This window comes from Sciurus vulgaris (assembly GCF_902686455.1).
Source record: "Sciurus vulgaris genome assembly, chromosome: 13".
Lineage (NCBI taxonomy): Eukaryota > Metazoa > Chordata > Mammalia > Rodentia > Sciuridae > Sciurus > Sciurus vulgaris.
In genome coordinates, this window is record NC_136474.1 from 72,386,344 (window position 1) to 72,530,522 (window position 144,179).

Consider the following 144,179-nt stretch of genomic DNA (forward strand, 5'->3'; position numbering starts at 1 on the left):
ACCAGGTTTGCTCTCTGGCTTAGCGGGGCCTGGTGGAGAAGGGGGTGCAGGGGCCAGGCCTCCCCCTGTCTTCTGCAGCCCCGCCCCCAGGCTACAGGACTTCTCCCTTCCACCCCACACAGGAAACTCACCCCAACACTGGGCCACCCACCCACCTTTTGGGGGCAGGAGAGGTGCACTATACCTCCACAGCGTTGCTCCTTCTAGCCCTAAAGTCATTTTTTGGTGCACAAACATAAAATATATCATGTATGATTTGGTATCACATTTAACATATTTAGATAATTTTTCAGAAAAGAAAACCAACCAAACCTTTCCCCCAAATTTTCCAGTTATTTTCCAGGCCTCCATGGACCCCACCCCGCCCACCCCAGGAGCTCCGCTCTGGGGAGAGGCCCAGAGCAGCCCTGGGTGCGCACGCCTGCCCGCCCCACTGTGGATGTCAAATTGATTAACTTCATCATGGTCGTGAGCTCCCTAATGTTTTTCTTTGAAATGTCTCGGCTCTAAACGATCGTGACCCAAGGCAATTTACAGTTACTTCCATTTTTTTTAATGAAGTCTGATTTAATAGTCGGAATGGTTAATGGCCTCGTCTGTCACACGTAATAAAACAGAGCCTAATTGTGTTTTAAAAAGGCCCTTTTGGTATGAACAGAGGCAACAACTTGATTGAATCGTGAGAGGGCTTTGGTGTGTGCTAAGATGGCTCCCCAAGGGCGCCCGGCACTCCCCCCGAGGTGCCATCCCCGCACCCCTCACCCCCCCCAGTCCTTTCTTCTAAAGAAATTTCATAACTCCCCGAACCAGTTACAGCCCGTGACTGTGTGCCAGCTCCCTCGAGATGCCCATCCGAGGCTCCCCGGGCTCCACACGCCCTCTGTAATTACAGGCCTCTCTGCCCTCCCACGGCAGCATAAGCCCCAGCTCCATTTCACATCTGGGAAAACTGAGGCTGGCTTGCCCCCAAGTCCCCAGGGCAGTGAGTCAGTGGCTCCGTAGACTCTGTTGCCCACTGACTCTCTCCACTCCGTCAGACACCCTGCCACCCTCCTCCCTGGGACGGGCGGAGGCCCACCAACCAGGCCAGGCGTCAGCATGCGTCCTGTCCACTCAGGATCACTGTGGTCACTCACCAAACCCAAGTCCACAGGGAAACTAGGCAAAGAGAAGCAACTCACCCAAGAACCCCATAGCCTGGGAAACCCCACAAAAGGTGGGCAGGGTCCCTGCCTGACCGCCCTGGTCTGCCTGACCCCCCTGGTCTGCCTGACCCTGTTGTCCCAGCTCTCCCCGAGTGAGCCCAGCGAGGCCTCTCTGCGAGCCTTGTCAGTGAGCTCAGGCACGTGACCCAGGTAAGGGCCAGAGGCCCTGCTGCAGCTTGGTGAGGGGGCCTGGCTGGCACCACACCGAAGGCCTGCAGGCTTTGCCTGGGAGTGAGACTTGGGGCTTGGTGTCACGAGGCTCCAGGATGTCCCCATCTGCCAGCCATGTGCCCTCCGTGGGTGTTTCCTTCTCCGAAGGCCAGCTCCCAGCTATAAACACATCCTGTCCTTTCCTGCCCCACTGGACCTTTGTGAGGATCACTTAGGTCAACATTGGAGGAGTCACATCATGGAATCATGGCGTCTCGGGGGATTGGCCCGTCCCTCCACACCCGCTGGCTGTGAGGTCACCTCATATATGCCCCTAATTTGACTTCATCGGGAGCCTGACTGGGGATGGGTGAGGGGGGCCAGGCAAAGCACAGAGCCAGCCTGCAGCATATCAAGCTCCTGTGGAACAGAGGCCCAGGCCAGGGTGGCTCAGCCCAGGCAGGACGCAGCTCTGCAGTCTTGGGAAGCTGGACCCATCTGGACCCTCCCAGCCTTCATGGTGAGCCTATTCTAACCACGGGTGCCCTTTGTGGTGTGGGATGAAGGGGCACATGGGCTGCCACACAGAGTCCTTAGCCAGAGGAGTGGGTGGCTGGGAGAGGCAGCCAGGCACCTTGCAGCCTCCCCTGAGCCTGGCTGGGCATGAGGCCCACAGGCCCGGACAGAACTTGCAGATCGTCTCTGGGACAGGGCCCACAGCTGTGCAGGGCAGCCCAGCTTCTCTAATGAGGGGGAAGAGGGTGCCAAAGAAGGGATCCTTCCAGCCCAGGCAGTAAAGTACCCGGAAAGGATCAGACAGAGCTTCCATAGTGCGTGAACTGGGCGCTGCCCCTGTGGGGTGGACGCAGAGGGTACAGGCAGACCACCCATGACCATCCGTACCCCAGAAAGCAGGCGTTCTATAAGAAACAGAAATCTCCCACGCATCTCTCTCCAACACGCCTCGGATGGCTGGGGCGGAGGCTGTCCTGATGAAACAATTACATCACAGCCAGGCACAGTGACATGCACCCATAGCCCCAGCTACTCAGGAGGCCCAGGCAGGAGGATCATTTGAGCCAAGCCTGAGCAACGTAGCAAGGTCCCATCTCAAACACAAAAACAAAAAAAGGCCTTTTAAATAGAAACTTGGTAGCTCTTTGTCACTAGAAGTTTCAACTGGACTCAGGAACACATTCTCCTCAGGGCCATGAGCAAGGAAATGCATGTTCTTGATTATCTCTGGCAGCCATCTTATAACCATTAGGCAGAGGAAACTCAGGATGAAGCTAGTGTTTCCTTCTTCTCTTCTTCCCTAGTTCAGGCTGCAGTAAATACACCTCAATTTCCTTTTGCCCCTTCTCCCTCTGTCCTGTACCTCAAAACCCCAGTACTGGTTAAATCCAGAGTCCATCCTCAGGGCCGGGGTTGTGGCTCAGCGGTAGAGTGCTTGCCTAGCACATGTGAGGCACTGGGCTTGATCCTCAGCACCACATAAAAACAAATAAATAAATTATTGTGTTCATCTACAAAATATATATATATATATTCATATAAATTAAATATATATATATATATATATATATATTTTTTTTTTTTTTTAAGAGTCCACCCTCTCTGCTCCTGCACACAGGCAGGGGCAGACAGCTGGAAGAAAGTGCACAGCCCACAGGCCTCAGTCGGCATGGGCTGTGCTGCCAGACCCAGGTGCCCCCGGTCTCAGGGCTGGCCAGGCCAAAGGATCATTTTCCCTGTAGACCATGTCAGTACAGCTTCTCTGTGGCTCTGCACCCCATTATCCTCACTCCAGCACCCACGCTGATGGAGCAGCCTCCTCTGGGACGCAGCCAGTCTTGGGCAGAGGGGAAAGAACATGGCAGGCACACCTTGTCTCATAAAACTTCTGCTTAGAGGTGACGCACCCCACTTCCCTTCGTATTTCACTGACTCACCCCAGCCCGGTGTCATCAGGATGGCAGTAACTGTTTCCCCCAGAGAAGCCTGAATGTGTTCACAGAATTACAAGAGTTGACCCAATAGATTTCCTGTCCCCTTCAAGGGCATGGCACTGCCACCAGAGGGACTGGGGAGGCCTACAGCAACTTTCTCCTTTTGCCTCGTCCACTCGATTCCCCAACTCCTGGGTCACTGTGCTGTGTCCCCTCCACTCTTCTCAAACCTCCAGCACCTCCTCCCCCATCTTCACTCTAGCCAAGTAATGACTGCCTTTCTGTCACTGAGGGAAACAGAGGCCACCCCAGGAGAACGGACATAGGCCGTCACCACCAAGTCTTCCAACCCAGCCACTAACCAGGGCAGGATGGCTTCCCCCCCACACCCTCCCACCCCCACGGTCCATGCTTCCAGCCCAAGACTCTCACACTGTGCGCTGGATCCATCTTCCCCTGCCCACTCCTGGTCTTCACTCCTGTCTCCTTGGCCTCCACTTTCCCTTCTCTGCTGGGTCCTCCTTAGAACCAAGCACACTGCCACATCTCTCATCTTTAAAAACCCTCCTTGCCTCCACCTTCCTCTCTAGCTGCACCTCATTTCTTTACCCCTGTGATGCCAAAACTCCTCCCAAACTCCATGCTGTCTCAAATTCCTCTCAACTCCACTATTTCCTGGTTTAAATCATTTGGGAATCGTGTCCTTCACCCACAGAACCTACCTTGTGGGCTGGGGATAGAGCTCAGCTGGTAGAGTGCTTGCCTTGCATGCACAAGGCCCTGGGTTTGATCCCCAGCACCAAACTACCTTGTGAGTCACCGATGATCTCAACATTGTCAACCTGATGGTCCATCAGTTCTCATCTTTCCTACCCATGAGTAGTACGTGACAATCATTCTGTCCTCCCTGAAACCTGGTCTTAGGGACATCTGTCTCCCTTTGTTCTCCCATGTTTTGCTGGTCATTTCCACTCAACCTTCTTTCTAGTTTCAATTCATCTTTACGACCCTATCTTCGGAGACTCCAAGGTTTATAGTTTATGCCTCCTTCTATCCATACTCACTCCCTTCTTGGTGCCTCACTCACAGCCCTGAGCATCACTTACTTGTTGAGTCCAAACTTCCGTGTCCAGCCCCATCCGCTCCCCTCCACTTCCCATTTGTATGTCCAGGTGCTGAATCAACAGCTCCACTCCACACATTCAAAACCAAACTTGATTTTAACCCCAAACCTACTACGCTCCATCCTCTGTCCCCCACCCACTGTCCCCTGACTCAGTTATTGGCAGCTCTTTAGTTCAGCTCATTCAAAGCACTTGCATTTCTGATTTGCCTCATGCATGAGCTAGCCCCGCTTGCCCATCTGCACAGTGTGTCCCCAGTCCAACAGCTTCTCGCCACTTCTCCTGCCGCCACCCTGGTGCAAAACCTCCGTTATTCTTTACCTTCCATTATAATCAACAGTCTAGTGTTGCAAGGGCCCTTCCACTGAGCTCCCTGCTTCTGTCCTTGCCCTCTCAAGGATGGAGTGATTCCTTAAAATTAATTTTAAATCAATGTTCTCCTCTTCTCCAATGTTCTCCAGAGGCTTCCCATTGCATGGTAAGAGTGTACTATGGCCTACAAGTCTATGTGACCTGGCCTACCAATGTGACTTCTATGCAGTCTCCCATCATGCCTCATCTGTGGCACTCAACCAGCCCAACATCCCACACTGAGAAAATCCCTCCCCAGGCCATGGCTCTTGCTCTTCCCTCAGTCTGGAATGTTCTCTTAAATAGATATCCACATGGCTGCTTCCACAGCCCCTGCTCAAATGTCTGTTTATCATAGAGGTCTTCCTTAACTATTCTTTACAAAATAGACTCCTTAAAATTTCTCTCACATTTTGTCTAAGTTGATATATTTTCATATTATATATCACTGTGCGTATACTTTTTGGTAAAGCCAAGAGGAACAATTTCTTATGGTTCATGGATATTGTTCCAGCCCCTACAGGAGCCCCTAACATGAATTAGTCCCCCAGTAAATATTTGTTGAATGAAGAATGGGGATAGCAAAGCACGAAGATAGAAAGTGAGACACTCCTTTGAAACAGAGGGCCTGGGCTAACTTGGGACTTCCATTTTGTGAGACATTAGGTTTCCTATGTTAAATTGGGTTCCTGTCCTTTTTAGCCAAGGACATCTTAATGGGATTGTTACCATTTGGTCAATGGTCGGTGACAAAGACCATACAGGTCCCAAGCAGGAGCTTCCTGTTAGGAAGTCCGCCCATGGCATCATGGGGCTGAGGACCTGGGTCTCTTCCCTGAGTTCACATCTAGCATGGTGGGGCAATGCCTCAGAATTCACGGCTATGCTAAGTGTACCACAAAACTCTGTGGTCACCCAGAGCTCTGGGCCCAAGGTACGGAGCTTGGAGGGAAAGCAAAGGCCACACCTGACTCCTAAGAGCAGCACCCTGATCCCTGGCTTATTCTATTCCAGGGACCAGGTCAGTGTCAGCCTCCCTCTGGAGAAAGATGGGAAAGAATCACAGCAGCCATGACCATAACCTCAGCATTTTACCACCGAATCCCCACTTGGGAGAGCGTAGGTTGTCTCCTAACATTGACTGTTCCTCGTTCCATTGTTGAACTTCTCCTAAACTCACTCTGGTTGGGCTTTCTCTCCCATCATCCATCAGCTAAGGTTCTGTCATGGTTGCTGACGACCTCCCGGTTGCTAAACCCAGTGGTGGTGTCTCGGTGCTCATCTAACATGACCTACTAACCTCAACGGTATTCAACAGGTTGACCATTTGCTTCCTCAAAACACCACACTCGCCTGGTCCCCCTACCTCAATGGCAGCTCAGTCTCCTTGACTGGTTCCTCCTCACCTTTCCAACCACTTGCTACAGGGAGATCCCAAGGCTCAGGCCCCAGGCCTCTTCTCTCTCCACCTGTAACCACTTCCTCGAAGATCTCACCCCTCCCAGGACTTCATATTTTCCCCCTTACCGGTTCCAGTGTGTATCATCACTTTTACCAGCATTTCCTTTCAGCCTGTAGAACTTCCTTGACCATCTCTTGTTGTGTGGGTCTGCTGGCAACAGGCTCTCAGCTTTTGTGTGTCTGACAATGTCTTCACCTTGCCTTTACTTTTGAAAGACATTTTGCAGAACATGGAATTCTGGGTTGACAGCATTTTGTTTTCTTGCTTTCAGCACTTCAAAGATCCATTTTCACTGTTGAGTAACTTTCATTTTTTTGCTGAGGAGTTAGCTGACATTCTTGCTGGCATGCCCCACCCCTGCCCCACCCCTACGTAACATGTCCTTTTTTTCTCTTGTTTTTAAGATTCTTTCCTTTATCTTTGCTATGTTGGTTTCACAGTTTAACTATGTGTATATGGTTTTCTTTGCATTTATCCTGCTTAAGGTTTAGTGATATTCTTGGATCTGTGGATTGCTATTTTTTTTTTTAAGGAAAAATTTTGTTTTGGAAAATTTTGACTATTCAGATATTTTTCTGTCTGATTTACTCTCTCCTTTTTCTAGAATTCCAGTCACACGTGGGTCATACTTCTTGGTATAGGTCATTGAAGCTCTATCCATTTCTTGCAATGTTTTTTCCTCTGTGTTCTTCATTGAATGATGACTTCAAGTTCACTGATCCTTTCTTTGACTTGTATCCAGTCTATGGAATTTTTATTGAATATATTGCCTATTCCAATTCTAGAGTTGCTTTTGGGTTCTTTTTTACAGTTTCCACATTTCTCCTGAAATTTTCTATATTTTTATTCATTAATAGATCATTCCTATTGATTCTTCAAAATATTTATCGAATTTGTTTTAAAGTTCTGTCTGCTAATTCCAACATTTGCATTACTTCGGTGTCTGCTTCTGCGGACTAACTTTTCTTTGACAATGGGTCACATAGTCCCTGTAGTTTGCATTTTTTGTAATTTTAGATTGTACATTAGACATTAGACATCATGGAGGATTTGTTGTAAAGCCTCTAGATTCTGTTCTCTACCTCTAAGGAGGATGATTGGAGTAAGCTATGAAATACTGGCAGATCATCTTGACATTGAGATGGCTTGATTTTAGGTTCTATTATGGTGAGTCTTTTTCAATTCAATTCTTAATTCCAGGGACGTGTCCTTGTTTTCTCAAGTTTCAGTGAACAAAGTCTGAGGTCCTTCCTAAGTCCTTCTACCTTGAAGTGATTTCAACTGCAGAGGGAAGCTAAAATCTTTGCTTGACTTTTTCAGCCTTCCAGCTGTTGATTTCCCATGGGCCACCTGGCGTTTAACCCCCATATGCATAGTGAAGGAGCCAGGCAGGGATACAAGGAGAGTTTAGGCAGAGATTTCATGACTCCATGTTCCATGACTCCATGTTCCAAGATTCCATGTTCCATGACCCCATGTTCCATGACTCCATGTTCCATGACCCCATGTTCCATGACTCCTCCTTTCTTCTTCAATTTCCAGCGTCTCCTGGGGCCTCAGCACAGTAAGTACTGATGCCATTCTCTGCTTCAGTCCCTGTATTGCAGGGGCCAAGAGAATGCCCTCCAGGAAAAGGCTGCATAAACCTGGATCCCACCCAGGGTGACTCTTTCCTCTCAAGAGTTGAGCTTCCCCTAGTATGTCTGCTCTCAATCACTCTGTTGAGCCTCTAGAGTTTGCAATTATTAGCAGAAGAGTTTGTCTGATATAAGCTACTCTATGATTACCAGAAGTTGGAGTTTAATCTTTTGGCTTTAGATCCTATCTATAATCTCACAGCTCCCAAATTTATATCAGCCTCAGCCTCAATTTCCCTGACATCCAGACTTGCCTACTCAGCAATTCTAAGATTTCAAACGAGGATTTCAGACTATGTATTAACAGAAATAATGTCTCAATTATTTCTCTCACAAATTATTCCATTAAAGTCTTCCCATCCTAATGAATTATACCTCCACAGCAAATTTTGAGGGCATCCTTGATGTCCTCATTTCTTCCCATTCTACATACAATCTACCAGCAAATCCTTAAAGACATTTGGATAAAATAAAATGGCAGAAGAAAAGGGGTGGGAGAGGAAATGAGAAAAGATCAGTCATGAGCTGATAATTGTTGAAGTGGGTGATGACTATGCTCTCTGTTTTGACGTTTAAATTAAATTTCATGTAACATAATCCCTACCCTCATCCAAATCAATGTTATCTTGCCTGAATTATTGAATGGCATCCTTACTGATCACATGGTTTCTATCTTTGTCCTATATAGGTTATTCTCAATCTGGGTGTCAGGTTAAGGCAGTCATTTTAAAATTAAGTCATGTGGTGTGACTCTCAGTTCAAATCCCATGAATCGTTTTCCAACTTATCTACTTAAAAATGACCTTGCCGGAGCAATAGTATATGCCTGTAATCCCAGTGGCTCAGGAGGCTGAGACAGGAGGAAGCTGAGTTCAGAGCCAGCCTCAGCAACTTAGAGAGGTCCTAAGCCATTTAGCAAGACCCTGTCTCTAAATAAAAAATATTTTTTAAAAAAGGGTTGGGAATGTGGCTCAGTGGTTAAGTCTATAAAACTTATTGTTACATCTTTGCTTTTATCTTACTTATTCTCTACCCCATTATTCATAATTATTTTGTAGTGTAGGATGTCCCAGAATTTGGGCATTTCTGATGTTTCATCAGGATAGGATTCAGGTTACTTATTTTGGCAGAAAACTCACGGAAGTGATTGACATGTGCCCAGGATTTCACATCAGGAGGCATGTGACTTTGCTCATCCAATTGCTGGTGATATTAAAATTGATCACTTTGTACAGGAGGTTTACAGCATGACTCTCTACTGTTAAAATTCCCTTTTCCCTCTTTCATAATTGATAAATTATGTGTGACATCTTGATCCCTGACTAACTTTCACCCGGGGATGATTCCTGCCTGAGTTGGTCTTGACTATGGTGCTGCCTAATGCTAATTTCCCCATATTCATTGGTTGGGATTGCCCATAAGGAAGTGCTCTTTTCTGTTTAGGTGGAAACCATTCTGGGGCTTGAGGTTAACATCAGCTCCTCTGAGGTCTGAGGGAAGGAGTTTTGGGCAGAGACTGAAACAATGTGAGAGAAGTGAACCATCAATGCTAAGATGGAGATGATAGGCAGAGGGACTGGCAGACACAAACCCCTGGAGATGGGACAAGACTGGTGTCTCCAGGGACAAAGAAGAAGGTCAGGGAGATCAGAGCCCAGCGGACCCAAGGAGAAGGGTGGGAGGTAAAGTCAGAGAGGTGGCTGGTCTACCTCTGATTTGCCTTTTTAAAAGATTAAATTCTCTTACCATCTTTACCCTCTCAGATTAAATAGGGTGAACAAGTTTAGGAACACACTGGGTTAAAAAAAAAAAAAAAGGCGTGTGGCAAAGAGGTATTTTTCATAACTAGTGGTTGTATACATTGACACAAACTTTATGGAAGGCAATTCTGTAATAAGTCAAAATTGCAAACTTAATTAGGTCCAGCAAATCTACCCCTTAGAATTTATCTTATTTGCCTAAGTGCAAAAGGACGTAAGTACAATGTGACATTGTAACATTATTTGTAGTAGTAAAATCCCCGCAGCAATACCAGAGTCTACCAGCAGGGGACTGATTAAATATATTACAGCTCATCCATACAGTGGAATATTATGCTATTGGAAAAAGAAATGAGAGTGTTCTTTACTTACTAACATGGATAATTTTCAGCAAATAATAAATGAAAACATTAAGGTACAAACAATGGATTGAATGAACTATCATTTAAGGTGGGATAAATACACGTACTTGCATCTGTGGTCATGAATGACATCTTGGGAGGATATAAGGGAAACTGGTCATATTGATTGTCTCTGAGAAAGAAGATAGATACTCTAATAGCCCCTGTTTTGGACTTTTTCAAATTCATACAAAATCAATTTATTTCATATTTAAAAGTAAGATGAAAATGACTTTTTCTTGGCATCTGTGTGGAAAGGGGCCTTTGGGGGCACACACAGCTGGTGGTGGCAGAGGGAGAGGTACTGTGTCCTCCAGGACCATCCGAGCCCCTTCCTCCCTAGCACCCCCTGAGTGTTACTACCTGAAAAAGAAACCGCCTCCGGGAAATTGCCTGCGTGGCCCAGAGAGAAGGGTTTTGCCAGGGCCACGAAGCTGGGTGGTGACCAGTGGGCAGGAGACCCTGGGTTTCTGAGTCCCTACGTGGTGCAGACCCAGTGCTACTGAGTCCCACCCACCTGCTGCCCCTCTTCTCAGCTGCTTCTCCCCACTGCTGTGAGGCTGCAGGCAGCGGCAGCAGCAGCACAGGGTCTGCAGCCTGGGGGGCTTTCCTCTCTTCAGCCGTCCTGCTTGCCTGTTGCCCCGCTCTGCCTGGGAACCCAGACATCCTAGCCCTGGCCGCTGAGATCTCTGCGCATGCCCACGCCGTGCCTGAGCACACACAGCTAAGCGCTCTCGAGGACCTCCTCCATAGTGTCCTGACCAGCTGACCTCCCAGAGTGACCCTTCAGACCCAGCCTCGCTCTCACAGAGCCACTAACATCCTGTCCCACAAATCAGGCTCAAAACGTGTCTACGCGCTATCCCGTTCCTTCGAGTCCTTTTGCTCACGGGTGTGATTATTAGTAACCATCCTGCCCTCGTCTGCAGCAGTCCACGGTGTCACAGCTCTGGGGAGCCTCAGACAGGCACAGGCATCAGCTGCACAGCACGGGTGCTCTGCACTCCCGCCACCACTGCCCCCCAGATGTCCAGAGCAGGGCCCGGGTCCTCTGAGCCCAGGCTGGTCCTGCCCCCTGTTCTTCATTCCTATCTACACCCGCATCCCAACTAAGAGATGAAGGAGCTGGTCTGCTCTGCCTCTGTGAACCAGAGACTTTGGAGGCACTCGGGACAATGATTGTGGAAATGACCGTCCCTTGGCAGGTGGTCTGGAATGTTGTTCTGCCTGGGACAGGTTTCGCCTAATTCCAAGGTTACTGAATTCAACACTTCTCCCTCTGCCTGCAGTGTCACAGGGCCAGCTCTTGTGGCTGGGCCCGAGTCTGGGAGCTTTCTGTGTCGTCTTGGGCTGGCTCAGGCGCTGACCCCTGACTCCAGGGAGACCACACACAACTATGAAGAAAAGTCAAGTGGACAGGTTCAGCATCAGCAAGGAAGAAGCCTCAGACCTCAAGCTGGAAACGAGTCCCTGTGTGCTCACGGGGCTGTGGGCACTAGGCCCTAATGTTCAGTCCTTCATAGAGGCGGGCCGTAAAGTAACATAGGCAAATACACATAATAAATGCCTTATTGATAACGTATCATGTGTTTAATGAAACTCCACGATACGTTTGTTTTGTTCTGTATCAACAGTGCATGGTTCAGTGTTCTGTGCAAAGTGGCCCCAAACATGGCTCACTAAGGGACGGACCGCTTCCACCCCTCCCTCTCCACACCTCTGGGCTGCGCTGCCTCAAATAATGTGCATTAATGAGCATTTCTGATTTTTACTGAATTTTTACACCTGTCCTGTAGTAAATCCCAGAAGACTTACTCACAAGAGGGCTCAATCTGACAAAAATGAATTAATAAACAAATATTATCCACACTTTCAAACTTTAAGTCACTCTTTAGTTTGTGAAGTTCATTTGTAATCATTCTCTGTTGCTCCTGATGTTCTCCTCTCATCACCTATAGCCCAGGAAGAGAACCCAAGATTAACTATCAAGTGCCCTGGAGACATCAGGGCAAACTAAGGACCATACAGACATTGCTTCTTCCTCCTCTGTACAAAACCAGAGCCAGCTGCCATCATCTCACACCTGATTTCTTGGAAGGTCCACTAAATTATTTGGTGTTGGTTTGGTGACATGGGTCTTTAGCATGAGTAATTAATTCCACTTTGGTTTGTTCTTTTGTGTCCTGGAGTGGGGGCTCAGTCCAAAGCAATGGTCTCCCATAATTTTTATTTAACAGGTTTTAACATTGTACCTGGCACATTGGCTACACACCCAAGACTACCTACATAGTTTTCTGCGCTCAAAATATTGCTAAATGGGCTGGGGAGATAGCTCAGTTGGTAAAGTACTTGCCTCGCAAGCACAAGGCCCTGGGTTCAATCCCCAGTACTGCAAAAAAAAAAAAAAAATATATATATATATATATATATATTGCTAAACTTCTTTGTAAAGACAGATATCAGAGTTCATTTATGAATGACATAAGAAAACAATCTCATTGCTTCATTTTCGCCTTTATTGCCAACATCAAATAGCACTTCACATGATAATTAATTGAGTAATTCAAGGTTGTTTCAAACAATCTACCTACTGGTTTAGTAAGGGGTCAAAGGTGCCCACCTTGGGGCTCTATTAACATTTTTAACAGCATCACTGGAGCAAGCCCAGGGCTCCACAGGCATCTGTGTCAAGATGGAGGTCAACTGTGCTGTTATGGAAGCAGGCAGTCCCTGTACTCAGGGTCAGACTTTGAGTTTCTCCAGTTTGTTCCCTTCCCCTCCTCTCTATTCAGTTCCTTACATGGCAGATGGCAGTTGGAGGTAAAGGAATGTTGGTTTTCCAGGCCAGAAGCAGGCAGAATGAGGTAGGAGGTGGATGGTAGTCTAGATTCCTCCATTCTGGAAACCGAGCCAAATGGAGGTTAAGGAAACCCGCAGGGGGACTGGAAAGTAGACTGGCCAGTATAGATGTGCATATTCAGGAAGAATGACATCTCCATCCCACTCCACCTTCTACCCAGCCACCTGAGGAGGACCCATAACTGGAGACAATGAAGCACTCTTGAGGCTGTGCCAGTTCTCCCAGAGTCCTCTTTCCTCCAGGTCAGAGCCCAAGAACGGGACAGTGACTCCAATCTTTTGAGAGCTTTGTTGAATGACAGCCAGTGCTCAGCCCTGTCTGCCAGTAATTCTCTTTGAATCTTCCAAGGTTTCCCCATTACTGAGCTTACCTGCCCTCTCCTTCCATGATGAGTAAGCCTTTTCTCACCACATACCTGTTACTGGGTGGAGATTGCTTTTTAATTCTCCAAACAAAAAGAACCAACTACCCACTTCCTTTTGACTCATGGTCTGGGACATACCTGGATGTGAAGTTGGGTGGACTTGCTAAGGAAACCTTTTAAAGAGAAGACAGTGTATGATTTGAATGCATAATAGCTGTCTCCCCCATTTGAAAAGCCATCCCAAAGAGGGCTGATGTGGTCTGTTTGCAAATGCTGGTAATTATGGAGTGGAAACACATATTCTTTCAGACATGAAGTCAGAGGGCTCTGCCATCCTGCTGCCTAGATCAGTTGATCTGAGCACAATCACAGAAGAGCCCTGGACAACACCACAGCCCAGGTAAACAGAGTCTGTGAAATGGCATCACATCCTGAAAAGAAATCTCCTGGCCCAGGAATACTAAGAACCCAGAAAAGTCTAAACTACACATGTGAGAACAGGTGTTCACCCACCAAGACATCTTCCCCTTCCAGAACTCTCAGGCTTTTCCCTTGCCCCTCCAGACTCTTTCCTACCCTTAACTCTTCCTCCCCCTCTTCCCTCCCACTGGGCTCCTTCTGCCCAGGCTATGCTCTCAAAGTCAAATGTTACCCACCCTCCCCGCCCACCTTGCCCACTCTAACTGCTTCTCTTGGGTCCTTTGTGCCACACACACTGTTTTGAATCCTGTAATTCCACGTGATCTTGTAATCTGCATTGGTTGCACCCACAACAGCACATCAAGATCCTCCCAATAGAGAAGGCCTTTCTCCTACGGGGCACACAGTGCTTATCAGTGCTTAAAAAGGCTCACAGACCAACGGCCATATTTGGTATAGAAATGCAGTGTTCATGCACCAGCAAGAATAGCCAAGATCAAACCCTCACTCTTGCTTCACCTCTGAACTCAGCATCATTCTCCTTTCACCCTGGGCTGCAAATCTTGCTCTCCTGAGACCCAAACATTTCTGTGTTTATCTTGATGTCTAAGGACGGTGATTACTGACCTATATCTTGATGTCTAAGGATGGTAATTACTGACCTGCAGGTTGTTCTGCTGGAGTGAGCACTACCAGGCCTCAAGGGGAGGAGCTCCACGGGTCTATCATCAGGACCACGCTGCAGTAACTACGGCTTCTCCTAAGACCATTCAGTCTCCATGTGCAATGAAGAGGGCAAGAACTAGTTGCTGTCCACTTGGTTTCCAGGGATAGGGTGAGAGCCTCAGAGCTAATGGCCTCCCACATCAAAAGCTAAGGTTGCCTTGAAAGAAGCTAACTCAAATCCACAGCAGTGCCTTAGGGCCCCTCAGCAACCACTGGACAACTGTGTGCTGGATTGGGTGGATTGGCCTCCAACCCCGTGTCTCCACCTACCTACCCACCTCACCTCAGCTACACACACACACACTCTGGAACCTTCAATCACAAAAGAAAAATAACAGCCGTAGATCAAGATGGAATCCTGTGGAAGGAAACAAAAACAAAAATAGAAACCAGCAGAGCGAGGTGAGGGAAGAATGTTTCAAGCATCCAAGCATTTTGAGATTTTGAGAAAAGCAAATGAAAACTAAATAAGAAATGAAAAATAAATCCTTTCTCAGGAAAGGAAGGCATTCCAAGAGAATCAATCTAGCAGGTCTTTTGAGCATCTGTCAGTGAATCAAGAAGCATTTCTGGCGTGCTTACTAAGTGCAAGCCCTGGTGGAGATGGTGAAGCAGATGCAAAAATGTAGTGCATGAAACTTAAAAAGAAATGGGGGGCTGGGGAGATAGCTCAGCTGGTAGAGTGCTTGCCTTGCAAGCACAAGGCCCTGAGTTCGATCCCCAGTATCGCCAAAAAAAAAAAAAAAAAAGAAATGGGGTTGGGGGTGTAACTCAGTGGTACAGCACATGCTTAGCATGCACCAGGTCCCCCAAAAACATTTGAGAAAAAACGACTCTAATATCTGACCATCTGACCTCAAGGGGTTTGTCACCTACATGGTGCTATTCAAATCTAAAGCAGTTCTGGAGGTGCCACACCTAGAAAACCATTGGAACTCATCGCATTAAGCCTTCTTTCATGTGTCCATCACTGTCTCCCCAGAAGTCTCACGCATGTATCCCATGAACACCCAAGACCTTTCTCCAGCTGTTGTCACAGGAAGAGGTGACCATGGAAGACTTCACAGAGATCAAACTTAAACTGGATCTTGAACATGGGGGAATTTGAAATGCAGAGCAAAGAGCATCCCAAGGTTTGAAGGAGCTCTCAATTTAGCAAGGGACTTAGGGGTATGACACCCCAATTATAGTGTGATGGATGCTCTCTCACCAGCATGAACAAATGACCGTGCTGAGGAGAGGTACACAGTCCGGGCACAATGGGAACGGTTCATGACAGAAGGCAGAACTAATTTGGGCTTTTGGGGTGAAGTTTTATCTCAGGTCCTCAGGAAAAAGACACTCAAGTTACTTATGACCAGGACAGGCAAAGGCCCTGGGACCAAAGAGGGGGTCTGGAACAAGGGCACCTAGGCTGGGTCAACACTTTGACGGTATGAAAGCTTTCATTTTCCTTGTTTAAGCTCCCTTGCAAGCTTTCCAATAAAATCACACCATGGAGCTTGTAGTCACAGGGAAGGACAGGGTGTGTAATAGCAGAGTCACTACTTCACTGTGCCCTTCAGAGCCTTTGCTTTATTATTTTGTATGATTAGCCTTTGGCATTGCTAGGAAAAAATAAGCAGTTTTGTTTTTGCTGTGCTGGCAGGCGTGCCCAGCCTCGCGTGTGCTAGGCGAGCGCCCCACCGCTGAGCGACAGTCCCAGCTCATAAGTTGTTTTCAGTCAGCCTTTGTTGACAAGGAAAAATGAGTTCTAAATTCTAAGAGCTCCAATCACCAGCCAAAAGCCAAGCTTGGGTGATTGAATGTGAGTTTCACTCTAAGCTGTAAAGAGATGGAGTTAGTGAGATGGAGTGACCCCTAATTAGGGGAAAGAGGTTCAGAGAGAATGACTAGGTTTAAACACCTGCAGTGGTGCCTTCCTCCCCTCTCACGGTCAAGTCTCAAGTACATGTGCACGTGTGGACACGTGTAGCTGGTGAGAGGCCTGGGTGGGAAATCAGGTAGAACTTGCAGGCCAGAAATGCAAGTCTCAGAGCGTCAGGGTTAGTGAACTTCTTGCCCAGGCAGTGCCTGGGGAAGGCCATGTCACTCAGAGAGAGCCTGCTTATGATCGAGGGGCATACTGGGTATGGTGTGGAAACTCTAGCTGGGTGTTCGTCGGGGGAAGTGCCTCCTAGTCTGAGAAAACACCATAGGCTTCCCAAAGTTTGAGGAATAAGTTAAGGACATCGCCAAGTTCCAACATCCTTCCGTCCCCATCCCCAATGCTAAGCTTTTTCACAGCCCTTAGAAAATGGAGGCTGCTCAAGTTGGAGACCTGAAGACCAAAGGCAATGACAGAGTTGTGGACAAGAGTAGGACACGCCTGCAGGTGAACAAGGGCTCTGCTTGCCTCCATGAGCAGATGCAGCAAGAACCATGGTGCCCAACAGGACCAAAAAGAGGAGTACCAGCAGCAGAGCTGCCAAGAACCTGATCACACACCTTAGGGAACCTGCTTCCCTAAGGTAACGTACTCCTCCTTCCTCGAGCCACTGGATACCATCTTGGATAGGAAAATAGGAAGAGCCTTTTCAAAAGCTGAACATTTAATCAAAGATGTGGTTGGAAGCCTGAATCAGAAACATGTTATCTTTGGCAAGTTCAAAGCCATGACTTCTTCCAACACCGAGACAGGGTTCATAGGGAACTTCAAACCATTAATATGAAAGCAAGACAACGGATGCTTTTTCTTCACATTGTCTGAGTTTTGATGAATGAGAGGTGGCAAGAGGGAAGAACACCAGTGGCTGTGGCAGAGATGCCCACAGGGAATGTGGTCCCTGGTAGTGGTTTAAGTCCTGTCTGGTCACCACTCTAGATTTCTGAAAACGCAGAGCCCTGAGCTCCAATACCAGAGCTGCTCAATTAGAAACCCACAGCTGGGCCAGGGGAGCTCTACATTGTGACTCTAATTAGAGTTGGACATGACTTTCTCCAAGTTAAAGGAAAGGACAAGGGCAATAGTAGCAACTGGAGAGGTGACAGCAGTAAGGAGGGGTGGGACAGAATGGCCACATAGTTGGTATCAAGCAGTTTTAACGTGCTTAGCTTCAACAGTGGAGATGAGCAGCAGTGATGGGGACCACAGGGAAGTCACTTGAACTTTGCTGTTTTTATAAAGGGGGAATTACTGAGCCTTGGTGGGATGCAGGAAGCTCCTAGATAGGCAAGAAGAATCCTAGGTAGGAGGCAGTGACAACTGAAAATCTCTATGTAATTGACGGTTAGTTTTAAGCCTTGCACAAACAGCTAGGGCTCAGAGCACATGCCTGAACTGGCAGGAGACTTTCTCTCTGCCACAGGGAAATGCCATGATAGGGGTTGGGGGGGCTGGAGGATGGAGGTGCTGCAGTCACAGTGGAAACGGCATCACCTAAGGGACAGAAAAGGCATGCTGCACCGGGGGCCTCTTAGGGACTGGAGATCAGTTTTCCTTGAAAATTATAGGTCCCCATTCCACATTCAGACAATACTACCAAAAGGCTTTCTTCAGGGAGGGCGTGGAAATGGGCTGAGATGGAAGGAAAAAAAAAATTTTAATAACTGTTCCTATGTATTGTTCAGGAGTTTTTATGAGAATGCTCTTTGGTAATCGTGTAGCTTCTAAAAATACCGAAAACATACAATGACTACTCTAAAAATATTTTGGATAATATTTTTAAGAGGAAAATTTTAGAAGAGCCACTTTATGGCCTAATAGCTGTCTAAACAATTTATCGAAACATTGACAAGGAAGTGATCACAACTGTTTTAATGCAATATCACTAACAGATTAATTTGACATGTTGAATATATACATATCCAAAGAACTTCATTATATATGAACACTTACTGCTAGTTGATCAATAAAAATCTTTGGTTCACTGTACACTTTTATTTGGAGGTACTTACAGTGGACAAGATGTTTGGTTACATACCTACTAATAAATATACTCAATTCAGGGCATCTAAAAAATCACACATGAAAAATGCGTCTGAAATTCTTATAATTTCAAACACTAAATTTAAATAGGTTATTACAGATTTTTTGTGTCCTCAACACAAATTAATTTCCTCCTATCCATTATGGCCAGCTGACTGGCCTACATTTTAGATTTTTATGATTTGTAATGACTTTCTCTGATTGTGCTGGGAGGGAAGCTTCAAACATTTTCAATTGAATATACAGATTTTTTAAAGACTTAAAAAACTATATACCAGTGATTTTCTCTGGCTGTTGGAATCTAGGTTTTTTTGTTGTTGGTTCTTTTACATTTTACAAAAATGGGTATATTAGAAAGCTTGGAACCATTAAAAAAAAAAAAAAAAGTTTAAAAAAAGTCTCATCCAGTGGCTGCTGGTAAAAGACCACAAAATATTTTTACAGGAATGTGATTGTCAAAAGTTGTACATCCATGCAAGATGAGTGTGGGGCAGGGGAACCCATTTAAAACTACATTCAAGAACTGTCCTCAGTCCTCTGAAGTCTGCTAAAGGATGCTGGGTCAATGTGATTCCACATTGTAGTGCCACCAAACAAGCACCTGGAAATTCTCACGAGAGTGAGTTCTTACCTACCTCCTCAGAAACATTGGTTTGACTCTCCAGGCATTTATGTTACTGGCAATATAGAAACAGGATTCAGAATAATTGTGGACTTAAAAAAATTCAGTTTCAGTTAAAACACGTCTAGATCAAATCATTGGCTAAAACACTGTGGGTAAAGCTGCCTAAAACATGCCACACTTCTCCAAGTGGCTTGCAGAAGCAAAGCAGGTAGGTGGCAGCGTCTCTGCACTTGAAAAATCCCAGAAAGATTTTAGAAGTGGCAAAATTGTGTTATCATGAAGAGGTTTCTGTGACTGATTTTTCCTACCTCCATTGAGGCGTAACCTAATTCTGCAGAGGCCAGGCTCAGAGGTCATAGGTCATTTAAACCCAGTGACAACAGCGGCCAGGAACAGCTGCACACATGATGGGGACCTTTCAACAGAAACACTGCTTTGGTTTTAACTCCCCTTTGTTGGGTATGTTACAATAGGCATCTACTCAATGCTGTGAATACAATATGCTGAACCACATTGGCACTGGAAAGACCCAGCATGCAACCTTGGGTTTCTCACCTTCCTCTTTGCTGATGAACAGTAACCTGCCAACAAGAAGCAAGGGCGTGGCAGATGGATCCACCTAAGATGCCACTTCTCATCCTCCTGGTGTCCTCCCCATTTGCTTAAACCTGGCACTCTCCACTGTGCCTAGCCATGAGGCTTTGCTTCTGGTGCGTGCTGGTCAGCATGAAGCAAGCAATTTGAAAGGGACTGTGGGATCAGTCAGGGTTGTTGTTGCTCTTTGCCATCTCCATGAAAATACTGGGCTAGTGTGATGCAGGGCAAGAGGTCCCTGGAAATGCTCTCTCTCCAGTGCAGACCAACTCCCCAGCGAGCCAGGCAAGACTAGAACCACCCTAGAGATGTCCAGCTGTAATCACTGACCTATCTTGGCAACTAAATATTGTCACAATAAACATCGACCTTTGTTTTTGTGGTTTTTCTGCATTACTTTTGTGGCATTAGACAACTCTCCCAGTAGGTCTTGATATGACATGTTTGAAATCTCTTTCACAACTTTTCTGAGAGCATGTTAGTGAAGACCTCCCGCAGTCATCTGTCATTTTGTAGACTGCAGATCCAGTCATCCAATACTGAGCATCTCCTTTGTGCTGAAGGCTCCCAAATACTCTTTACTTTATCCTCTTAACCACCCTGAAAATTAACTTCCCTATTTTGGGGAATTTGAGGAAATGAGGCTTTTTGAAGCTGACTGATGATATGGTTTATCCAAAGTCACACAAATGGGCATAAGCGGGGTCCAAGCACCCAGACCTCTGAGTCCAATTATATTATCCATTACATCAGAAGCGATAACCAAGGCTTAAACCTAGCAGAACGTGATTCTGTTCACATCACTGAATAGTGAAAAAAGTTTGTTTAAAGAAGGCAATTGAGTTAGAGCACTATTTTATTCAAGCATTCTCTCCTTATCATTTTTGTTTTACAGCTTTTGAAGTATTATTTTTCTCCTGCTGAGAAACAGCCACACAAGGAGACCAAGTCACAAGTCTGCTCCCCTACTTTCTAGTTTAAATGATTTTAAGTTCAAAATCCCATCTAGCCAATCATGGATTATATAAATTGTGAACCTAAAGACTATTCCTTGGTGGCAACATAGGTTAGAAAAAAGCATACCCACTGTCACAACAGATATGAAATGGAAGATGGTGGATACAAGCATTTGTGTTCAAGGATAATCTTTAAAGAATGAAAGTAAGCCAGATTCTTAGGTACCGAGTCCAAGTTTTAAGCCAAATTTAGTTTTTTTTGGGCAAAAAAGTGGTGGTACTACCATCATGTGAAGTTTTTATTTAAAAAATTGTGCTGATACTACTTGAAAATCATTTATTACTTAATTGTCTTTGGTGTAAGACTAGGATGCATGAAATACTAGTGAATGTAGGTTAATGCAGTGGTAATGATTACGTGGTGAAACACCATCTCTCTTTTGAAATTTCAGTTCTTAAAAAGCATAGAAACAATTCAATATTCTAAGACAAGGGAGTTTTCTAAAGGTTTCTTTAATTGCAGGGGGTTCAGAGTAGACTAGAAAAATGGGAGATTGCAGTTGACATTTTGGCAAATAAAAATTGTGCTATATCTTACATAGATATTGTTAGAATCTCTGAACACCAAAGTTTGCCAAATCTAGCTACACTTTATTAACATATTTGATTTTAAACATCTGGACACTGGAATAAAGGTCAGGAAATTAATGCTTTAGTAAAAAAGCTAAACGTTTACAGTGTAACACTTACCTGTGGTTTTCATTTTAGAATTCAAAAGGAAAAAAAAAAAAAAACACCTCCTTTGCCTCTTACTTCCTTTATGCACGTAGCTTGTTGAGAAAATACTGCCTTTAACAACTTCAGAGCATATCAAGAAACCACAGTGCTTTGTAGGCCACTAATTCTGTTACAGATGAAAGCATTCAATTATCTCTATAAAATTCAATTCTTTAGAAAATGTGTTTGTGATTGACTAAGTATGTTCTTAAAATGTGGGTATACCACATTATTCAAGATCATGATTTAAAAGTTGGAATGAAGTAGTTTGTGGTTCTTGGGTAAAACAAAGACACTAATCTGCTTTTTAAATATAAAAGAGAACCTAGACATTCTATGAAATACTTTATTCCAGATGGTAAATGAGGCTTGTTTAAATCTATATTTGTACCACCACAGTCCAACCAAATTTTAAAAATACTACCGTTTAAAAGTGGGTAATCACTTATATTAAAATGTTATTTACGTGGCACTGGTGTGGTCAAATACTGCCAATAACAAGTCAATATAGATCTCCCATGCGAAGAACCTTAAGATTTAAAATCTGAGTAAGTGAACTACCACTGTAGTTCTGGATGGGTGGTCTCAATCCAGAATCCCTATTGGGCAGTTGCTGTGGCCTCTTGAGAGTCACTATCAGAATAACCACTCTGCTTAAATTTTCAGGGGGCTCCCTAGATTAACAAACATCAGTTGTTAAAAAGGATGTTTCATTCACACACACACAGGATGCTGGAATACGCAGCACCTTCCCCGCCCTGCCCCGCCCCAGCAGCTCATCCTTGCCTTGGTCACGGCCGGCATTCTCGCCACTGCTGCCAACTTAGTGCTCAGCAGCCCAATGTCGTTGAAGACGGTGAAACCCAAGGTATACAGCAATCCATGGCTTTCACCTCTATCTGAATTTACTATTCGTGGGCTTAACAGCAGCATCTGCTTGGCTTGTGGCCATCCGTTTTCTGTTCACCATATATGGCGATAGATCAGTAATGTCTGGTTTTCATGCACATTCAGCAAGAGTTGCTCCAAAACCTCATTTTGAGAGCTTCAGAAAGTCCTCTTCATCTCTCCAAATTAAATGCATCCTTATCCTTGTACACTGCACTTACTCTGCCCATGTTCTTCCTGGACCACATCGTTCAGAAACAACTTTTCCTTCCTCTGATCACATCTCTTCCCTGAACTACCTTTAAAACTCTGAATCTTATTACCACATAGCATTAAGAAAGGCAGAGGTGGCCAGTATTAAGCACCAAAGGCACACTGTAAAAACTGGCAAATTACTTTCTCAAATTCCATTTATGCTATAACCAGTAAGGTCATGCAGCTTAGCCTGGAACTCAGTAAGAGTCTACTTTTGGGTAACTCCCTAAGAAGCATGCTTGGTCCACTGCTGAATTATCCTTGAACTTGTTCCTCTGACTCAATGTTCCCACCTTCTACTAATGTGGTTGATTTTAAGAATGTAACTATTACAAGTCTGTTCAAAGAAGCATGAAACTTTACAAAACTACCAGTTCAACTGATTCTACAAGTATTTCCATACCTATTCATTGCAGTTTTCATTATGTGTACGACATTTTTATTCCATTTATTAAATTGTGAACTTATATAGTTTTCAGATTGGTCTCATTGTATATTTTGATCAAAAGGACAAGTAGGTCAAAAAGATGAACAAGTACATAGTGAAATATGCTTTTGAGCAGCGGAAGAACAAAGTCTTTACCCTAGTTCCTGGACATGACTGGTGTTTAAAACAATACTGGATTACATCAGTTTGCTACCAATATGCCTCCTTCCTGCACCAAGGACTTTCCATCTATCTAAAAGCAAATAGGGAAAAAAGGATCTACCTAGGGAAACTGCTGAAGATAAACCTTAGTTGTTCCCTACTCTTCAGCTGCTTGATGAGCATGTTGGATCTAGGGCATTAGTCTCCCAGTGCAGATAGTCAGCATCCACACAGCATCGTCAGCAAACCTGCTCCCAGGTGAGGGGACAATAAATAAGAATCTCTAGGTGTCTGTCAACTGAAGGGATGTTGGAGCTCAGTGTTGAAAAGTGCCTTTTGGACTGTTTCTAGTTACCTATTGCAGCAATTTTGGAAGTAAGCCTGCTTAGGTTTTCTCCAAATAAAAAAACTGATGAAATTATGCCAGTCTCTGGGCTGCCCCATGCCAAACAGGAGTGTGTGCTTCAGCTTCTGAGGTCCCCCTTTTTAATGCACCCTAAAGCAAGTCTGTCTAAAATGACTTGAAGAAAGCAGCCTGCTAACCACAAAACCACTGATCCACCTACAAACCAAGTTCTCCTAAGGTACGAAGAGATTCTAGCTGATCTAAAAAGTTTCCTGAGTTTTTCAATTATAACTAGTTATGAGATTATGTCCACTGTTTTCCAATGGGGACTTTAAAAAACAGGGTTTGTTTTTTCAATGAGTGTATTTTGGGAGTAAGCTTGAATTTCACTTTCTAATTTGTGTATAATGTAGATCTTTATGAGAACAACCATTTGGCACAAGAAAGTTATGAAATGAACTAAAATGCCTAACTAGAATTGTGTGGTGTGTGCGGTGTGTTTGCTTATATAAACAGTGCCCATCTGAGAGGGGGATGGGACAGTCTTTTTGTGTTAACACCGAATTTAAAAAATAAAAAGATCCATTCTTAAGAGCATACATATATCAAGTACATACAACTTTGTATTCACATTTACCAAAATGTAATACCCTTGTAAAAAGATCATTTTAAGCCAAAATCAATTAAAACATTAAAAAATCAGTGCCATTACATGGTCAACAAACTCAAATGGCTTTCTTTTTAATGCTAGGATAACTGTCCACCTTTCAATGGCAACAGCACTGTTAACACAGGTAAAGAATAAACAAGGTAAAAAAGTGAAAGCGCACAAATATACAAAAATTGACCAGAAATCACAGGACATTTAAGCAATGTTTTCTTAAGCAGAACTGTTTTTTTAATACTTTAAATAGACTAAAATATTTGGTGTGGGCAGGGGAAGGAAATCAGTATTTCACAATTTAACTTGAAAACCAGATGTAATAAAGCCTCAGCTCATTGTTTAAAAAACAAAAACAAAACAAAACAAAAAAAACCCCACATCATTCTTCTAACCACCATAGGAGGAAAACTTACAAAGAACACATTTAAGTCTCCATCACAGTGCACAGAGGATGCAGCCAGAGGACTAGCAGAGAGGAGCAAGAGGAGTCCGCATCCTTCATACTGCACCACCTTGATGCCACCTCGGAAAATCTCAGCAGACGTACTTGGTGTTTAGCTGGGAAGCACCTTAGGAGTAAGTAGGAGGACTGTCGACTGGAGAGCAGATGGTTCAGTCTACAATCAGGACACCCAATTCCTTCACCTGTTATTTGCTGATGGTGTTTAATAATTTCAATACAACAGTCACCAAGAATAAAATACCACATTCTGGTTTCTTGAGCAGGAGACCACAAGATGTAAGAGAGGTCAGAGCATCAAAGGCCATATTTTCCCTCTGAGAGAAATCCACAACCATGCTCAAGTTTTTGTTTACTGTGAAAAATTAAAATCTCACATTAAAATTTAATCCCCCCACCCAAAGACACATGATTTGTACTGAACACACACACACATTCTGAAGAACTTAGCTATCTAGTTGTCCGTTCTATATTTCACTTAATAACCAATTACCATTTCTGGGTCACTGTTAAAGTCTCACCATGTTAGTGCTTTTAGCTATTATTGTTTTTGAATCTTAAGTTCTATCCACAGTAATAAATGACTGAAGGATATATATCTTAGTATCAGAAATGTTGACAGCCATGGGCAGCTGAATATAGTAGCAACCATGACCAGGTCAGGGAGTAAGGGTATATCACCGGAATACCTGAGATAGTCACCTCCTCCTGGGTCTCCCCTAGGTCTAGTACTGAGAGTCCTGAGTCCTGCATCCAGGAAACCCCCCAGTCCAGGCATGTGAGGGCAGCTGTTCACCCTAAGGACACCACTTGTTCCTCCCTCAGCATCATTAGGAAAAAATTAAGAATGTCTCAGAGTATAAGGCTACTTTTAAGTACATCAACCCACAAAATGTTTTTAGCTCACTTGCTAATGGCTAGTTCCTCAAAACTTGCTGAAAAGGTTAGAAGTCCAGAACTACCTTACTTAAGGTGTGAAATATAAGAACATTTGTGAGTAACCAAATTTAGTGAGTTTATCAAAATTCACCCATGAAACTTGTTTCCAGACAAATGTTCCAAAGGTTCTTCTGGCTTTGTCCAGTTATATAGTATTTTACTGTATGTTTTCTAGATTTTTCAGAGCTAAGTGTATAATCCAGTTCTGTATGTCTTTTCATATTCTTTTTTTAGGTGAAAACATTCAATGCCAGCTATTGCCCACATTCTTGCTTTATAGATTGAAAAGAAGACTGCCAACTGGAGATATTTCCAAAAGCTCAGAATTATGTTACTTTTAACTGTGCTCTACCAGAAAGTCTGGCCCTGGGGGAAAATTGCAAAAAATATTCTCAGATATGAACATTTTTATTTTGCCGACAATGCTGTGACTGCAGTTCAAAGACTGCAGAAGTGCTTTCAACTTCATCTCTAATGTTTTTCTTGTTTTACCCCCTTACATAAAATGTTTAGTGTCACAGCATCACTATCACTAGTCAAGACACACAAGTATTTATGCCTTAAAGTCAGGGTCAAAAACGCAAACATGGAGCCTGAGGTAATATTGGCCTAAGAAATGCCCAATCAGGATTCTGCACTTTGCCAAGAAATATTTAATTAAAAATGCATGCGTGTTACTTACTTGCTACATATAATTATTTCTCCTGATTTAAAATAGTCTGTGAGCGTATGAGTTACATAGACCAACATAATTACTACATTCTTAAGGCAATGACATAAATTTACAAGAAAAGTACCCTATTCTTTCTCACCAAATTTCTTTTCAGCTTGAAGAATCCAAGAATGTGAATAAGAAAGACAAACATCTCTTTCCCTAGGAAAAAGAAATTTTCACTGGAAGAACAAAGACTTTAGTAAGCCTTCTATTCCTACAGACAAATGCTAAGAACCAACTTTTTGCTTACAACACTGTGAAGGGCAGAACTTAATATAGAACTAGAAATATGGCAAGTTACCTAGTGACTAACATTGTAAAATAGCCAAAAATTTAAAAGCCACAGGGAAAAAGGGAGAATAGTTGATTGTGAAATGGAAAATATATAATATTTAAGTATTTTTATAATTCTAAAACTTTACTTTTGTCCTTAAAAATCAATATATTATGGATCATTGTCTAATAACTTATCTTTAATTACAAATAGAAAGCAATCCCTATTTCCCATCCCAAAAGAGCAAACTGGAAAGTTTAGAAAAGAATTCTTATTTTTCTGAAAGGCAGAACGTCATTTTTCTTGAAATTTTATTAAAAAAAACTCAAAGTCCTGTGTGTGGAGTTAATGAACACTTGTCACCTCCATCATCAGTGGCATTACTCTTCCAAGGAATCTTTATATCTCAATAGTAAAATCTTGGTTCCATTCTGGACTTCATGGCAGCAAGTCAACTGACACTGATGTTAACATGGGTTAATGTGCCCTGGCCAGGTCCCCCGTGGGTCAGGGATGGTCCCAAGGAGCTTTGGAAAATCCATTTCTATTGAATACAATGAAGAAAACAGGCCAGAACCACCTCAGCCATCACTAGATACAGGAGACCTTTACCTTGTAGTGGTACTTTCCAGGTATTTTAAGCAGCAATCTTAAGGAGACAAGGGAACTAAGTGGGGAGCAACTTAACAAACACAACACTAGGTCAGTACATTCCAGAGACTACCGGACGTATAATAACTTAGTGAAGGGGTATATGGCAAAGCTTTACCTGATGTTAATGAATTCTACTTATGATTGTTGTTAAGCTGCCTAAAAATGGCATGCTAAATGAGTTGCCAAATTAGGACTTTGGCAGGTATGGTGGTGCAGGCCTGCAATACCAGCACCTCAGGAGAGTGAGGCAGTAGAACTTCAAGTTCAAGGCTAGCTTCAGCAAGTTAGCAAGACCCTGTGTCAATACAAAAAAGGGTTGGGGACATAGCTCAGTAGTAAAGAGCCCTGGGGTTCAATCCTCAGTATTGCCTGCCTTCTGCCTCTAATTTTACTAATGAAAATTACACTGATGGTCTATCCATGAAAGGAAAATGTCTATAAGCAAGTTAAGAACTTTTTCCTGGGATCTGAGATTTAAATAATGGAATCACTTACCATTGCTAAAATGACCCCAACTGTTAGTTTTTCTATGAGTATATGTGTATCTAAATTTGTACACACATATTATATACTTTACCTCCTACTAAAAAGTGTGAGGCAGTTCTGCTATATGTAAAGGTAACTATAACATCCAAGATAGAACAGTTCCTACTCAAGAAATCACATGAACACTTGAGACGAGTTCTTATTATAAAGGCAGTCATGAGGCTAGTATAGCTCACATTTCCTGGTTGTGAGGAATTGTACTGGAAGATATAATTTGTCCCTCAATTGTAGCACACAAAAGGGAGCCCAAAAAACAATATTCATGAAAACTTGAAAGGAAGGTAGAGAAGGAGCTCAATAGCAGGATTCTCACTCTCCAGAGACTTCACGCCATTGTCATCCTGATTGTACTAAATACAACAATCCAGTGCTCTGGGACAGAAGGAGGCTGGTGTTATGGGGAATTTACTGGCTGCAAGTGGCAGAAAAGTTCATAATCTTAAAATAGAATCTGACAATTTGCTATTTGCCAGTCACAAGAGGAATTTAACTGGACAGAATTTCAGAGTCATTTGTAAGATTAAAGCAAGGTACCAGTTTCAACACTATAACATTCTTGGTAAAGAAATGAAAACACGGCATATGAAAGTGCCCTTCTTTTTTGGATAATAGTAAATTCAAAGGAAAGAGGATTCTGATTCTGTAGATAAAATACAACTGACAGGGGAAAGGGCAATCAGCAAGTACCACTTGGATACATGTTGTCAGAGGGGAGGAAAAATAAAATTCAGTTGAGGAACATCAAGGATTTAGTAAAGTAAAGACGACGAAGAAAATGAGCAATAATCTGATATATTTAAACATCAATGCCTAAGATCAGAGTTAAGAGGAAAGGTCCCTGGTTGCTCATGTCCACGGATTTCTGAGTTATCTAGAGATACTTTGGGGACTAGGGCTCAGTGGTAGAGTGCTTACCTACTGTGCAAAAAAGCCCTGGGTTGGATCCCCAGCACTGGGGGGTGCAGGCGGGAGATCCTTGGGGAGATGGCTCAGAAGGGGACAAATAGGAATGTTCAGCTTTTAAATCAAAGACTATATATAAAAGACAAATTTTAAGTACATGAAGATTGTCTTGTGTTACTTTATATTCATCAGACCAAGACGGTGCCTAATACAGAATAAATGCTCAAACTATTTAGTCATTTTTTTAAATGATAAGATTTTAAAGGTCTATATGGGCAGCTTTTGGAAGAGGTAGAAAAATCAACTGGGTATATACTTTCTTTTTTTGATTTCAACTAGCAAAATACTGATTGTTTTTCACTTTCAAAGTCTTAGTCTTACTGAAATTCACAACAAAAGTATAAATAAAGTGAAATTTAAATAATTTTAACAAAGGAGAAAAGCTGAAGATGTTCAAAGATGGATCAAATTAATTGCATATGGTTTAAGGTAAAAAATATAACTAGATATTAAATAATTTGCAAATATATACTTAGAATAGAGAGTAAGAGTACATAAATGGAATACTTTTAAGAAAAATCAGGCAGATTTTCTTCTGGCAAAGTGACAGGTCCTGAGAGCAACTACGCCCCACACACTAAGCCCAGCTTGAGGGCCAGGACCATATTCTAGTCATATTTTTATTATTCAACATCTGTCACAGTGGCTAGGTAAGCAACAGGTATCAATAATTGTTCACTGAATGTATACCATAACGTAAAGTCAGTATAGCTGGCATGGTTCAGACCTTACCAGGAAAGCTCCTTTAAACAGGATGAAAGAACACAATTTAGTGGTATTCCAAAAGATCGGCCCAAATCCAGATTTATTTTCTAATTTGGGTATAAAGACTTTTCAAAATTTTATTTTTAAAAAAGCAATCAAACTCTTTTCAAAAGAAATCTCAGGCAGAACTCCAATATAAGATGAGCTGCCACTGGTAGAACCAAAGTCAGTGGGAACAGCATCAGCCTCTACGCCCTAAATCAGCCCCAGAGTGCCTTTGTGGAGCTGCTGGGAAAATCCTGACTCATTTTAGAACTGGGTTAGCAGCATGGCCATCCAGTTCTCAGGTGTTACAGTGCAGATACCACCAGTACCATGGAGAACAAATTCTAAATAATATTGTTGATTACATAAAGACAATTCAAAAGAGAGGAGATGCTATCATTTGGAATAAAACCCATCCCTTATAAGGAAAAAACAATGGAACAAAAATTAGGCCACAGTAGACAAAATATAATGCAAAATCAGTATCTCATTTAAAAATCAAATGTGATCATTAAACATTCACACAAAAGAAATCACTGCGCTGAAGTCGACTGCTCAACAGTGTAAATGCTCAACGCAACAGGTGTCTTCAGAGTTCAGTCCCAGTTCCACACTGTACAGAAAAAAATCCCACCTGAAATACACAGATGTGCTCCACTGCTGAAATGCCACAGTTGGCACTACTTCATTAAACACATGAACGCAAGATCAATTGCCAGGACCTTCTACTACTTTCAAAGTTACTCTCTGCCTCCAGATCTGTTCCCTAACATTAGTACAAGTCCTCCAGGATGTAAAAATTTCCACAAACGGCAGACGCTCCACAGATTATCTCCAGCAGGTCTGACAGTGGTTAATAACTGGGACATTTACTCTAATCACAAGATGGGCAGAAGTAATAATTAGCGGGCAGTGGGAAGTCTGGAAATAAGAAGCAGGTCACTATGTTGGTGAAAAACTGCAAAGAAAGCATTGGTAAATTAAGTGGTGTTGACCTGGTGCAAACAAGATTTTTATAGTAAAGATTTGAGGAAGAAGATATAAGTGATAATGACGTAACTCAGTCTGTCACAAAATAAGGCCACCTTCAACATATTATAAACTGTAGAACCATTCTGATCTTCAAGTTTGGATTTGTGTAGAGGTTTCTGTGTAAAGAATTAACACCTAAGAGTGAGTCTCCTTTAAAATGAGCCTTTGCACTTGATGCTGCTCTCTTCACCTGGAGTGCTTATCTCCCTTGGTTCTTCACATGGCTGGGTCTTTCCAGGCCAGGTGTTAGCTCGAGCATTCACTTCCTTAGAGGCCTTCCTGACGTCCTACCTGAAGCATTGCATCTGTTATTCTCTAGCACAGTACCCTGTTTATCTCTTTCACAGACAGGATGATTACAGGTTAGAATAACTGCTGTCTCAGCAAAGGCAGAAACTGTAGCTGTCTTGTTCACCTTTACCCAAAGGCTAAGAAAGTTCCTGGCACAGAACAGGTGAACAATAAATATTTGTTGAATGAGTAAAAAAATTACTATACCAAATTTTACATGAACACATACATATACACAAATATATAGGAAAATGGGGGAGTATCCAATAGAAAACAACCAAATGCTGAAAGTATCGAAAATGATACTTGTACATACAGGTGAATATGGTTTCAAAGAACAAGTACCAAAGGTATCTATCTTCAAAAATATGAAAATTTACGAATAAAGGATTAGGAGTGGTATTTTCCATTTCTGTTAAGATGCAAAGAAGAAGACATGTTTACACTGCAATGAGTCAACATTAGACATAATAATAACTTACTGCAGAATGGACTACCAACAGAGCTGCTGGAATCTCCTCTTACTGCAGAGCATAAAATATGGTCAACCACATACCCAGGATTAGTTAAGAACAGCTCAGACCACAGGTAATTATAAGCTAAAAAACTTGCTAAACGGCTTCTCCCCCAGTTTTAAAAATTCTGAATTCTTAATTATGTAAAATAACATTCAATTTATAAATTGAATACAACATACTTTAAAAACAGATGGCCCTTATCTGCTGATTATACCTCAGCATCACTTTTCTAGATATTTTGCAGAAGCAATTACATTTACAAAAGGTCCGTCTCATAATACAATCTGGTAAGTCAAATGAAGCTACTCAAATCAAAGAGCAGAAGGCCTGCTGCTGAAATATTTTAAAATACCTTTAAAAAAGGGTATTTATATTTATAGATTGGCTTTAAAAAGGATAAATATACTGAAGTACTTCTAGCACATCCCTGAAAACAATTATACTGCCACTTGTGCATTCTTTATGAGATGGAAGGTTAAGTCAATAGACTGATAGGTTACACAAGTCAATTATTATCTGTTGAAATCTGGTTCTAAGACAAGGGAACCTCCTTTGCATGAACTTTTACTGGACCCAGAATTAACTGGTGCCAGCAGTGTCAGCGCAATTGGAAAAGATGTCACGCTGCACTGTTTTGGTATCAGAACAAAAGTGGGATGAAGAAAAGAGGTCTGGAAAGATTTTCAATATGGTTTCCATAATAATGAGATTTAGCAGAAAATAAACAAACATAAAAGAATGACTGTTAAGCCCCACTGAACACATTAAGATCAAGGATTTCAAAAGTTAATCCACTTTTCTTCCCCCAAGAGTTTATTTTTGGTAAAAGGCAGAAAAATTAGTTTTTCCACAAGGAAAATCTGCTTCTAGATGATAATTTGAAAATCTTGATATATATTATATATTAAAAAAGACACAAAAATAACGGAGAAGTGGGAATAACAGATTAGGTATTGTAACTTTATAAAGGCTTGCCTAGATCAAGAAGCAGCACACACACACCTCATTTATGCAAACTAAAAATGTATATAAACAGCACAATACTGCGATACTGGGTCATGATACATTACCTGTACACATAACTACTACTGTTATTAATAAACCTTTGGGACACTCAGTCTTATGCCCAACAAGATACCAGTAAGTCTTTAAATCTTCTTTTCCCCCTTTATGGGAAGACACTTCTAGACACTAATTTTCCCATCTAATATTCAAATATAGGAAACAGATTCCACAAGGTGCTTTAAATGATGAGACCTCAAGTGCTGTTTTCTCTGGAATTTTTGGATAGCAAACAGTCCATCGGGACCATACACAAATACTATGACAGAAGAGTTGTTAACATTAAGTCTTTTGATGGGACTCAACTGGTGATGAACTTTATGACATGCTTGAGCAACGCACTGAAGGGGATCCCATCTGAGTTAATACTTTGTCCAACCACTGTAGAGGTCCATTCAGATGAAGTTCAATCCAGCAAGGAGTACTTGTTACTGTCTGCCTTCTGGTTGAAAGAATATAAGAAAATAATCATGAAATTAAAAGAACAGCATGGCTATATTTAGGTACATGCATTAAGAATTCAGAGGAATTAAAATGATGTATTAGCCAGGTATGGAGGTGCACACTTGTAGTCCCAGGAGGCTAAAGTGGGGGGAATCACTTGAACTCAGGACTTAAAGACCAACCTGGGCAACATAATGAGACCCTGTCCACCCACCTCCTCCCCCCCCCAAAAAAATAGAACTCTGTATATACTAAAATCTAACTTCTCTTTTGGATATTTTTTGGATAATTCTGGATATAATTATTATTTTGAAAAGTAGATGATTTTCAAAGTACTACAATGAGTGTTTTCTTTTTGAGAGATTTAAAAAGTATTCTTTTCTCCTCAAATTAAAATTAGTATGATATTTGCAGGTAAATGGATGGAGCTGAAGAATATCATGCTAAGCAAAATAAGCCAATCCCAAAAAACTGAAAGCTGAATGTTTGCTATGTGGATGCTAATTCACAATGGGGGGGGGGGAGAGGTAGGGAAAAATAGAGGTACTTTGCATGAGGTAGAGGGGTGAAGGGAGGGAAAGGAGGAAATGACAGAATGAATCAGACATTATTACCCTATGTACATGTGATTTCACACCAGTGTGATTCTACATCATGTACAACCAGAAGAAGTTATACTCCATTTATTATGATGTGTCAAAGTGTATTCTACTGTCATGTATAACTAATTAGAACAAAAACAAAAACAAAAAATTTAGCATGGTGACTTCCCAGGATAGAGGAGAACTAGGAAGGGATGTCCCATGCAAACAGAGAAATATGAAAACCCTATACATTAAATCAATCATAGACTAGAAGACACTCAAATATCAAATGGAATTTAAATGGAGCAGGGTTCAAATTTAAAGTATATAAAAAAATATAGATATTTTTCACCCTTTTTATTTTTTATTTTGAGACAGGGTCTTACTAAGTTGCTGAGGCTGGCTTTGAACTCTCAATCCTCCTGCCTCATTTTGAGCCACTGGGATTACAGACATGCATCACCTCAACCAGCATCAAACCAGAATTCTGATCCAACCAAAATTCTTAACACAAAATATTAAAACTTATTGTTCAACTTTCTCTGACAGAGTCAATGAACAACATCCCTTTTAGCAACATTACTCAGGTTTTGGCTTAAACAACAACACTAGTACTTCAACAAAAAGGGGTATTCCCTGGGAATCACAAATTATTGAATGACATTTTGTCGCTTTCATGCACTGATTTTAGTTTTTATTCGCTATATAGAGTAAGTCAACAAATCTGCTTTTGCTTCTTCAACATAACAGTCCTTCAACCATGAGAAAAGTCCATTATCAACTTTCATCACCAAACTTTCAAGTCAGATTCACTCAAAGTTGATTTGGTATTCTCATTCTGGTATATATGCTACTGAGAAAAGTATACAAACTAGGCCTTTGAGCTTTCCAAAGTGGAACCTGAAAAAATTTTTAAATTTTATTGACTTCACTATAGAAAGGAAGGATGAAGGCAGTGCTTCTAGGCATCAGGGAAAACACACTGTCAATTCATCATTCTAAAAAAGGAATATGCCTAATATTGTTTAAAACTATTTCCAAGGATGTGATTTCTGTAGCAGGTAGCATCAGTGGCCCACACTATACTCTAGCCAACTTCCAATTGCAGGTTTCTGAATTTCTAAGCCTGAGAACTTCCATGCTATGCCTGTATGCGCCAGGAAATGAACATCAGTTGACGGGGGTAACTAATGAGGAGGACTACTTATTCAACTGGTCTCAACTAATTTGTCCAGTTTTATTTCTCTCTACTTTCTAAACTCCACACCAAAGTGCTATTCTGCTGTCAGGATTATAGTTTTCCAACCTGCCCATCCCCATCTACTGAAATCCTATGCATCTTTTAGAACCTAGATCATATGTCTTCTCTACCAAGAAGCTTTCCATTAGCCCCACACTTCTCCTTTTACAATATTTAACAGTCTATATTATGTTAAAATGCATGTCTGCACATGTTTTAATCATATCTTCTATAATGCCAGCACAGTCATTTGCCACAGTTTTGGATCTAGAAGCCTCTTTCTTTCATTGTTTTATAAAAAGATCTGCTGACTCCACACCTCAATGAACTTAAGAAGATCCAAAATAATGGAATAAAAAATAATCACACTATAGAAATTTAGGAAAAAAATACGTATTTCTTACCGATATTCTGCTCCCCATCCTTTCACAAAACTCATTCTTATGGTACACATTCTAGTTAACTGATAGACGGCTTCAAAACCCTGATTAACAGATTGAGCCAGAAGAGCAGCAAATTCCTGGTTGTTGAAGATCTTCAGGTTGCAGCCTAGGATTGAGAAAAAGTAAAATTGTAAAAACTGCATTGTTCTTAGAAAACAATTTTAAAAGGGCAACAGGTTTTATTTAGAACATGAGCATGCAAAAGCATCTCCTGATTCCTAAAATTATTAGCAACTTCAAAAACTAAGCAAGTGGATGTGATAGGTTTATTTACATTGTTGAGTCCATACCTGGTGGAATTTTACACACTGTTGCAGGGTGCCAGCCGTATCTCTGATTACAATTGGGGCTCTGCACAAAGATTGCACTATCACTTAGGCACTCAGCAAAAACTTCCCCACCTATGTAATATAAGCGCACTCCTCTTCCTAAAACAAAATACATATGGGGTTAGTCTTACAACACTTAACTATTTCAGTGTGACTTTGGGAGAGTCTTCTTGGAAGAATTTTGAAATGATAAAAGGTATTCCATGACTTTGTTTTCCTGAAGTCTAACTTTGAAATATACCACTGTATATTTTTTCAAGTATTTTTTAACAATAATTTCATTTTTAAAATAAGTATTTATAAAAAATATTTAAACTATGTAAAAAAAGTACAAGGATAATAAAACAGTTTCATACAAATTATGTATCATTTTGAAATCAGTAAAAATAACTGAATTAATTTCAAAGGAATTAACATGTTTGGACAAATATCTTTTTATTATTAATAGTATTTCCCTATAGATCCCATGAAGGTTAAGAAAAGAGATTTTTTAAAAGAATCTATGTATTATTGTGGCAACCAAGTCTCCAAATATATAAGCAGAATTAGGTAAGAAAAAATTATACTGGCTATTTTAATAATTCTTTCTGAATTTGATCAAAGACACAGCTACTATGAAGGGATTTTTCAGATAGAATTAAGGCAGAAAATCAACTGACTTTAAGAAAGGAAGATTATTTTTGTTATGCAGCAAGAAAACTAAGATAACCAACAAACCAGATTTAATAGACAAATGCAAAACTTCATATTTATTCCATTAAGAGACTATTCTATTAATAAGACTGGAATATTTGTGAAGCTGTCAATCATGTTTTCAGGAAAACAGGAAATCCAAAATGTAGGCTTTTCAGGCTATATTCTCTGATATACATGCATTCTCTGATCATATGATAAATTAGAAATCAAAAGTAAAAAGATGATCTAAAATTGAAGCAAATATTCTGTTGTGAGAAAAGAAAAGGGTAGATGCAAGTAAAGTATGGGTGGGCACTCAGAGGCCTTCCTCACCTGCAATGACACCTGGGTACTTTAACAAGAATATCCTAATTCATACATCAAGCAAGATTTGCCACATGAAGTCAAGTAACAGAACGCCTAGGTACTGGTACTATCATTTTACAGTAATCACTATGGTAATCAGCATTATTTCTCAAAGGATGTAATGATTAAGTCAAAGAAAATAAAAGCAAACCATTATCAAAAGAAACTACCTTAAGATGATGAGAATGCTTCTCAATTATTAGTGGCTTTCAATTTTTTTCACCTCATTATTAAAAAAAAAACCACTGAGGACCCCAAAGGGTTTTTGTATATGCAGAATATGTTTGTGGAAATTTACCATGTTATGTTAAAAATGAGATTTTTAAAAGTATTTATTTAAAAATCAAAAAAGAATCGTTTAACTTATTAATGTAAACAATTTTTTTAATATAAAAGGAACTACATTTCCAAAGAAGAAAAAAAAAATTTGAAGCGTGGCAACATTTCAGTTTTGCAAATTTATTTAATAATAATATAAGAATAATAGGAGATGTAATAGGAGACATGGATTCTCATATCATATCTCATTATCTTGCAAAACTGTACACCTTGAAGCCTCTGATATTTTACTGTACATTTCTGAGAGAATGAGAGTGAAAAAAGCAAGTAACATATCTTAGCACAATTATGAAATAGTTCTGACCTCACAAACTTACTGAAAGGGTTTCTAGTACTGCCAGACCCCCAGATCACATTTTAAGACACTCTGAATAATATTTTGAACTACATTAAATGACGTTCTTGTCTTAGATATCTAGCTTCAGATTAATAGAAGATCTGGTTTAATATATGAAGTCATGGAAGGAGCAAAAACAAAACAAAACAAAACAACAAGAAAAACCCAGAAGATATATACTGGGGAAAAAAACAACATGATTTATAAAAATCATAACCTAAAAATCTGAACATAGCAATTTTATGACTGGCGGAGACTCAGAAAGTTACAATTATTTCAACACATGTTTAACGAAGGACTTCCTTGTATCAAGGTTGCCAAATAAAGAGGAAGTCAAAGCAAAGAGTTTGCAGAATGAAGAATCAACCAAGACCAACAGAACTGAAGCACAGGAACTTAAACCAGTGGAGATGGTTTCACACTGATGTTTCACACAAGGAAAATAAAACATACCTACCTATATGCCTTCTTGTCATTTCTACTGTAGCATTTCGGTTAACATTAGAGAGTAAACCTAAGCAGAACCTCTCTGAATTTGATGGGTCTGTAAAGCCATCTACAGTGAGTGAGGGCTGCGATGCATGGAATGTCTCTCCAACCCTCTGGTTTAATTCGTAATACGCTATTGAACACCAAAATGCAGGTTCTGAGTAAGTAACTGGCTGCAAATCTGGGGAGGGGGAAAGTAAAAGGAAGAAAATGTTGTACAAACAATTTCAACACAGACTTCATCATTATTTTAACATGTTCTATGCCAGCACCACTAGTAACAGTTCAAGAGGTAGAAGTGCTATCTCTTTTGGTTTCCATACCAGATTTCCCATTTTTCAAATTTCCTCCATCTTATGAGGTCACTTATATTAGATTATTTATTTTATTAGTAGTTTTAGCTTAGTACCTGTTCAAACCTAGAACAACCCAGAGTCAGTAAGTCAATTTGCCATACCTGGTGCATTTCTAATAATGCACAACGGAAGTAACTTTTTAGACTAAACAGAATAAAGCAGGTTCAACATTAAGGAGTTAAGAGCCACAAGAAAATGTGTCATAATGAAAGGATACAAAATATGACTCTTTTTGACATTTGACTATTTTCACACAAGATTCTTGGCAAGTTATCCTTCTTACAATAGAAAACTTATGCAGCACATATGAGAAGCAGAAAGTAATAAAACAGAATATTCAAGTGGAAACAGAATATGCAGCCAAGAGACTACTTTTCACAAGAAAATGAGGATCACATGTACTTAACTTTGGTAATTTTGACTAAAACATGTCACAAGAAATATTATGGGGGAGAAAAAAAAACCTGACAATTTTGTAGAATAAATTCCAAACATGTAGAAGCTGAAGAGCTTCAAGTGGCAAGGTAAAATGAGGGCCAAAAATAAATGACTTGTATAAATACACACATACACTCACTCATACATATCCTCCCATATGTTGTGTGTACCCATCACACATGCTCCTATAGTAGGTGTTGCTATAAGACATATAAATCATAAACATATACACAGAAATATATCCATAACAGGTTAAAAAATTTTCCATAAAGAACATTTCCATGAATAAGAATATTTCATGAAGTGTCAATACTGAGATACAGTATCAATTTTTTAAAGCATCTTTAAAATCACTTGCATAACTATTTTGTTCATTGGTATTCTTTTCTTATACATATGAAAAATAATTTTCAGAGTAAACTTTCCTTAAGTGATAAGTAAAAAACAGTGGGGGAAAGGATCAGTAACTTACCCAAGCTATGATTAACAGGGGAGAGAGTAGTAGGAGACAGTTCTGCTGGAGAGCCTAAAACAAAAGGAGTCAATTAAAAAAACGGATGTTGAAGTATTCCTAGAACTGTTGATTCTGATCAAGTACTAAAACCCCAGTTGTATCTTATCACCAATAAGACACAGATAATTAAATCCTCAGAATTCAAAATATATTAACTATTTTATTTTAGTTTAATTTGGGAGCTTCAATGTACAAAAGGTACAAAATCATATAAACAGTATAGGCTTATCACCTGGTTTCCCCTTCCAGAAGGCTCCACTATTGACCATTTGTATACATTTACAGAAATATTCTATGAGTCATATAAGCAAACATTTTTTGTTCTGTGCCTCTTTTCATACACAAATAGCCTAGTTCTGCACTTCTAGACTACTCTCAGAAATTGTTCATGTTGGTGTTTCCTTGTTATTTACTTGTCTATTTACCTATCCATCAGCACTACAAAATTACATACACTCTTATAGTAACTGGATATTCAGGCTACTCTTGATTTCTTGCACATTTTGTATACTTTCAATCCTATTTTAAGTATACTCTTAATAGAAAAACTGCATGTCAAAGGATTTGAACATTTTTAATTTTGATAAGATTTTGCTAAAATTATCATTCACAGAAGCTATACCAAATTATTCCCAGTAAAAATACAATGGTGAGGAGAGACCATGGTGATACTGTTGATAAAACACACAACTCTTATTAATAACACCGAGGAGATTTATGCTTGTTTATACCGTATCTCCTTTGTATGACTAGTTTTTTTTCTTTTGCTCATTTTCCTGTAGATACTGGCCATTTTTCTTACTGAGCTGTATAGGCTCTTCAAATTAGAGATATTAGTCTCTTCAAGGTAAGGTTTGCAAATATTTGGTCATCTGTTTTATGACTCAATTTTAATTCTGACCATGCAGCATTTAGAAAGTTCTTTTACATTTGATTTACCAATCATTTGGGTGTTTGTGCCACAGTTTAATAAAAACAGTGATGACAGTGGACATTCTGGTCTTACTCTTAATTTTAAGGTACTGCTTCTAGTATTTTCCTACTAAGCATGATACTAACCTTGATGCTGAAGATTACTACTCAGGATTTTAGTATCCACAGCCTCAAGCAACACAGGTGTAGATTTATGTGAGTGCCATGTTTGTAAGGTTCTGTGATTGTTACTATGGCCATCTACAAGTTTTGTCATTTTCTATGCTCTATTATAACAGTTTAAAAACTGTGTTGTAGAATCACATTCTTAAAAAGTTTGGTAGAATTCCCTTATGAAACTCTGTAGTTAACAATTTTCTAGAGTTTACTCTGAGACATTTCTCTATTTCTCCCATGGAAGCTGACTTAAGATAGATTCTTGGAATCGGTTTTGTTAAATTATATTTTCTGAGGTAATTATCTGATTCTTCCTAAGTGAACAAGATCTTCCTAAGTAAGCTAGGTCTAATCAAGAAAATAAGGGCACAAATATACAAAATAAGAAAAAGAATGAACAAACTAGACAATAGAGAAAAATAATCAGAATCATTGAAATGACATTACTCAATTTTATGTAACTAAATTTTAAAACACACTTATTGCAAATGCTGAATAATGCTATTATGATCATAAATACAGGATCAATTTTGTTTATGATCATCATTCCCTACATTTATTTATTTGGGGGGGGGGGGCAGGGGCGGGACCAGGGATTGAACTCAGGGGCACTCAATCACTGAGCCACTTCCCCGGCCCAATTTCGTATTTGATTTAGAGACAGGGTCTCACTGAGTTGCTTAGTGCCTTGCTTTTGCTGAAGCTGGCTTTAAACTTGCAATCCTCCTGCCTCAGCCTCCCGAGCCACTGGGATTACAGGCATGCACCACCTTGCCTGGCTCATTCTCTACATTTAAGGAAAATTACCTTAAGAGCATGACAGCTCCCAAGCTTCAAATGTATAAGGGAGGTCAGGTGGCTTTATATGCAGCCCACTCTATCACAAATCACCACAACCACAACACAAAAGGGCAGATCACAAAGGTGAAATGGAAGTCTCCAGATAAACAGACACGTCAGAAGAACAGATGATGACTGTATTTTGGAACCCAGAAGAGTCTTCCATAAGCTGTTCTTTATTATTCCTCAGTCTGAAAAATCTGCTGGCAAGTCACAACAGGTACAACTGAGAAAGGTCAAAATATATTTAGAACAATGAACTAAAGTTCAGTGCTGTTTCCTGAAGCAGATATAAGATAAACAAACTATCAGAAATGGAGGAAATTGCTCAGTTATTCATATCTTTTAACTGTTTACTCTTCTATTAAATACTTATCAGAAATGACCAGTAGGGCCATACAGTTCATTAATGTGAACTAATTAAGAGTTTAGTCAGATTCTTCACAGAACTAGGAAAAGTGGTACTAAAATTCATATGGAAGAATAAAAGGCTTGGGACAGCCAAAGTAATACTGAGAAAGAAGAGCAATACTGGAGGACATAATACCTGATCTCGAATTGTACTACAGAGCTATCGTAACAGACACACCATGATATTGGCATCAAAACAGACACAAAGACCAATGGAACAGAAGACACAGAGACGAACCCACACAGATACAGTTATCTGATATTCAACAAAGATGCCAAAAACATACACTGGAGAAACGATAGCCTTTTTAGCAAAAAAAAAAAAGTGCTGGAAAAACTGGATATACATGTGTAGACGAATAAAACTAGATCCCAACTTTCAACCTGCACAAAAGTCAATTCAAAGTAGATCAAAGACCTAGGAATTTGTAACTGCTAGAAGAAAATATAGGCTCAACTGTAACTGCAGATTCCTCTGTTTCTAAAAGTTTCCTCCATTTCTAATCATTAGGGGTCTTCCATAAGACTGCTAACACTCAAGAAATAAAACTAAGAATCAGTTTAAGAGTGTGAAAGGAGAGAGAACCCACAGAATGGGAAGTGTTAAGATCTGGATATGAGGTGTCCCCCAAAAGCTCACATGTGAGACAATGCAAGAAGTTTCAGAGGAGAAATGACTGGACTGTGAGAATCTTAACCTAATCAGTAAATTAATCCCTGATGGGATTAACTGAGTGGTAGCTGGAGGCAGGTGGGTGTGGCTGGAGGAAGTGGTTAATTTGGGGAGTGGTTATGGGGCATATATTTTATATCTGGAGAGTGGAGTCTCTCTCTCTGCTTCCTGATCGCCATGATATGAGCGGCTTCCCTCCACCACACTCTCCTGCCATGATGTTTCAGCTCACCTCAAGCTCGGAGGAATGGAGCCACCCTTCTATGAACTAAGACCTCAGAAAACATGAGCCTCCAAATAAACTTCTCCTCCTATACAACTGTGCTGGTCAGATCTTTTAGTCCTAGCAGCAAAAAGTTGACTAAAACAGGAGGGAATCTCTGCTAGATACTCCTCTTGACAGAGAATTCATATCCAGAATATATCAAGAACTCAAAAAACACCAAAAGAAGCAAATAATCCAATCAATAAATGGGCAAAAGAACCAGACAGACTTGTCTCAAAAGACAAAACAGAAATGGTCAACAAATAAATGAAAAAATGTTCAACATCCCTAACAATCAGGGAAATGTAAATCAAAAATACACTGAGATTTCATCTCATTCAGTCAGAATAGTAATAACCAAGAATACAACCAATAGCAAATACTGGCGAGGATGTGGGGGAAAGGGTACACTAATACATTGTTGGTAGGACTGCAAATTAGTACAACCACTCTGGAAAGTAGTATGGAGATTCCTCAAAAGACAAGGAATTGCCACCATCTGACCCAGCTGTTCCACTCCTTGGTATTTATCCAAAAGAACTAAAATTAGCCTATGCGAGTGACACAGCTACATCAATGTTCACAGCACTTCAATTCACAGCAGAGAACTGATGGAACCAGCCTGGGTGCCCACCAACAGATGAATGAATAAGAAAACATGGTTTATACACACAGTGGAGTTTTAACACGGACATAAAGCGTAACAAAATTACAGCATTTTCTAGTAAATGAATGGAATTGGAAAACATCATACTAAGTGAAATAGGCCAGACTCAGAAAGTCAGAAGCTGAATGTTTTCTCTCATATGCGGAAGTTAGATGGAAATAAAAACACAAAGGGGGTAGGGATCCCATAAAAACAGAAGGTAGATCAGTGGAGCAAAGAAAGGAGATTGAGGTGAAGGGAGGAGTGATGGAAAGTAAAGGGAAGAACTGTGGAATGAAACTGATCAAATTATGCTATACACATAAATGAATATACTACAGTGATTCCACCTCTATGTATATCTATAAAGCACCAATTAAAAAAAAAATAAACAGGGCTGGGGTTGTAGCTCAGTGGTAGTGTACTTGTCTAGCATGTAAGGCACTGGGTTTGATCCTCAGCACCACATAAATATAAATAAAGGTATAAAAAATAAAAAATAATGATAATAAACAGAAGGAAGACCAGCAAAGGAAGGTGAAGAGGAGGAAGGTGAAAGAGGAAGTACTGAGGATTTAAATGAAGCAAATGATATTCCATGCATGTGTGAATATGTCAAAATGAAGTCCACTATTATATATATATGTAACTCTAAGGCATTAACATAAAACAGACTTTAGTCAGATGTGACAAAAGTTAGATTCACAAATTACAAAAATAAATGTTCATTATAAAATTTTAAATTAATTTATTAGTTAACAGAGGCTATCAGAAAAATTTAAAATAAAGACAAGTGATCAATAATTAAAAAATTAGAAGCCTATTAGCCTTCTATTATTCATACATAAATGTTGCTACTTTAATTTTGGCCTACCAACATACCTTCCAGGTATGAAAGTACTATATAGTCTATTTTAGCCTGTTTGAATCAGCAGTGCCTATGATTTACAACTAAAACAACTAGCAAAATCCTTGTGTATACTTTGGATACAAGTTCACATATATTTGTAGGATACATTTTTCAGAGACAAAATGTTCAAGATATTAATATAGTAAGTGCCCAAAGAGGCAGACCTCATGGAATTACCCTTATTTTTTTTTTTTTTTCTGTCCTCCCATACGAAGCCCTGGGACCTTTCGTGGTCATGTTCACCTTCATGCAAGCCTAATTACCAAGGCGGCCTCAGTGACATAAGCCCCCCACTATTGAGGCCTTTGCATATAAGGTCATGTATGTGTATGTATCTTTGCACACAAGTTCACATATTTTTGTAGGATGCATTTTCAAAGAGGAAATGTTAGGTACTTCCACAAGTGCTAAAGTAATCTCTTGGCATTTAGTCTCACCAAGAATTTAAAAGCTAGTGTTTCATTGCACTGTCACTCGACATTGACATCCACTGATTTAACAAGTTTAAAGGAGGCATTCTTGTCAAAAAAATTTGGGGGGGTACTGGGAATTTAAGCCAGGGGTGCTTTGCCATTGACATACATTCCTGATCTTTTAGTTTTTAATTTTGAGATAGAGTCTTGCTAAAGTTGCTTATGGCCTCCCTAAGTTGCTGAGGTTAGTGTCAAACTTATAATCCTCCTGTCTCAGCCTCCTGAATTGCTGGAATTGTAGGTGTGTGCCACCAAACCCAACTTTTATCAGTTTCTTATTTTTGGTTTCTATTGTAAAATATTACATATTCTTTTTAGTACATTTTTCTATTAACTACGATCTTTTCCCTCTTGATTTACAAGTTTTTAAATTTAGAAATCAGTTCTTAGAACTGTCATGCCTTTGTAAATGTTTCTTTCCCCCAGTCTTTGGATCTGGTTTGGTGTATCTTCAAGGTGACATCATTTTTGTTTTTTCTTACTCTTAATAAACAAACAATGCCCCCCTTTAAAAAAAAAAAACAAAACTTTTTTTACTAGGGACCAAAAGCAGGGGTGCTTGATCACTGAGCTACACTTTTAGTCCTTTTTTTATATGAAGACAGGGTCTTGCTAAGGTGTAGAGGCAAGTCTCAAACGTGCAATCTCCCTGCTCTGGCCTCCCAAATTGCTGGGATTACAGGAATGAGCCACCACACCTGCCAATACTTTATTTTTAAGTGTAATTTGAGATTCACAGAAAAAGTGAGTGGAAAATACAAAGAGATCCCACATACCTCTACAACCCACCCCCCCACAATCTTACTATCAGTATTCCCACACATTGGTACATTTATTACAATCAATGAACCTACACTGATACATCATTACCATCAAAGTTCCCAGTTTACATTAGCATTCAATCTTGGTGTTACCCTGTCCATGAGTTTTGACATCCACCAACTGTAGTATCACATGAAATAGCTTCACTTCCCTAAAACTGATTTCCTTATCTTTATGTATTTAAAATTCCCTTCTCTGTAACCCTTGAATTTTTTACTGCCTCCATAGTTTTGTCTTTTCCAGAATGTTATATAGTTGGAATCATATAATACACAGTCTTTGAGATCGACTACTCTCACATAACTATGCATTTAATGCTCCTCCAGGTCTTTTCAAGACTTGACAGCTCCTTTCTCCTTCACACTGAATACTACTACATCACCTGGGTGTACCACAGAAGGTTTACTCATTCATTTGTTAAGAACATCTTGGTTGCATCCAATTATAAATAAAGGATTAATAAAGCCAAGGTTGGTTTGTCATTAGAAAATCACTTCGTTGAATTTACCTAATATAGAATTAAGAAGTTGAGGGCTGGGCTGGAGCTCAGTGGTGGAGTGCTTGCTTGCATATAGTATATGAAACCATGGGTTTTGCCCCCCCACCACCAACGATATGTAAATGAATGAATAGGAGTAAAATTGTATAACCCTCTTAATGGCTACAGAAAAAGAACTGGAGAAAATTTAACAGTCATTAATAAAACATACACAAAACATTAAGAATGGAAGGGAGCTTTTCAATTAGATAAAAAAGAAAACCTATAAAATATCCATAATTAACATCTCACTAAACAAAGAATTATACAAGGTATTCCAGCAACAATGCAAAACGTCCATCCTTACCACTTCTAGTCAATATTTTACTAGGTCTTAGATCTTACATATTGGGGAAAAAAGAAGGAAAATTGTCCTTATGACATGGCTGTACATGTAGAAAATCTCAAGAATCTACAGAATTCTCAAACCAAAAGGTGAATTTAGCAATGATGTGGGAAAAGAAATCAATATACAAAACCCAAATATCTTTCTTTATCCTAGGAACAATTGGAAAATTTTTATAATTAAAAATAATACATTTATAGTAGCACTAAAGTGTAGCAAGGAATGTATCTAATGGAAGATATTCATCTCCACTAAAATCTATAAAACATGGTAGAAAAATGGCATAACCAATAAGACCACTATCTTAAGTTCTTAAACTTGACCCCTCATTCTTGATGAATAGTCTTACTTTCTGATTTTATAGAGAAGATCCTAACCATGAATGTGAACTGCTTATATCTCTGGATCTCAATTCCTCATTTTTCTTCAAATATTTGTACAACCAACTGCTTCCCTTTCTTTAATGATTAAGTCCTCCTTTAACATTTTCTATAAATACACTAAACAGTGCTTACTACAAGCTAGAACATTTTAACTGCTTAACAACTATTAACCTTATTAATACCATATAAGTTAGGTATTCCTATTTTACAGATAAGCAAACAGTTCCTAGAGCTCAGTCTTACCATGCTATCCTGATTATATGATTTGTTAGAGAAGTGATCTTCTAAGCAGAGTTCCACAAAATGACTAGCTTAAAAGAAATATTAGAACTTATTTTCTATTTTTTAAATTTCATCCTTTAATTGCTAAACTTTAATGCACGCTTTAAAAGGCTTAATACATTGTAAGTACCTATTTAATTTACAATTAACTATATGCATATAAGCCATTAGCGTATTCTCAAATCCTAGTTGCTCACTGTACTAGCTTCTTAGGGCTTGGTATTAACCAAGTACTACAAGCTGGGTGCTTTACAATAACAATTCTCTCACAGTTTTGGAGCAGTCTAAACTCAAGGTGCTGGCAGGGCAATGCTCTCAAAGGCTTTCAGGGGAAATCTGTTCCATGTCTTTCTTAAGCTTCTAGTTTCTTCAACAATCCTTGGTTGTTGTTTGGCTTCTAGCTGCTAACTTCAACTGGTACCCCCTTCTTACAGCATTCTTCCCATACATCTTTTCTCTTTTTATAAGGGCACCAGTCATGTAGGATTAGGAGTTCAGCCTACTTCAGTATGACCTGACCTTAATTTGTTTAGACCTTATTAGTAAGATCAGATTCTGAAGTAGTGGAGGATAGAACTTTAACATTTTTTGGGAGACCCAATCCAACTCACTGACATATGCAGATTCAAAAACTTTTTAAGTCTACATCTTTATATATCCAGGATCAAGCACAGTACATTTAGAAGATACAGACCTGGACTGTGAGCTATGGAATTTGTACCTTAGGATCTACCTATTTTTCTATATACTTGTTTGAACAAATTTTTGAAATTCATTATGACTTGGAAGGAAACTCATTTCAGAATACTACAAAAGTTAATCATATTTTGAGATTTCTTATGACATCTGATATAATCTTTAAAGGTTTGAATTTTTTTTAAGTAGGGGGTGGGGGAGAGCAAAAAAGTGATTTACATAGCTCCTTGTTCTTACTTGGTTTTCTGTTTGCCCTTTAAAAAATATTAATTTATTCTATCCCAGCAAGGTATGAAAATGAATTTAATTATGTCCTTCTATGAAAGGTATGAGCCAGAGTTGAGCTGAGGTCAAATCTGATCTAAATTGAAACCTGTCTATTTATTCTTTCTTTATTTCCCCAAGATGGGGCCTCATTATGTTGCCCAGGCTGGCCTTTGACTCCGGGTGCACCCTCTCAGAACTGTCTTTTGTGCTGCTGCCCTGAGAGAAATTGATGGTGGGCAAAAGACTTAGATAAATTACCTTTTTTGTATCTCATCTCATGAATGAGAGATTCACATCATTGTCACTACAGGATGTAATTGTAAATGTGTCATTCCTAAAGTCAGTGACAGTGCTCCCTTGAAACAGATGAGAACTATTTGGGTGAGGTTCAGAGCTAGTTCCAACACTGAATTCACTTGAGATGAGTGGGATTACTCTCCAATTTTTTTTTTTTTTTTTTTTTTTTTTTTTGGTACCAGGATTGAACCTAGAGGCACTTAACCACCAAGCCATATCCCCAGCCATTTTTAAACATTTTATTTAGAGGTAGGGCCTCACTGGTGAGGCTAGCTTTCAACTTGCAATCCTCCTGCCTCAGCCTTCTGAGCTGCTAGAATTACAGGCATGCACTACCACGCCTGGCTCCATTTTTTAAAAAATTTTGACTCATTCACCACAGGCAGTTATCACACTCATCTAATTGTTCCTTCTGTGTTTCAGTTATACTGTCAAATATATGTGCACCAATTGGAGTCCCTGTGGCCTTTTTCTGTCTGGTTTCTTTCACTTACATGATGCTTTCAAGGTATGTACTTGTAGCACTTCATGCTGTACTAGCATCTCTATGGCTGAATAACAGTCTACGTGTACAGACAAACCTCATTTATTACCCATTCATCATCTGATGGATATATGGGTTATTTACACTTTTAGAATGTTATGAACAATGCTTACATGAATTTTCATGTATAAGTTTTGTGGTGGATCTGTTTAAATTTTCTTGGGTGTAGACCTAGGAGTGAAACTGCTGGACTATACAGCAACTCATTTCATCTTTTAAAGGAGTAACAAAATATTCCAAAGTGGTTGAACCATTTTATATTCCTATCAGTTTATGAGGACTCCAGTTTTTCTATACCCTCACCTAATGATCATGAGATTATCTACTTTTCTTCCTGCTATTCCTAACAATCATAAAAATGATTAAATATAGCACAATTTTTACCTGAGTGTCCAAAAAAGGGAATGATTCAAACAACAGATTATAAAATCTTCCTTCCTCTGCCAATGTTACTCCATTTTTAAAATAATTTAGGTTATTGTACCTGCAGAACATAGTAAGCCTAAGACGTATAGAAAGGTTGATGGTGTTATTGTATTGAGGTGTCCAATCCTTAAAGTACAAGCAGGGTATAATGAACCAAACTAGACAATCACAATGATATCAAAATAAATTCACTGGTTATCTGCTAGGTCATACATTTAATTACATAACAACTGGTTTAAAACTTTGATGTATGTAATATTTAGTACATGTTAAAAACATTTTCTTCATCATGGTTTGGACATGATAGCTAAATACCAGAGATCTATCAAATTAGGTCACCTAGAAGGTATTCTGTGGAAATGGACTGTAATTCAGAACTCACAATTAAGTTAAAAGAGCCTTGAAAAGCTGATCCTTATCCCTTATTCCCCAAATTCCTCCAAAAATTTTAAACTAATTAAAACAGAAGCATAGAATACTTAAAAAGAATATTCTCATATTTTTTAACATAATACCTTTCATGTTTCAGGTATGGTTAAATCAAGATAGAAAATTCTTGTTTTTTGGCATGTTCCTCAACTTCTCTAAATTTAAGAGGGGTATCTCTTGTGGGTTTCAGACAATGCAAGAAATGTATAGTTATCCCTCTATATCTGCAGGAAACTGGTTTTAGGAACCCTTGTAGATACCAAAAAACACAGATTCCAAAGTCCCTTATATACAATGACATGATAAATGCTATATACATAGTTCTTATACTGTTCAGGGAATAACAACAAGGTAAAGTCTGGCCGGGGCTGGCACACACCTGTAATCCTAGGGGCTCAGGAGGCTGAGGCAGGAGGATCACAAGTTCCAAGCCAGCCTCAGCAAAAGCAAGTAACTAAGCAACTCAGTGAAACCTTATCTCTAAATAAAATATAAAAAAGGGGGATGTGGCTCAGTGGTCAAGTATCCCTGGGTACCCCCACCCCAAAAGTCTATAAATATGGATATAATCGCCTCCCCCCACTTCATTTTCAATCTTTGGTTGGTTGAATTCAGGGATGTGAAACCTGTGAATTCAGAGGACGGACTGTGTATCTGATTATTTAGCAATTTTGAAAGACTTTTTTTTTTTTTTTTTTTTTTTTTACCTGTGTCCATACTTTGGTTCAATTGTTGATCACTTGTTTCTCCATCTTCACTAATATATCCAGGAGGTGGCGTTTCTATAAAATTTAGAACAAACTGAGTATAGTTGCAATGTAATCTCATCATATTTTCTACCACCTACCAAATTTAACCAATGAATCAATCCAAATATCAAATAATAAATGTATATAACATTATTACAAAAAACAACATTGGACACTAAGGGCTTATGCTTCAGGTTCTGATCCAAATCTTGCAGTGAATCCTTAAAAACCTACTTGTAATACAATCTAGCTCTTCTGGCATACTTTCTTTGACATTGTTATTTACCTGTCTGGCTCACTTTCATATGTACATAATCTGGGGCATGAGCCAGATGACTTGATCCTGAATCAGTGGGGTTCAAAGACATTAGTACCTACAATTTTTTTGTTTTTAAACTAAAACATCATGAATGGGTACTTACAGACTACTGCATAAAACAGAGGCAAAATACTCCCTGAAAATAAATATGTGGATTCTAATGTGTAATTTCCAACATGTTTTCTGAACAAAATGTTTATATCTAGGAGGCATGTGAATAGCTGAATAAGCTTCATGCAAAATAAAAACAACTTTATCACTTCTAATTTTAAATAGGAAAAACAAAATCATAAGGTTTTCAAAAGTTTAACCTTTATGTTGCTGAACAGTGAAGCAACTGGAAAAAATGCAAACACATACCTAAAAAGGATTTTGTGATTATCCAAAGGGGGAGCAGTAAGATATGGTTAAATGTCTTCACTTCACTAACTCTTTACAATGTAGCTCAATAAGCTAACCAAGTAAGTTTAACAGAAAGTTTTGATCAAATTTTTCACTTAGTATCCCAAAATCTTAATACTGAAATTTTAAGAATAAAAATCTTCATATACTCAAACAATAAAGAACACAAAAATAAGAATTATGATTATGCATTACTTAAAGGTTAAAACTAATAAATGCTTTGCCAGTTTAATCGCCAGTGTCTTAAAGATCTAAGTAAGAAGTAAAACTGAACCTTAAGATACTTCATCAGTATTTCCTTACCTTTTTTCATTATTATTTATCTAATAACTGTTAATGAAGCTAGAAGCATTTTGGGGAAAATGTTAAAAATTTCTTACAGTACAATAAAAAGTAATTCTTTGGCTTTGCTATCACTTGGAATCGGACAAAGTCTCACTGTCCAGAAAAGTCAATAGGTATAATTCACTTCTGATTTTCTACTTTATAGACTACTGACATCTATAGAATTAAATTAATAAAGAAGAACAACAACAACAAAGATAAGGTCAAACATCCTCACATGTGAAGGTCACTACAGTTTTGATTAACATCCTTACAAATAACTTCTCGGTATGCATCTTACAAGATGGTATGCTTACGACTTAATTGCCACATCAAAGACTTAAAATGCCTCCCTTCCCTCTATCACCTGCAAAGCCAAGTTTATGAAAGGTAGACTGAATTCTACCTAGGAGAAGTACTGTTTTATAGTTCCACCATTCCCTTCCCATCCTACTCAGTCCTACTGTGCCCCACCCTTTCCTCTTACCTCCTAATTCCTCAAAAAGCAGATTTGCCAGCAACCAAAAAACTGTTAAATCCCCTTTTGTAATAAAACAATAATCAAAGAAATGTACATTAAAACAAATCATTTCCCATCTATAAAACTACCTTTTAACAAAAGTTTTTTCCTTTCTTTTTACAACTGTCTTCAATTAATAAGGACTGTTTCCATGATAAAATACATTAAAGAAACATTTTTTAGTGTTCGTGGGTTAAGTTCCTTACATATTTTCACAGTTGTATAAAATAAAAATAAAGGATGGAATAGAGGAATATTTAAAAAAGAAAAAAAAAAATGACGAAAATTCCAGCATGCAGCTTAATCCTCATTCTACTATCTTATCTTCGGTTTCTGTTACGGGAAAAACAAAGGAAAACACACACAAAAGGAACAGGGTAGTAGTTTTCTCCTTTAAAACAAACAAACCAACCGGTAAAAACTAAAAAGGCAAATACTATACTGTGAAATAGTAAGAGATCACCAAAGAGACCCAACAAGAGAAAAAGTGGAATTTGAGAACTTAGTTCAGTTTTTTTCATTTCATCATTACTGAGGCCCACAAGAGACATAATCCAAACAGGAGGTTAGAAAAGTCACTTTTACCTCAAAGATTATCAAATTATTTAAGGAAAAGTGGTTATTTGGTAAATTTTTAATTACATCCATTTCAGGAATACTTTTTTCCTGAAACATTTATTTTATTTACATTCTGCATTTCTCTCAGTTTCAGCAACTAAGAAAGACTTACTAAGATCTTTGCTTTGCTTTGATGAAAGTCCCCTCAAAAGAAAATTAAATACAAAGTAAAAGTTTTCTCCAAACAAAACTAAGCTTATAACATTCTGCAAAATAATCACTTGTCAAATCAGACTTTAATATCCCAAACCCAAGACCATTTTTAAAGTGAAACTATAATTTACTAATATCTGAATGCTTATGGTGAATTTTTTATCTATTTAAGTTTAAGGAGATTCAGAAGGTAAAAATACCTGGGATATAATTACTCTGTGGCTCAATTCCTGCTGGGAAGTTAGTGTTTTCTGGAATGGAGTGGGTATAATCATCCAGAGGTGGTAATTCTGTTAGAATCTCAGTGTGCCGTGGCACTAATACCGGAGGCAAAACTGCAAGAGTTAAAGAAACCTGAGTTAATGGCAAGAAGCAAAAGCATGGGCATGGGTGGCCTTATTAAAAGTTTTCATAAAGGATAAGGAGGCAGTCTAATTTTCAAAAGTTAGGGTCTACCTATTTAGTGTTAGTGACTAAGAAATTGACAAACCCGAGTGTGGCTTTAACTTATCATTTCGGCCACCATTTAAATTTCTAATTTCACATTTACTACATACTGTGGGGCACCATATGACCCTGGTAACATTAAATCAGCATAAAAGTTCATAAACCTCCACTGAAAAAGCTGATTAAAAACAGTGTCATTAAAAGTACTTCCAAAAAAAGTAAAATGCTTGAAAACAGATAATGCAGCACAGAGGTGCAGAGGTACATCAATTCACTCTAATCAGATGGCAAATCTGTGGATTTCCTGAATGAGCACTATGATGTCAGTGTAACACTCCAAGAAACTGGCAGATCTAATGTGTTTTTCTAAAAAAAATTGAAAAAATAGGAAATTTTTTTTTTAGTTACTGATATGTAACATGCTAAATTGCAGATAACTTATTAGACTTTTACCCTAAAACATCCCTGGTCACAAGAGTACTTAAATAAACTGAAGTTCAGACATTTATTTCAAAACCAGGAAAACCCTGTAATTTTCCTACCTGGTGTCTCAACTCTCTGATAGTGGTAAGGATTTACACATACTTCATCCTTTTTTAGATTAAACGCATATTCGCAGTTTTCAACTGCCTTGAGTTCATGATGACTGTGAAGATCAGGCCAGCGCCATAACCGGCAATAGATAACGTGTGGCAACCCTTTTCGATGTGAAACCTGAAGACGGCCATCAAGAGATCTGTTGGGAAGCAAGAGGAAAAGAAAGGAGGGAACTTTAAAAACAAACTAACAAAAAATCGGTGTAGGTAAATAGGCTAATTAATGCACTAAGAGCATAACGGAATGACAGCCAGTTAGTTTTAGTAAGAACCAGGAAGAAAAGTGTACTCTGTGATGGATCTGACAAAGTCTAAGCAGCAGCACTAGCAGATGTTTCCTAACAATATGCCACGTCAATGACTCAAATGCCAAAGAAAGGCTAACCATGTGGGGGTATTGGTCTTTTAAAGGAATATCATGTGGTTATACTTGGAAAACTTTTCATCAACATCTATCTTTAATAAGTCAAACTCTTATTTAAAGATGCTTCAAAGGGCATTAATTCTGTAGGTAACAATAGTCACAAAAAGGAAGAATGACAAATATCAATAATGATGTGACAGTAACTTACTCAGACTAATGTAACTCATTATTCAGTTTTGTCTACTTTGATAACTGAGGCATGTTTATATAGCTCACACATAAATGCAGATGGTGATGAATATGAGATGAAATGGAAAATACCGATATACTTAAAAAAGAGAATGAGGTGATTTTAAAACAATAACATAAAAACAAGTTAGCCTACTGTTAATTGTGATGTAAGGGGTTCATTAAATAACTATGTATTAGTATAATGATGAGATTTAGATGGTAACAAGAATTTAGCAAAAACTGGTTATGTATATGCTTAAAAATTAGGCCAACAACATATTAATTTAATCTTGAACTAAAATGAGTATATAGTTATCAAAGTTCTTATTCTTTAGGGGATACAATAATTTAAAGGAGATTCAAAACTAGAATTGCATTGATCAAAACATCAGCTGAAACATTTAATAAATTTCTAATACTGGCAAGCAGATGATATTTTAAATGCTATGCCTTATTTTACATGAAGGAAACATCCTAAGCAAAATTATACTAAGCAACCCAGAAGAGGTCTTCCAAAACACCCCCCCTCCCACAAGATCTCTAAGATTCCATAGAGGGCAGAATATTCACCTGGTTTGTTCAGAGAAGCTGTAAAGGCCTGTTGTATCCCACTGATCTATCGTATTTGGTGTACTCAGTCCCCAAATTTCAGAGCAAGTGCTGTGCATAAATTGAAAAACAAAAAATTGATGTGAACATGGAAGCATGGTTATTCAAAATACCATGATGTAAAACATGGAGAATGTACAGAATACTTCCTTCACCCAGAAAATATACGTTGCTTCACTTTTCACAGACATGTAGTAGTGTTCGTTACTATATTTTCTATATGAAGGAAGCCAATAAAATGGAACATGTGACTTCAGATAAGTTATGATTATGTTTTTAAAATGTGAACACCAATGCTCTCTAGTTTAATGACATCACACCTATAACACATCCTTCCCAATTTCCTTTACTCAAAACAAAAGATCTAATACCTATGCACTAGCCTTACTAAAAGTGCTTCGTTTTTATCAGATCTTTTGGAAAAAAGGTTTACCTAAAAACAGACATTATTTTTAATATATTGATATTGGCAAAATATTGTTTTTTTTAATAGGGAAAATTCCAATTAAAATAGATACATATCCAAAGTTACAATTTTTCAGGTTATTTGAACACAATATTTATAAACAAAGTTTAACTGAAAATTATTACTGCTCTCATCACTATAAAAAAGGATGAAGCATATTTTGAAGTCATTCTAACACAGCATACAACCTTAAAATTTTTTTTCTTATTTCTTTCTATAACATGGACAGCCCAGAGATAATTCTTCCTATTTTCCCTGTCATTACTGAGCTGTGGGAGAAAAAAAAAGTTTAAAAAGAAGTTTTGGCATCAAACATTTGACTGCCAGTATCTCTCAGGTTCTTATTTGTACCTTTTAAACTAGTCTTAAGGTAATTTCTGAAATTTTTAATTCTATTTCTAAAATACTACAAAATTATCAAAATTTCAAGAAGGTGGAAGGTACATTTCAAAGCATTTAAAAATAAATCATACAACTGATTAAATCCCAAATTAATACACTGCTAGTAAACTTCAAAGTGCATCAACAGTGTGATGTGCTGATACTCTACAGTAAGAAAACACAGCTGCAGGAAAGTGCCATGCCCAGCTCCCTATACACTACTCAACAATTTATAAAGGGATGGAGAGGCATGTTAAGAAATTTTTCTGCACTGCCTTGAGACAGTTTAGATTCTCTTGCTTTTTTGTTAAGATATAAGTTACCAAAGACATACCAATTTTAAAACCACGGTAGGAATGGTTCCTTTATTTAAAAGGTATTTATCAAATATCTACTAGAAATATACAGCACGGTGTAGTTTAAGTCACAACAGAATCACCTAAATTCTAGTCTTGTGACTGAATTTAAGGAAGGAATAGTATACAGCAGATTCTTCTTACTTTGGAAATAATTCAAGGAAAATGATTAATAATAGTGTAGATCGAAGGCTATTCTGTTATTATGATGCTAAAAAGAATACTTCACTCAAGTTACTCTGGAACTGACATGAGAGCAAGAATCTAAGAGCATGAAAAATTTATGCTGTGCTTTACTTAAGTCTTGAAAGGAATCAAAAAATAACTAGCAGTTGTTAAGAACATGCACTCAATCTAAAAGCTGACAGACTCAGACTCCAGGTCTAACTCGGCCACTTTCAGACTGTCAGCAGAGAGTATATTTAATGTTTTAACATTTATTATATTACACCCTTCACAAAATTGAAGGTATATTTAAAAATACTAAATCTGTGTTTGGCTAGTTAGTAAAAATCTGTTTCTTTGTATCAGGTAAATTTTTCAACAAGATTCCAATTTATAACAAAATCCAATAGAAAAAAATATGTATAAAGCTTTAAAATATGGAAGTATCAAAATTATGTAATGGAACATTATAAACAAAAAAGTACACTGAGCAAAGAGAAAAATACACATATCCCTAGACAAGATAGTTATCACAGGTTTATCAATTCTAACAAATTTATACATTTGATGCAAACTCAATGAAACTATCAATTCAAGATCCAGACAATATCATTCCCAAAAAAAAACAAACCAAAATAAATGAAACTGAACAGGAACACTGAGAAAGAATAGAGACTAGCCCTACCAGATTCTAAAACTTCTCAATAATAAAAGAAGTATCAATTAGTAAAAGAATACACAAAACAGTAAAGGTTCTCCTTCCAATAATGGTAGAGTAGCCTTAATTAGGCTCACTTTTCTTCAGATAACAAAAACTCTGAACCAAATAACTATTTGAAAACTACTTCTCTTTTCTGGAGAAAGACAAGAAACAGACAAATTTGAAGAGACAGGACATCAACTTATGGAAGACAAAAACTGCAACAGATGAGAACTGTACTCCTGGGGCTTGTTCTAAGGGTACCTGTCAGTTGGGAGTTAAGACAGGGGAGCTAGAACTTGAGAAAAACATGGAGTTTTACTATTAAGAAAGAACCCACAGGGAGAAAAACATCAAACTGTGAATTGCCCTAAACCATATATATAGATAGATAGACAGACAGACAGACAGACAGATAGATTGATTGATTATGGGGCTGTGCTAAAACCAGCACTTGGAAAACTGAAAAAAACTGAAATTTCAGCTGCTGCCTACATCAGAGGAAAACCACTTGGATTTTGAGATCACTTCAAACTACTTGTCAGAACAAAATCAACATTCTTCAAAGAGAAGAGAATTCAGAGTCTACAATGTTTCACCTCAAATATTCAGTAATGGTTGTCATGGTTTGGATCTAGAATGTCCTCCAAAATCTCATGTGTTCAGAGGTGGAAAAGTAATTGGATCACAAGAACTCTGATTTCATCAATGGATTAATCCATTAATGGCTGAATGGACTACTGGGGGGAGGGAGATAGGACCTAGTTGGAAGAAGTAGGTCACTGGGGCATGCCCTGGATGAGTTTCTCTCCTCACTCCAAACCCCTCCCTCGCTCCCTGCCTGCCCTCACTATGCCTTGATATTCTGACACCTCAGTCCCAGAATGCTAGAGCAGGCTGACCAGATTAAAATCTTGAGCCAAAATAAATCTTTCCTCCGCTAATTGGTTCTTATTGGGTATTTTGATCACAACAATGAAAAACTAACACAACAACCCAAACAAACTACACATGAATAAATAGAAGAATGTCACTTCTAGTCAAAATTAAAAAGTCAATAGAAGCAGACCACAAGATGAACTAGCAGATAAGGACTTTAAAGAAATTATAATAAATATGTTCATGGACTCCCTACTCCCTCATTCTCCTTTTAATACCTAGTCACCTCTGTGTAAATCAGATTGGGAATCTCAGTACAATAGAAACTATAAAAATAAATCAAATAGAAATACTAGAACTGGGTATTACAAAATGAGAAATAAGAAAATTAACCTCATGATGAGAGAACACAAATAAATCTCAAGTGCTAAAAATTACCTAAAAAGAACTGAAATAAAACTGGGTAGCAAAAGGAAGTCTCAGTAACAAGCACAGTTTCAGAAAAAGGTCAAGGTCAGAAAAAGATTTTTGAAAAAATAGCCAGAAAAAAATGGCTGAAACATTTTCACTGTTAGTAAAAACACTAAATTTATACATCCAAGTGGCTCAATGAATACCAAGGAATTTAAAAAGAAAAATCATACTTAGGTACACCATTTATCAAACTGCTAAATACAAAACTGTCGAAGTAGTGACAAATGCAAAAGCTCAGAAAAAAAAAATAACTCCATTCAAACCCTCCCACTAGGAGATTTGACCAAACTCTAGCATGGTTCCTAGCAGCCTAAGGCATTGTCCTTGGGGCAATCCAGTTCCCCTTTGAGTTCCTGTCAGTAAAGGATCAAGGCGCCAAGAAAACCTGGTGCTTGTTCCATCCAACACCTGATGACAGGCAACCAGCCTCCCCTTCTTAAAGAGCATTTACGCTATAAATTCTTCCTATCTCTTTGAGAGATATTTTATGTCCTACAAATCAGTACAGTTATTCCTCATGGACCCAAAAGCCATTCCTTCAAAATGTAATGATCAAGAAGTACTCTGCCAATCTAAATTCAATGAATGTTACTCAGAAATTACCTAATAAGAAGGAAAATAAGCCTGATTAGCAAAATGAACAGTCTCAGTAACAGATGAGCCCAACCATATTCTCGGTGAACGGCCCTCTTATTGTCTTTTATAATTTTTCATTTCCCTCACTCTGCCCAAGTTCCAGCTCACTGCACCCTCCCCACTCTCTTTTTCCTCCAATGCCTAAGTCACCTCTGTAAATCAGCACTGGACTCAATCCTTCCCCTACTGTAGTGGTTACTGAATAAAATCCAATTTGCTGCCTTTAAATCATGTCTGCTTTATCTTTAGCTAAAAACGCCAAGGCAGAACAGTGCATTACATGTAGAGGCATAACTACCAACTATTTATCATCAGAAACAATGGAAGTTAGGAGACAATGGAACAGCCACACAAAATTAAAAGGGAAAAACAAACCTCTCAACCTAGAAGTTCATAATGGACAAGAGTATTCTTAAAAGAAGTCAGAGCAAATAGTGTTCAGACAAACAAAAACTGAGAACTTGTTTCCATCAGTCTGCACAAGAGAAACGCTAAAGGAAAATTCTTCAGGATGAAGAGAAATGGCAACTGATGGAAACTCAGTATCATGGGGAAAAAAATTAGGAGAATTTTTAAGTATTAAGTATATAGGTAAATATGAGAGGTGATATCCTTTTCTCTTAATTTCTATAAAAGGGAGATGACAACTTACAGCAAAAATAATATCTGAAAAAGTTGGTGAATAATAACTCAAAAGTATGTTTTCTAATTATCTCCCCAGCCCTATAGTTACTTTTAATACTGTCGCCTGATATAGTTACTTTTGATACCTCCTGTCTCCTGAGTGCAATCAACAGATGTTAAATGTAACTATACTGTTACAAAAAGGATTCATACTGTAATCAAAAAAAAAAAAAACCCAAAATTAAAATCCAGCGATATTAATTAAAAGCCACATTAGAAATTAAAATGAAATATTAAAAAGTAACTCCCAAAAAGAAAGGGAAAACAATAGACAGAAATAGTAATACTTCAAGACTATTACAAGAGATAAAAATACATTTCATAAGAGAGTCAATCCATCAGAAGATATCTAAAAACAGAGTTTCAAAACAGATGAAGGCTGGGATGATGTAATTCAGTGGAAAGAGTGCCTGCCCAGTGTGAGTAAAGCCCTGGGTTCCATCGTCAGTTTTGTGGAAAAAAAGATGTCAAAAATGCATGGAGCAAAAACCGATAGATCAGAAGATATGAACAAATCAGCAACCAGAATAATCTCAGTAAGTCTGACGAACCACACACACACACACACACACACACACACACACGCGCGCGCGCGCACGCAAAACCGGATATATCTTAGAAGAGATGTACAATGTTATCAACGCCCTTGATCTAACTGATGTTTATAGAAGTCTAAGTAAATGCACATGAAATATTAAAAACATACACACCACATGATGAGGCCATAAAAATGTCAACAAATTTTAGAATCAACAACACACATTTAAGTAAGCTCTAAAAATAAGAAATCACAGGAAAAAATTAGAAAATAAAAGATAAGCATTCTACAGTATAAAAAAATAAGGGGCACTGAAGCTAAAATAGTCCTTAAAGGGAAATTTACAGCTTAAATATTTATATTAAAAAGAAATACGCTGGGGGCTGGGGTTGTGGCTCAGGAGTAGAGCGCTTGCCTAGCATGCGTGAGGTCCTGGGTTCGATCCTCAGCACCACATAAAAATAAAGGTATTATGTTCACCTACAACTAAAACAAAATATTTTTTTAAAAAAATATGTTCGGCTGGGATGCAGCTCAGTGGTGCAGCAGAACATATGCTAGCATGTTAGGTTCTGCATTGAACACCCAATGCTAGAAAAAAAATTCAAATTAACAATTTCATTAATACTAATCTGGTGGTACTTACAGTATAATAAGACAAGAGAAAGTAAAGACAAAAAATAATAGAAAGGGAAGGAATATAACTGATTTTGGGGGGGGTGGGGGCAAGGACATCTGTTTCCACAGAAAATATTAAGGAATCTATGAAGTAAGTTCTAGAACTCTAGTGAATTTAGCAATACTGTAGGATATAAGGGCAATTTACAAAAATCTACTGTTTCCGCTAAACTAGTAATAAATTACTTGAACTTTTGAAATTACAAATGTCAAAACATAAAATATCTAGAAAGAAGGTTCAGCACAAGATCTGTATTACCTATACATTAAGAACTAAAAATTTTGTGAAAAGGTATTTTTTAAACTAGGATTATACACAGATCAATATTAAGATATCTACTTGCCCTAATGATTAAGATCTATGATTCTGATCTATTACAGTCGTGATTCTAGCCAAGTGTTTTTGTAAAATTAACAAATATAAAATGTATACAGAAATGTAAAGGATCTTGAATAACAACAAACCAATGTTGAAAAGGAATTACTGATACACTGCTGAATCTCAGAAATAATCTGCTGATCAAGAGAAGCTGAACACTAAAGACTAATGAATGATTCCACTGACATGAAATTCTCCAAGGGGCAAAACACCGAAAATGAAAGAAGAGAAAAACAAACACTGGTTAACTGCTGGGAAAGAGTATGAAAGAATTTTCTGAGTAACTGAAAAGTTCTATTATATACTGGCATATGCAATGTCAAATCTAATTCAACCAAACACCTCATCTATGTACTTTACCATTTGAAAATGTGGTACCACATTACCACAGGGAGATGGACATGAAATAATTCAAAGAAGTGAAAAAAAAAAAAAAAAAACGGAATAGAAAGTACTAACAACATTAAATAAATTACATAGTAATTTAACACATGATAAAGAAAGTTCCCTATGAATTGATATGGAAAGGTCTCTAAAATATATTAAGCCAAGCACAGAATAGTATGTATAAGATGCTATGTTCCAGGTTCATTAAAAAAAAGATAGGTTAAAAAGATCTTCAAGTATTTGCTTATACAAGCATAAAGAGACACACACACGATGAACAGTAGTGATATGGGGTGGGAAAGAAGGGAAGATATTTCAATTTATGTTTGAATGTGAAAGTATTGCCTTTTACTAAAGTTAAACAAAACAAAACAAAACAATACATAGGCTCAGTGGTCTGTAATCCCAGCACTAGGGAAGCTGGAGGCAGGAGGATCACACATTTGAAGCTGGTCAGGGCAACTTAGCAAGACTCTATCCCAAAATGAAATTAAAAGGGCTGAGAATGTGTAATTCAGTAGTAGAGCACTTGTCAAACATGTTCAAGGCTCTAGGTTCAATAGGAGGGAAGAGGAGGAAGAAAGGAAGGAAACAGTGCTGCAGAAATAAATACAAGGCAGTAATCTTTATAAAATATGCTTCTAACCTTAGATAACCAAGCATGTTAATTCCTATTCTACATCATTTCAAGCTCACTGTGTCCCATTACTTGAAAAGACAAGTAATAATAACATGCCAGCCTAAGTCCTGATTATCCTTTCTGATACAACGTCCTCTCTAACATGGGCTTTCAGTATTGATTTTCTTCCACATGTACATACATCAAATGCCTTTGCCTGGCTACCTTTTGACTTCATTAGTAATTCTTTAATATGCCTTGCAAACTAATCAATTTTTAAGACTTTGTTTGAAGGGCTTAAAACAGGAAGTTTTAACCTCCCACTCTTCCTTAAAAATTGGTTCTGTATAACCATCGTGTATTTCCATGCAAGACTCTTTACTACCCAAAGGTCCTTGTATACATATACATATCCTGCAAACAAGGTATTTGGTAACTCAATGTATTTTCATAGCACAAAAATTGGATTACAATATTTCTAGTCATACTAAAACCATAACATTTGAAATTTATTGGATCTCTCAGATTTTCAGTTGGTTAATAGTTGTAACTTCCATTATGGCTAATTCTTAAAAAAAAAAAAAGTACTAAAAGAAATGAGTGCAGGAAAATTTTAGAAGTAACACTGATTAAATAACTATAAAAAAGTCTTTTATACAGTCAATAACTTACAATAAATCTAAGCTGTTATCTATTTTAAAACATTATTTTGTGTAACACTTAAAACAGTCACTTCCAATTTTATTTACAGGAGGTACCTCAAAAGTGGAAAAATGCACATCTAAGAATCAACAAAACATTTAATAACAATTATCTTTGTAAGTTAGCTATTACATATCAAGCGGTGTAGACTAAATAGATGATGGGTCTCACTTCTACAAGCTATGTAAAAGAAGTACATTTCATTCAGCAAATTGTTACAATTTTGGTGGCTACGTAATTGAATATAAATTAGTCTTTTGATATGCATAAATTCATACTACATTGTGTTTATACATTTAAACAATAGTAAGGGAAACACAAAAGAAATGTCTGTACAGTACTCAAAATGCAAAAAGCATGAATCTGTACAACAGCAAGCTATTTACAAGTACTACAGATAGAGTAGAACTGAAAATGTTAAGCTAATAAAAGTACTTGCTTGTGAAATCAACAATATATCCTTAAAAAAAAAAAAAAGTTAAATATTTGTTTTATGATGCTGGAGATTGGAAAGTTTATTTTAACAATGATAGCAATATCCATCAGCTCAATATTTCCTAATTATTTAATTAACCTCAGGACACAGGTAAAACTCAAGTACTTATAAGTATGTAAAAACTGATCTCATAAATTCTGCCTGATCAAAATTTTATGTATACCAATGCAATTAACATAGACTATTACAATGTCAAAATAAGATGTAATATACCATAAACCATTACAATGATGTCCCTGCTTTAATATACAAATAACCAAGCATACCTATGTTAGTCTCCCACACAAAGTTCCACAGTTCTTTGTGTAGAGTACAATTTCTCAAAGGCAGATTATTCCCTATTAATTATGTAACTTTCCTGCTTAAATACCATGCCTGAATAAAAAAGATGTGAAGAAGAGAGATGGGACAGCTATTAATAGTCCTAGGGTACTAATTACCAATGTTATTTGCTGGCTTACAAAATATTAGCTGAGCACTGGATTAAACCAAATCACCTGGCAATAAACCTAAAGGAAATCCTTTATCAAACTTCCCTAGTAAGCACACTTACAATGAATATCAGTAAAATTAACATACTAAAACTTCATCTAAAATTAAAATCTTTGAAAACTGAAAATGTAAAATCTGTTGTACAATATTAAAAGTATATCTAAGAAATCATACTTTATACACCTATCTAAATTGACATTTTGCACTTTGAGCCAATCAGTCAGAGACTGTGACTGTGTTAATTAATATGCTTTTTACATTAAGGACATGTATATTTATTCACAAACTTGTTATTGGGAAATAAAAAGAGAAGCAACAAGAACTAAGTTCAAGAAAGCACTGAATATGGACAAAAGAAGATATATTTCACAGAATCTGATAACCTTTGCAGTTTTACTGCTCTTGTCCATGTGTATTTACTGCACCAAACAACCTAAGTCAAAAGTAATAAACCTCACTGTTAAACTAATTTATTATTTTTCATGACCTTCTTGCCTAAAAATGTTTCTTCTACAAACCAAAAAATAAGAATCTAGGCTGCCCCTATGGAAAAATTAAAGCATGCTGCACACTGAGAAAAACTAAAGGGTATAAATCAGCAGAATGACATCAACAACAGAAATTTCACTTGAGATTCCAGCTCCTGAAGACTGGTATATTCATGCAATATGGACTTCAAAACAATCCGTAACTAACTACACATACATAATTACTCCTACTTACAACAGAACAATCCTTTATTTTTATATATTATTAGCAAGGCTAAAGCTTATATTTTAAATAGCTCAAAGATGAAAAGATGATCATTTTATAAAAAGAAGCCTCCGCATCTGCACACGTTGTGTCTGTCTGCGTACGCCATCATCACCACCAATTGAAATGGTTTATGGAAAACAGGAAAACTCCTACCTCCATTGGTTTTTACCTTCCCCTCCACCACCAAGAAAGGTGACTTAGGAACAACCTTGTCCTTGATAAAGTAGCAAAGGATACAAGTGAACAACTAAATTTTCTTCACTGAAGAAAACCTGCCCCAAAGTAGCCCGTATTTATTTAAGCATTTGATAAAAACTAGTATTATTCAAAGTACTTTACACAACATATCTAATTTATAGTCATTATCAACCTGGTAAAAAGAATTAACATTATCAGTGTTTTCCCAAAAAAAAAAAAAAAAAAAAAAAAAAAAAAAGAAAGAAAGAAAGAAAGAAAGAAACCTGAGCAATTAAACAACTCAAACATCACAGAGCTAATGTAGTAAGAGCCAGGACTGTTCTCTATTATTTCTTCCTCACTTAAAAGTCTAAGTTCTTTAGGGTGCACTCCTACAGAATGAAGGCTTAAATCATGGTTTCAAACTTCTGTAACAGTAGAAATGTTTTCTTAAGAAATGTTAAATATTCTTGAAAGATACAAAATACATTAAAGTATCTACTTATGTTTTAGTATTATCTACTTATTATTTTGTCATTGAAAACAATGTGATTGTTTTGATTAAACCAACATTTTTAATTGATGGTTAATAACAAATAGTCTGTTATTTGCTTCAGAATCCACTTTTTTCCCTGTTTCTGTTTGCAAGATGTAGACAATTTTGATTGAGAAACAAGTACCTGCAAATGCTATTTTAAATGCAACTTAAAAGTTGCTGTTTTGCAAATACTAATAATTATGTCTTGAAAACTTGGGATATTATTGAACAAAAATAACGAGAAATATAAAAGCAAGGTGGTAGGAAATTCATTTCAAACAGTTGAATCACCACCAACAGCTAGCATGCTTTACATTCCTTCACAACTAAGGCATAATTTAGCAGTAATTAAATCTGGAGACAGTTAATAGGGTTCTTAACTAGCTTAAACCTTCACTCTGTTTATAAAATTTTCCATCTTTATCCTTCAGTAATATTAAACAGTCATTACAAAATAAACTCCATCACCAAATATGCATCCTAAGACATCAGGGTTTCACCCCAAGTTCCAAAACATAATGGAGCAGACCTAGATTCCAAGTACCTGAGCAGTACTTGGCTTTTGACAGAGCTCACCACAATGCTATGGCACTCTTCTTACATAATTTTAAAAGAAAACACACAAAATGGAATTTTAAAGAATATGCAAAGCTGAATCTCCCTTATCAACAATAACACAATGAAAAAAGTTCAAATCTATGTTCAGAGATATCGGAAATACCTTTATTCCAATGTCTTCAATATTCATGAAACAAGAACTCCTATGGAAGAATTTTAACAACCCATTCTATCATGAAACACCAAGCAAAGCCTTATAGAGCTGATTTCTTTTGCAGTACTGGGGATTGAACCCAGGGCCTTGTGCTTGTGAGGCAAACACTCTACCAACTGAGCTATATTCCCCAGCCTCTACAGAGCTGATTTCTAAGATTCAAGCAAACATTTCAGAGGGGAAAAACTCAAGAAAAGTTCCAACCCTCTCAAATTATTTATGTCAACTTCCTGGATACCTCAGTAAAACAAGCATCCCAAACCCATTTTTTTGCAATTCAAAACTTTTCAAACGTAAGTTAAAAGCACACATACATATTCATTAGCTAGATTCTACAATTAATATTTGTCTTATTTACTCTACCATACATCTATTCATCTAATTTCCCCTCTATATATCCACCAATCTTATTTTTTTTAGATTATTTTTAATAATTTCAACATTTTAGAGCAATTTCCCTAGTCTAAAAAGAAACCTACACCCTCAGGAGTCATTTCCCATTGTCCTATACCCACTCCCATCCCCAGCAACCACCAATCTACTTTCTTTGTGTGCTGGAGATTGAACCCAGGGCCTCTCACACACAGGCTCCTTGATATCTACTTGCTTTTTACTTTTTGCAGTACTGGGGATTGAACCCAGGGGTATTCTATCACTAAGCTACATCCCTTGCTCTTTTTATTTTTTATTTTTTTATTTATTTTTTAAAATTTATTTTTATTGTAAACAAATGGGATACATGTTGTTTCTGTTTGTACATGGAGAAACAGCATACCATTTGCATATTCATACATTTACATAGAGTAATGATGTTTGATTCATTCCATTATTTTTTCCTTCCCCCCACCCCTCCCACCTCTCATTTCCCTCTATACAGTCCCTCCTTCCTCCATTCTTGCCCCCCTCGCACCCCCCATTACGTGTCATCATCATCATTACGTGTCATCATCCGCTTATCAGTGAGATCATTTATCTTTTGTATTTATGTCATATACCTATTTGTTTTAATGCCAGTATCACACTGTGTATCTTGAAGTCAGATATTTAAGCATTCTAACCGAGTTTTCCAACTCACAAAAATTATGTATCATTTTGCCAATTTGTTGTCTGATTGTTTCAACATGTGGCTGTATCATGATTGGTCTCCACTGACCTCCTCATGAGAAAGGATCACATTTTCTTTTCATATGTTGAGTAATTTAGGATTGTATGTTGGACCCTGTGAATTTTGTGATAAAGATCAGGGCTTTTGTTACATTCTTCCAGTAAGTGTTAATTTATGGCTTAAAAACAATTGGCTTGTAGAACTCAAATCGCAAACTTGTCTTTGAGTAATTCAAACCAGTTTTTTTGAATCAGCCTTAGCAGGGCTATCCTAAGTTTACCTCAAATGTATGAGTCTAGGGATCAGCCAGTACTTCCAGCAAAGTTTCTAAGTAAAATCTGGGGCTCTCCTTCTATAGCTCTCTCCCTGCTGAAATTCTCTCATTGTTCAGTAGCTGGGGTTGTCCCAAACTCTGACCTCTGGTCCTTCAGGCCAGAATATCAGTGGGTTTTGTACTGGACTTTCAGTTACCAGTTATACTTTGGATAAAAGCTACAAAAACAAAACCCACTCACGCCATTCCCTTCTTCCAGTCGTCAAAACCCCTCTAAAATATGCTATTTTTGTTTCTTTGGTACCTTATGCCTTTTAAATTTAGTGCAGTTTGTTGTTTGAGTGTCCATTTGGGGAGAAGTTGCCTAGCTATACAAAACATCAGAACTCCCTCTTCGTTTTGTCTTAAATTTCTTTTAGCAAGGTTTTGGAATTTCGTGTAGAGATTCTGAGTCTTTAAAAAAAGATGTATTCCTAGATATTTAGCTATATTAATGCTACTATTCATAGAAATGTTTTCTCAGTATCGTTTCCATTTGTTTGCTAGTACTAATAAAAATATTGACTTTTAGACATGTAACCTGCAAAGTATGGTCTTTTTAAATTTACTCATTTGCTTTAGTGGTTGAATTAGATTCCTTAGGATTTCTTACATAAATGATCATGTCATCTACAGACAGAATTTTCATACATTCTTTAAGATCTTTATGTTTTCTACATTTTATTTTCTTGACTTATTGCACTAGCTAGGTCCTCCACTATAATAATGAACTAAAGACAGGAGAGTGAAATCTTGTCTTATTCCCGATCTTAGGGAAAACATGATATTTTTTAATTTTAAGTATATTCCTATTTGTGGATTTTTCTTGTATGTCCTTTTGTCAGAGGAGGAAATCTGTACATAATCTCATTTGCTGAGTTTATCGTGAATGGATGTGAAATTTTCTCAAATGGTAAGGTGCTCTCATGGTTTTTCTCCATTAATCCAATTAATTACATTTAATTTTTTAAAGTTATAAACTTACTGCATTGTTGGGATAAATCCCAATCATAATGTACTTCTCTTTCTGTATATCGCTAGAGCACATTTTAACAATTTTTCATCGATGTTCATGACAAACACTAAATAGTAATTTTTCTTCTTTTAAAGCCATAATTGTCAGGTTTTGCTATCAGACTATTCTGACCTCACAAAACAGCTTTTCATTTTTCCCTGACCTTCTATGTGATTGCTAGCATTTCCTGCTTAACTGTTTGTTTTGTTTGCTTTTGTTTTGAGATTGGGGGTCTATGTTGATCAGGCTGGCCTCCAACTCCTGGGTTCAAGGCTGACTCAGCCTCCTGAGCAGCTGAGACTACAGACAAGCACTACCACACCAGAAGATGTGCCTATTTATCCACCTGGAGTGAAGCAAATCTTTTTTTTATTATTATTTGCAGTGTTAGGGATTGAACCCAGGACCTCATGTACACTAAGCAAATGTTCTACCACTGAGCTATGATCCCAGTCCCTCAAATGTTTGAATCTACCAGTAAAAATGCTTGGGCCTAAAATTTTCTTTGTGGGAAAGCCTGATTAATAATTCACTTCTTCAACTCTTATAGGGCTATATAGATTTTCTACTTCTTCTTGCATCCACTGGTTTAATCTAAATTTTAATATTCATTACAAGTACTCATCAAATTTCATAATGTGAAGATCTTTATAATAATAACCTGTCATCCTTTTACTGTCTGTAGGACCCAGCATGAAACCCTTCCTTCATTGCTGATACAGGTCATTTGTGCTTGAGGGCTCTTTTGTTTTCTTTTTCTTGATCTGCCTACTTGGGTTTATCTTCCCAAAGAAGCATCTTTTGACTTTGTTAATTATCCCTATTGTCTCTTATCTGTTCACTGATTTTTGCTGTTATTTTTGTTATTTCTTCCTGCTACTTTTCACTTTACCTTTTTTTCCCAAAGTTACTTAAATGAAATCTTAGGCAATTTTTTTTTCTTTCCAAGTATAATTTTTAAAGATGAAATTCATGTTCATCAAATGTTTTAGCTGCATCCCACATATTTGATGTTTTATTTTCATTATCATGTTTTGAAACGTACTCTAATTTCCCTCATTTTTTCCTAAATAAACCATGAGTTAAACAACTGTATTATTTTCCAACTTTTTCACAGATGTCTTACTGACATTAATTTCTAATTTCATTCTATTGTTGGCAGAGAACACACTCAGTGCATTCTGATCTAAAATTTGAGATTTGGGCCTCACCAAGTCTTTCTTGGTGAGTTTACCATGAACACTTAAAAATTAATTAGAATGTAAATTAGAACTTCTATGTCTGTATTAAAATTTTTTTTTTTGGTCTAACTGAACTCTCCAACTTGAATGTGGATTTGTGTCCCATTAACTGTATCAAGCTTTGCTGCATGTATTTTGAAGGTCTTTATTAAGTAGATATACATTTATGATGATGACTTTCCAAGTCAGCATTTTAGAGATGTCATTCTACAATCTTCTGGCTTCACTGCTTTTGATGAGGCCATATGCCATTCATTTCATTGATCCCCTATATGTTACATGCCATTCTTTACTTGGCTGCTTTAAGATTTTCTCTTCATTAACTTGACTATGATATACTTAAGTGTGATTTTCATTTTATTTACCCAGCTTGAGTTTAACAAGGAATCTCACTGTATTTTTGATATATGACTGCTGACAGTTTTCATATCATACCATTCATTCCCTCTTCTCCTGCCTCACATTTGGGCAAGCTGATAAGAAAAAGAAGGCATTAGCTCCGGTGCTGGTGGAGTTTCAAACCGTCAAGTCTTGGCACATTTACAAGTGCAGGAAAATAACCCCAGCCTCCAGTCCCATTCCCTAATTAACCTCAAACCCCAAGCCAGTCTCCTATTACTGTTCTCTCAATTCATTTTTGGAACAACTTGGGAACCTGTCCTGCTCTTCCCAGAAAGCCTTAGTATGTGATTAATGAACCTTTTCTGAGCTCTCAGTGCATGTGTGGATGGTAACTTCAGTCTCCCATCAAAATCAAATCTTAGGTGGGAGGGAGGGTTCCTTCCCACCAACAGTTCACATTTACTAAGCACTTACAATGCCCAAGGCATAGTACTAGGCCCTTACACATATCAAATCACTTAATCTACCAAAACTCCCATGAATCAGGCATTCTAATCCCCATTTGATACATGGGGTTCTGGTACTGGAAACACAGATTTAAAGTAACATCTAAGGTCATAAAGCTAGCAAGAAGCAGGAACAGAGGCTGTATTCTTTAGTACTAATTCTGTTCTATGCTTTATGTAGCTCCTATAAAGAAAAAGCAAATATAAACACAGCAAGTAAAAACTAAAAACTGATATCGGTCTAGTATACCAGATATGTAAAACATGTATGAAATGTGCCTAATTATAAAAACTAAAGATTTCACTGTGAAAGAGATTGTCTCATAAAAGAAAATTTCTTTGGACAAGTTAGTGGGTGGCACCTATTCCAAATTAAAACAAGGGCAGAAAACATAACTTCCACAATCAAAGTCCTCTTACTCCTCTTTGGTTTGGACATAGCCCTTCACAGAAGCAGGATGGGTGGACAGGGGATTACTGGAGAAAGTTTTCCCGGTAATTTTTCACCTCTACCTTCAAGTGTTATGTTGAAAACATTACCTGAGATCCTACTAAATATTTTTATAAACTCTGAAAAATAACAAATATCAACCCTGAGCATAAAATATTCCCAGCCATTGAAAAAATTAAAATATCAATTCTAAAAGTGGTTGGTTTGAATATTTTAAGACTCGCCAAAAACAGAAGCTTTTTACTTAAAGAAAAAGCTACCACTAAAAAGGAACCAATGACATTTATTTAATAATATAGTAATTCAGCTTGTGGAATTTCTAAACTTATTTTCATATATATATTTTAACAATTAAAAAATAGCATCTTAAATGACATAAGAAATTCTGATAGAAATGCACCAAAATCTGGAATATACATCAAAAGACAAGGACTGTAATACAGAATGGGATCCTATGAAATTCAAGGTGGTTTTTTTTGTTGTTGCTGTTTGGGTTTTTCTGAGGTGATGGGATATGAACCCAGGGTCTCATATATGCTAAACGAGTACCCTATCAATGAATTACATCACCAGTCCTTCAACATTTTAAGTCACACATTATTGTAAATCTTGAATTTGGTTGTAAAGAAATAATTTTATGACAATATTTTTTTAATTAGCATTCCATAAAATAAAAACCAATTTATATTTGTATAATGCCTTGAAGTAAACAAAGTGCTTTTACATTAAAAGTTAAATTACATAGGTAATGTACATAGACTAACATATTACATGGGCAAAATCCCTTTGAAATTACTTAAATCATAAATTTCTGTTCAGTATCCAACTCTAGACTTTCATATGAACGGAAAAATAAACTTCCTTCACAACCCCTGCTTCCCATTGGTCTAGCAAACTAGCGATAAATTTTATCCTCTTATGTACATATAAAGCCATAAACAAAACTCTAAAAGAAAAAAGGCTGGGGTGGGGCATTTAATCAGAAATCTTACATATTTCAGATCTAATTTAAGCATCATTAATAAGCAAAGCTTCCTAAGAGCCTCAAGATGACTATTTCATGGTGCTTCCCCTAATAATCCAAAGGCAGAGCTAAAAGTCAGGTTGAATTTTGAGAATAAAGACTAACCTAATACTTTCAGGAGGGAAAATGATAGCAATGGGAGAAAATTCTAGTTAAAAATAGTCATAATAAAATAGTCTCTTTGAATATAAACCACCACTGGATAGCTTAACAGGTAATTGTGGTCAAACAGTGTCTGGATTAAGTAAAAAACGTTTTTGTTTTATAAAATGGTATAGCTTTCAGACAGATGCACATCACATTACTCCACTCTCTTAATATATTCTCCCTGTCCCCAGCAATCACTAAATCTGAAATCCTAAATTTTCAAAAGGAGTATGTACACAACACATGAAGCAAGTTGGGCCTGAAGCATTCTCTCCACTGCCCCATATCACTGCTTTCTCCTTTCTGCATAAAATCTTAAAAATATCAAGGTTTTTCCATTCATGTCTAAATATATGTATTTATGATAAATCTCTCTTCAGAAATTAAAAATTCAGTTTAATATAAATCAAAGCTTTATTGTTTCATTTACTTTCACTCATTCCACTCCACTTCCCCTAGGTGTTAAAAAGGCCCCACCAGATTCTGGCTTAGCAGGAAGAGGGGGGCATCTGATATGACAAGAACATGGTGATGGGGTCCGTGGAGTTAAAAAAGACCCAGATAATGATTCCCTCCAGTTGGCTCCAGTTGCAGTAATTTCTCAGGTCGCTCTGCCTGGATCAATATGACCTGCAAATCAGGTTGGGTCTCTTGAGCCTCTCAAGACAAGACTACTATCATACTAAAGTCTATTCAATCCATGCAATAATTCATCTTTAACCCATCAACACTGTTAAGGCAAACCTTTCCCATCATGCCTTTTTTCATTTTACTGATACAAGGCTCCAGCTAGTTTTTTGCTTTTTAAGATAGAAGTCAGAGAGTCTATACAAAACCTCTCAAGCCTCATCAAACATGAGTCAAACTGAGTTATCTCCTGTAGACTGTCCAATTGGATGAAGGAAAAGGGAAATGCCATAATACACTACTCTCTTCAAGGAAGTTCTCACTATAGGATCCTCCTCCTATTCTTGATTTCACATTTTATTTACATAGTCTAAATATGAGTGATGGATTTAACTGCAGCAATGCTTGTCTCAGGAAATCCTTTCTGCAAGTCCTGAGGAATCACCATTCCTTTTGAAAGTAAGTTTCAAGTAACCAACTGTTCTCAGATTTGGAGTCTCTGAATAAATACCAGGATGACTTCCCATTTTAATATTGTGAATACAGTTCTACTGCCAGGTTAAGCAGGTCACAACCGGCCAAAGTTCCTTTCCAACACAGATGGAAAAGAAGAAGAAAAACTTGTATGAAGACAATCAAAAACTATCCAATGAAAGAACAGTTTCTAGATAAACTAAAAACTGCCTGCATTTCCTCCCGTACAGTCATTTGCAGATTCTAGGTACACGCTGAGAATCACAATAGGTCTGGGAAAGAAACCCTACTGAGGAAAAGAACATAGTAGAGCTACTGACAATCACATGAGTCTCTACTCCTTGAAGATGTTTATCAAAGCTAAGGCTGAAAAGTCAAACTCAAACTGTAAAAGGGTATTAGTAAATTTCCCAGTGTCTGAAGGATTAGGCGTTAACCTGCCAGATTTTCAATCCAAAGCCAATGACAGCACTGTTTGCAGAAGAGGCATAAGCCAGTGCTAGACTCAGTCAAATTAAAATGGTAACCCAGCCTCACCCCAATTCAATTCCTCATTAGATTAAGGTGATCAGTCTATCTACCTGACATAGGTAGTCAGATACTCTTGCAAAAGCATCATTTGCAGCATGTATCATTCTTTTATATGTGAATTTTATATACCATATGCAACATATAGCACTCAAACAACGTTTGAAGAGGTAGCAAAATATAATTGATAATCAAAAGAAGGAACCAAGAATAATACAAGTAGACCAAAAGATAATTCAGATTAGAGTTGGCACACAGACTAAATAGTAACTACCATAAATATACTAAAGACAATTCAGTAGACAAAAATGCAGAGAGAATTAATAGAGATCTAGAATCTGTATCAGAAACTAAGACTGAAAAAAGAAATCTGAAATTAAGGACTTACTAGGTGAATTTAACAGTACACTGGATAAAGCACAAAGAATCAATACACTCAAAGACAGATCAACAGACAAATGTGTGAACCGTAAACTTAAAAGTAGGTCAACAGAAAATATCCAAATTTAAAGAGGGAAAAAGAAAAATAATTCAAAGAATAGACCCAAAGAGACATTTTAATTTTAGGCCAAAAACAAGAGAAGATTTAAAGTAAAATTATAGGATATCCCAAACTAATATTTCACTATTATGTCATCTCTCTATAGTCGATGTGTGTACTACTTCAGGGGCCATGGATGCTGGTACAATCACCTGTGCTGTCAGTGGCCCATGTCAGATCACATGGGCCTGGAAGTACTCCACTAGGAGAAGGGCAGGAGTAAACAGCATGGTTAAATGTTGTCCAGAATATAGTCAGTCACATAGGAATGGTGTGGGCAAGTTGCAATGGTCCCAGTCAAGGATGGAAAGAGATAGAAGACATTGAGAAAACAAAAAATGTTTGTGACTCTTAGATTATCTTTCCTAAAGCCAGGACATTAAATTAATGGAACAAGAAAAGAAAACATGTAACTTTTTGTATCAGGTGTTCAAAATTAGAAAGACTGTTTAATTTGGGTATGAATCAATAATTTTATAAAAGAACAAAGGTCATACAGCAGGTAGGTGTTTTTGCCAATAAGGTGAATGATAAAAATGTTCCATATAAGAATGTAACATATACACAAAAAAGGTTCTGAATACCAGGGGGGTTCTGGAACAGAAGCCCCCTCAAAGAACCTAATAACTATAAATGTAGACACAACATAAAGGTCAAGGGTCTCATAAAGTGACTATCAAAGTGTGTTTCACAGGACTCTTGACCTAATCAGAAGCGGTCTCATAACTTACAAACAGTGTACAGGACAAACTGGATGCCAAGGTAATAAAAGGTACCTATTACTCAAACCTCAAAGTTCTGATTAGCATTTATGAAAAGCTTCATTGTTCTGACTTCATAAGTAAGTGTTCTATATTTGAATAAACTCAATTAAGCATAACACAATGCTGCCTAGAAGAAACTTTTTCTAAAGCAAGGTAGACAATACAATTTAATGCCTATGAGTTAACATGCACTCTCTTGGAAAAATGAAAGGAAAATGAAGACATGAAATATGTGCGACTATTTCAAATAGATTCTATTCGTGGCAACAGTGCTTTATAGCTTATAAATGCGATTTACATTATTTCAACAGACCTAAAAAGTAGTACCATGAAAGTACTCACATAACGCCATTGCCTTTTACACATGAGGAAATAGTAAATAGTACAGTCACATCCCCAGAATCTACTAATCAGTACTGAGGAAGCTGACTCAAGGCAGATTATCAAATTTCAGATTCCAAGCTCACTCCACCATAATGCTCCACATATGTATATTATACACACACACAGACACACACCCCTAAGTATGAATGACAGGGAGACAGAACAAACCTCTTTTGAAAATGAAAAGGCACTAGTTTAAGAGGAATTGAAGAATATCATAGTTTATGTTCAAAAGGAATTCTCTATTTTTATTCAGACACATAAAAGGGTACAAATACAAAGGTCAGAAATAAAAGTTGACAATCTGCATAAAGTTACTTTAGGCAGTTTTAAAGTTTAGGAGATGCAAAACAACACTCAGGTGTCAAAGTTACTTTATGCAGTTTTAAAGTTTAGGAGATGCAAAACAACACTCAAGTGTCAATGACAGCATTAAAAAGAATCATCCTAGAAGGGCACACAGGACATCATTAATAAAGCTAGCTAGCTATCACTGAGGAGAAAAAAACTAGGTGGCAAGAAAACGGGTTTTTCTACTATGTCTTCTGTGGTTGATTTTTCAATCATGTACGCACACTATTTTATGTTTTTAAGTAAATACTTTCTGAAGACAAAAATAAACATTTTTTTTAAAATACTAAGAAAATGGACAGAATTGTCCTTTAACAGAGAAATTGACTTCAAAGAATACAAGAAGTAAAAAGCCTTAAGTTGATAAAATCAAAATGCCTCAATTCTATATATACATTTAATTGTGCTGGCATAAAAATAAGACATGCTTTTATATATAAATATTAAAGGAAAAAATTACAGGATATCACTTCTTTAAGTCATCCATAAATAATCACTATTAACAATTTGGTATATTTCTCACTCAAGTTCCATGATTAAGAATAACATTTTTAGATGAATCTTTACCAAACTAAGAAAATTCCTATTTCTTATTTTCCTATTATTTAACATGAATAATGAATCAAAGCTTTTTAGATTCAAGATTAAGTTTTTCTTAAATATATTTAAGGTACCTTAAATTATGGTACCTTATATTAATAGATTTCTTGCAGCTAAATCATCTTTGAATACCTGCAATAAACTTCAGCTAGTTATGTTTTTGGTTTTTTTTTCCATAAACCACTAAATTGTAGTTTATAACTACATTTATAACTTTTGCATCTATTTGTATATGTGAGATTGGTAGAAATTTTTCTTTTACTGTTGTTAACTATGGTATAAAATGAATTGGGCTCAGTTTTCTTTATTATGAGAGTTAAGGAAACTAAGGGTTAGGATTGGGTAAGGAGGTTTTTTGGTAATAATTTGCTACTATTACAATACTGAAAGAATATAAAAAATCACTAACCTGTATGTCTGATTCCTAAGGATAAAAGATAAAACGTGTGATTACATGGTCAAAGCAACACCTTAGGAAAGCCCCTGTAACAATGTTTATGAGAATGATAAATTCTGCATTCCTACAATATACAATAATTATAAAACTTCATTTAGAACCCACAGTAACTTGCTTTAAATTTTTGTACAACTCCATTCCCAACAAGTTTTGATTTTGCTATATTGTAACTAATATGTATTGAAAGTCATTTTTTTCTTAAGTCTGATTCTTTACTAAATTATCAATTGCCATTCTGATTTTATAACTAAACTGTCTCCCTTTTCCTCAGTCTTAAAAATATTGAGATGGAAAAGCTTCATGAAACCTTATGTTATTGAGCCCATTGCAGCTTACCACGCTAAGTTCTACCACTGAATAACTTTGTGTCACCAAACACAATGGCAGGAAGGAAGCAGTAGTGATATATATCTAACTACAGCTTCCAAACGGTAGAGGCAGCAAGAGTAATTAGATGAGGGGAGTGGGAGGGGTATAAAGTTAGAGCAGAAAAATCCTGCTCTAACTTTAATCCTACCCTAAATGAGTGGGGCAGAGGACACATGGGAGAAAACCTCCAAGTCAACAAAACAGGTATTTTAGCTGAAATACACCTTGTTATTTTTAAAATTCATTAACTGATTTGTGTTCTTCATCAACTGAATGTATTTTTAGGTTTATACAATTTGAAGACATTTTATTATCACCTTGCAATTTTTTTTCCTCCAGTGCTGGGGATTGAACCCAAACCCTTGTGCCTTGCAAGCACTCTACCAACTGCGCTGTATCCCTGCCTCATCACCTTGCTATTTTAAGTAAATGAGCTTCATCAAATCCATTTCTGGGACTGGGGATATAGCTCAGTTGGGAGAGTGCCTGCCTCACAAGCACAAGGCCCTGGGTTCAATCCCCAGCACCGCAAAAACAAAAAAATCCATTTCTGTTATCCAATAATTTTATTTAAACCTTTTTGGATTTATCCATAAAACACCTTTTCCCCTCCCACTACCCATCCTTTTACATTCTACATATGTAAGAGTTGAGTGAATGTCATCTAAAATGTATCATGTTTAAGGATATTTAGTGGTTAAGGAACAAGTAGTAACTAACTGTTCTGTTAAAAAGTTGTAAGATAACGCATCAAACTATGGGCAGGAAGCAGGGGAAAGCAGTACTAGTGATTGAATGAAGGGCCTCCCACACGCCAGGCAAGTGCTCTACCACTGAGTTCCATCCTCAGGCCATTTAATTTATTTTGACACAAGGTCTAAGTTGCCTAGGCTGACTTCGAACTTGTGATTCTCTTGCCTTGGCATCCCAAGAAGCAAGGATTACAGACATGAGCTACCAAACCTTAGGGGAAGTCAACATTTTTTGACAGACAACAATCAACACTAACAAATATGCATTTAAAAAACACCAACAAAGTGAAATAGGTCAAATCCAAAAAACCAAAGGCTGAATGTTTTCTCTGATAAGTGCATGATGATTCTATTGAGGTTACAGGGGTGAGGGGGAAGAGAAGAATGAAGGAACTTTGGATGGTGTAGAGGAAAATGGGGTGGGAGGGGTGGGGGACAGAAAGATAGTAGAATGAAACAGACAGTATTACCCTATGTATATGTATGATTACATGAATGGTGTGAATCTACAACCACAGAAATGAAAAGCTATACCCCATTTGTGTACAATGAATCAAAATGCAGTCTGTAAAAATAAAATATTAATGAAAAAAAAATGAAACAATACTAAAAAAACAGCAAAATGTGGTAATTTGAAAAATAAAAAAAAAAATTAAAAACACCAACACAAAGGAGATAAACAAACTTCTAAATTTCAAGAAACGTTTGGTAATGAACAACTGTCACTTTACTTTCATTAACCAGATAAAAAGCTAAGGAACAAAAAGTTTAATGAAGAAGAAGCTATAAAAATGTGAGGAGAAATCCCCAGAGTTATAAAAAGGAAATAAAATAAGAAAACTTAATGAACCTAGGGTGACTTCCACAGTGTAAACATATCTGGAGTCACTTGTAACCAACAGGCCACTACCTGCTCTCCGTGGAAAGATCTCTACTCTCCAGCTCCTCTGTGAACCGCCTCACTGCAATGGCAATGCGAGCCTTAGATGAAGATGTGCAAAACCATACTCCAACTTCCTCTGATGAGGTGATAATCCACTAACTGGTCTCTCTCTATCACCTCCCCTTATGACAGACTCACACCTCTTTTTTTCACCTCTTTTTTTCAGATGCTTTATTAAAATTAATCTGACTTCTGGACTTTCTGGACCTAAGATTCCAATGACTCCACCCTCACCAATTCAGCTCAGGTAGATTGTAAACTACCTAGCATGGCACAGCCCGCTGTGGTTCCTAACTATCTTTTAGATTCTTCTCCGCCATCTGCTGCCCCTCACTGACACCCTATTGACACCTGCTTGCTGAGAAACTTTCACCAGCTCCCCCTAATTCTGCCTTTATACCACGTAAATTGAACTCAGGCACAATACTCCCCCAGAAGGCAAGCTTCCCAAGCCTCCTCTGTATATAGCTCCCTGAGCATTCTTCTTTTATAACATCTACCACACTTCAGATTTCTTTTTTAAAGTTTATTTTCCTTACTAGAAAGCAAACAATTCAAGAGCAAACTTGAGTTTGGTGAAGAAAATCGTATCAGCCATGCAGTGGGCATTTAATACATGTGAATGGTGAATTACCACCACCTCCACAATAAAAAATTAGCAAATACAGCTTGATTCATTCTTAATCAATTCACCAAGTCTGTCAGCTCGACTTTCAAATCACCTGCTAAATCCATGCATTCAGTGGAAGTGCTGCCTCTCGACCATCATCCTAACTATCTGCTTCCATTCACCTCACTACACACACCCCCATCCCCAGCATTTATCTCCAGGGATCAGTGATTTCAGTTAGATGGAAATCACTGAAATTCTTAAAAAAATAAATAAAATAAAAAATAAAAGATTAAAATTCATTATGAAATACTTAGTTGCCTCCTCTATTTAGACCAACATCCAAACTCCCAAAGCGCCCTACCAGTGCCCTAGATGATCAAACTCCTTCCAAGTTTTGCACTCCGCCTCCTTTTAAAATCTTTAATACAAGAAGCTACTTCCCACCAGAGAGTCTTTACTCAGGCTCTTTCCTCTGCCTAGAAGACTTCCTCCGGGAGCTGCTGTTCCTCAGAGCTCAGTTCACACACCACAATCCAGCCAATGCAGCTTTATCATCCCTCAGGCATTCTCTATCATATCACTGCACATACTGTCTTCTTTGCACTCGCTACCATCTCAAATTACATTAATTCGTTCACTTGTTTAGTGTGTGTATCTATCCCTTAGGAGGGCAAGAACTATGTTTTGTTCATTACTGTATCCCCAGCGTGTGGAAACAGTGCCTTGCATCCAGCAGACTCTCCATAAGCATTGGTAAAACACAAGAATAAGCCAAGAACAGTGACTTATTTAAGACATACATGAAACAAGTAAGATAGAAAAAAAGGGATAGTTAGTCAACCAAACAAGGCAGGAAATAACCTACTGTGAGCATCTGCAAGCAGACAGGCTAGTGTTACTGGGATCTATTATCTACAAGCATCAGGAGTATATTTCTTAAAGCTCACTGGAAGCAAGTCAAGTAGAACAGTTTTACACACTATATGCTCACACACAACACTGAAAACAATCATTTTTGAGAATTTTATATTTCTGACAAAAAAACTATACAGAAAGTACAGAAACATTTTAAAACCACATGCCACTTAAAAAAAAAACTTCTAACAGTGGTACTTATCTATAAATGATTAAATTTACACTCAAAACCTCAACCTGTTAAGTAATAGATTTTTCCAGTATAAAAGAGGTCTTCAAGACAGTCTCACTACTACATACAACATTTAAGAAGCTGCCTCATATACTATTCTTTCTTGGCAGGAATGTTGCAACTCAAGCAAAAACTATATAAAATTCATTAAAAAGTCAGCAGCCTCCTTTAACTCCTTACTGACTGAAGTTTTGATCAAGGGAGGAGAAAACTGTCAGTTACTACTTGCTAGAAAAAGAGCTTTGAATCTTTATTCAAATATCCAACCACAGAAATGAGGATAACACACAAATTTAGGCAATGAAAACTTTCTACATTTATTAATCTTATATCTTGTGTAACTAAACCTCACTGTTCAAGAAAACAATTTGTAAATTAAAAAAAAGACAACTGTAAAAATAAAATATGACAGGTTAAAAACAGTCATATTTTAATAATCACTATTTATAGGTGACTTGACAAAATTCAGTAACTTGAACAAAAATTCAGTAACTTTCCTTCAGGTTCTATAAGCAGTATTCAACAAAATACCATCAAACTTCAGATCTAGCAACACTTACCTTGGTATTGTAACACATTTAGTATTACAATTTTGAGTGGTGATAGCTTTCTCAAGCTCATCTAATCGTCCTGTTTTCTTTAGCTTCTTCACCAGACTTTTCACTGCTTTCTCACACCACTTTTCTTCCTGTCCATTCTGCTCTCCTCCTCCTGCTCCTCCAGACCCACCAGCAGATTTCTTCCATCCCAGCAGTCTCTTCACCACTGGCGGAGTGAAAGGCAAGATGGACGACATACTCTTACCCAAGGCAGCTCCACACTAGGGAAATAGTCTTGTGAATCTACCCTAGAAAAAGATATTGAAAGGATAATTTCAAGACCAACTTTAAAGTTAAATAATGATTACGATGTATTTTAGAACGTAAACTACAAAATGAGATTAAAATCCAAATTATTACTTTTACCACAGACTCAAGTTTTCTTCACCACCCATGAAAACGTTGTTCTTATTAATTTAAATGAATTGTGGTAACAAACCCTTCTAAAAACAAGACAATGTTACAAGGACTCAAGTCTTGGACAAATGTAATTTTGCAAGTAAAATCTAACAATACGTTGAACAATTTTATCACTATCATCACCACTTTATTCATAACTCTTAATGTCAATTATTAAAAGATTTTCACAAAAAACAGGAATCTTTTCACTTTTAGGATTTCAATCTGTTCTTAAGGGATTTAACAAAATACACAAAAAAATGTACAACCCCGCTTTCCCCAAAGTTTTAATTTTCATAAGTATTATAAAGAAAAACCTAAAAATATATAGAAAAATGGATCATGAAATGCATGTGAAATAAATCAAAAGGTAGTCTATAGAGAAAAGGCCCTTGATAAGACATTTACTTCAGTCTCAGTCTACTTTTTTAATTGGATTTTTTATAAATGACAGTCTATATTGATATATTTACACAAGCATGGAATATATCTTATTCTAATTAAGATCCCGTCTTGTGAATACGCACAATGGTGAGATTCACTGTAGTATATTCATATATAAATATACATAGGAGAGTTGTGTCACATTCATTCCACTGTCTTTCTTATTCCTAACACCCCTCCCTTCCCTTCATTCCCCTGTGTCGAATCCAGAGAACTTCTATTCTCCCCCCACCCCTTATTATGAGTTAGCATCTGCATATCAGAACATTCAGTTTGGTTTTCTGGGGATTGACTTATTTCACTTAGCATGATAGTCTCCAGTTCCTTCCATTTACCTGCGAATGACATAATTTCATTATTTATGACTGAGTAATATTCCAATGTGTATATATACCACATTGCTTTACTCATTCATCTGTTGAAGGGCATCTAGGTTGATTCCATAGTTTAGCTACTGTGAACTGAGCTGCTATAAACATTGATGTGGCTCTGTCACTGTAGTATGCTGATTTTTAACTCCTTTGGATAGACACTGAGGAGTGGTATAACTGGGTCAAATGGTGGTTCTGATCCTAGTTTTTTGAGGAATCTCCATCCTACTGCTTTCCACAGTGACTGCACTAATTTGCAGTTCCACCAACAATGTATGAGCATACCCTTTCACCCACAACCTCACCAACATTTATTGTTATGTATATTCTTTAAACCAACTTCCTTAACAAGGATCCTAAAGTGAAAAAAGTAAATAAAAAATCAATAAATGGAATGGTATTAAACTAAAAAGCTTCATCACAACAAAGAAAACAATCGAGTGTGAAGAAAGAGCCTACAGAATGGGTGTAAATCCTTGCCACCCACACCTCGGTCTCTTTTTTAACATATATTTTTCATTTTTATCAAGTAACAATGTGCATAGTGATTAAAGTCAAATAGTTTGACTTCACAAATATAGTTTCTCTTCACATCAAAGTACAATTCTTTAAAATCTTTTCTTTCATTCTACTTTTGATATTTATACTCAAGTAACAGGCTTAAAACAATAACCCTTTAAACGTCAAGTTTAGGTATTATTTATTGATTTTCCTGTAAAAAAATAAGAATTTAGTTACCTTACAGTAACTTTTCTTTTTACTTTCTTCTATCATGAAAACAATTATCTTCCAAACATAATAATCATGTATATAATATTGTTACTTGATAAGATTAGCACTAAACTACTATTTAAGCATGTTTCTTTTCACCCAACTTTTTGTATTCTCCAGAATTAACTCATTTTGTTTGTTTTTATGCACCTACAACAAACTCTTTCCACTGTCTATCAGTCCCTGAAACTTTCCAGTCATAATGCAGCAAAAATGCATAGCTTTCTTTTATTCATAGAGCTTTCCCACTTAAAGCCCTGGATCCTCTCACTCCAAACTGAGCTGATAGTCCTCTGACCTGTGGTATTACTGTTGTTTCAGGACCTTCCTTCACCTCTCAGGATGAAAATCCCCTCCCCTTTTTTAATTTTTTAAACCAGGAATTGAACCCATGGGCACTTAACCACTAAGCCACTCCCCCACCCCTTTTATTTTATTACTTTTTTTATTTGAGATAGGGTCTCCTTAGTTACTTAGGGCTTAAATCACTGAGGATGGCTTTGAACTTGTGATCCTCCTGCCTCAGCCTCCCAAGTTGCTAGGATTAGAGACATGCATCACCACAGCCGGTTTGAAGCTTTTTATTTTTTTTAAAGATATTGATAGACCTTTATTTTATTCATGTATTTATATGCAGTGCTGAGACTCAAACTCAGTGCCTCACGCATGCTCGGCAAGTGCTCTACCACTGAGCCCCAGTCCCAGCCCCAAAGCTCCTATTTCTTAATACTTCATCTTCATCTTTCTTGGTTCACTGACTATACTTTTTCAATTAGTATGTCATTCCTGAGAAAGGTGTATGGAAGTTAAAATAATGTACAAGTCTTTAAGAAGACTATGTTGGAAATCATTTTTATACATAATAGTATTCACTTTTTCAAACAGCATTGCTCCTCCACTTATTAAAATGATTAAAATGTGGATCTATCATAATTGTCTTAAACAAAAAAAGCAAATCCCAGATACCATCATTTCACCTCTGTATAATTCAGTACCCATCTATTAAGAATATAGTTTCTTTCCTAATAACTATCATAGTCTGAAATCATCTGACCCCAAATTTGCCTGTTTCAAAACCTCTTCATTTTACAGTTGGTTAGAGTGAAAATCCAAAACGAAGTCCACAAAGTACTAAACCACGGGGAGAAGAATGAATAATAATTTTAAAATCCCTCTTCTTGGGATGGCCAAAGAACAGTGAAGACGACTACCATGATTAAAGTACATAGGCCAACTCGAGAAACGGTAATGCAAATTATAGGTGCATAAAGAAACAACTCAACTTCTTATTTCCTTTCTGAGACAGCATCTCCATGTTACCCAGGCTGGTCTCAAACTCCTGGGCCCAAGTAATCCTCCTGACTCAGCCTCCCAAGCTGCTGTGACAAAAGATATGAACCACCACACCTGGTGAATACTTAACTTTTGCCACAGGCATCAGAAAATGTTTCGGCTGCTTGCCATTTAGTCATTCCTTACACTCAGCAATTTTTATTTTGCACATCTATTATGCCTGTAGTTAATTACCTGCTTGTTCCCAAATCCACTGTTTTTCACCTACACTTTTGAGCTTTGGGCTGAGAAGAATGAGAAGTCCTTTATAGCAAAGGACTAGTGTAGCAAGGAGAGGGGAGGAAGGTGAAACTTCTAAGGGCAGAGATCAGAGAATGATAAAAAACAAAAGAACGGATATTGGAAAAATAAATTTACCTGATGTGGAAGATAAAGTTATGAACTGAAGATTCCTGCTTGAACAACTAGGTGAATGAAAATACAACTGAGCAAAATACAAAACACTGGAAGAACATTAAATGTTATTTTACTTAAGCTAAATTTGGTGTACCTATGAAACTTCCAAATAGATACTGCCTAATAAGCAAGTGGAAACAAAGATCTGAAGCTCTAACAGCTAAGTGGTAATACAGGGAGAGACAGACCAGGGAAAGTCATGCTCACAGGGAAAAATAATATGTACAAAGGAGTTACCGAAGAGATGGTAGAACTTATAAGCAATCGGAGAAAAAGGTGTCCCAAGTGAAAAAGACAATTCAGCTAACACATCAGGATCACACAACTCTTCAGTACCAATGCTAGGATTTGAATCTAATAGCATGATGTCAGAGGACAAGTTCTTAACTACAATGACATTCTGCACTGCTCATAATATGGAGCTAAGGTGGAGACCTTAAAGGAACCACCATGAATTGAGGTCCTTGCAATATCAACAAGGCCTGCTGCCCCTAACAGTAAGTCCATTAGGATCAGAATGATGCACTAGCCCCAACGTTGTTTTCAGCTAAATTATCCACAAATTTAAAATCTGTTCAGTATTCGCAACCTATAAGACAACTCAGAGTAGCCACCTTTCAAAGGACTCAACAGCAACTTCAGGACAGTGTCTCCCTACTATCCACTGGTTAAGTCCTGACTATTTGGTATTCCTGCTTTACTCTTCCTATCCCATTTTACTGATATAAAATTGTTCACAAATACCTTGCCTTAATAAGTAACTATAGGATCTGTAAAAATGTATAATTTTTCATTCCTAATATTTGTAAATTTTGTTCTCTCCCCCTACTTCTTCCCTGTTTAATAACATTGCTAGGTTATTATCAATTCCACTAATATTTTCAGAGAATGCTTTTTCACTTTGTTGTTTATGGTAAGATTATTTTCTATGCATTAATTTCTGCTCATGTTCATTATTTCTTTACTTCTAGAGTCTTTAGGTTTGTTATTTTTTCCATAAGTTTTTTTTTTTTTTTTTTTTGTGGTACTGGGGATTGAACCCAGGGCCTTGTGCTTACAAGGTAAGCACTCTACCAACTGAGCTATCTCCCCAGCCCTTCCATAAGCTTTAAGAAAGTGCTTTCTTTTCTAATGTATAAATTTAAGGCTACATATTTCATTCTAGAATTACATACTTTATTCAAAGAACACAATTATTAAAATCCAATGGAACTTGTTGAGGCTTTTTTTTGATCCACGATTATGGTAAATTCTGGTACAACGTCCACGTACAAGGGGAAAGAATATTAATTCCTTCATTAACTGTTTCAGTATTCTACGTATGACAATTACATCAAGTCTGTTAACATCTTCTATGTACCTGCTTGTTGTAACAACTTTTGAAAAATATACTCAAAATTCCCACAAATACATCATTGTATGTGTGTCTAGTTCTCCTTTCAATGCAGTCAAAAATACTTTGGTTTACAGAAGTTCAAACTGTTACCAATAACAGATTTAGAATTTTGAGAACTCTCTGGTTTATCAAACCCCTAATATAACAAAATGTGATTCTATTTTTACGACTACTGCTTATTGTATTAAAGCTTTTGCCTAATTAGTATAACTACAGCTTCTTTCAGTTGGCATTTCGATGGTTTTATCTTTTCCTAGTACTTTCTCTTAACCTTTCTGAGTACTTACATTTAAGATGTGTCTCTTATAAAAAGCAAAAGCTGGGGTATTACTATTTAAGTCTGATAATTTTTGCCATTTACTTGGAATATTTACTGTATTTGCATTTAAGTTCTAATTTGATGATATGTTTAATGATGCATTTTTCCATTTGGTCTTCTTTTGAATTTGTCAAAATTATTCCTATTATTCATCTCTATTCTCTTATTACACATTCTTCTTTTAGTGGTTACCCTAGATATTTCCTTATTCATTACTTATTACAAGCTCACGCATATATTTTTACTATTTCCTCCATAATGCTAGAATCATAGAATACTGCTAGGTTATAGTATTGTTATGAACTACACCACCACCTCTGGTTGGCTTCTGTTATTGGGTGAGGCTCTGCAGAACTTTTATTTGAAAGAACAGCAGGTCCTTATTTTCTTACCACCTAGATAAAAAGTTTTTGTTTCAGAAGTTCGGTCTCTTAGTCTAAGCAATTTCAGAATCTGACAGACATTTAGAGGGGGAAGAAAGTGGTGGGTATGATGAAAGTCATTCACCCCTTCCTCAAGGGTTTCTAATTCTCACCTATGTTCCCAAGGTCCCTCCCCTAGTGAATCTTCAGCTCAAGGTCACAGGACTAAAAGAAATCTCAATTGTATTTTCTGAGATTCTGATTAATCTTTTCTGCCCAGCTGAACTATGGAAGTCAGCAAACATATTGAGGGTGTTTTCCCTCTGTGTTTAAAGGTCCTTCACATTTCCAATTTACCCCAAGTTCCAGCCCAAAGGTGCCCTCCATTCTGTGTTCATAAAAGAAATGTCCCACAGTCATCTGCAGACCTCTCAGCTCCCTCCTGAAAGGTACTCCCTGGTACAGAATTTTACTTACTTTAATCATTTTTATTTTCAGTTTTTTACCTTTAAATACTTTTTCTAAATTACATGGCTTTTCTAGTTGTTTTATTAGGAATCTTGAACTACAAAGAATTATTGCATCCTAGAAAAATTTCCCTAATTCTATTTCAATGGTAAATTTTCCACAATGAATCTACAAGTTCAAATAATTTAACGTGCATGGTTTTATCTTTTACTTTCAAATTAAAGTCACTTACTTCTAGAAGACAATGCTGGAGAATTAAGATTTTAAAACCAAACAAGAAATACTACAGAAGACTAGAGTGAAAAAACAAATTGTATCAGGTACATATTATCAGACTGTGTTTCACTTCTCTGATGAAGACGTAAAGAAAATCACAACAGACTGTTGCTTTCATCCTAACAACCAAAATCAGACTAATATGCTATAAAATCTTGGTTTCTCTGAAACATTAAACAGCTAAGGAGGCAAAGTTACCTGAATGGAACTAAATTCCAGGAAGCACGATGCCTTGATAGAAGAGAGGCCCACGAATAGTCTTTCCTGGTGGAAAGACTAAAAAGAAGAATAACCTTGCCACAGACAAGAGTAAAGAACAACCAGTCTACATTACAATGAATTTCAACAGCAACAGGCTGACGCATTAGAATTCCAAGATCTCAAAGAGCAAACTGCATCCACCCATTCATTCCCACAGGCCTTCACTAAGTGCTTGCCAAAGTATGCCAAAGGGTGGAGAGCAGGGCTAGAAAGTTGCAGGAGATCCCTTTAAAATATTAAGGTACAAAAAAATGCAAGGAATCTGCCCTCTGGAGAAGGGAGAAGAGAGAAAAATCAATCCAAGAGACTCCTGACATTCAGATGCCAAAGGCTGGGGTGGGACAGTAGAGAAGGGAGAAAAACTTCATCCAGATACCCTAGATATTGAACTGCCAAGGGTAGGGAAGGACAAGACTATGCAAACCTTTGGGAAGGTTTGCTTGTGGAAAAACATCTCACTAGTCATGAAAGCCTACTTGAGAATGACTGAGCAACAGACAGCTGGACTAAAAAGCAGACGAATCTCCCATGGTCCAGAAAGTTGGTGGCTCACAAATTGAGTGACCAAAACAAAAAGAAAAAGAAAAAGGTTTCAAAATCACACATGGACAGCAAACCTAGCAGAAAACAAAGTCTTCTCCAGTTCTCAAAACACTTGAACTAAAGCTAACTAAACCTGCAACAAAGGTCAGAACCAGTTCAACTACACACCTTATTACCTTAGCCTCATGTTCTATCAGACTGACCTAGGAAATACCTAGAGATATTTATTTCAGTCTCTACTGTTTTTATATAAATGTTCAGTATTTGATCAAAAATTACAAGACACAGGACGTAGTAAACATGTCAAAAAATTAAATTATTAATACACTTAGATCGGAGAAGGCCCAGATGTGGGAATTATCAGACACAGACTTCAAAATAACTATAATAAAAGCACTAGAAGATTTGATGGAAGTGATAGACAACATGCATAATGAAAGAGAATTTCATCAGACATTAAAGCTATAATATATGATCACAGGGAAATATTAGAAATGAAAAATACAGCATCAGAAATTAAAGATTTCATTAAATAGTTTTAACTACTGAAAGAAATGAGCAGAGAACTTGAAGACAGGAAAAATTAGGGTATTTAAGTTGAAGCACAAAAAGAGAAAAAAATGGGAAAAACTGAGAACATCAGGATAAAATGTCAACTGGGGGGCTGGGGCTCAGTGGTAGAGCACTTGCCTAGCGTGTGTGAAGCACTGGGTTCAGTCCTCGGAATCACATATAAATAAATGAATGAAATAAAGGTTTAAAGGTTCATCAACATCTAAAAAATATATTTAAAAAATGTCAACTGGGTTTAAGTGACCATTCTTCTCAATCTGAGATATGGATTTAATGTAATTCTTATCAAAATTCCAATAATGTTTAAGAAATTGATAAAATACATAAGTTTTAAAAAGAATCTAGAATAACCAAATCCATCTTGAAAAAGGAAAAAGAAACTGGAAGACCTATACCACCACACTATCAAGACTTACTACAAAGCCTTAGTAATTAGGAGTATAAAGTGGACATAAGATAGAAGGATAAATTATAAGAACAGAAGTCCAAAACAGTCTGTGTGTCTGTGTATGTAGTCAACTCATTCTTTATTAAGAAAATAGGTCAGTCTGCCTCTCAACAATTTTTTCAATAACATGTAAAATAATAAGCCTCAACCATTTTCTCATGCCATCATCAGGAAAAGGTAATTAAAAAAAATTTTTTTTTTTTTTTTTTTTTTTCCAATACTGAAGATTGAACTCAGAGGTGTTCCACCACTGAGCTTCATCCCCAGGCCTTTTATTTTTATTTTTTGAGACAGGGTCTCATTAAGTTGCTCAGGGTCTCACTAAATTGCTAAGAATGGCCTCAAAATTTGCAATCCTCCAGCCTCAGCCTCCCAAGCAGTAGGCATTACAGGTATGCACCACCATGCCCATCTAGGAAAATGCAAATTAAAACCACAATGCAGGGGCTGGGGCTAAAGCTCAGTGGCAGAGTGCTTGCCTAGCACATGTGAGGCACTGGGTTTGATCCTCAGCAGCACCACATAAAAAAATAATGTGAAAGTTTAAAACACAAACACACACACACACACACACACACACAAATGCAATACTATTTCACACAATCTAGAATGGTTTAAAAATTTTTCTGATACTATCTAATGTTAGTGAGGATGTGGACTATTTACTATCCTGCAGCTACTATAACAAATTATCAAAAACCCAGTACCTTAAGACAACACAAGTTTGCCGAAATTATAGTCTCAAAGAACTAAAGTCAAGGGGTCAGCAGGCTGGTTCCTTACGGAAGGTCTGACTGGAAAGTTCACTCCCTGCTCTTTTCAGCATGAGTGGCTGCCTACATTTCTTGACCTGTGTTCCCTTCTATACTTCTTCTGTCATCAAATTTCCCTCTACCCCCTTATAATAAGGACACTTGTGATTACGCTTAGGATCTACCCAGATAATCTCCAGACCTCAAAATCCTTCATAACATTCACAGGTTCTGGGAGCTAGGGCCTGGATATCTTTGGGCACTATTATTCAGCCTACCACATGGAACAACTAGAAGACTTGTTTGGGGCCAGCCTCAGCAACTAAGTGAGGCCAGAAGCAACTTAGCAAGACCCTGACTCAAAATAAAAAATAAAAAGGGTTGGAGATGTGGCTCAGTGGTTAAGTGCCCCTGGGTTTAATCTCTGGTACCCAAAAAAAGAATGTTTAAAGTGACCCAAACAAGAAACAGGCAAAAAAGCAAGAAAACAGGGAAAAAAAAAAAAAAAAAATCGGTATATTCATACAAAGGAATTCTGCTCAGGAACAAAATTAATGAGCTATTTATATACTATAAAACATTAATGAATCTCCAAAATATCATGCTATATCTTTATATCATGACTTAACAGGCAAAACTAATCCAATGAAGAAGTCAAAATGACTGTCTCAAAGGCACTGGGGAAGGGATTGAAAATGTGTGAACGCAGGCACAAAGTACCTTTCTGATGGAACCTTTCTGGAGTGATAACGTTGTCCTCTACCTTGTTTTGATGTAAGTTATTAAAACTCAGAGATTTCAACATTTCAGGTTTGTGCATTTCATCAGATATAAATTACAATTTTAAAAATGAAAAAGGTATCTAGACAAATTAAGTCCCTAAATAAAGTTAAACTACTTAATTTCTCAAAACCTTCAATATGCCAATGCACCCCATGAACTTCAAAGGGGAGGAAGTTGAAATTTTCTCAAAGATAATAAGCCTAGCCAAACACAATACACATGCCTGTAATCCCAGTGGCTCAAAAGTCTGAGGCAAAAGGAGTTGAAGTTCAAAACCAGCCTCAGCAACTTAGAGACCTCAGTGGTTAAGTGTCCCTGGGTTCTTTTGGGGAAAAAAAAAAAACCTTGTAAGCCTAGAGGCATCAGCCCGCAATGTGCAGGTAGGCTCTGCAAACACATGGAGGCAAAATTTTGTTGAGAGGATACTGTTTTGAGGGCAAAACCTGAGAATCTAAATGACAACTAAGAGTAAACTTAATTGAACCACTGTCAGTGTAGTTTCTCTAAGAGTTACGCATTTATTTAAAAAGAAATGTTAAGTATGCTATCAAAAAGACTGAACTCTCAAAAGACCATTCTCAAAGTCTTTCAGCGGAAGATACTCATGCCTTGGAGTAATTTGCTAAAAACTAATGGTCATTATCTAATTAATAATCATATTCATTCCCCTCCAGAAGGAAAAATAATCAATAGGTCCTTCAGTTCAATTCAGGAGAAACCCCTCAGAAGGTTTCCCCAAAGAGGTAACATTATGCCCAGTTTCATCAGCTTGGCTGCAGGTCCTGTTTTCAGGACACAAGAAATACACATAACAATCCTGCACTGACAGCACTGAGAATTCTGCTATAGTTTAGACACTGAAAATGTAAAAACTTCAAGAAATACAGCAGAAATGGGGAAAGTAAGGTTTGTTCAGTTAGGGAATGTTAAGTCAATTAAAGGAGCAACAATGAGAAACTGACAGGAGCCTGTTAAAGCAGTCTAATGGTAGACTATTACCAAGTACACAAATAAGCACTTCAGTACATAAAGTTCAACTTGACAAAATAAAGCAACACCCACCTCCGTCAGGCACGTGTGAAAGGTACACCTAGATACCTCTGGCCCCTGTGGAATTTCTACTCAATGCCAAAAAGTACCCTCTAAGAAAGCCAATAATACACCACCATGTGACAGTCCTATCCTAGCACGGAGATCATGACTAATTCAACCTTTGGAAGAGAAGAATCACAAAAGTTACGGCACAGCGGAAGTCTGAAAAGATAACACACCAGGCAGAAAGTGCCGCATATTTTCTAAAGACAGTAAACATTTTAGGAGCTACAAAAATGTTTAGGTTGTCACTAAAACTGAGTACAGGAAGCACTGTGTTAGGAGACAAGGGGAAAGTAAGGCCAGTCCAGATTAAATGCCAAAGACAGAAGTGAGTGCTCTTGACAGGAACATTATTCAGTTATTTCAGAGATAATTCACATTATCTTACTGATCAAATGGACGTGGCACTTTAGGGAGAAGGACTCAAGGCATGTGATGCAGCTACCTATTATAACTGAACAATATAGAATGGGACATTAGTCACCATCTGGACCATGGACAGAGGAGTAAAACTAAAAAAGGTGAAGGTTCTGGGGTTAGTTTTATACATGCTTTTATCTAGGTGGCTGTGTCCATCCCATGTCTAGAAGGCAGCATGAACTACAGTAGACTCAGGAGAGAACTAGTCAGTGCAAACAGTGTGCCCAAGTCAGACAGAGGCAACTGAACCTTGAAGACAAGTAGAGCAGTCCCAGGGCTTAAAGGTTTCTCAAACTGTTCTGGCCTATTCCGGCTCCATGTCAACTGTATACTTAGAGTTGATCCTCTTGGGAAGCTAGTGTGAGAGATCTCTGCTCCTTGTGAAAATCTGATAGCAAAATATAAAAAGAATCCACCTACAAGTGCCTATATTTTTGGTTCAATTATTCCAGTCACAAGAATTTAGCCTAACGAAATGAATAAAAATCAATTTTTTGTGTGATTGACAAAAACAAAGGGACTCCCAGCCTCAGATTCTAATTTCTGATACACTTTATTAGAAGAAACAATTCTTAGAAGTCGAGACACACTCTAAGGAATCAAAATCTTCTATTAAACCTTTAAACTTTTTCTTCATGGAAATGAAAAAAGTTTAAGCTTAGACCCACCACTTACATGTGATTTCAGTGTACATGTCTTAACCATATCAGTTATAACCAATTTGGAACTAAGTGAACACTTAGTTTAGAGCCTTAAATTTTCCTATCTTAGTAACAATGGCTGGCTGACATCCAATTCTCTCTGGACAATTTATAAATTATGTCATAAAATAATTTGTCATTAAAGCTGATAATATATTTCAACTGGCTGAACATTTATTTTAAGTATATTTAGCCAGTGCTTAAAATGTAAATAGACAATGTAGGTTGACAAGGAAGAGTGAGCAATATGTTCCAAGTTGAAGAAAAATGGAATAAGAAAATTAGATTTATATTAAATTGTTGCATAAATGTAAATGAGTCATTAACAGAAGATAGTTTGCCTTCAATAGTGTAGCAGCAAATTCTCTGAAGTTAGATTTTTCAACATCTGCAATAACTAAAAACTAAGTTCAGATGCTGTTTCTACTTCCAGCAATAAACGATACTTATATAATGCAGGTTTCAAAAGAACAGGAAGACTTTAATCTTTACTGCTGAATCAGAAAGCTTATCAAATGACACCTTAGTAAAAGTGGGATTCTCAGATTACTCACTGGAAAGTTTCAATTAGGTAAGAAGTCTGATTATCCTGAAATTCTAGTAAATAAAGCCTTTGAGTTACTAAAACTTTTTAATAGTTTCATAAATAGTATTCACTTCACATTTTATTAAACAGTTCTGATTCTTTGCAGTCTTCAACTGTGGTACTTTTGATATAAACCTTATCACTGAATATGTATTAGAAAAACTCCAAATTCTTAGAATGATTTTCATTTTCTGATGTCTAGAATTTAATTTTAAATCTTTTATGTTACCACTTTGATTTTAAATAGGAAAGAAATTCCATACTGCCCCCCAATATAGCTGGAAACATTTTTGCTCAAGTCTGAAGGTCCAGTAAGCATAAACTCACTGAATCATCCAAGCACCAAATGGGATAGCTACTATTCTTGACAAAGAATCTGAGGCACAAAGGATACTGACTTTATATACAGAATTCACTCTAGATACTATTTTTCCGTGTAGGTTTCCAAAATATACAAAATTTGGTTTTAAGGAATAAAATGGTGACCTAATCAAATTCTGTAAGAATAGCCTATTTTATTAGTGCTGTTAACAAAGGTTACTTGGAATAACGTATGCCATTCCTATTACTTATCAAATCCCTATTAAATAAAGGTCTGATTGTGAGTTTTCTGTTCTGTTCATTGATGTATTCACACTTAACACCAGTATCACACAATTTTAATTAGTACTGCTTTCTGGTTACTCTTGAAATATGTCAGGGTGAACCCCTTTCTCATTTTTAAAAAAATGTTACTGTTGGTTATTTTAAGTTAGCAAGGTAAGTTCCCAAAAAAAGCCTATAGAATTTTCACTGGAAGTGCAATTAATCTGTATTAATTTGTGGAGAACTAAAATATTTGTGACATCTAATGTTTCTATCACAAAAAAAGTGATGTGTCCATTTATTTTGGACTTAATATCAATTAGTCATATAACTTTCTCCATGAAGTTCTCACAAATCTGGTTAAACCTATTTCTCCAGGAATCTTTGTTTGTACTATGAATGAGAGGTTTATTAAAATAAATTAAGGGGTTGAAGGCGAAGATCAGTGGTAGAACATTTGTTTAGCATTCTCAAGGTCCTGAGTTCAATTCTCAGCACCCAAAATAAATTATTAGGTATTTCAATACTGCAAAAAAAGTATTATATGGAATATACCTGATGTTCCACCCAGCTGTCAAATCTTAGCATTTGTGGTAGTTCGTCAGATGTCACAAGTAAAGACACAGTAAGCACCCTATGTACGTATACCTTTCTGATCCCATTTACTTCCTGCTTACTTCTCAGAGATGACCACTATTGTGATTTTTTGCCATGGTTAACATTTTGCTACACAGTATATTCAAACAGTATTTGCACACTCTAAGTTTAAACGAACATTTAATAATGTTCATGTCAATTTGTGCTCTCTTCACTCAGTATTATAACAATCCATGCTGTTATCTATATAATCCTAAATCCTAGTGATACATTTTAGCTGACATACAGCATTCCATTGTATGACTACGTCACAGACCATTGTCCTTTCTCCTCTTGATGACTATTTAGACTTCGTTTTCCACTTTCACAAGCTATCAAGGACGGTCTTGTAAATAGTTTTAAACACTACATGAAAGCTGTCCTAATGCAGAAACTTTCCAATTTCTTATCCAAAAAAGAGACCCATAATGAGAAATGTGTTTTACACAGCAACCTAGTATATGTTTATACACACACCCCTAAAAATGTATTCTGGTATTTCTCTAAACTAAAAGTCTTGGAACCATTACTGAATAGCAAATCAATGCAGTGGACCCTGAGACATATCAAAAAATAAATAAATAAAGCAAAAAAAAATAGAAAGTAGGCCTTTTGGGGGGATGGGGGAGGGGGAGGGGTGGAGCAGTGGGCTGGGACAGGGTCTCCCTATGTTGCCCAGGCTGCACTCGAAACTTCTGAGCTCAAATAATACTCCCACCTCAACCTAAGTAGCTGAACTACAGGCATGTGCCACCACACCCAGGTAAAAAAGAAAAAAGACTTTAATTCAGTTTTTGTCACATGCAAAATATATTTCCCACTCTGGGTTTGTCAAAAAGTGAAAGAGCAGGTGTAGTAGAGCACACCTATCCCAGAGGCTTAGGAGGTAAAGTCAGTCTCAGCAACTCAGTGAGAGAGACCCTGCCTCTAAAATACAAAAAAGGCTTTGCATGTACCACTGGGTTCAATCCCTGGGAAAGAAAGAACGAGAAAGAGAGAGAGAGAGAGAGAGAAACCCACTGCATTATTACATATATCAAGGAGTAGAAATGCCTCAAAACAGGACATGATCATGTACAATTTGCCAAGTACTGCCAAAAAGGTTGTACAAATTATCACTCCCCTCCAAGAAACTCACCTGGGCTCCTATTTAACCCATTGTCACCAATCCTTGACATTATCTAATCCCTCTGATTTTAACCAATGGGATGTGTACAATGCAGAGGGGTTGCTGATATATGCATATGCTGATATATGGACTGCTAAGAAGTTTGAAAATATTTTCAGTTACTGACTTTTCAGGATTCTATTCCTATAAACCATTTGTTCACATTTACCATCTTTTCCCTTCAATCACAGCAACTATTTGTATATTCTAGATGCTAATCTTCAGCACTTATACATGCTACCTGAAATTTTAGTCAGCAAGTGACTTTTGATGGCCTTTTTTATACTTTAGTATTTCCCCTTAATGTGCTGAAATTTATTATTTTTATCTTACATGATGTGAAGAACATTTGTACCTTCATAAAAATCCTTTCACATGCTGTGATAGTCTACAAGTCACAGACTAACATTTTGCTTTTTCACCTTTAGTTATCTAACCCACTTGGGAATTTATTTTCATGTATAGTATGAGGTAGCTATCTTATCCCCAATACCTATAATGAGATGCATCACCACATGGATTGAAACTTTCCCCTATTAATTTATGGTGCTATTGTGTTTGAGTTCTTTCATTTGCTTCTATTTGTCTGTATATGAGACAGATACCATCATGTCTTAACCACTAAGGCTATATACTACATCCTGATATCTGACAACCAAATTCCCTCTCACCTGCTGGGATTTTAATTGGAATGACAATGAATTTATAAATAAGTGGAGGAAAAGTGACATCTTTATGATACTGTCTTCCCATAAACACAGCGTCTTTTCTAATAATATGAATTACATAAGTCTTAAAATGTTCTCCATTAAGATCCCATACATGTTGTGGTTTTCTTCCAAGAATTTTCTAGTTTGTATTGCCACTTGAAATCACATACATTTTAAACTTAAATTTTATTTGTTGCTTATACACAAATGCATTGATTTGTACAGCGGTTTTTTAAAAATTAATTTCATGAGGTATAACATATAAAATGCAAAGATGTTAAGTATGCAGTTTGATGAATCCTGACGAATATTTCTATCTAGATAACCACCATTCCAATCAAGACATAGAATATTCCCATCATCATAGAAAGTCCCCTTGCATCTCTTTTCAACCCACCCTCCCTATTCCACGTAACTACTGACTGATACCATCTTTAACACATCTTAATTTTACCTGTTCTAGAAATTCACAAGTGGAATTCCATCATATGTATTCTTACGTTTTCTTAACACCCTTTAATACTTTTTTTTTTTTTTTTTGGCGGCGCTGGGGATTGAACCCAGGACCTTAGTGCTTTCGAAGCAAGTACTCTACCAACTGAGCTATATCCCCAGCCCTAACACATATTTTTATATTTCTAGTTTTCTAAGAATTTTTGTCACCAACAAATGCTGTTTTATCATATGCATTTCTTCTCCATTGTCCATCAAGATTATCATATAGTCTTCTTATGTGTTAATGTGATAAATTTCACTCACAGGTTTTCTGTTTAATCATCCTTATCTTCATGAGACAAAACCTAATTAGTCATGGCATTTTTGAATTAACGCTAACATTTAGCTACAATTTTCACTGCCATGTTCATCAGTGAGATGTGACCTCTATGTACCCGTGAGACCTATGTACCCCTAAGATTATCTGCTTGGGGAATCAAGATTATGGTAGCCTTGCAAAATGGCTTTTTTCCTATTATTTTCTATAACATTTTCTGTAAGATTGTAATGACTAAATCCTCATGTTTGACAGTTCTCACCCATATGGAGTTTTCAATTAGGGTTTGGTGTTTTGTCTGGGGATATTTTAGTATATTTCTAACAAAGACTTTAAGTTCTTAAACCACACATAATCAAATTTTTCTTTTTTTTTGGGGGGGGGGGAGGTAGCCAGGGGCATTCAATCACTGAACCACATCTCCAGTCCTATTTTTTGTATTTTATTTAGAGACAGGGTCTCACTGAGTGGCTTAGCGCCTCACTTTTGCTGAGGGGGGCTTTGAACTCTCAATCCTCCTACCTCGGCCTCCCAAGTCACTGGGATTACAGGCTCCCAAAGCCACTGGGATTACAGGCGTGTACCAGGGGTGTTTTTAATTCTTACTGAAATATTTTGCTAGAAACTGTGTTTCCAAATTGAAAGAAATTTAAAGTTGTACCCAGTATTCTTGATTTATCTGCAAGAATACTTCTTTTCATTTATCAACCTTGGCAAACCTTGAGTTTTCAACTTAGCACTTCTAGTTTAGTTATCTGTTTTATTAACTGCTTTTAACACTATTATTTCCTTTCTTTCCTAACTCATGACATTCTAAACTTTTCTCTAAGTCATCATATAGCTAGCACATTAATTTTCAGTTATTTACTAACAAAACACTTAAGGTCCTAAGTTTCTCATATAGGCAACTATAACTTCATCCCAAAGTCCTTTGTTGTTGTTGTTGTTGTTGTTGCAGTGCTGAGGACTGAACTCAAGATCTTGTATATGCTAGGCAAACACTCCACCATTGAGCTCCAGCCCTATACCAAACATCTCCAGCCCTATACCAATTTTGATGGGTATAACATTTTACCACTGTTTTAAATATTTTTTCTTTTCATCAAGTTGCTCCTCATCCCATACACACACGCACACACACACGTACGTGTGTGTGTGTGTGTGTGGGTGTGGGTGTGTGTGTATTTTACTACAACTATGGATTTAGAGATTGTTATTGTTATCCTCCTATTACATAACTAACTTAACTGCACTGGGATCCAAGGATGTAATTTGTAAGGTACAGAATCTGTCAACATTTGAAGTATCCAGCACATATTCAAATTTTGTAAAATTCTATGAGTACTTAAAAAAATATATCTTCTCAATTATTGCATGGCTGCTAACTGTACTCTTACAGTCCTGTATACCTTGTTTTGTTTTTGTTTTGGATGTAGGGGATTGAATCCAGAACCTCAGAGACTCTGAGCTACACTCCCAGTCCCATGTAATTTTTTCTAACCTGTCTTTTCTTAATTTACTTGGAGGTATGTTACAATTTCCTACAATGATTTGTATATTTTTCCTTAAAATTTTGCCAATTTGACCTTACAGATCACACCTAGTGTATCTTTTCCATTTCTTTAAACTATGCCATTATACTCTTAGGTGTCTCTACAAATGGAGCATCTTTGATCCAAAAATCCAAAATGCTCCAATCTTTCTAGTGCCAATGGGATACCACACACAAAATATTCCACACCTGAACTCAAGTTTGGTCATAATCAAAATGCAACCACATTGAAAATGCTGTATAAAATTAATTTCAGGCTATGCGTATACGGCATATATGAAATATACATGAATTTTGTACTTAGACCTGGGTTTCATGCCCAAGATACCTACATATATAACATTCCATGCTCCGTAAGAAATCTCATATACTACTGGTTCGAAGCACTTCAGATAAAGGCCACTCAATCTGTACTAATAAAAATCATTTAATTCAATTTCTTTAATTTAGTAAATTTCATCTAAAATTACATGTAATTTTATAGTTACATAATTATATATGGGGTTTATGAAGATACCCGCTTATTTTCTATCTTACCTTGTGTTTTCTAATTCCTATGCATCTTTTTTCTTCTTCCCTACCTTATAATCAAATTTTTCTCATTTCTATCCCCTCACCCTCACTGATGTGGAATTATACATTCTATTTTAATTCTTCAGAAGGTTACTCATAATTTTCTTAATGGAAAACCCAGACTTAACAGTGGGTTGTAGGTGAAGATATCAGCCTATTAAAAAACCACGATAATAAATCAAATAAATAAAAGTCATAAAGGAACCAGGTGGAAGGTAAAACAGTAACCCTGGACTGGGAGGTTGCCTGACTTTCATTAGACCCAGCTATTCTAGAGGCTGGGGTGGGAAGTTGAGCTCACAAGCTCAAGACCAGACTGGGCAGCCCAGCAAGAAACACACAGTAAAGAAATTTTAAAAAGAAAACTATATCCTAAAGATAAGAAAAGAGGTAAGGAGAAAAAAACAAAATTTAGGTACCTGGAAAATAAATGAATAAAACAAATGAGAGAATACGAACTCCTCTAGACTAGCTGTTGGGAAAGCTGAGAAACATCCTGATTGACAAAATCCTCAGAAGGTTTTAACTGAAAAAAACCAGTTATAAGAGAACTAAGTCAAGAGGGAGAGGAGATAAAATGGGCAGAACTGATTAAGAGCTATTTGAAAAGGAATTATATCCTTAGATCTACTCCCCCACTCTCTTGCGGTAACTGCCCCTTGCCTAATGTTTAACCTCTGCAGAAGGTAAAAACAGCATCCCTGGACTAGGAGGTTACCTGGTTATCACTAGGAAGAAAAACAGTGAAAGAGTATAAGCACACTATACATGACTCCCAACTCCTTTCTTCTGCTGGGTTCTGGTTCCCAAATACCAATAGCCAGACCTCTACGTACTTAGTCAGAACAAGACTCTTTTCTAGGGTACCTGAGCAACCCCGGAGAAATAATATAGATACTAATATTGAGAGTTTACCAACAAACAGCCCACTCAGATCCCGCTACAATGAAAATGAAAGAAGACAGTCTCACCCACAGTTCCTGCTTAATTTTTAGATCCCTAGCTCCTAGTTACAGATTCACTTATATGAGGAAAAATGACAAACAAAAACAGAAAAACCAACTTCAAGAAAATAGAATACGGAAAGGGGGAAAATTTTTCTTTAATCATCAATACATAAGAGCAAGACAGAGCAACACTGAAACGAGAGGAGGATGCTCTAAGGAGCATTATAAAATAAAGAACAGCTCTTAGGAAAATTGATAGCTCTTGACAGCAGAAATAGTGCCATAAAAAAAGGGGGGCAATATAAGAGAAGATTGAGTACAGAAAATCTCCCAGAAAGTAGAAAAGAAAAATGAAAAGCAGTAAATAAATGTGAAGAAAACTGGAGGACCAGTTTTGGAGATCTAGGAGTTCCAAAAAGATATCAGAGATAATGGAGAGTAGGGTGGTCAAAGAAATTGAGAAAAACATCCTGAAGAAAAAGACAGGAGTTTCCAAATGAAAGGGGCCCATCAAGTCTCTGGTACAAGGGAGGAAAACCTACCTACCTCAAGGCTAGCAGCAGTGAAACCTCAGAAAGCTGAGGATAAAGGCAGAACCTGAAGTTTCCAGGGAGAAAAAAATAGGTCATAAAGAAAAAAAATCAGAATGGCTTTAGTTTTCTCAACAGTTAACACTGTAAGTTAAGTCAACACAACAATGTCTTCATAATTCTGGGAAGAAAAAAAAAGTTACTTCTAAACTAAACTTCTATGACCCAGTTAGGGTCAAATAAAGTCATTTTCAAACATGTTATTTCCAAATATTTAACCCCACACTCTCTCAAAAACAAAGCACCAAAACGACTAGCAAAAATTTTCACAAAGTTGAAGTCAAAAACGGAAAATATAAAAAGCAAACACAAATACCTTTTAAAAGATACAGAGGGAAGTTTCAAATTATCTTCAAGTTGTAGAAAAATAACAAAATATTCCCCAAATACCTACAGGAATTTTTATTTCAGAAAAAAATCACAATTAAATGCTTCAGTCAACATAAAATACATGAAATATGATGGTGCTGCCTCACAGAACACCTACAGTCTCCCCACACAAAGTTATTGTATTAGATAGTTGGCAATCTATGTTGAAACACATGAAGATAAAAAGCATCAGTGAAGACCTGACATTTCACAACTATTAGTCAAAGAAATCACAGGTAACCAGGACAATAAGCAGCATTAAAAAATCACCACATAAAATCCAATTTTTAAAAAGCAGATTTCTCAATTCTCACTGTAACTATGTTCTTTAAGTTGTAAGCTAGTAAGGAAAAGACACTGCCAACTGGAAAACTAAGTCATTTAAACAAATGCAAACAGAAAACATTCATGTGCTCAACTTTATGAACTGTCCAAACTTAATATGAGTTTGGATTTAACCACAGAAGCAAGTCATTAGTTCAAACTACCTGTTCTATGCTCAAGTTACACTTCTTTCACCTTTAATAAGCTAAGTTGAATCTGTAGCTCTATAATCAGCTTGTCAACATACAACTTACATATTGGTTTATCATTCCTAGATTATGAACAATCACCCATCACAAGACTACACAGGCCCAGACTCAAATCAGCAGAAATATTAAGCACTCCAATGGCCCTTTGAACTCTCGGTCATCTTGCCTCTCTAAAAGCAGATCTGGCACCCTCATCAAATCATGTGCGTTAGGTCCTCAGGCTATAAAAGTTTCATTAAGTCTAGAGGAGCACTGTCCAATAGAATTTTGTACACAATGATGGAAATATCCTTTAACTGTGCTATCCAATACAGCACCCATTAGCCACATATGGATATCCAAACTTAGATTAAAACAATAAAATTTAACATTCAGTTCCTGAGTCACGGTAGCTGCATTTCAAGTGTGAAATAACCACATGTGGCTAGTAGCACCCGATTAGATACAGCAGACTTCTCTAAGCCTAATGCTCCCCAGTGGTGCTTCAAAGACTTCCTGGGTGCTAGAACAAGAAAACGCGGAGCTACTGTAACTGCCCATTCCCCCTCCCAAAAAAATCTTTAAGTCCTCCTACAAAAAAAGTTTTACTTTTTATCTTTTTTATATTTTGCAAGTCTGCATAGTATTTCTCTTCAGGATTTCTGGTTGCTGCTGTATAAGCAGATGTGCATGTGCTTAAAAATATGAAAATTACTGCTTTAGAGCAGAAGTAGCCAATGCACGAACCTCAAGCCATAGCTAAACCCTGCTGACACTAAAATTTTTTTTTTTTTTTTTTTTAAAGAAAGCTTAATTGACCAGTTAACATGAACAAGGGAAAAGGCTTGGGCACAGCTTTCACTGTACCATTCATAGGCTGATATGGTGGACTACAAATTAGATTCACCACTCCACATCCTGAAATGAAAGATGTGTTTAAGATGGAATCCTTTCTTAATATTTACAAGATATTAAGTATTATTTCTTTAGAGAATTTTAGGCAGTATCTGCATATGAAAAATGAAGTTCACTTTTAAGCAAACTATGCGATCACAGACTTACTATGCTACTTCCTCCAATCAAGAGTCTTCTTTGACTTAAAAGACTCGAGGTAATGAACACATGGTCATCCAATGGTTCCTCAAAATTATTCTTCCTTACTAACTAAATATGTTAAACCTGACACTACCCTCTTTTTCCCAAAAAGGAAGGATGGTAAGCACTGTAGATTATTCAAAGAAATCCATGTTTACAGATGCAAACTAGACAAAAGTCTATACTGACTTTCCATTGCTCTACAGTATTGAGGCCAATATAATTCCGGATTTTGAAAAATTACAGATGGGTGAAACATGTCAGGATTTGTTTTCTTAAGAGTACAAAGACATATCTAAATTACCAAGCACCTGTTTTAAGAGTGTGGCTCAGTTTTAACTAAGCAGAATCATCCACACTTCAGAATGTGAGCCAAGAAGGGAAGTCACAGAAGTACCCTAATATTAGACTAGCTAATGTGACCAAACTAGAGGCAGTGTCTAAATCCACCTGGCTCGGCAAAATTATATTCTCTCTACATCATATTGCTTAACTGAAGCTGAAAGCTACCTTTGAGATGTAAATCTACAATCAACGCTGAAAAATATTCTAACTGAATACTCATAATTATACCAACATCATATTCAACCACAAGAATGAGAAGTTATACTCTATGTACATATATGTCAAAATACACTCTACTGTTATGAATTTTTAAAAATAGTTCTATATTATGAAACAATAAGAATACCACCAATCTGGAGAAATAATCAAAATTGATCAGTGATAAGCAATAAGCCTCTGTGCATTCTTCAATGGAAAAGGTTGGGTTCCTTCTGTACTACTGCTAAAAATAAATCCTATTTTTTTAATAGCCAAGGCTACCTATTCCAAGGTCACCAGTAATTATTTCATAGAGTAGATGAGTTAGAAAATAATTCTGAGGTAGGAAAGAAGAGGATCCAAGTAAATTATCAAAGCTAATAATGGGCAGAAGACACATACAAGAGGCAAGAAATCCTCAACATAAACTCTGGCCAACTGTCCCAACTTACTCTACCCTGGAAATCTCTGGCACACTCTATCTAAAAGTGCAAGTGAAAAGCGTTACATGACACTGCTGCACACTGACAAAAAAAACAATTTACTCTGAAGAAAAGGTGGTGGCACAGGGTGCTGTACCACTAAGGTCACCCTTCTACTACTGGCCAGCATAAAGACTTTTCAGTCTGGAACCAAGGCTCTCTAAATGGCAAAACAAATGTGAAACATCTTGGTTAAAGTAGGTACCGTGGATCTTTCATGAAAAAAGTCCTTTGCTATATAGTACAATGCTCTATCCCCTTAAGAACTTTAATCATCCTGAATAACAACCTGCAGTATATTATGCAGATTACTGCACTCTTAAAAAGATTTTCCCAAACATGATATAAGCTAATTGATGAACATTCATTACTAGACTTTCAGGTCTGGTCCTGCACTGAATAGCCCCAGACATGCTAGTCAAGCTTTGAATATTTTTGTATCTTGCAGATTACCTCTATTATCCTCACCCGGCTGTTATCTTTTTTTGTTGGTGGTGGTTTTTTTCCTTATAATAGGCAAAAGGCTAACAGTTCTCCATTCTCCTATCTACTCCCCACCACACCCCTGTCAAAATCTCCCACACAACCCATAATCTACTTGTTTCTAATCTGTGGGTTTAGAAGCCAGATAAACTTTGCTTGTTAGAAACATTTTAAGTAAATGCCAACAGGTTCTGACTAAAGATCTCAAAGGCTCTCCTATAATTTAATGTATAAACTGGGACAGTGGGCTACCCCAGGCCTTTGCTACTCAGTGTCTGCTTCTCAACAGCCTTTTACAATACGTCAAGGATGAGAATGTAGGCAAATCATTTAGATTATAAAGAGTCTAAATTACTAACACCCACAATTTGGGCTTTAATTGTGGCTCAGTGGTAGAGCGCTGGCCTAGAATGTGTGAAGCACTGGGTTTGATTGTCAGCACCGAATACAAATAAAGCTTCATCAAAAACTAATAAAAATTTTAAATTTTTTTTTAAAAAACCCACAACTAGAAGACAGCAAGAGAAGGGATTATTTGGAAAGGTCCTTATGTGTCAGGCAATGTTCTAGGTACTGTAACCATGAATACTAAGCCCTCATAATAACCATAAGAGGAAGGCATTGTTACCTCCACGTTTAGTCAGAAAACCAAAACTCAGGAGTTAAGTAGTTTACCCAATATTGTAACCAAGAAGCCAAATATTACTGTAGGTTTCAAAATCCAAGGTCTTTCCACTACTTCAGATCCCTACCCAATTATTCTTGATTTAATTATTTTTACATGTTACTCCTGATCCTTTCACTGAAACCTGACTAAATGAAGTTTGCTTTCTTACCTTTACCACTTTAACTAAAGGGCAATGGTTAACCAAACAGAGGTATTATCAAACTTAGCTCCACCAGTGAACAAACACCATTCTTAAAGATTGGCCATATCTTTGGTTTGTATAGACTGCAAAAATGGTGACAGGTGTCCCCCAACACTGACTGTTCCCAGTGACACTGAGTTGACACTTCAGATCTTACCCAGTGCTGTCCTGTACATATGACAGAAAGCAGTACATCTTAGGAATTGGCCCAATAAGGAATTACTGCATTCTTCCCCAATTTGTACACTAATACAATTAATTTTCTTATGCTAAACACTGGGGACTAAAGCAAGAGACATGCGAAGTTTCCACTTTCCTAATTCCAGAAAGAACAGAGGTGTACTTGTTTGTGTCAGAAGCTTTATTACTTAGTCCAGGGCCTAACAGAGAAAAAGTTGTTCACTGAATAAATGCTACTTGTCCAACAACTACAAATTACTTGTTAAATAAATGGATAATCTCTCCTGAACTGGTTTTGAAATCCTTAAAATTTCACATTTTCTAACATACTTGCAATACTTAGTGGAAAGCATCTTTCCCCTTACAGAAAAAAGGGCCTTTATAAAAAATAAAAAAAAAAAAACTTCCATCAAAAGACAAAGAATCTAAAAAGACATGCCCCTCTCCACCCTCTAAAAATGATCTTGTCCCAAGAGTATAACTGCCAGACTCCACTAAATACAGCCTTCCTATACATTACAAAAACACCCATATAAAAATGCTGCTACAAAACAAAGATTTTGGAATTCTAAAGTGCAGTAGCAACAAAACAAAAAGCAAACAATAAGGAAAACTTTTACACCTAAAATTTAAAACTGACAATATTTGCAAAACATTAAAATTCAAAAGGTCTCTAATCAGCTGTTTATGCAGCTAAAAATCTGTTTCACTTACATTGTAAAAAAGCTTCAAATTCAATGTGAAGTAATAAGATTATGGCAACATCATTCTAATATTTACAATATGAAAGTGTAAAGGGCACCTCTTGCTCTTTTGAGTAGAAACCTTTGTTTCCATTAGAATTACTGAAATACACTAAACCATCCCCGCTATTCCTACTTCTGAGTTAATACATACTACACCTGACAAGCCACAATCACGCAATTACCCCGCAGTCTTGTAAGTCTATTACTTCACAAACCTCACAGGTTGTAAAGAGTTAAATACAAGTTACAACCTTGATAAAACAAATTTTGTTGAAGATCTGCAATGTTAAATCACTTTAGGTGTAGCTACAAAGTACAAAAACCAAGCTGTAAGAGCAATTTCTTTAAGTGGGTATTTCTAACCACTTACATCAATTAAACTTGGCCAATGAATTTCCCTAAACTCAATTAAATCTATAAGATTTTAACTTAAGAGTTTATGTGGGCACTTCAGAAGAGCCCAAAGAAGTGAACTATTTATTTATATTTACCACTACCACAGCTAAATTATAGCAAAAACTAAGGAACTTTAAAAATAAAATCAGTGTTACTTTCTGAATTTAATGTGTACATTTGATAAATGATCTTGAGAGGAAATTCCTTAAATATTCTGTATCATTTTTAAAACAAATGAAAAATTCCTCAAACTATGACACTTTCAGGAAATCCATTTTACATTCCTCCCATCTCTCTTATTATTGCTTTACTAACTCTCACATCAAAAACTTTCACACTTCATTTAACTGCTGGACAAGTCTTTAAGAAGGAAACTTCTAAAAGGGAGATCAAAAGTAAAATAACAGCAAATGTGTTCAACATAACAGCCAGTTTATGCTCATATTAGAAAGCTTTCTTTGAGCCTATCAGTGGTATAGATTCAATTCACATGAAGTCAGAACATAAAAAGGAATTTTGGAAATCAATACACATTTCAGGAACCCCTTTTGAAAAGATAAAATTACTCCACCTAAGTTTGCAATTGTTTTACAATCGTCGTTTTAAAAAATTTAAAACACCACAATTTAGGACATTCCAAACAAGACATTACTGATAAAAAAAAAACGCTGCTTCCAAATTCGTTTTACCTGGCTTTTTAAAATAAAGCTCTGATTGACAACCAAATAAGTAGCACTTAGCTTTTATGTCAAGATGAGTAACAAAACCAAACTAGGTGTTGTTTTTCTTTTGTTTAAGGATCAGAAGAAAACCATGACCACCAAAGGGTAAGTAAAAGACAAAAAGTACCTGACCCAAGGTCAGTATTCCTCACAAGAGAACAAAATAATTCAAGCTGCAATTTTGAGAACCAAGTTTGAAATTGGTGAAATCAATCAGCGTGCTTTCTAAAGGCATGTGATGAAAAACTAATAGGCTGCACCCACCGAGCAACTTTCGCAAGTGCGTTGAGGATGATCCCGGCAGTGTCAGCCGTGAGCGTGTTTATGTGAGGGTACACAAACTACTCAGAACCCACGACCATTACGGTTAACAAAGGTTACAGGACGGGGTGGGGGAGTGGAGCAAAGTATCACACGCTCCCAACTCGGCTTCCCAACTCCTGCAACAAGAGCTCTAGCCCTTCGGCTTTGGAAATCAGAACCACAAAGTGCCGAGCGTGAGAGCCGCGCAGGGGAAGGGAAAAGGGCGGCCCGCCCGGCCGGGCTAGGCGGGGGCGCAGAGCCCCTTCCCCAGCGCCGACCCCGGCCCGCACGCCCACGGCCCCGCCACACCCAGCCCCCACCCGCCGTGGCCATGTGACACGCCGGCCGCGGCCGCACACAAACACGCCCCTGCGAGGCCCGCGGGCGCCCAGGCTTTACCTGCACCGTGGCGCCAGGTCCCGCCCCGTCAGATCCGGGGGGCCCGGGACCTTTTGTTCCTTCCTCTTCCGATGGGATGGAGGGGGCTGGGAGGGGAAGAGGGGAATGGGCGATTGAAGGCGGAACTGACAACACTCCCGGCCGCAGAGCCCCCGCCCCCCCCGGCCCGTGCCTGGCGGGCGGCCCCAGCGCGCAGGGAAAAGAGGGAGGGCGGGCGCACAGGGAAGGGGCCCGGCCGCCGCCCGCGGAGGAGGGGGTGGGGACGCCCGCCGCCCCTCCTCCCCTCAGGCGCGCGCCCGCCGCTCCTCCCGGCGGCCGCGCCCTCGCCAGCCGGCCCACCTCCGCTTCCGCTCTCCGCCTCGCCCGCCGGCCGGCCGCAGCGCACCCACCTCCGGGCGGCTCGCTCGGCGCTCGCGGGCTGCAGGCTCGCTGCTCCTCCGCCGCCGCGGCCAAGCGGTAGACCCGCCTCCCACCCCGGGCCGCGAGCCCCGCCGATTCGCCGGCGCAGCCCCGGGGCTGGCACCCTGCCGCCCGCTGATTGGCGCCCCCAGCCGCCCGTTAGGGCGCGAAGCACGCCGGCCGAGCGCCGCGCGTAGCGCGCACGGAAGACGGAGGGAGCGGAGGAGGGAAGGAAGGAGGCCGAGCGCCGCGGGAAGGGCCGGGGGCCGAGCGGCGCGCGGGTAGTCGCGGGCCACCGCCTCCCCACCTCCTTTTGCCTTCGGCCCGCCCCGCCTCCCAGCCGGACCGGCGGCGCCAGCAACCAATCAGCGCACAGGGAGCTCGGGGTGTGAGCCGCGCGTCGGGGGCCTCGAATCGGAAGGGAGACGTAGCTCGCTGATTGGTCCCGCCTCCCCCGTCGAACGTGAGGCGAGGCGAGGCGAGGCGCGGCCGCTCGGGGTGGGATGCCGGCGGTTTCGCTTGAGTTGGTCTCCGGCGCGCTCCCACAGGGGCTCTGGAGAGAGGCGGGGACTGCCGCGCTGGGACCGCGTCGCCCCGCGACCGCCTGACCCCGAGTCCCTTATGGCCATCAGCGCCATTGGGTGGGGCCGCCGCCTCGTCTGCTTTCCGTGGTGAAGTGGGGCGTGAACACGTGCTTAGCCCCGGAGGAGACCCCGCGCTTGCTCGGACAACAGGACGTGCCTGGGGCAGAAAGGGCTCCTGAGAAGCTCGAGTGTGCGGCCCCAGATGGGCGCGCCCTTTGCAAATGAGTGGGCGGGACCCTCGTGCGGGAGACGGGGGCGGGGCCAGATTGTAAATAAGCCGAGACCCGGGATGTTTTAAGGGAGCTCGAGACTAGGGTAGGGGAGATGCTAGGTATTTTTCTTCAACCTGAATCTTGGTACCCGCACCGGTAAAAGTGATGTTAATAATGCATGCCCCAGGGGCTGGAGTTGCGGCTCAGTGGTAGTGTTTGCCTGGCTTTTGTGAGGCCCTGGGTTTAGTACTCAGCACCACTTATAAATAAATAAAAGATCCATTGACAACTAAATAAAATAAAATAATGCATGCTCCAAAGTCGGAGCATTGTGAAGTCTAAAAGATGAACACCTTGCAGTATGTTGCCTAATTGCTCTTCCCTAACACTTCTTTCCACTGTTCAGGGGATGTTCCTAGGCCCCAACTTCATATGTTCGCCCTACAGGAGGCAGCAAGGCCTGAAACTTACAGCTGCACGAGGGGGTGTAACCACTCTCAGTGGTAACATTGTTGCCTTTTTAAAAGTTAGGAACACCGTAGCCCCTGCTGACAGAAGATTGAGCCCAACTAATATCAGTATTAATCACCTACTGTGTAAAGCGGGGAGCACGGCAGAATTTAAGTTGAAAAGAAACAGGTCTCACACAGGTAGTTGGTGGCTCAGAACAGCCTGCAGAACAGTTTTCTTAGCTGCCCCTTCAGCACTCATTCCTAGGTACGTACTTGATAAACTGACCTGACCAGGAGATTCCAGTTAAGCCCGATAGTGCCATAGAATTACAAATCTGTAATCAGAAAGTACCAAATGAGTATTCAAAGCCATTAGAGTTTTTGAAGTGTACGCAATCCTTCTCAGATGTGAAGGTATTCCAGAGGAGGGTGCCTTCAGATAGACGTTGAAAAAATATTTGGCCATCTCCTGAGCTAGATTTCCCAGATGTTCTTTCAAAATTTTCATTTCCACTGTGTGTGTTCAAACACAGAAGTACTACTCCTGGGAAGGTTGTGATGAAGAGCATGAACCCTGGACATAAGCCAGTTGTAGTTTTGAATGGAGCTTTGTTTCAGATCTTTGGCCAGGTAGAACTCACTTGCAGTGATACTGACTTAAATATAGTTGTATAATGATGAAATAAAATAATGTGAAAATTAATAGCCCAGGGCTTTGAAATTAAAAGAACATCAACATCATTAACCTCCTTTTCTGTTGCATACAGACATGCCAGGATGAACCCCCTCAGCAGATATTTTCCTTCAAAAATTTTCTTTCAGGGTAGTTTCTTTTCTCAGTTTAGAGGCAGGCCTAATAATCCTTTTTAAAAATAATTTGTAATACGGTCCCAGGAAGCTAACGGGTAGAGCTGTGTCACCTCTAGTGCCTTCTGTTTTTGCCTTCCAAAGCCACTGAGGAGAAATATCTAGGGCCAAGTCCGTTTAACTTAGAACTAGGAAACTGGTTCAGGCTTTATGTCCTTTTTTTGGTGCTGATAAGTCAACAACTTTAATATGAAATGAACTGTTAAAAACCACCTGAGTCACACAAATATTTCCCCCTGTGGCCACTATGTGAATTTGGGAGTCTACCTTATTGGTAGGAATGAAAACAAAAGCAGGGCTAAATGAGACTCCAGAAGAATCAGCTCCTGGAATGAGAATTGAGTACTTTGGGGCACATTAATTCAGTGTGTAATATGCCTGACGTCTACCTTAGACCATCTCTCAAAAGCGTCAGATTTTGAGTCTGTAACTTCCATGTAGGAAACCTTCCAAGATCTTGAGAATTAAAGAAAGGAAGAGGGGCAGTCTGGCTACTAATACACTCCCCAAAGGGCATAGAAATGGGAGCGTGACTACTGTCCCTCAACTAGAATACATCTAACCCAAAGTGGGTCAAGACAAACTGAAGGCACATAGAGCAGGGATTGCCATGGCAACAATCAGCTTGGAAATCCACGAGGGTACCTGAAGATCTATCAGTAGGTCCCTATTGTATAAATTATATTGAGTGAGTCTGGTTTTTACATGGATAGACAACAAATTTAACCCTTTATTATTCATGCCACTGAAAAATCAATAAGCCTAAATCAAGTCAGAATCCACTTAAAGGTAGTTAAATGCACTAGAAAGACATAAAAATGGTAATGCTGGTTGCTTCTGGAAAGAGCCTGAGGGTCATGAGTAGAAAACTTAAATTTCATCTTTAGCTCTTCTATAGTTTGGCTTTAAAAAAAAAAAAATCGTGTTGATTTTTCAAAAGACAACTCATCTATCTCCTGGTAAATCTGTAAATCCCTGCCTGGTTACCCCAGCCCAAATCTATATCACTCACCTATGAATTTTTTCTAAAATGATACTCTAACCATGACTTTTCTTTGATCATTTTTGACCCATTAGTTTAGTCCTAAGCAGTTTCTTAACTTCTCGTGTGTATAGTTTGTCTCCACATTTAGATTGTAAATTCCTGAAGGCCAAGAATACCTTATTCTCAGTTGCCTTTTTACACCCTTACCAAAATACTAAGTAACTGAAGAAAGGTAAAATACAGCATTTGTACCAAAAAGAGCGGGAAATGGCATGTGAGTCACAGGTCTGCAAGTATTCTGCACATTTCCACCTCATCCTTTCAGTTTGTTTTTGGCCTCAATACAGCTATTAGATCTCCATGCTCTGTTTGCTTATCCTGGTGGGACTGAGTTGCACTGGGCATTATTTCTTCTTAGAGAAAGATTCAGTTATTTGCAACTGAAAGGACAATGATCATGTTTACCTAAGTAAACATAAAGAACAACTTATGCAGTTATTTTTACTGTAAATGACAATGAAGAAATTCAACACCAGCTGGATTTATCTATCAATACAATGAAATTTCAAGTTTTTATGACTTTTTGTAGAGATTGTGTGCACATGCATGCACGCACACACACACACAGTCCTTACATGTAAGCTTTGCTAAAAATAGTATTTAACATCTGATGGGAAGGCTGGAGACAAGAATAAGACATATACAAGAAGAAACATTAAATCCAACAGGTGTTCATTTGATATCTGTTATGTGCCTACCATAAAAGTATTGGTTGATCAAAGTGGAAAACTCATTCTTTGGCCAAAGTCAATTAAGAAAATGAGACATACAGGTAGGATTCTTTTTCAGAATTAAAAAGGACTGAAAGGGAAGTTACTCCAGGTGAAAGAAAAATATATGGTAAAGCAAGTTATATTTCTCATTATTCTCTAAGCATCTATTGTAGTATTTCTTGTCTATACATTTAAAGGCATAAATGATCATTGGTAAATTGATCATTGGATAACTAATCCATTGATTGTTTATGTATTACTTGAAAAAATGTGCAATTCCAATGTATTGAGTACTCCCATAATGACATTTAGATGTTATCTGAGATCTACATATTTTGGAAGAAGACTTAACAAGGGCCAATGTCTAAACCCTGAAAGAACAGTATACAAACTGTTTAAAGTTCTGTTGTGAGGGAAGATAATATGGTAGTCACATATCAACAATAGGGTCTTATGCCTTGATAATAATCGCCTGTGTGTGATATTGACTGAGCTAGGCTGCTGCTAGGCAGAATAAGTGTATGAAGTCCTAATACTCTTGGAAATTTTCAAGCATATTAGCATAATTGCTCTGATGAAGACTGAAGAGCTTATTTAACATAACTGATTACAGTAGACAATAGATGCATAATCAGTGTCCTAATGATTGAATTAATGAGCCCCAATTGTTTGTCCTTACTCTAAATAGTCCTTAGCTATGAAAAAGGCCTTGCTGAAGTAGTCAGACAATTATGTTAGCTGAGGAGTGGCCAGGATATAATTAATGGTGGGAGAGAGTAAATTACTACTGGGTCTTAAAGACTTCAGTGGTTGGGTTTCAAGGGACAAATTGTACCAGTGCATAGAGGTTTTTTATCAGCTCCTTGCCTTCATGTAATCATGGAGCTTGATTCAATATTGTCTTACAGTTTTGGAAATAGAGGCCCAGGATTCCCCAAAGTCCTATGACCTCATATTGCCTGGGATTATGAACATAAGATCTTTTTCTGCTCTGGCACTGTCTACTCACTCTGTCCACTAACTCATCTCCTGTCGCTCATCTACACCCAACTATCCTGAACTTCTGCCATTTTTCAGTCTCCCAGTTCCTTTTACTGTTATGCCTATGTCCCACCAGCTATTTCACAGTGAAAACAGAGGCAAATTTCCTCCTCATTTGTAAACCTCTAATGATAGATAAAGTGGCTCTGTTTCCAGATATATCCTTCCAGTCACTTCTGTGAAAGACTTGCTTCTCCTTCTGGAGAAGGTTTTTCCCTCTGTTCCTTTGACCCTCCCCCTAGTGTATATTAGCATCCCCCCAACACACACATGTACCAACACACTATCAATTCACATTCTAAAAATTTTTTTCAAAACTCTTTATCACTATCTGGAATCATCATCATCTGAATAAATCAGATTTGTTTTATTTACTGCATTATATATGTATATATATATACATACCATGTACTCACACACACACACACACACACACATAATTTTTCACTCCCCACTAAATGTAAGCTCTGCAAGAGCAGGAAATATGTCTGTTGTGTTCACCACCTTAATTCGAGCATACATGGTGACATTCAAAACATGTTTTTTAATGGATGGGTAATTTTTACCTAGGTTCACTCAGAGTGCATCACAACTGAACTGATCATTTCTTTCTCTTTTCCTATCTGGGTGTGTCTTAGCCTGTTTCCATAGAAAACAGCCTGGGTCAAGGATTAATTGCTGGTGTCTTGTTTAGGAGGTTTAAGTCCAAGGCAGCATTAGAAAGAGAAAAGAAGGCAGAATGGGGGACAATGCATAGTGTTACACTGTCTCAGGAGAAGCTCCAGGACAAGCCTTGAAGAAATACAGCCTGCCTGTGGGCAGGTACACACACATGGCCATACAGGACATCTCCAGGTAGGTAGTATGGAGAAATCATGCCTTGGAACAATGTAGAGGAAAGAATGTTATCACCATGTCTGCAATCTCCTTTTGGTCGAAGTTCATCCTACAGAGTTGTTTCCCTCATTTTCCATTGTGTTATCCATATTCTTTCATAGCCACCCAGAAAACCTGGCCCTCTGCCCTGGAGTCCAGAATGGATGAAGAGGAAACTGTGGGCATGTGAATGGTTGACCTCAAGCAGTCGAAACAAAAGGGACTTAAGTCCCATGGTGGTCGGTGACACAGAGCAAGAGGTCAAGAGCCCAGAAAATCTGAGAAGACACATAAACTGAGCCTGATATAGTGTCACTGTTAACCAAAGCAAAGGTAGAAACAGATTTGTCTTATTCACTGCATGATCCCCAGCATTCACCACGATAAACACTAATTAAATTTTTGGTTGCATGCATGCATACATAAATGACATCCCCAACTACCCAATCTACTTAAATAGAAACCTTGGAGTCATTCTCTTCCTTTGTCCTTAATTCCTATATAGTAAAATAAGGGCAAAATTCCTTTTAGCCCTACCTCCCTAGAATATCATAGATTCAATGCCTCCTTTCTAAGCTCACTGAAGTGATTTAGAGCAACATCTTTCATTTGAATTATTGCTATAGCTCCTTGTCTTTCTAACAGTAGTCTTGTTCCTCTCCAATTTATTCTCCCTACTGCCAGAAATTTCTTTTCTTTAATAGCATATTTTCCAAATGCATATCTGATATCACTACCATAATTAAATTAATCATTTTCCTTTTTTCCCCAGGGTAAAACCAAAACCTTTTAGCCATAATCTAAAAGATCTGTCTCAGGCCACTCTGTAGTTTCACGTCTCAGTATCTTCTACCTTGCTCCTCATACCCCAGCCAGATTGAACTCCGGACAATTTTCCTACCAAAAGCTGTAATTTATTTCCCTCGTGCCTATTCTATGGTCTTGGTTCAGCTGGAATGCAAGACTCCTTTGTACCTGACCAACTTCTTCAAACCATGCAAAACCATGTTTGCACATTGCACCATTCAACTGCTGATCATATGAACGTATGCACATACACATATGTTCAGTATTCATTTTAACAGGCAATATAATCAGTTCTGAGCAACAGAGGAAAGGAAATTGAGGTTGACTGACTTCAGCAGAAAGGGAATTTGTTGAAAGGATATTGGATGTTTGACACAATTGCTGGGAGGCTGTAGAAACAGACACAGACAACAAGCAAGAACAAAGAGGGCTGGGTACCCCCACCCCGGGAACAACCCAAACACAGCACAACCTGCAGGGGGAGAGAGCCACCCCTGTTCCACATAGACACCTCGGCTTACACTTCTGAATCTGTGACACTGGACACACACCACTCACTTCTCACACTAACAGCACTGTGGTTCCTGAAACCAAGATGTCACTGCAGTGTCTGCTATTGCCACCAGAATGGATTCTCCATCAAACCTACTGTGCATTCCACATTGGAACCTGGGGCAGGTCCATTAGGCTGACTAAGTTTACCACGTGTCCCTTGCTCGTCTTTACAAGCAGGCTGGGAAAGAATTTTTGGCTTCTCTATTATAATTGGGACCTGCTTCTCTCCAGTAGTCATTAGGGAAATCTCCAAAGGAAGAGGTCAGGTGCTAGGCAACCCCCAAATAATAAATGTCCACCATGTTCTCAAATGATTCAATAAATAAATTGGGCATCTACCTATACAAGGTTGTCTTTGGGGCACTAGAGATACGAAAATGAATAAAATGATGGCTTCATTCCCACTGGAATTGGTGTAGTCAGAAAATAACAAATGTCAGCAAAAAGAAGATGAAGAAATTGGGACCATCATATGCTAATGATGGGAATGTAGAATGGAGTAGTCACTTTGAGAAAAAAAATTTGTCAGTTCCTCAAAATATTAAGCAGTGACCATATAATCTAGCAACTGACTTCTAGTTTTACACCCAAGAGAAATGGACATACAAAAGTTTGTGCACATATGTGCACAGCAACATTAGTCCTAAGAGCCGAAAAGTGGAAACAACCCAAATGTGCACCAGTGATTGAATGGATAAGCAGAAGTGGCAATCCATATGATGGAACATGAATCATCCGTGAGAAGGAGTTAAGCACTGAGCCATGCTCCCATAGGCATGATCTAAAACCATCATGCAGAGTGAAGGAAGCCAGGCACACAAGGCCACACGCTATGCCACTCCAATTATATGTAACATCCCAAACAAATCAAGAATGACAGGAAGTAGATGAGTAGTTGGCAAGGTCTGGGAGAAGAGGGATGCAGGATTGGGGGCAACTACTCATGGGTACAGTTTTTCTTTCTAGGACAGTGAAAGTCTTTTAAAGTTAAATGGTGGTGATGATTTCACAGCTTCGTGAATGTAGTAGAAACCACTGAATTGTATGCTTTAAATAAGCGAGTTGTGTAGTATATGAATTACATCTCAAAATCTGTTTATAAAATGAATATTAATTTTTTGCAGTACTAGGTAAACATGCTTTTTAATAATGGTTTCATTTCTCCGCAGAGCTGACATGCTTATGGGACAGCCAAGAGTTAACAAGGAAACAATGAGACTTCATGACTTCGGAAGAGGTCCCCTTCTCTCCTTTTTTTTTTTTTTTTGCCTTTTAAAAATTCTTTCCGGAACACTAAGATCCTTGAGCTAGGATCTATGTCTTTAAACTTGGGGTCACCAGAGATAGATGCAGTGCCTGTCATACAGAAAGCTTATAATAGTTATTTGTTGAAGGGTGACTAAATGAGAAAGTCAGAACTGGATGCTGGTGTCCTAAACCCCACTTCAGATGCCTTCCAACTATACCCACCTGCACCGGTGCCGTAAGCAAAGATTCCCCACATGAGACAGTAGCCAGAGAGATGTCTACACTAATCACAGTTGTATTTTCTATCAGTTTCCAGATACAGGTTGATGTTTCAACTGTAAATGTAATTCTACTGTTTCCATCTTAATTGTGCTATGTCCCTCAAATAAACTTTCCACTGGTCTCACATACAGCTTTCTCCCTTGAGTTCCTCACACAGCATGGTCAGCTTCACTGGCCTCTTTATCATCTTGTAATGGTGACCTCTCAGCCATCGGTGGTCAATACTGACCAGGGCTTCCTGGTCTTGCAAACACAATTTCAAAGGCCCATATTGAAGAGATACAGTTTTTCACTGACTGGGAAGCACATTATGAATAAAAATTATACAGAAAATTATTTTTCTCACAGCCTACGAGGGTTTAACTTTGCAACAAATATTCTCTACAACTTTTTAAAAATAACTTTATTGAGATATAATTCACATACCATAAAATTTAATCATTAAAACTATACGATTCACTGATTTTCAGTATATTCACAAAGCTCAATGACCATCACCACAATCTAATTTCAGAACATTTTCATCAGTCCCCAAATAAACCCCATACTGTTAGCATTCCTTCCTCTACCTGAGTCAATGATGCATCTACTTCTCTGTTTTTAAACAGTTGCACATTCTGAATGTTTTATATAGGTGAAGTCATATAGTTTGTGGTCTTTTGTGAAAAGCTTTTTTCACTTAGCATATTTTTAAAGTTCATCCATGTTGTAACATGTGTCAGTACTTCATTACTTTTCACAGCCAAGTAATATTTTCTAATATGGACTTACCATATTGTGCTTATCCATTCGTCAGTTATTGGGCATTTGAGTTGTTTCCACTTTTTGCTTCTGATGAAAAATGCTACTCGGAGCATTCATGTTTGTTTCTCTCCTGCTTTTAAAGTCATAACTTTGTTCTAAAATTTCTTCTATCTTGATGCTCTAGGTCGCGACTCAAGCGTTTACAAAATTCTGCCAGGCTTTTTACAACAGATTCCTAGTGGATGGTGACATCATAAGGTTTACCTGGCAAATACATAGACTTACTTCTATTGTAATTGCTTGCCCAATATTTAAAATATTTCAGTGAATTAACGAAACGATTGTCTCCCTAATGACATTTTGTGACATTAGTCTTCTATTCTGACAGAGGAGACAGCTCACCTGATCTTGGTGGTCAGGGCAAGTGACTGTAGTTAAGAGGATGCTGCTTCGAGCCAGGCAAAAAGCCAAGAAAGCAAAGGAAAACACATGCGCAAAGGCCTGGCTGAGAATGTCTGGATGAGAGGAGGGTGAAAGGAAAGGAGAGTGGGGAGGGGCACGAGGGGGCTGAGCAGAGCAGAGCAGCCATGTTGTTAAGGGCTTTGAAGGTCAAGCTGAAGAAAAGATTTCTGTCCGAAAGGGAAAGATAAAAACTTCTCCAGAATTAAATAAACATTCACTGAATGCGTGACCCTCTAAAAACAAAACAAACACAAAAGCTTGTTGAAAAATGTACAATTTAAAAGGAACTCATGAATTACTCCTTTCTAGTCTTGGCATTAGAAGCAAATATATTTCTCTTTTCATCAAAATCTTCAAACTTGGTATTGGCTTGCAATGATCATGTTTAAAATTATTTAATTTTATTATTTAACAAATATAGGTTTAGCCCCTTCTATGTGCAAGAGATCACTCTGATCTCTGAGACTACACAATCTCTCACAATGTTGGGTTTCTCACTTGCACGCATGAAGCAGTAAATTAGGTGAGATGAGAAGAAAGAAAAAATACAACAATATTTTAGATATTGTACCCATTTAGTGAATTATTTCTTTTGAAGAATGGATACTATAAAATAATCCAGAGTAGAAGTACTAGTGTCTCTCATTAGCACAATTATAGTTAATACTATACATATATACTTATACACTTCTATATATACTTTGGTGTGTGTGTGTGTGTGTGTGTGTGTGTGTGCGCGCGCGTGTGTGTGGTGCTGGGGATCAAAGTGAGGGCCTTGCATATGCTAGGCAAGCACTCTACCACTGAGGTACATCCCAGCTCTTAATATTATATTTTTTAAGAGCTTTATACCAAAGGATCTCCAACTAAGAAGGCTTTTCATTATTTTTTGTTTTGGAAATCTGGAAATTTCTGCTCTAATTCAGGGCAAAACTCTTGAGTATAAAAAAATAAGCATTTATTTAACATGACAATCAGAATACCATCCTATTGGCCAAGAAGAATATAAAGGAGTGGTAGATATCGCTCCTCCTCTGGATGAACTTCCAGTTCAGTTGGGAACACGAGGTGGAGTGCAGGAGGTCCAGGAGAGGAAGAGAGGCGACATGCATTGCTTGAGATACTTAGGGCTCACTTTATCTCATTTAATCTTCCTATAATCCCATAAAGAAGATATATTTCTCATAAACAACAGGAGTTCAATAGAGGCCAAATGAACCTGCCCAAGATCAACAAGCCCCAGCAAACATTTCTGATTGAAATGAAAACAAGGAAATACACACCAACTGTGGACACATTGGCAACCACCCAGTTCATCTGAGCAGGACTGGGGTTGGATTCTCCCGCGACTGATCTTTGGAGGTCTTTCTTGTATATCCATCCATTCTTTGGGTCTGGCGAAAGTGACTTAGGGCATATAAGACCTGGGGCATCTTCACTCATGTGTCTGTTGGGCGATGCTGACTTTTGTAAGGTTTTTGTAAAGGGGAACAGAAATTGAGAAATAGGACAGACCAGTCAAGGAAGATGCAGGCTTAAGGGAAGATTTGAACAAGATGGAACACATGACACTTTTGTCATGTGTGATCTACTAGAAAGGGGGAAATGACAGTATAAGAGCAAGAGAAGATAATGGTGAGAATAATGTCCTTGAGATAGTGAGAGGAGAAGGGACCCAGTGCACAGTCCAGGGTCTAACCTAAGATGAGCGCACACATGGGTCACCTACTGCATGCTTTCTCAAGGAGGGCAAAAATTGGCAAAAAATTTTCCTCCTCTGTGTATACAGCATAGATACACATGTGGCACATGATAGGGATTCAGTGTATCTATGGCATTCAATTCTCAGGGAGGCAGTTAAGAAGAAGATATCTAACAAGACTCCAAGGGTCAATAATGGAAAAAATTTGCAAAACACTGATCTATATTCATTCAAGAGAGGCAGAGAGTGTCTGAGTAAAGTCAGTAGGTGTTTAGAAGTGCCAGAAACATGAGGAAGCTCTCTCTTTTTTTCCCCACAATTTTTATTGGCGCATTACAGTTGTACATAATGATGGGATTTGTCATTACATATTCATACATGCACGCACTATAACACTATAATTTGGTCAATAGCGCTCCCTGGCACTTTCTCCCTGCCTCCCACCTCTGAAAGCTGTCTTCTGGCAACATCTATTTCCTTAGGGAAATAAGGAGCAAGAAGAATCAAATACAGAAGGAGAAAGGGAGTTTTGCAGATTTCACAGGTGATGAGAAAAGTTTGAAATCAATATCTTGTGGGATAAGGTCAGGAATTAACTGAAGACTCACTAGATGTTGGTGGACATTTTAATTTGAGATTGACCAGCACGTGTGTGGGCTTTTCTCCAATCACGTTCAGCTGCTTAGATTAGGCAGAGATTGGGTTCAACAGGATTAGGATGTTACTAGGGACTACAGTGGATGGAGATATGGGCAAGGGTGTATCCAAAAGTGAGTATAATAGTCATGAGTGCCCTATCCTGTCTCAGTGTCCTCCATACCAGCACAGGTGGTCAGTTCTTTATATCCAGCACCTGCAGTTGTCCATCTGCTGGTCTTCTTGATGGCCTGTGTTCAGGACAGGACAGAAGTGCTGGGAGGTTAATGCCCCCAGCACTTCTGTCAATTGTAGATGGGATACCCTGAGAGGTGTTCTATTCGCCTGATCAACTCAATGCCCTGTGCTCACTTCCTTCTCATCCCTGTGGGACTCCCCTATGCCCCATCTATACTTCCTGGGATCACCTCCTGGATCAACAATTGCATTCAAATCTTTGTTTCAGGGTCAGCTTCCAAGGAAATCAAACTAGGACAATAAAGAACCAAAGTTTTTAAGCCAGGTAAGGACAGAATGAAGAGCATGACAAGGTTAGAGTGGAAAGTGGTAGAATCTGTGCATCAGAGGTCCCAGTAGGGTCAAAGAAGACTGGGGTTAGGGTACTGGAAATAGTCATCACAGTGGAACGTTTGAAATTGGGATCATGCAATTACTGTTGAAGACAAAGGGTAGGGGACGACTGTAGGTGTGTGTGACTTGGGAAGATGGAGGGTAAGGTCACTGCAGGCAAGGGATCAAGGGGCTGAGAGGCCAAAAGCAGAGCAAAATCACCTTTAGAAGAGTGATCAGTACCTGCCCCCAAGCATTGCTATAACTCCATCCATTGAAGAAGTGCTCTTTTTCTCCTTGGTCATGAGACTGTAAAGCCATAGCTACTTACGGCAGCTGTCACACCGAGAGAAAGAAGGAGTTAGAGCAACACAAAGACAGGAGCAGAGGTAAGACAGACAGGGGATCCCGCTGGTGTTAGCATCCATCCAGTCAAGAATCTCAACTTCCAGATCTCCCCCCTTCTCTGTAATTATTGAGTTTGGTTTCAGACTCAATAATGTTGGTAAAATGTTTACTTTTGTTTTGCTTAAGCTGGTTTGAGTTGAGTTCCTGTCATTTATAGCAACAATAAAAACAAAAGGACTAATAAAGGAAGTTTGCCTCTCACTTCAGGCTGGCTAACATGGTTTTTTGTTTGTTTTTTCTTGTGACACTAGGTATTTAACCCAGGACCTCACATACGCTAGGCAAGTGCTCTACCACTGAGCTGCATCCCCAGCCCTCAGAGTGTTCTAATACAAGGTTCTGATGTGGATCTCTAGAGAAGAAGAAGGTTTGTGAGGTTTAAAGACCACCTGGCTGAGACTCAACTGAGTTGGTCTCAATTCTGCCATTTGCTGGCTGAGTGGGCATTGTGTCTTGAGGCTTCATTAGGAGAACCCGTAAGAGTCAGCCTTACTGACTTATCCTGTAGCAGAGTTATGGAAGGCCTCATTGACCTAACCTCCCAGCATCCTCTATGAGAACATGCTATTGGTGCACCTAGTAGAAATTCATTTCAGAATTTGTTGCCAGAAACTCTTTCTCTTAAGGAAGTAGCAAGGGTTTTCTTTATGGAAAGAGAGAACTACATATCAAATTGTGTTTATTCAGTTTGGCTATCTGGGAGTTAGGAGGCAAATATAGAACCCAACACATGGGACATTATCATTTGCATATGTGAATATGGAATTTTATGTTTCCTTTCAGCTCTTAGTATTTTAATACCTTGTTTATATTAGACTATATTATTATGTATTATGTAAAAACTCCTCAAATCATTTATGAAATAAAGGAAATATTAATAAATAAAAATAGACATTGGTATTTAACCTGAGGAATATCCCTTTTCCTCTCTGGGTGATACATTACTATAAAATTTTGGAGTTAAATTTTCCAGAGGACATGGTAAATTATGCAAACCATGTCAATGATAGATGATGACAAAAAGAAAACAAAAATAACACAACTGGGTTCAGAAACAAGATTAAAAAAAGAAGCAGAAACAAAAAACTTCATGACCCCAAACAAAACAGAAACATCGAAAAGAAAATCCCACTGAAGCCCTGGCTTGCTGGGCTTCTGGTCCACAGGCAACATCTGCAGTTAGGAGTTTAGCTCCTGAAAATTAAAGAGACAACTGGTTCCCACGTTGGGTGAGGTTTTGAAGCCAGGAATACTTACCTGGATGTGAAAGGAAGCTGAAAAAATGACTTGTGTGTGAGCTTGCAGCTTTGATAGAGGCAGGAGGGAAGCTTGGTGGCCCGGAACAAACATTCCAACCAGGAACTGCAACCAAGTGCCCACAGAGCTGGTACTTGCATCTGAAGCACCCTCAGCATCTCTGAAGGGCAGTAACCACACCCTCATGGATAGAAGGCCTGGTTCCAGAGCAAGGTTGGGGAAAGCTAACAAGAAACTCTCACAAGCCTGTTGTACTTCAAAGAGAGACAGAAACAAACTCCCTCTCAAAATGAGCTTACAAACTAAAATTACAGCAAGATGTTGGAAGTTCGCTAGTGCTCACATAGACCACAATCCAAGTCATCCATTAAAATATGAATTTTCTCCATTGGAAAAAAACTGAAGAGATTATTCTGAAAAAGAATAAAACGTGTTTAATGTGCTAAATTCACTTAAGAAAAACATTTTTTAAAAGCACACAGGCATAAATAAGAATTATATGTATGACAACATTTTTTATTAGAAATTTAGAAATAAAAATGTAAGTTTTGAAATTCAAGACAGAATTCTGGTACTGGGGATTGAACTTCACTACTGAACTATATCCCCAGTCGACAGGGTCTCACTGAATTGCTACAGCTGGCCTCAAACTTGCGATCCTCTTAACTCAGCCTCCCGAGTTACTGGGATTACAGGTGTGCACCACCATGCCTGGCTGAAATTGAATTCTTATAGTCAGAACTAGACACCATTAAAAAAGTATATCAGTAAACTGGACCACATTATCACTAAATTCACTCAGGATGCAGCACAAAATACATTAGAAGTTTTAAAGAATAATTAATGGATATGGAGAAACTATATGTTTAATAAGAATTTCAGAAAAAAAATAAAAAATAATGAAAGAGAAGTAATAATTAAAGGAGTCATAGCTGCAAATTTGCCAGAAGTAAGCAATGAGACAGGAAGATCACAAGTTCAAGGCCAGCTTGGACCATCAGGGAGACCCTGCTCCAAAACTAAAAAGTAAAATAAAAAGTTCTGGGGGTATAACTTGGTGGTGACGTGCCCCTGAATTCAAACCTCAGTACTGTAAAAAAGAAAACAAATCAATAGAAAGCATCTGTATTTGTTGGTAGTTATTTTTGGTTTTGGTACTGGGGAATGAACCCAGGGGTGCCTTACCACTGCGCTATATCCACAACCCTTTTAATTTTTTATGTTTTTTAATTTAGACACAGGGTCTGGCAGAGTTGCTGAGGCTAACCTTGAACTTGTAATCCTCCTGACTCAGCCTCCCAAGTTGCTGGAGTTACACCATGCCCGGCTGCCTCTGTTGTCTGACGATGGGGGCCATATTACTAAAGAATGCTTTAAAATTTGCTCTGGTTTTCTAATGCAGATAATTCCATTTCCTACCTTACCAACACAGTCATTAATTTTGCTCTTTGGGTTTTCCCGATGTCCTTCTGAGACCAGTCTGGTGACAGATGATTTCTCCCTATTTCAGAGGAGTGGACAGAAATATAGAGCTGAAGTACCCATCCTAAGGTAGCTGTGTAATTAGAGATGGAGCTAGGACTAGGATTCAGCTGCCTGCCCAAGTCCCTTAACCTAGGTCTCTTTCCAAAAGAAACCACCCGGGACAGAGAACTTTGCATGGATACCAGAGAAGTCAAGGAAAATAGGCCTATCAGTTCAGCAAAGATGGTCCATGCTTTGACCAACCACCTAAGGAATGAACGGATGTATTCTGTTAACTATCTGTTACAAATACAAACCCTGCTTGTATTTGCCCTGGCTCTGAGAACATAGGGATTCTTAGTCATTGTTCTATTCAAGTTTAAATGTAGCAAAGAAAAGCAAAAGCAAGACATTTTTTCAAAGAAGAAAGTGTACAGTTGGCTCTCCAAATAGCTAGAGTGGAAGAGCAGTCAAGAAATATTTTGTCTGCCCCACTTGTCCCTTCTCTTCAAACTGCTCGCTCACATATAAGGATCCCACAGGGACTCCCATGTTGCTTAGACCACCCCAACCCTATTGTTCCCTGATCCAACCTGTGGCAATCAGAAAGCTCCTACTCAGGGCCACCACGAGCCCATATGGCACCTTTGCACAAATTAGAAAACCTCCCTTCCTTGAGACCCCTTACGCCCATCTAGAAGGGAGTTGTTGAGATCTGCCTTGTTGATGGTGTCAAGGATGCTCGAGTTTGTGCAGCAACTCTAGCATCAGGATTTTTGAAGTTTGAATTAGGAAAATATGATAGGCAGGGTCTCTCTAGTTAAGAGATCATAAAATTCAGGAGCTTATGACAGACACCCACTGTGACACGTGGCAAAGGCTGGTCTGCAGACAGACAGAGTGAAGTCAATGTGTGGAAAGAAGCCAAAATACAAGCAAAGGAAGATGGTTCTGTCCTATTTAGAGCCCTAGTTCCAATCGTCCTGGAGAGTCAACAACACCCCTGCCTCTCCCACATTGGGTGCTCAATCCTTTACTTTTCTCCCACAAGCCAAAACATTCCTCAGTTTCGCCTATGCAAGATCAAGTAGAATTATTTTTTATTGTTATTTGCAACTAATGCAGATGTGAATTTAATTTCACTTAATTTCCACATCCCTCGATTTTAAAAGCAACTAGAGGGGGGCACATTAGCTTTAATCTCAACTTGGTCAAGTATGATTTTTACACAAAGGGAAACAGCTCTGCTCCTATCTATTCCCACCCAGTAAGTGGTTTCTTATTCTAAGTCCATGCCTGAAAAGAAAATTACATGTTGGCTGCCCACTTTAATTGTTTGTAATCACTGAAATTTGCAATCCTCTCCTGGGGTGTGTTCTGAGACCTCGCCCCATGGGGTATTCTTTCAGTGTACTTTGTTGGCAGTAGCTGTAGCAATTAGAAAATTGGGAAATGTATAAAATCCAGAGGGATATCAATTTTGGTTTTTTTTTTTTTTTTTTTTTTGCTTTAGTCAGTGTTGTTGTTAGAAATGTATTAGAACCTTGGAAACAATTAAACAGTACTAAGGACTCCGCTTCTGACATACAGAGATCACCTACCATCCCTATTGGTGAATCCAACCCTCAGATCACGGGGGTCCAATGAGTGTCTTCCTGGAGGCAGAGGGTGGAATCCTTCTTGCTCCCTGAGATTGTTTAGATGCCAATATCTTTAGAAAACCATCTTCCTTCAGAATGTGACTTTTTTTTTTTTTTTTTTTTTTAATGCTTGTATTTGCCATGTTGAAGTTTAAGTTTGTTAGTTACACTTATATAGTGCAGGAAGATTGGGCCTTGTTAGGGTATGTGCTCACACACACACACACACACCTGATCAAATGCAGCTATAAAGTCATAAGACTGGGTTTTACACACACATAGAAGAATGGAGTATCCCCATCTCCAGTGTACTTTGAAGGTGTATTTTTCTCTTTCGAAACAGGAAGGAGTTGTTTGAGCCACATTACCTGGTAAAATAGGTATAATCAAGCTGCAGGATGTAATTGTGGGCCCAAAAAGTACTATTAACTTACAAGCCTGGTTATTTTATATGGCTCAAATGATGCTTCCAAAAACAATTTCTAAAGGAAATCAGCAAATAACTTTTCAACAATGGAAGCATCCTTAAAATAATTGCATAGCTTTTAAAGAGATTGCTCAGAAGGGGAACCACTCCTTTGGATATAAGAGGTTATATAGGCTTGCCATTCCAAAAAGTTGAGACAAAAAGCACAAACTAATTCATGTGCACCAGATATAGCCATATAAAGATTATGTTTCTAGAATTTTCATCAAATGACACAGGGGAAATTGGCAGTTTGAAAGTAATCAAGTAATCAATTTGTTTTAAATCCTAAAACAAATTCCCAATATAATAAAGGGAAAGATAAGTTCACAAAATTTTAGTGATTAACAAAATGTGAAAGAAAATACGGACCAACATATATGCTAAATGCTCTTGGGATAGATTTTCTAAGTATAACAATTATGAATGAAATAGAAATGTAAGAATGTCTCACTACATAAAACATGTTACAAAGAACAAAACACTATATACTGCGCATTAAATAAGGCAAATAGTTAATAACCTTACTATTGATAGAGCTATTGTAAAGTAATAAGAGAATGTTATATATTTATATAAACAGAAGACATGTATTTAGAATTGTTTAATCTTATTAGTTGGACCCCCCAAATTGCACATTAAAAATGTTCTAACTTGAGTAACATTTCTAAGTACATTAATGTGCTTTTTTTGCTTAATGGTTGTGTGCATTTGACTCTATCTTAATCTACGTATGAAATCCATCTGTGTTGTATGAAAGGGAAAGAGGGGAGTTGATGGAGTGGGGGTGGGGACAGAAGGGACAGACAGTTCTTACTATAGCAAAAGCATTTGATAATTTGAGTCTGGAATCCAGAATGGAGTTTTTAAAGCATATCTCTCTTTCTTTCATGAGTTTTATTTTTTTCTATTATATATTTCTGTATTTTTCAAATGTTTTCTATAAAAAGGATATAAGCTAAAATTACCTTTTTATAAAGGCATGCAAAACCTTTGAAATTAAAAAAAATACATATTTTTTGAAAATGTCTGTTTTTTAAACAAGACCAGAAGAGACTCTGGGGTGGTATTTTAGTTGAAAATATTTTTTTGGCCAGGCTTGGTGGCACATACCTCTAATCCCAGCGACTCTGGAGGCTGAGACAGCCATTCGCAAATTTGAGGTCAGCCTCAGCAATTTAGAGAGACCCTAAGCAACTTAGTGAGTCCCTGTCTCAAAAGAAAATATAAAAAGGGCTGAGAATATGGCTCAGTGGTAGAGCGTCCCTGAACTGAAGTCAATCTTTAGTACCAAAAAATAAATGAAAATAAAAGTAAAAATAACTATTTTCTGTTAAGTGCAGCATTTCATCAAAAATCCAAAGGTTCAGGAAGCTGGGTCTCCAGAACGCCATCTCTTACCCATACGTGCATATTTCATGGCTTTTTTTTTTTTAGATGAAAACCAGTCATCCCCTGCACTGATTTCAATTATCGCTACTGTGAAAGTCCACCACACTCTTGCCTAATTAAGCATATGCTTACTGGATTAGCGCGAGAAGAGATTTACCGTCCAGCGAGGCTCTCCGGCCCGACGCCATCTGTGCGGCGAGCTGTGCTGGGAGCGATTTGGTGATTCACTGGAACCTGGTGAAGAGCCTGGCAAGGCTCCGACAGCAGACAGGATATGGTAATTCTCCCGATGCTGCACCCGACTGCTGTGGTTTCCTTGATATACTCTGGTTCCCCCAGAGCGGCCTTCAGTTTTTATTGCTTTACAGTGGTTTTTACACACACACACACACACACACACACACACACACACACACACACACACACACACACACACACACACACCCTGGTTCAGGCAGAATGAATGGCACATGAATCTGTGAGTTTGGAACTTCTCTGTGAGGCCCAGAGGAACAGAGGCTCTTGCTCAAGGTCACAGTGCAAGCCAGTGGAAGGATGAGGAGAGGACCAAGCACCCATGAGGAGAGGCTGCTCACCCAGAAGTTCTGGAGCATTAGAGGAAAATACTCCCAATCAGAGGCCAAGGCACTTGTTACCTATCATGACCCCCCCTTTCATTTTTGTAATCCACTGGAGGGTGACTCAAGGTCAAGCTAATCTAGTCTCACATGGCAGTCACCAAACATGATTTCTAAACTCGGGCAGGCTATGTTGTATTTAAATACAGGTGTTCCCTTCCCTGGACCCCCAAAGGCTTTCCCTTCCCAGGATGTCCCTGTACCTGCCACTAACTGGAGTTTTTTCATAAAGCAGTTAGATTTATTATTATTATTATTATCATCATTATTTTGATAGGTAATACAAGCACACCATACTGACGTTAGAAAGCACCAACAAAGTAACCAAAGGAAAGCAACTTTCTCACAAACACACTCAGTCATTCAGTTCTCATCCCCAGACTTACATAAGTGCTATTATCAGATTTTTGGCTACCTTTCCAGAGTTATTTCACGAATACACAAATATATATAAAATTATATACATATATATCATTTTTTTAAATGGTGGAGGTGTTCTATTTATACTGTTACTCCTTATTTTAAATGTCTTCTTGACTTATTCGTTTAGATATAATAGAAATGTGAAACATATTTGCCTTCTTCTGTTTCCTCCAACTGTAACAGAATAATACAAACTAGGTAATTTATGAGTAATAGAGACTTATTTGGTTCATGGTCTGGATGCTGGGAAGCCTATCAGCATGGCATGGCACCAGTATCTACGCGGATTCTGGGAAGGGGCGACTTGGTGCATCATAAGATGGCAGGCAGTAGTCCATGGGTGAGAAAAAGCAAAAGATTAAACCTGCAGTCTGAAGCCCTGTCATAATTGGCATTCACTGAAATGCATTTCATGAGTCCACGCCTCTAACATTGTTGCTTTGAAGATTGTTTCCAACGCATGCTTTTATTTTGAGGGGGGGGGGGGAACACATCCAAACCATAGCAATAATATTACAAAATAGAACTCCTGATTTCCCTTGGTTGTCCCCCCTTGTCCCATCCTAGTCTTTGCCATCACAGCAAATGGCACTACCCAGCTGGGAGTCAAAACATGGGAGTCAAAAGACAGGAAGACAGAAGAAAGCTCGTAGATGGGGAACAAAGAAGAAATATCAAATGTAATGTGGAATCTTGGATAGCTCCTGGAACAGAAAAGGGAACAGAAGTGCAAAAACTCTGGTGAAATTTTAACAAAGTGTGTAGTTTAAGCAATAGTATTGTACCAAAGTCAATCTTCTGGTTTTGAGCATTGTGGTGAGGTTATATACAATGTGAGCACTCAGGGAGCCTGGGGGTGATAGCTCAAACTATCATCTCTCACCACGTCTGTGAGCTCCAGTACAACCCACCGTCCACAGAGCAGCCAGGACGCCTTTTAAGAAAGCATCAGAGGATGGGCATGGTGGTACCTGTAATCCCAGTGGCTCAGGAGGCTGAGGCAGGAGGATCTCAAGTTCAGAGCCAGCCTCAGCAACTTAGAAAGGCTCTAAGCAACTTAGTAAGACCCTGTCTCTAAATAAAAAGGACTGGGGATGTGGCCCAGTGGTTAAGTGCCCCTGGGTTCAATCCCTGGTACCAAAATAAAATAAGAAGGCAGCAACTTGCGTCACTTCCTTGGTTAAAATATGCTGGTGACTTTCCCTAGTGCATTTCAAATGAAGTGCAAAGTCCTGCCTGGAGTTCACAGGCCTACGTGACCCAGCCCCTGCCTACTTTTCTGACCTCGTGTCGTCCCACCAGACTGGGATGCTGCTGCCTTGCTTGGCCTTATTGTTTCTCAAGTTCTTCCTGCTTCCGGACTTTAGCTTTTGCTGTTTCCTCTGCATGGAGCATTCTTCTCCTGATTTTCCTCTTCCTTGAAGTTTTAATTCAAATATTAGTTTCTCACAGAAGCCTTTCCTGAAACTCTGAAGTAGTTCCCAGCCCCAACAACATTCTCCATTCTTTTTAAAAAACAATTTTATTGAGATATCACTCACATACCATGTAATTCTCCCATCAAAAATGAGTGATTCCATGGTTTTTAGCACATTCACAGAGTTGGGCAAACATCACAATTTTATAAACCATATGTCTCCCCCAGCCCTCAGGCCCAGAGAACCACTGATCTCCTCTCTTCTTTATAGATTTGCCTGTTCTTCCTATAAATGGACTCTTACAATATATAGTCCTTTTTGGCTGGCTCTTTCACTTAGGATGATGTTTTCAAGATCTGTCCATGATGTCACTTATATCACTACTTTATTTCTTTTTGTGGTGGAGTAATATTCTATCATATGGACTTACCACATTTTGTTTATAGATTTATCAATTGATGGGCATTTGGATTTTTTCCACTTTTAGAATCTTATGCATGGTGCCTCTCTGGACATTTGTGTACAAGGTTTGGGGTAGATGTCATATTTTCATTTCTCTCACACCCTTCATTATTGATTCCTTTGAAAAAGGCAGACTTTTCTAGCAAAGGGACAGATAGTAAGCATTCTAGGCTTCATGAGACAATGGCTATAGAAATAGCTGCCAAGGCAGCGCAAAAGCACCCACACAACATGCAAACAAATGGGCGTGGCTGAACCGCTCTAAGGTCTCATGTATGGACACTGAGGTTTGAAATTTCATATAGTTTTCACATGCCATTAGATAATAGTTATCTTTTGTTTTTATCCAACTATTTTTAAAAAGATGTAAGAATCAGGGGCTGTAGCCCAGTGGTAGAGGGCAGGGCCCTGGGTTCCATCCCTAGTACTGGAAAAAAAAAAAAAAAAAAAGGAATCATTCTTAGCTCACAAGCTATATAGAAACAAGCGGCAGGCCAGATTTGGTCCATTGTCTGTATTTTGTCAACCCCTGCTCTGAGACGCATCAATTTATTTCCTTCAAAGCGTTTACCACCAATCTAGAATGGCTGTGTAGCTATTGCTGTGCTTTTCCTCCCACAGGAGTGCTAGCCTCATCAGATGGTAGACAATCAACATTTGGCTGAATTAATAAATGTACCCTGATATGTCTCATTGATCCCCTCTCAATCAAACATTTGGGTTGTTTTCAATTTTGTGACGCGACAAATGCTGCTTTCAGGAATGATTCTGCCAATAGGTATAAATATTTTAAGTTCAAGGGATTTGACAAATTGTCCTCCTGAAAAGTTACACTAACAAGAATGTGGCAACATCCCCATGCCCTGATTGACATGGGGTGTTAAGCTAGGGGACAAAGCAATCAATGAAACAAGAATGAGATTTACAACGTGTGAAGTATCAGTGATACTCCCTAGTATCACTATTGGGACTTTGTCCCAATTATTGGGCACTGATTTATAAGAGCTCTCATGACTTGTACAAAAGGGAAATTAGCCCCTTACATGTCCCATGTGTGGCAAATAAGTTTTTGAGTGCTTTTATGTTTTGATTTTTTGACTTTTGCTTTTTTTTTTTTTTGAGGATATTCTTTTTTTTCTACAAGAAAAGTTTATTTTTTTAAGTTATCAAACTTATCAAACTTTCTTTAGTGCTTATATTTTTTACATCATGCTTAGAGAGTTCTCTCTCATGCCAAGATTATAAAGATGATTCATCTCTGTTTTCTTCTAGTTATCTTGTGTTCACAATCTCCCCCCCCCCTTTCTTCTACCTGTCCCTTTCTTCTACCTGTCTCTCTCTGGCATTTAATCTTTGAAGTTTTGGTAGTGGCCATTAGGATGAGTGAGGTAGGGACCAGCTTATTTTATTTTATTCTATTATTTATTTTATTCTAAATCATTTTATTCTAAATCTATTTATTTATTTTATTCTAAATCATGAATCAGATCTCTGTACAAGCCATATTTTCCTTGCAGATTTGAAACAGCAATTTTAGAAGATAATATATTTCCAAAAATATTTGGTATATTCAGGGTGATACTGAAAATGTTCTAAAGCAGATATAATACAGATTCCTGATGAGGGCATCCACAGATCAGAGCACAGGCTAGGGGAGCGTGAGTAGGCACTTGGCCGCAGGTTGATTTCTGGATTTGACTTTTTCTCTCTGATCCAACCAAGGTACTCCTCTCTTATCACCTCTGAGGATAGGGCTGCTGGGGCTGTGGTCCCTGAGGGGCTCATTAAATGCCTGACCCAGCAATGAGAACACCCACCCCTAGCCTTCTGTCAGCTTTGATGGTAAATGGCCTGACATCGAGCCACTTTTACTCCAAGATTCTGGTACCTGTAGCTCAAAGCATCTCAGCTGACACCTGGGCTGTGGGTGCGCACAGGGGGACATGGTTACCTGCCACATTTGTCAGCTCTCAGCATCACTATAATGCTGGCTTTGTGGGGGGAAAAAAAGAAGCAAAAAGTGTTCCTTATTTTGTTATGCTTTGGATATTTGCAAAACATCAAAATAATGTTTTTTGAAATATTCACCCATAAAGCTCCTTAGGCCTGGCACTTTGACAATTTTCTTTCTCAATTTGTCCCTTATCTTTATGCTTATTATTGATAATTTGGGTTTCCCTTCTTTTTTATATTTAATTTTGAATAATTTTTATTTTTTAAGAAAATGCCTATATCATTCAGATTTCTAAATTAGGAGAGAGCAGTGCAGTCTCCAACAAAGTTCTTGAAAGTTCTTTCAAGAAATAGACAGATGTTTCAAGCAGGATACAGAGAGGATAGGAGGGTAACCAGATTCACTGTTCTCTATCAACTTGGAAGAGTAGTTCTGGGTCCTCCTGTGTAATATGGAGATAGCAATCATGCTTCAAAGGGTTAATGCATGCAAGAAACTAAAAACGGTGTTGGCATGTTCAATTTCATTATTTTCATCTTGTGATGTTAGCTTCTTATTTTTATTTTTTGAGCTTGTTTCATGGTTTAACACTATGGAAAGGTTTTACCTAAAAAGGTTTTTTCTTCCTAGAGTAATTCTTCTCTTAGAGTATTTTTAATTTGTACTTGATATTTTCTATCTTTTTCTCTTTTCTCTTTGTAATGGCAAAGCACAGGAAATGTGGGGTGGGAGGATGGTTTGTCTTTGAAGGGTCATTCTGTTCCAGCTGATTATGTGCCCAAGAATCCTGTTCATAGATTATTCTGAACTGCTCTCCCTTCTTCCCTAAGCGGTGTTTCATAAATGCACTTGAAATTTCGGTGGGAAGGCAGGTCACTGACGGCAGCCTCCTGTGGTGTTGGGTGCCCGTGGGAGAGACGAAAACCAGCAGCTATGAAAGAAAACCATTGTCCCTGGCCATCCCTCCTCTGCTTACCGCTCCTCCCATGAGAGAGAAACTTCTCGGTTTGATGGTCCATCACCTTGGGACCAGTAGGACATCAAGGGTTTTCCCAGTTAGAAACTGAGTGAGACAGAAAGAGGGCAGTCTTGGGGGTTCTTCTCCAAGCTGACCTTTCTGCCTTCCTTTGTCACGAAATTGAGTCCAAGCAACGCATTCCTTTGCCTTCAGTGTCCTCTCCATCTCTCATTCCCCACCCAAGGGAAGGGACCTTCTCACTTCAGGAAGGAGTAGCTCACAAGACATCCCTCACTCTGACTACAGTTGCAAGTTTGGGGGTCTCCAAGACCATTCCGAAGTTTGATAACGCACTAGAAGGACTCAGAACTCACCGTGATACTCAGCTGTGGTTCATTACAGTGAAAGGCTGCAGATGACAATCAGCCAGGGAAGGAGCTCATGGGCAGAGTGCCGGGAGGGTCCAGCACAGCGTTCTGGTTGTCCTTTCCTGGTGGGGTTAGGAACAGGGCTGCTCTTTACGGGAGTGATATGTGACACAAACTATTGCCATCTGGGGAGCTCACCCAAGCCTCAGTGTACACAACTTCTATTAGGACTCTGTCACTAGGCCTGGTTGGCTACCCATGTGACAATCCTAGTCTCCAACTCCTCTGAATGTGGACTGATACCATGTGACCCAAAGTGTCTCCTTAAATCACATTGGTAGACTATCCAGAGTGGTTCAAGGCTCCCAGACAAACAAAAACATTCCTATCAGGCATGACATTCCAAGGGCTTTAGAGATTAGCTCCCAGAAGTGGAGGGCAAAGACCAGATCTCGCTTAGGCAAGGGTGAATTCTTTACTTCACAGCCCCTAGGAATACTTATTTACATTTCTGAATCTGAACCTGGTTTGAATTCAAGGGAAACGATAATGGACTTGGTGATCTTTCTTTTGGCTCTGATTTCCTTATATCTGGCAGCTAGAGTTCCTGGCATCTAGAATAGGGCTGGCATCCAAGAGGCACTGAAGGTGTTTGTTGAATGGATGAAGTATGGATGGATGAATGAATGAATATTTCTTGACTCTGTGGTGTGAGACTGGTCACTCTCTCACCTTATGGTGGACATTTGTTTGGGTCTTCTTTCTGATTTGCAGAGAATTGAGATACCAACTCACTAGAAGACAACCCTCTCAGTATACAAAGAAGGAAATGTCCAGAAAGGCTGAGTCACCTGTCCACTTCGGAGGGACGGAGATGGGGTCAGAACATGGGTTTCCCAACTCTCAAAACTTAGCCACATATTTTGGTTCCTCTTTTCCTTGCAAAAATGACAAGAGGACCACTTCTTTCTAATGAGTTCGTTACCGAAGAGTGAAGCTCTCTCATTGGGGACGTCAGGAACCTGCCAGGGTTGCCATATGCTGATGGAGTTCAGAAGCTGGGACTTCATCAGTGCCAGGGCTGAGGACCTGGACACTGGTTCCCCTTGGTGAATTTTTTTTTTTTTTTTGCGGGGGAGAGGGCTACTGGGGATTGAACCCAGGGCCTTATGCTTGCAAAGCAAGCATTCTATCAACTGAGCTATATTCCCAGCCCCCTGGTTCCCCTTTTGAACAACTGGGAATTCACAGCATTTGTGCTGATGTTGAGAGCTGACTGTCTGGATTCCTCAAATGTTCCAATAGTGTTATAGTTCAAAAGAAAAGCTCCTTCCCAGGGGTGTGCAGCGCCTCAGTCAGTGGACAGATTCTTGGTGAGAGGTACGTTATTCAAAAGTACTTTTACAACATAATGTTTGACCTGAGAGTTAAGATTATAATGAAAAGATAGAAACAACCAGTTTGGGAGCCCAGAACAAAATGCAGTGTGGTGGGTCTTATATGGGGTCTCTCTCCTGCCACCCTCACTGTCCCTTGAGGGTACCACCACTTTTCTGACCCAAGAGCAGCTGTCAAGTGCCAGCACGTTCCAGGTGCCTATTGAATATCAAACCATTTACTCCTCACCATGACCTATGAGCTGCCATCATCCCTGCCAGAGAAACTGAAGCACAGAGAGGTTAAGTAACTTGTCCATGCTCACCCAGCTAGTAAGTGGTTCCAGGGTTCGAACACCAGCAGTTTAGCTTGAGTGCAATAGATTTCCTGTCTTCCACATTATGCCTACTCCCACAATTGAAATACCAGTTACATTAAATTCAAATGAACTCTAAAGATGTGTCTGTTTTCTTTCTCTTTTTCTTTGTGGTGCTGGGGATTGAACCCAAGGCTTCACACACTGAAGACATGCATTTGTTTACTATTGCTGGGTAACAAGTTACTACAAATGTAACATGTACGGATTGTACTCACTTGAACTGATCATCTCCCAGCTTCTGTGAGCCAGCAGTCTGGGGAGGGTAGGCTTAGGTCCTGTTATTTTTTGGTGGGGGTGGGTACTGGGGATTAAACTCAGGGGCACTTGACTACTGAGCCACATCCCCAGTCCTATTTTGTATTTTATTTAGAGACAGGGTTTCACTGAGTTGCTTAGGAGCTCACTTTTGCTGAGGCTGGCTTTGAACACTTGATCCTCCTGTCTCAGCCTCCTGAGCTGCTGGGATTACAGGTGTGCTGCCAACCATGCCCAGCCTCTCTAGGGCCCTGTTTTTGAGGCCTCGTCAGGTGGAAATCAAGTGAGGTTGGAGTCTCTCCCAAGCTCACTGGTTGCTGGCAGAACCCAGCTCCTTGCTGTTATAGATCTAAGATCCTAGTATCCTAAGGGTTACTGACCAACCTCTGCCACGTGGCCCTGCCCACCACATGGCTGCTGCTGCTTTAAGGCCAGTAGGTGAGCCTCCCTGCTATTTCAATGCTGAGTTCTCCTGTCTCTGACTTCCGGACACTCTGAAAGGGCTTACCTGATGAGGGCAGGCCCACCCAGGGTGCTCTGGGTTTGATCCACTTACAGTCAACCTTTGTTATATCTACACAGTCCCTTCACCTTTGCTGAGGACCTAACCTCCCCCCACCACTACTTCTACCCAAAAGGAGACAGACACAAGGCCACAAGGCACATGCACCAGGCAGGAATCCTAAGGGCCATCCCAGATTTCTGTCAGTCACAAAGCATAACATTGAACTGAAAAATGTCACAAACAGTAGGAGCAGAAGGAGGGAGGGAGGAAAGACACAGGAGCCTTAGGTATGGGAGCCTCAGCTCGCCTTTGAGAACAGCAGGTGATCGAAACTGTCCCTTCCCCAGCCCTACCACCTCACCCTGACTACCAGCCAGGCACTTCCCCGCCAGCACACCCAGGGGCACCACATGCTGGCTTGTCTTTTTAGAAACCTTCATGTCCCCACCCCACCCTGACTTCCTCCCAAATTGTTGGCCTTCTCAGGCCATCGAGGCTGGGTGCCAGAGAGGCGGTGTCACCAAGAGCTCTTTAAGAGTATAAGTGAAGGATTAGCAGTGATGTCGTCCAGAGAAAGCTGGGATAGAAAAGAAGCAGCAGTGCCCTGGTTTATGTCACCTCTGTTCTCTGAGAGGTGGTCTCCAGTATCTCCACGGCAGTTTTGGCCTCTCAGACCGACATTCCCTGGGGATGGAATCACTATCTTGTAAGCTCTCCATCAAACTGGACACACCCGCGGTTCCCCTCCACCACGGCCCCTACTTCTTCCTTCTCCTCCTGGTGCTTGCCAGGCATTGTTCCTGCGAAATCTGGAAGTAGGAAACAGTGACACAGCTCTGTCCAGGCCGTGGGACCGTCACCAGTTCAGTGACTTTGTCCAGAGACAAAGTCCCACAACCATGAGCATCTGCTCCCCTGCCGTGGAGCCTGGGGAAGAGCTGAGTATGAGTGTGTAAAGATGAAGGCAGGAGAGCTAGAACGCAAGCCGGGAGGGGCCCCTCCCAGCAGTCAGGAGCCTTTGCCGCAAAGCACCCTACCAATTTTGTACAGTTAGGTAGAATTCGTAAATGGTTAGGATTAGGGCCAGCAGCCCTGACGTCTGTATCCACCTGTACACTCTTGATGCCCAGCATTCTGTCCAGCAGCAGCCTGCGGAATCTAAATATAGAGTTCACTTCCAGCGAGAGCTTCTATTGCATTTGGCTTCAAATAGCAGTTTTGGCCATTAGGGAAGAGAAGGACTTATGAATGTCTTCCTTCCTGCCTGCCTTCCTGCCTTCCTTCCTGCCTACCTTCCTTCCTTCCTTCCTTCTTTCCTTCCTTCCTTCCTTCCTTCCTTCCTTCCTTCCTTCCTTCCTTCCTTCCTTCCTTCCTTCCTTCCTGCCTTCCTTCCTGCCTTCCTTCCTGCCTACCTTCCTTTCTTCCTTCCTTCTTTCTTTCCTTCCTTCCTTCCTTCCTGCCTTCCTTCCTTCCTACCTGCCTTCCTTTCTTCCTTCCTTCTTTCTTTCCTTCCTTCCTTCCTTCCTGCCTTCCTTCCTTCCTGCCTTCCTTCCTTCCTGCCTTCCTTCCTTCCTTTCCTTTTTCTTTCTTTCTTTCTTTCTTTCTTTCTTTCTTTCTTTCTTCTTTCTTTCTTTCTTTCTTTCTTTCTTTCTTTCTTTCCTTCCCTCCCTCCCTCCCTCCTTCCTTCCTTCCTTCCTTCCTTCCTTCCTTCCTTCCTTTCTTTCTTTCTTTCTTTCTTTCTTTCTTTCTTTCTTTCTTTCTTTCTTTCTTTCTTTCTTTCTTTCTCTTTCTCTCCCTCCCTCCCTCCCTCCCTCCCTTCCTTCCTCTCTCTCTTTCTCTCTCTCTCTCTTCCATTTAATCAATATTTACTTAATACTCTGAAAAGAATTATTTCAGTCCCAGGGACACTGACAATAGGCAAAGTTTTCACATTTATTATCCTGGGCAATAAAACAAGCAAGCAAATAATTATTCAGTGTTAACAAAATATATAATGCAGGGTAGTGGTGAGGGCTATGAAGTTCTCTTGTGAGAACATGATGAAAGCTGTGGTTCTTTTCTTAAAAGGAAAGGAAGAGAAAAGGAAGCAGTCAGACTCAGTGTTGACTGTAACTTCCAGAAGCGCAGCCCCCCTCTGAATCCTGTCCCCGGTGCTCCTCCTCCTCAGGCCACAGAAAGTCTGATTTAGTGGGGCTCATATCAGGTCTGAGGGTTTTTCTTTTCTAAAGTTCCACTGATAATTCTGCACAAATGGAGTTAAGAGGCATTGTTTGAAAGAATCTGATTTTAATCAACACTATAAAAAAGGAAAACAATACACAAATGATAATTTATGGAAGGTCTGCCAAGAAGGACAAGCACACCTGCCAGACACCTGGCCACAGGCCTGCACTGAGCTCCTCAGAATTTGCCTCTGCTGAAAGGCCTCCCAGCCTGGGGAGCCCGCACTCCGCATGCCTGAGGCTGTCTTTATTTTCTTAGGTCCATCCTTCCTGCAGCAACCCCACCCGGCTCTCATACTCTCTTTGGATCAAAATCAAAATCTCGTGTCTCCCTGGAAATTGTGAAATAAAGTCTTCAGTGGGGTATAACTCTCAAGAGAGAAATGTTGGATTTTCAGTGTAATCTCATAAACCAAGACTTTGTTCCACCCTGTTTTCGAAAATGTGCATTAAAAAATATCAAGATGAAGATTATATATTAACACTCAATATGCTTTTCAAATGCACACCATATAATTCATTCTCAACTTACAACTAAGGCTATTAATTTCTGTGTTCTCCGTTCTTACGCTGGTGATTTCCAGGTAGCAGAATAAATAGATGGGAACAGAAAGGGAGAGTTTGAACAGCAGGGAGTTTGTGTAAAGATGGAAACATTTGATTTCATTGCTTACTGCAACCCCATTAGGGTGCCAGAAAAGGGATTTTTTAAGGCACAAACCCACATGAATGGGAAAATTGGAGAGTAGAAAACAGCAATAAAATTGGAAACCCACAAAGCAACTAGATAAGGGGTAATTTACTTAGCAGACCCAAGAAAATGAAGAGAAAATTGAATTCTAAGCCAACAGCACAGAATGTGGGAAATCAACCCAGTTTGTAAGCCAGAATCCACATAAGGCATTGGCAGCACCAGGAACTTCTAGAAGTGGAGGTGAGGGTGAGGGTGAGGGGGACTTGAATCAGGAGGACTGGTTGAAGCTCTGTTTATGAAAGGCTTTCCATCATGTTCCTTCCCCAAGTCCGTGCAGTTGGACAACTGCCTCGCCCACTTTGTAGGAAAAGAGAGGAGAAGGCAAGAGCCAGGGTCTCGGTGAGGAAGGCAGGCACCGCGAGGACAGGGGTGCTGAACTCCCCAGCGCCATCTCCTGCGCCCAGAAGTCTGTCAGCCTGGCTTTCATTCCCCTTTAGACAGGAGCTTCATAGAGTTCCCTTTGACAACCTGATCAAAGGGAAAGACCTAAAGACACTGATATGGGAGTTCTACCAGGAAAAAATCCAGACACACAAGGAGAAAGTCTACAGTGGACAAGTTCCCCTAAACCTAGAGCTTCTGCTGACTGTACCGCCTGGACTTAAATATCAACATCAACTCCCCCCTGAACATGGGGATAACAATCTCCCTGCCACACAGGCACAGGATCGAATGAAATGGTGCTTGTTTGTTTTTGTGGTGCTGGAGGTTAAACCCAGAGCCTTGTGCATGCCAAGCGAGTGCTGAGCTCCGGCCCTAGCCCCTCAGTGAAATGATACCTGTGCAGTGCTTAACGCACTGTGCTTAGGCACATCAGTGGGATCTAGACAGCTTTGTGCTCTAGAGAGATGAATAGACAAAAGGTTATTAGACATCTAACAAAATCTTCCAGTACAAACAATAAAGACCAAAACAAATAGAAGATGAAGTTGCTCAGAGACTCTGCTACTTAGAACAAGAAACAATACTCCCTCAAACCCATCATTTATTTAAGTAGAGTTACACAAAATATATTTATATGGATATATATACATCACATATTAAAAATATGTGTTTTGTTTATGTATGCAGACATACGTACACAGAGAGTTCTTGAAAATTGAAAATGCAAAAGTAAATCTGAAAAGCTTAATAAGAGTTTGAATACAAAATCAAGGAAATTTCCCAGAAAACAAAGCAAAAAGTAATAAAGTTAAACTCTGGGCAAAAAAAGAGAAGATAATTAAACCAATTCAGGAATTCTGACAGCCAAGTGTAGAAACCTCAGAAACTGACAGAAAAGAAAAATAAATAAATAAGGCAAAACATCAAAGAAATAATTCAATACAATTTCTCAGATGTGAAACATTTTCTGGATTAAAAAGGCCATGAGATCCCTAGGGGATCTACACGGAGGAAAACAATTAAAAATTTCAAAGCACAGGATATAAGCAGATCTTGCCATTTCCAAGGTGAGGAAAAAATTAGTTATAAAATTATCAAGAATCAAGATGGCAGGAGACTGCCTGACAGTAACACTGGAAGCAAGAAGGAAATGAAGTAAGAGGTCCAGAATCCTGGAAAGAAAATTGCTTCCAAGAGAGAATCTATCAAATCCAGGATGCAGGAAAGGAAGGAACCAACTCCAAGGTCGGGGGAGGCAGATGACGGTGCAGGGAGATGCCTGGAGGGAGGATGGGCCTGTGGTGGAGAGGAGCCAGCCCATGCTGAAACAGACCAGAAGGCCCTGGAGAGGTCTCTTCGCAAGAGGGAATCACTAGAAAAACTGATACGATTCTCTTGAGAGCAGACAGACAACCGGGGAAGAAATTTGGGTTGAATTAGTGAGGCATGAATAATTACACAAACAAGAAAACAAAATAACTATTCTCATGAAAATAGAAAGTAGAGGGAAGTACAAGTAATCACAATCTACCCATAGAGAGCTCCCACTAACCGTAATAAAGTGAAGGGTTCAGAGTGGATCTGACCCAAACGTGCAGTCATTAGACTGAGAAGGAGGGTCAGGACAGAGCGGAGGAAAGATTGCTGAGTTCTGTCCTCCACAGCAGGAGGTCACTAGATAACAGCCCCCACAGAACAGCAAGAGCCCCAACATTGGACTATTATCTAGAGACAGAAACGTAAATACTAAAATAACCAGCTGAGAATAAAAGTAGTTGCTTCTAGGAAGAGAAAAATTTGACATGGTGAACAGGGACTCCTGTTTTTTTTTTTTTTTTTTTTTTGAACAACAAAACTAGAAATATTTGGTTTTAGAACATAAGGTATATGTACAATTTGAATAAAAAATTGAATTCTTAAAAAAAAGAAGTTAAAGCATTGAGCACACACTTTTTCTGTTTCTTCTCTTTTGTACCCAGGTGGCACTGAACAGCTCTGGAAATACCCAGGTCGACTTTGTTGGTGCTTCTCCCCTTGTCATTTGTTCGTTGTTTTCTTGCAGGTACCAATGTCCAAATCCAGCATGGAACCTTTGGGCCCAACCACAGGCAATTACAAAGGCTTCATTCTCCAGCCGGCTTCATGGGAACACTGCTCTTGCCAGGTCAGGCTGGGTGCAAGGTCTGGAGGGAATTGAAATCAGGAGCTCGGCCCTGAGGGGTAAGGAGCCCCAGAATTGTTGTTCTTGTAAATTTTTGAGATGTTTTCAGTACCCAGTTTTCTAGCTTGGTTCCTGGGCTATCCTACCTCCTACTAAGCCCCGGACTGTGGGATGAGCGCACCTCTTGCTCTCTCCCTCCCTACCTTGGGTCTCAGTGTCTGCATCCAGAAAATGAAAGACCTGAATCAGAGCAGGTCTGAGGGTTCCCGAGGCATCTGGAAAGTTACTAACACATACAGCTCCTCTCCTAGGGGCTGGCGACTTTGCCACCCACCAAGCCAACCATTGAACACTTGCTTCTTGTTCTCCCAAAGGATTAGTTATTTGTTTTATTTATTGTTTTGTTTTGTTTTGTTTTGGGGTGTATCTTCTTCGAATAGATGGAAAGTTCTCTGGGGCCAAGGCACACCCTATACTTCCTGTGGCAGGCATTCACTTCCGCCCTGTCCACATGGGTCATGATCAGGGGAAATTTCGGAAAGGAATAATGAGAAAGGGATTTTCTGTGATAGAAAAATTCTTGCTACTAAGCCTTGGTTTTGTTCGTTGCTGTTTCTCAGCAGCTACAGCAGGGCCTGGCACTCAGGAAGCGTTCAGAAATGTATTTCTTGGATGGATAAATGAATGAATCACCTAAAAGAATGGCTGGAGTAACGTTTGATGGCTAGAAATACTGAAGCATTTTGGAGTCCAAAGAAGAGATTATTGTGACCCCACAGAAAGGAACTGCAGGGAACCCTCCCTCCCTCTTCTCAATAGGACTCCCAAGGACAGACTACGGATAGTAAAATCTGTCTGGAGGATGGGTTAGCTAAATATTTAAAGCCTTACCAATCTGCATTACCAACTACTTCCTGTCTGAGAACTCTTTCTGAAAGAAATATAGCAGAGGTGAGCACAAGGTAAATGAGCAAGAACTTTTATCGCGCATTATTCATGATGCAGAAAAATTGGAAACAACCTAAATGTTTAAAATAAGGGATTGGTTGCAGGAAAATGCTCACTATATGTTACTTAATGAGGAAAAGAAGACAAAATGCTCTTTTCTTTTGGGATATATAGCTATTTACATGTATATGCATATAAATTTATGTAGATACATACATATACATACACCTGGACATAGAAAAATACTGGAAAGATACATAAAGAATGATTCTGTAGGGCAGAATTGAAGTTTGGTTTTTGTTTTTGGCCTCTATGCTTTTCTATACTTTTAAAGTTTGCATTGTTTTGTATTTAGGGGAAAGCATATTTTGTTCCTTTAAATGACATCACATGACACACAGCTAGCGAAGGTTATATGCACAACCATGGCAAATACATGTTAAACACTCTCATGGACAGCAAGACATCACTATCCGCATTTTGAGACAAGTGGAGGTTTATTCTGGGTCTATGTAATAGCTGAGTGTGATTCTGAATGATGTGCCAATTAACTTCATAGTGTAACTTGTTCATCGGGGGATGTAGATATTAAAAGTGATGGTGTAGAAAACTGAGTGGTTGTTTTAAAAAAAGTGATATTTGATAATGCGGGTGGGAGGCTGCTTTGGAAAGGGGAGAGGATTTAAGCAGGGAGAAGAGGAGACACAAACAGAAGACGTGAGCCAAGCAGAGTCAGA

General features: G+C 38.7%; 1 protein-coding gene across 7 annotated transcripts; it reads right to left on the reverse strand.

Annotated features, from left to right (window-relative positions):
- Positions 1-24,119: 24,119 nt before the first annotated feature.
- On the reverse strand, positions 24,120-109,156 carry SMAD2 (SMAD family member 2). Of its 7 annotated transcripts, none has more exons than XM_079108967.1 (12): positions 108,804-109,155; positions 108,415-108,500; positions 81,027-81,313; positions 54,459-54,548; positions 53,240-53,433; positions 52,451-52,585; positions 49,873-49,947; positions 38,787-38,840; positions 37,489-37,701; positions 35,276-35,413; positions 34,947-35,091; positions 24,120-32,716 (listed from the first exon to the last, which is right to left on the reverse strand). In XM_079108967.1, exons 3-12 carry the CDS (start codon positions 81,260-81,262, stop codon positions 32,593-32,595), a joined length of 1,404 nt encoding a protein of 467 aa, XP_078965093.1. In that variant the 5' UTR covers positions 81,263-81,313; positions 108,415-108,500; positions 108,804-109,155; the 3' UTR covers positions 24,120-32,592. The 7 variants fall into 7 exon arrangements, with proteins under 7 accessions (XP_078965093.1, XP_078965092.1, XP_078965096.1 ...); XM_079108966.1 differs by having other exon boundaries at positions 108,754-109,155; XM_079108970.1 differs by lacking the exon at positions 108,415-108,500 and having other exon boundaries at positions 108,754-109,156.
- Between the last annotated feature and the right edge of the window lie 35,023 nt (positions 109,157-144,179).

Excerpts from the sequence above, each read along its gene's own strand:
- SMAD2 (XM_079108970.1), bottom strand. The coding sequence starts at position 81,262 with ATGTCGTCCATCTTGCCTTTCACTCCGCCAGTGGTGAAGAGACTGCTG. Across the intron at positions 53,434-54,458 it reads AGCTTCTCTGAACAAACCAG|ATCTCTTGATGGCCGTCTTC; the intron begins GTGAATATTCTG and ends GCTTCCCAACAG. Across the intron at positions 35,092-35,275 it reads AGTGTGTAAAATTCCACCAG|GCTGCAACCTGAAGATCTTC; the intron begins GTATGGACTCAA and ends TCTCAATCCTAG.